The 144179-nt window shown below is 42.4% G+C and overlaps 1 protein-coding gene and 1 long non-coding RNA gene across 5 annotated transcripts; both read right to left on the bottom strand.

The window, feature by feature from the left end:
- Window positions 1-5188: 5188 nt before the first annotated feature.
- Window positions 5189-19828, bottom strand: LOC129046576 (uncharacterized). The gene is made up of 3 exons (XR_008508212.2): window positions 12739-19828; window positions 12000-12093; window positions 5189-11160 (listed from the first exon to the last, which is right to left on the bottom strand). It is a non-coding gene; the product is annotated as an uncharacterized LOC129046576 (long non-coding RNA).
- Window positions 19829-52820: 32992 nt separating this feature from the next.
- VRK1 (VRK serine/threonine kinase 1) lies at window positions 52821-136201 on the bottom strand. 4 transcript variants are annotated; one of them, XM_064571544.1, is made up of 14 exons: window positions 136055-136201; window positions 102855-103019; window positions 90441-90496; window positions 82731-82800; window positions 81865-81952; window positions 78253-78361; window positions 78042-78134; window positions 75643-75775; window positions 74752-74872; window positions 74396-74454; window positions 70145-70323; window positions 58143-58230; window positions 56828-56956; window positions 52821-53272 (listed from the first exon to the last, which is right to left on the bottom strand). In XM_064571544.1, the coding sequence occupies exons 2-14, from the start codon at window positions 103012-103014 to the stop codon at window positions 53241-53243; spliced, it is 1317 nt and encodes a 438-aa protein (XP_064427614.1). In that variant the 5' UTR covers window positions 103015-103019; window positions 136055-136201; the 3' UTR covers window positions 52821-53240. The 4 variants fall into 4 exon arrangements, with proteins under 4 accessions (XP_064427614.1, XP_064427615.1, XP_045757453.1 ...); XM_064571545.1 differs by lacking the exon at window positions 136055-136201 and adding an exon at window positions 135619-135931; XM_045901497.3 differs by lacking the exon at window positions 56828-56956 and having other exon boundaries at window positions 136055-136200.
- Window positions 136202-144179: the final 7978 nt, after the last annotated feature.

Genomic DNA, 144179 nt, shown 5'->3' with positions numbered 1-144179 from the left:
GAGGGCTAAATTGGTATGATGTAATTGCTCTCCCTCCCTGGAAAAGGCCAGTGTGGCCATCATCTGAGCAGTGGACACCAGGTCCCTCGGTGGCCAAGAATCAATTTCCATCCTCAAGATGCCACCTGTCCCTTCCAAGTCCCTCAGGGCCCTGACAGTGACCTTGAAGGGCGAGGCTCACAGAACCAATGTCTTCCAACAGTCCCCTGGCTGGCTGGAAAGTGGGTCCATGGTAAGAGGGGGGCCAAGCCGAAAAGGGATCCCCAGGGATACCCATGGGGAGATGCAAAGAAATGAGCCCCTCCCAGCGGGGCTGGGATAAGGGTTCCTTCTCCAGAACATCCTTGTTTCATCACGTGTGTAGTGCAACAATTCCTAAGACCTCTCAGGTTAGCTAAACGCACACCTGATGGCAGACTTCCCTGCTCACAGTCCTTCGATGGCTCCCTATTGCCCTCGGCATAAATTAGCTCAAGCTCCTCGGGCTGTAATAGAGGCCTCAGCCTGCACGTCCAGTCTCAGCACCCTCACACGCTTCCTCAAACTTGATCTCAGGAAATGCTGAGCTGTGGTGGCCCTCACGTCCCTTCCGCTTTCAACCTTGGCCTTGGTTCAGGCACACCCTCTGTCATATCCTTCTGCTCCTTGTCCCCAGCCCCCAGGTCTCACTGCAGATTCACCCCCTTAAGGAAAGCTTCCCCCACTGAGCCTTCTGCTCTGCCAGGGGAGCCCCGGGCCAGGGTCTAAGTCCCCTTCGCTCTGTTCCCACAAGAGCCCATATGGACACCGTGTCCACTGCAGAGACCTGACCTCGTTTGTTGTGGTGTCTCTCTAGCAGAAACAGGGTGTCTCCACCTTGGCTCTACTGACACTTTGGGCTGCTTGTTCATTTGTTGTGTGCTTCCCAGGCATTATGACAACCAAAATGTCCCCGTCCATTGCCACATGTCCCCGAGGGGCCGAGTGGCTTTTGAGCGAACATCACCGGGCTAGACTGTCAGCATCTTGAGGGTGCACCGAGCAAGGGCAGAGGACCACGGAGCCAGAGACATGAGGGTGAGATCCTCGCTGACCTCCTTGCCAGCTGAGTGTGCCCCCAAGCAAGTTGCTTCCCCTCCTGAGCCTCAGTTTCTTCACCTGTGGAATGGGGATAATGGCACGTAGCATGTACAGCAGCTTGCTGTAGTGGTTGATGTTGGCAACCAATACATATTGCTCTACCATTTGACTGGACATCATGTTTTAAATACATAGAAGATTTAGCATTAGATTCAGGCTCCCCTGACTAGCACTGAGCGCTGCCATATACCAGATTTTTCGTCATCCCGTTCAGCTTTCACCATTTTTATTGTCATCATTCCACAGATAAGGAAACTGAGGCCCTAGTGTCAGCTGGCTCACTCAGGATCAAATGTTACCCTATTACAGCTCAGATTGGAAGCCTGTCTTCTGGCTCCAAGATAGTCGGGGTCCCTTTCCTCTCCAGAACCTGGTAGATGCTCTCGTCTCCACCTGCCAAGCTCCCATACCACCCTGTCTGGCGACCCCGTGTGTCCTGAGGCTTCAGTTTTGTGTCAATTCCTCCAAGATTTTGTGCCCACAGCACCTGTATTTCTTTTATTATTATTCTTATGTTCAGTTAGCCACTGTATAGTAGTACATCATTAGTTTTTGATGTGGTGCTCAATGATTCATTAGTTGCATATTTCTTATGACACTTTCAACCACCCCCAGTAAGCTGTAAGCTCCAGGGAGGCTCAGTTAGTGACTGAGTGTCAACCACTTTATCCAGTGCCTAGCATAGCATTGGCACTTTCTATGTGTTGAATGAATGAATGGAATGAATGAATGAATGAATGAGTGAATGAATGAATAATTAATAAAAAATAGTTAAGAAAGGTGAGCTCATAGGACTGAACAACCAGGAACATGGCGGTCAGCAGACCAGGGAGAACCCCTCAGCTCTCGAATGGTCTTTTTCCTTGCAGGTGTCTCCAGTTTCTTCCAGGGACATTGCTTCTTTATGATGAACCCAACACACCACATAAAACGGGGACAATCATATACAGGTGATATCAGAGCCTGCATTTTTTAGACGTGTGGCTCAGGCCCATTGACATATAGTCAAGTCAGTTCCATTGGCAAAGCCTCCCACAGCCTGTGAGGTCAGTGGATGTGGGGGAGCTTCGCCTGAATGCCTGGTCATCTTACCTCATCCAGTTCCTCCACTACCCCTGTGGACGCTGAGCACCAAGCCTTGCCTCCTACTGTTCCAGCTTACCCCAAACACCACCAGTCATTTTCATACGTCTGCGCTCTCCTACCTATGCTTGAAGTCTCCACCTAGATGTGGCTTCCTAGAAATGCTGTCCTTCCCTCCCACTCTGGGCTCCCATAATGCTTTGCCCTTCCCTGGCATCAACCTCCTTCATCTCCCATAATGCCTTGTAGTTCCCTGGCATCAGCCTCCTTCATCTGCCCCACTCTGAACATCAACCTTACTCAGTTCTCAGCCCTTTCCTGCAGTGTCCCTAGCACTCCACACCCCACAGGTGCTCACTAGATATTTGATGCATGAATAAATGCATTTTGCACAGGGGCATGCATTTGGGCTGTGGTGCTCTGATGCCACTGGACATTGAATTTCTGTAGGTCCCTTGCTTGGTTCCATGATCACCAAGCAACCCTCTGATGATGATTCTGCCTCTCCCATGAGGTCTGCCCATGAGAGAGAACACCTTGGTCAGAACCCAAGAATTCTGACCCACATGGCTATTTATGATTCTTACTGTAAACTAGTAAATTGGATTCTGGCTTCATAAAAACAGAACCAAGTACAGAGGGACTCCCTTGCAGGGCATTGTTTCTCCTTGTTTGCCTGCTATGATCCTCTCTCCCAGGACAAATAGGGAAATTGTTCTCCCTTTGTCTACTCCCATTCCCAAGAAAGACAGTCAAGGTGGGAAGGAGAGAAAATCTGCACTAACCTTCCATCTCATTCTCACCTCTTTGCAAAAAGAAGGCAGTGTTTTTAAAATATTGTACAAAAGAATATCTTCCCACAGGAAAGAAAATATAATCATCTCTTCAGGGGAAAAAAATACAGTTCCTTAAAAACCCAACCATACCCTGCATATGTTCTGTTTAAATGCATTTTATTAAGTTTTATACCATTTAATGATGGCTTAAAGAAGAACTACATAAACAATACTATTTTAGTGTAAGAGGGTTGGAATATTTCTAATTCAAGCCAGTAAAACCTCACTCCTCAGTGGTTTATAAAACTTGAGTACGTTGATGTGGCAGAGCTCAATTAATGTCAGGCCGTATGGATTTCAATCTGGCTTGAAATATATTTAAACAAATGAAGTAGATACAAATGTTGGCTCTTTGGCCAGCCAGAGCTAAAAAATCCATTTTCTATCTCATTTATAATAAGAACTAATTTGAATGTAATTTATCTAAAGCACAATGTTTCCTAATTTTTACATGCAACCATTAGTTATAGTTTAAGTAATAGTTATATCCATGGATCTTAGTGCACTTAATTGAAAATGCATGTTATTAAAACGCAAGACTTAATCCTTCAAAAATAAAAGCATTATCCTAAAGAATAATGGAATACTCAGACTCAGAGCAAGAGAGAAGAGGGGGCAAAAAGCTTTAAAAAAAAAAAAACCCTCCCCTTTAAATACAGTACTTCTCTCTCTTTACGTGGTATTAGAATTATGTCAGAGTGAAATTAGCCACTCTCGACCCGTTATTTCAATTCAGATTACTACTGCCTCTCATCCGAGTGTCAGACTTGGCATCAGAGTCAAATCCGTCTGCCGAGGAGTGACATGTCAAGGGTGACAGTGACAAATTGTCACTAAGTGAGGAATAACACATGACAGGGCATGTGTCCGTAATGAGGCATATGCATGCCAGTAAGCCTCGGGATGCGTGAGGCTGAGGGCGGAATGCTGGGAGCACTCCTGATGCTGTGAGTTCTCATTAGGGCTCCTTGGATGGGGGTTTCCAACATTAAAATAAATAAATAATAAATAAGCTTAAAATAAAATAAGGCCTGCCTTTGTGACCTCTTCTTCCACATTCATGATTTATTTCTTTATTTCTTTCTTTAACTTCACCAAGATCAAGGAAACCCACACTCCAGAATGAAATTATTCTACCTCTGTGTGTTTGTACAAATATTTCTATGAGCACTTTGAGAGACGGTACAATTTACCAAGCAGAGGCCATCACACAGACATTCACAAGAGCACCAAAAAAGCAGATTTCATATTGGTCTCCAGCGCAAATACCATTTAATGATGGGCTGTGGTGCTCTGATGCCACTGGACATTGAATTTCCGTAGGTCCCTTGCTTGGCTCCATGATCACCAAGCAACCCTCTGCTGATGATTCTGCCTCTCCCATGAGGTCTGCCCATGAAAGAGAACACCTTGGTCAGAACCCAAGAATTCTGACCCACATGGCTATATTATGATTTATGATTATGAAAAATACAATTTTTACCCCAAGCAAAATGCAAATGGTTAGAGAGAGAGTGGGTAAGAGGTATCATTATGAAAAATTAACTCGAGAGGCCACAAAAATAGGAAGCATTAAGAAAGGGAGAGAGAATCCCTTATTGTTTTTTTGTTGTCTTTAATTTCACATATGGGATCTCCAGAATTGTTTGTCCAGATGAACAGTGATGTTTTTATACCCCAAGTCATGTGCATACATAAAGACATGTTACTGGATTTTATTGACAGTTGGATAGATGGGGGGAATATGAATGAATGGGGGGATGGGGGATGGATGGATGAGGGGATGAGGGGAGGATGGGGGATAGGTGGGGGGAATGGATAGATGGGGGATGGATGGATGGGGGATAGATGGGGGATGGATGGGGGATGGATGGATGAGTGAGGGGATAGATGGATGGGGGATGGATGGGCAGAGGGATGGATGAATGGGGGATGGTTGCGTGGGGAGGTGGGTGGATGGGGGATAGATGGGTAGGGGGATGGATGGGTAGGGGGATGGATGGATGGGGGATGGATGGGTAGGGAGATGGATGGGTGGGGGAATGGATGGATGGGGGGATGGATGGGGAGATGGATGGGGGAAGGATGGGTGGGGGGATGGATGGATAGAGGATGGATGGGTGGGGGATGGATGGATGGGGGATAGATGGGTGGGGGGATGGATGGGTGGGGAGATGGATGGAAGGGGGATGGATGGATGGGTGGGGGGATGGATGGATGGATGGGGGGATGAATGGGTGGGCACCGAGGTAAGACAAGAAGTGAAGAGTCCACAGGTATGGCTGGATCAGCTCAAATGTCATGTAAGAGCTTAGACTGACCAAGGTGGTCAGTAACTATTGGAAGGTTTCAAGCTGAGAGTGAGTGGCCAGGTCTGCATGGTGGTGTCAGTGTGTGCAATCAATGGAGACAGATGAGAATGGAGGCAGGTGACCAGGGAGGAGGCTGCTGTAATCTTTCAGGTATGAAATAGTAAGTAAGGGCCAAGACAAGGTGCTGAAAGTGATCCAGAGTGGGGACAGATAGAAGGGATGTTAGAGAGAAATGACCAAAGAAATTGGTTAACTGGTTAGATTTCTAAAATGGAGAGACCCTGGATGATCCCCCAGTGTATGGTGGAATGGCAGAACCAGTGGCCAAGACTGCAGCACAGAGGAAGAGCAGGTGTGAGAAGGCAGGGATGGAGTGACCATTTGGCAAATGCTGAAATCTTAGCGAGGAGCCCGGTGGGGAGCCCTCAGCACATTGGTGGGAATTGAAGATGCAAGAGAGGAAGAGAACTGTAATCAAAGACTGTATTTCAGCAAAACTGGAGAGGACCCAAGGGACAGGGTTTGCGAGTTCCTATAGTACACATTTTCTACACAGAGATCTATATTGGTAAGTGGGATTACACATTAAGTACTAGTTTGTAATTGCTTTATTTTTTCTCTTAATAAAAATCTCATGGACCTGTTCCTTTATTTTTTTTCTTTGACCTCATTTTTAGTGGCTGTTTCAACTCATGTCATAAATTACTGACTATATTCCCTATTTTGGGCATTTAGATTATTTCTGGGTGTTCACAATTATATACGCCCTCCTGTGATGTTTGAGTCTAGTACAACTGAATTTCTTGGCAAGACCTCAGAGCTCCCCTGGGATCAAAGGGAGAGAGAAGAGGACAGGGTGCACAACACTTAGGTGCTCTCGGCTGGGGATGAGAGGTCTGGTGGCAAGGGGTCATTTAAGGACCATACTCCACCTGGGGTGGCAGGAAGATGCAGATGCCCAGGGCGGCTCTAAGAATTCCTGTCTGCATCCGCAGCTCCATGGGTTCCAAGGAGCCTCTCTGGGAAACTGCTTGATAAACCATTCATTTAAAAGTCACTTATTAAATTCGATGTCACAAATACCTGTATATTGGTCCTCGCTGTGAATTAGGCCAAAGCAAACCACCTAAATCCTTAGTGTCTGATTTTGCTCATGTAAAATATCACGATGTTCACTGTGGGTCTGCAGGAGACTCTGCTCCACAGGGTCCCTCAGGGACCCAGGCTGACAGAGGCTCCACCCTCGTGTCGTTTCACCATCCAGAACATTCCACCTTTTCAGTCGCCATGGTGGAGGGAAAGAGATTAGGGAATCCAGGGCTTTTCAGGGCCTCTGCTCCAAGTCGCTCACATGGCTCTACTCACAGCCCCTGGGACAGAATGGTCACATGACCACGCCTAGCTGCAAGGGAGCTGGGGCGGGTGGGAAGACGGACGGATTATTAGGTGAGATTCACTGGCTCTGCCACAGCCTACCCTGTACTGACAAAACAGGGTCACTCTTGCATTCAATGCCCACTGTATCATGACAAAAGATAAGACACAGCCTAAACGTTGCAACAGGGAGCTGATGAAGTTGATTGCTAGACTCACCAATAGACTCTATTTTAATCCGAAAAAGAAAGCCCTTACACATCAACATCAATATGAGATCATCTCAATATATATGACGATCTCAATATATATGATGGCCTCACATTAATATGAAATCATCTCAAAATATATGACGAAAAAATTAAAGCGCAGAGCAGAAGGTACAGAATGCTGCCATCAGGTAAGAGGGGATATATACAAGTGACTGTACACTCGTCAAATGTTTCTGACACAGGAGGCTGGGGACATTGCTTGTCTTTAAGAAGAGGATGCATGGCTGACAAATTGGAGGGGAGGGCAAACTTCACTGCTATTCTTCTCCACCTCTTGAATGTGGAACCACTGGAAACGCGTGACCTGTTCCAAAAAACCTCTAAATTATTTTGTAAAAACCTTCGTTAAAATCGACTTTGAGCCGGCACATACACATGGAGGAACTTGTACACACGCACACGCACGCACACGCACACACGTGTGCGCCATGAGCTTGCCCCAGCATTTCTGACCAGCTTCCGGCTGCTGTGTCATGCCTCTTTGGGGCTCACAGGAAGCCACCATGTCACAACTGTGACTGCCAATAGCACTAAGGAGGTCACTTTCCTGCAGGCAGACTTTTTCCCCTGGTGGTCACTGCTCACGGTGCCCTCTGGCCTTGGGGAGGGGCTCCTGCTTTGATTCCATCCGACACAGCTAATTCCAGGTTTTCCACTCTTTCGAGGTGTCAGGAAAGCCCCAGGCAAAACAGAGACAACTGAACATCTGCTGCGAGGTAGCGGGATCTCGGTGCCACGAGCCTTGCTGAGTGCCGCTCCCATCTGCAAGCCCAGGGGCCACCCAGCCCACACCAGGGGAGTGCACGACCTCCAAGTCCAGCCCGACCTCCCAGAAAGCTCAGGGAGAGCAAATACCTCAGTGGGCAGTCCACCTCTCCAGCCCTCATGTCCCCGCCTCTCTGCAGGATGCCTGACAGTGGGAACAGCCGCTCCCACCAGGGACACAGCCCAGCCCTCTGGCCCCAGAAGGACAGGAGCCTAGAATCACCCAACAGCTGTGCATTTGGCAGGTGCGCACATACAGGAAGCCTTACATAGGAGGCTCCCTCCAGCTCAACAGAAGTGTAGTGAGGAGCCGGCAGACGCACAAGACAGACTGGGGCAGCGTGAGAAATCCAGGCCTCCTGCAGTAGGCTTGCCAAACTCAACCCTGGCAGGGGTGAGACTCCAACCGAGAGAGGCTCGCAAAGGCTCCGGTCCACCTAATTAATTTCAAGTGTTTGGGGAAATCAGAGAAAATTTGCTGAAGACAAATCCCAGACCTCCAATTGGACAACTGCTCCCCCTGCTCATTTCCCCCTTATGCCTAGTTCTCATGCAAATGTACCCCCAGCCAACCCATCTCCTCCTGTGGGGGGGCATGCAATCACCCCTCCCTGCCACCAGCCCGCCCCCGGCGGAGGTCTCCCCTGCCAGGCCTCAGACATGCAGAGCACGGGGCCCAGGGCTGCCTGTTCCTCCCCCTTGGCAACAAGTGAGTCGATGTATTTCAGTTGTGTGCCCAGGTGTGGGATGGGACTGACTGGCTTGGAGGCTGAGAACCCTGCAGGACACAGGGGCTCAGGGCTGCCCCTGGGCAACTGGTCCCAGTGGTGGTGGGGGGTGGGCGGGCTGTGCCAGGGGCCCAGGGCAAACACTGGCTACATGCTGGGCACTGGGGAAAGAGCAGTGGGCAGACAAAATGGTCCCTTGTCCTGGAGCTGATGGAGGAGACACGCCTTGGAAAACAAGTAAATAAGCAACATTAATCACGAGGATGGTGACAAACTATGATGACACAGAAGCCTGGAGTCACCGGGGGCTGCAGTAGAGGGTGAAGGGCTGAGCCGGTTAGGAGGAGGATGTGGGCAGAGGTGAGTTCCCAGAGGAGCGGATCCAGGGGAGAGGGAACCGGGGGTGGGGAGCCGGGGGGTGCAGCACTGTGCACGCGTCATAGATGAAAATGAGCTGGGGGCCTCCAGAAACCAAACAACCCCAGGGTGTCCAGGGCGGAGTGGGCCACAAGGAGGGAGGAACCAGACAGCTGGGAGAGGTGGGGAAGAGTCAGGGCGGAGGGGCTTTAGCACGAGGACAACCTGATCATGGGGGCAAGTGTGGGAAGAACGAATGCAGACTGCATTCGGATTTGACATGGCAGCCATCAGAATGTGAAAAGACAAAGCACATTGGGAGAAGGTATTTGACCAGCCATATGACCAGCCAAAGGAGAGAATCAGAACGTATATAAAGAACATCTACAAATCAGTGAGGAAAAGACAAACGATCCAAGAGGGAAGACTTTGAACAGGGTTTCCACGAAAGAAGAAACACCAAGAGGCCACAAGCTTATAAAAAGATGTTCTGCTTCGCAAATAACTAGGGGATGCAAACTTGGTGCCCACAGGGCTCGGCATGTGGTGCAGGGCGCGACGGGGCACAAAGCCCGTTAGGAAGCATTTGTGATTATTTAAGAATAAAACAAGAATACATTTTTTTAATTTACATTTGTTAGTTCTTTCAAATGGTTACTAAGTTGTTAGGACATGAATATGTATCAGGTTGTCTGGACCTAATACTTAATAAACAGAACCATTGGGTATTTCTTTGGTGGAAGAGTTTGTGAAGGAGTCCTGAGACACGGAGGGAGCCATGAGCTGAGGCAGTCTGGGGACCTCAGGGTTAGAGAAGACGGGGCTGTTCCAGACCAGTCTAAGAGGCTGCCCCCGAATCACGGAGGGGCGGGGAAGGCAGGTGGAGGGTTGTGTAGGGGGCCTCAGGGAACCACAAACAGTCCTTCTCCTCAGGGGCCATAAGAGTTCCTCTAAGTGACTCACGACCAGCTCCTTCTTGTCCCTGTTTCAGGAGGGTGCAGGCAGTATGACTGGACATCGAATGGACTCAGGGGCAAGGGTCCACGCCCTGTGTGGTGGCCTGAATTGTGTCCCCAAAGCCATGTCTAAGTCCTAACCCCCAGAACCCATGAATGGAAACTTACTTAGAATTAGGGGTCCTCATAGATGTAATTAGGTTGAGACTCTCAGTATGAGATCATACTGAGAGTCCTTATAAGAGATTGGGGTCCTTATAAGAGAAAGGCTGAGGGAGAGGCCCAAGACCCAGTGAGGCACGGGGAAGAGGACCACATGTGCAGACAGAGAGAGACCGGAGAGATGTCACCCCAAGGCAGGGAAGGCCAAGAGCCCCCAGAGTCTGGAAGACAAGAGGCGGCCCTCCCCCAGAGCCTTCGTAGGGAGCCTGGACCCTGCTGACACCTTGATTTAGGACTTCTAGCCTCTAGGACCATGAGAACAAATTCTCATCTTTTTTTTTTTTTTTAAGATTTCATTCATTTATTTGAGAGAGAGAGAATGAGAGAGAGCACATGAGAGGGGGGAGGGTCAGAGGGAGAAGCAGACTCCCTGCCGAGCAGGGAGCCCGATGCGGGGACTCGATCCCGGGACTCCAGGATCATGACCTGAGCCGAAGGCAGTCGCTTAACCAACTGAGCCACCCAGGCGCCCAATTCTCATCATTTTAAGACACCCAGTCTGTGGTAAGTTGTGGTGGAAGCCACGGGAAATGAATACACCCTGTCTGGCCATTGCAGCAGGCCAGCCGACATGGGACCCTCCATTCAGAGTGGGCTGTCACATCGTAACTGCCAGGAACTAGCAAACCTACCCACCTGACCCAGCCGTTTCTGTGCACCAGCAACTCTGACCTTGGCATAGTGGCCTCCCCAGGTGGCTTCCCCCTCATGGGAGGAAGGAAGGGGCCGACACACAGCCCGTGAGACACTAGGAGACAAACAGCGGCAGCTGGGGAGAACGATGCTGTGTCCCCTCATTCTGTGCTGTGCAGTCATGGGTCTGTCATTTCCCCCTCTGGGCGCCCGTTGGCCCACATGCCACATGTCTTGAGAAATGAGTTAGCGTTGGGCCCTTACAAACCATCCACCAAGGGCCCAGCCTGTGTGTGTGTGTTAGGCAAGATGCTCCAAGTCAAGTCACCACCGTGACGACATTTCCCTCCTTGGCAGGTGGGGCAGGTCCCCAGATGTACTGGTCAGTTACCACTGTTCTAGCCAAGTCCCACACACCGCGGCTTCTAACAATGGAAATGTATTGTCTTCTGGTCCCAGAGGCCAGAGGTTGGAGATCCAGGTGTTGGTAAGGCTGGTTCCTTCTGAAGATGGTGGAGGAAGAAAGTGTGAATTTAGACAATTGTCTTAAACCCCATGAGCCCCTGGTGCTTCCTCTAGAAAATGAGAATAAAATCTCAGTAGTTGGTCCATGGGGTATCGGCGACAATTAAAGGAGAGAAGCCTGGGATGTGTGCATGTATGTGCCCTCGGCAAGCAGTACGTTATGACTGTCCTAGGTCCCCACTTTCTGGCACATCGTGGGCATTTAATTCATGTGTGGGGAGTAAGGGAGAGAATCAGAATATATAAAAATAAACCAATAAGTAGCCATGATTTTGACAGCTTAGGAATAACCAAGCTTCCGCCTTTGGGCAAAAAAAACCACAGTGCCCAGTGAGTTGCAAAGATAGCCAATGTCCCTGCATGTCCCCACCAAGGCATCCTCTGTGGGAGAAGGCAGCTTCACGGTTTCTCCCACTGTCGAGACTGGTAAATGTTTTATAGTTATTTACAAGGCAGAGCAATTATGTATAATTATTCCATAATGCAAACACATTATGAATACTTACAGCACCGTTCCCCCCCACCCCAAGGAATCTGGCGGAACTGTGTGTTAAAGATATTTTGTGTAATTGAAATTTGGAACAGGTGTAGAAAGGAAAAAAGAGCCTTCCTGACAGAGGTAAGGGAAACTGCCAGACACTCTCTTGTTAGAATAAGAAAGCCATTCCAGGAAGGAATGGGGAAGGGCCCTGCTGTGGGAGGTCCCGCAGATGAGAGCATCGAACTCCACTCCCGAGAAGAGGCCAGGTGCCAGCCCGCTCTAACACAGCACCTCTTCTTACCCCCCATCGCACTCACCACCTCCAAGTAGCCTCACCTGCTCACTTGTCCATGGTCCGCCTCCCCCACGGAAGGGGAGGATTTCTGGTCTTGTGCACTAGTCGGGAGCACAGTTGACACTCAATAAATTCCTGTTGAATAAGCAAGTGTAAAAATGAGTAAGTCACTCCCCAGGGGGAGGAGTGGGGGAAAAGGAATTAGCATTCGATGAGCACTTACTATCTGGGAGAGTCCCAGGACAGCACTTAGCCCTCAGGAGCTCCCGGGGCTCGGGGTTTTACCCCCCAGTGCCCAGATGGCGAGATTACACAGGGACAGGACTGTGGAGACGAGCTTCTCGCTCGGGCCCCGCTCCCACCCCTCCAGGACAGAGGCCATCCTCGGCATCTAACACCAGCCCGCTGACAAAAGGAACATTCTGTATGGGCAGCCAGGACATCATAAATCACCCTACTGAACAGTGCCTCTGTGATCAAAAAGGAGCCATCAGACACAAAAACTGCTCTTAAAAATGAAAAGGGGAACCCAGTGGCCACAGGGGGGCGGGGGGGCGGCCTTCATAAGGCAAGCTCATTTTCCCGACAGCTGAATGGAAACTTGAACCGCAGTCTCTCAACCTGAACTTCGACTTGGCCTAATTCCATATCAAGTGACAAGTTTGCCACCTGTCCTGGGTCTGGCCCACAGAAGACCTCAAAGGGCACCTCTCCCCTCACTTGGCCTTGACGTACAAATCCTATCTGTTCTTATTTAAGAAACAATAACAGCATTTATACCCCGTCCCCGCACAGATGGCTGGACAGTCGCCTGATCCTGTGTCTGCCCCTCCATCTGGGAGAGTCGGCGGCGGTGGGGACGGCCAGTTTAATGTGCGGGTGAGGCTGACGAAACCACCTGCAGGCAGAGGAACCGCTTTAATGGGGGCGACAGATGAAACTCGCCCACCTTGGCCCTAAGTGTCAACTTGAGGACACAAGGTGAACCTGGGAGTCAGACAGACTGTGGTCAGGACCCTGGTCCCTCACGTACTCCTTGTGTGACCTTGGGCAGGTCACCGGACTTCTCTGCTCGGCTGTCTTAGCCATAAAAAGAACCCCTTCCCTGTGGTGTGATTGTGACGGTTTAATTTAACGGGATAATGTACGTAGATCGCTGCAGATCTGACACGAAATGAGCTTCTCAAGCAGTAGGTGTCATTCTTAGGTTACTGACTCTCGGCAAACGTCTTCTGAACCAGCCAAGTCTCCAGGAACAAGGCCGCAAATCTGGTTCCCTGTTGAACTCACTCCTTCCCAGGGCTCATCCAGAAAGTCAGGGCCTCACAGATCTGTGAGAGACCTTACACGTCATGTGATGTGCCCGTTCTCTACAGAGAGGGACACCAAGTCCCCGAGAGGAGAGAAGAATTGGCAGTGATGGCAGAGCCAGGAGCAGAACCCCGGATCACCGAGAGTTTCCCCTTAGCTCCTCTTGCTTCTATATAGTCTGTCAGTTACCCTTGCTGCGTAACAAATGCCCCCAAAACGTAGCAGCCTAAAACGACGACGATCACCTTCTGCGGAGGCTACTTTGCTCAGGCTGCTATCTCAGCAGCTCACCACACCCTGAGCGGCTTAACCAACAGAAATTTATTTCTCACAGTCCCGGAGGGTAGAAGTCCAAGATCAAGGTGCTGGCAAGGTTGGTTTCTCCCAAGCCCTCTCTTTGGCTTGCAGACAGCTACCGGCTACCTTCTCTCTGTGCATCTACATCCCTGGTGTCTCTCCCCTTCTTATCAAGACACCAGCCAGACTGGGTTAGGGCCCACCCACCCTTAGCATCTCATTTAACCTTAATTTTCTCTTTAAAGGCCCTAACTCCAAAGACTGTCACATTCTAACATCCAGGGGTCGGGGCTGCCACAAACACACTTGGAGGAAGGCGCAAAATTCAGCCCCTGACATTGTCTGCCACTGGTTCTGCAGGCCAGGAATTTGGGAGTGCTCAGCTGGACGGTGGGGCCAAGGGGACCGATGGTGCAGCTACAGTCAGATGGCAGTGGCTGGAGCTGGAATGGCGGAGGGCTGGAGCCTCTGGGGCCAGCAGGGCATTTCTCTCTCTCTTCTTCATGATCTCAAGCCTTCTCCGGGAGGTCTGTGCACGTGGACAGGTCTGGGCTTGCGCGGGCAGCCATGCCGCTCCCATCGTCATGGGGATGGCACAGGGCTCCAGCATGAGCAATCCAGCCGACAAGCTGGAAGGTGGACGACCGGGCAGCACATCACTTCCACTGCCTCCTTCAAGTCACGAACTGTACCCGCTTGAAGAGGGTCCCCGCAAAAGCCACCAGAAGGTCACCTTATTTAGAAATAGGCTCGTTGCAGAATCAGGTAGATGAGGTCATACGGGAGTAGGTTGGGCCCTCGGGCCAGTATGACTGGTGTCTGTAAAGGAGAGGGAGAATCAGACAGAGGGACAGAGGGGACACAGTGGGAGAAGGCCATGCGAACGTGGAGGCAGGGCCTGGAGCAAGGCCGCTACGAGGAAGGTCAAGGCCTGCCGGCAGCCACCAGAGGCTAGGAAGAGGCAAGGAAGACTCCTCCCCGGGCCCCGCAGAGAGAGCATGGTCCTGCCAACACCTTGAGCAGTGAGGGAATAAATTTCTGTTGTTTTCAGTCACCCAGTTCACGGTAATTTTGTTGCGGCTCTAAGGAAAAAAGACACAAGCCCAGCCAGCTTCCAGGGGAAGGGAATCAGACTTCACCTCTGGAAGGAAGGGGGCAACATTCTAGAAGAGCACAGGGACAGGAGAAACTGCAGTGACCACCTACAAAAAGTGCAATTGGGCACAAACTCTAAGTTGATGAGAAGAGGGACGCGAAGTCACAGGCCTCCAGACCCTCCCAAGCCAGTCCACGCCCTCCGGGGTTGACCACCTCTGCCTGGAGAGCCCCTGAAGGATTTAAGATGAGCCAGACCTGCGGCAGGAACAGAGCTGGCTCAGGTGGCCAGAGAAGCTGGGGAGGAGTGGCTTCTGCACCAGCAGGAAGCAAACCAACACCTTGTCGCCCTTGAAGCCTGAATAGGGATGTACACCAGGCAATGCCAGGAATCCGTCTGAGCTTTAGGAAAATCTGGTGCTTCCTGGGCTGACTGGGGCTTGAGGGGATGGTCTTTTTTTTAAGATTTTATTTATTTATTTATTTGAGAGAGAGCAAGTGAGCGAACGTGCAATCAGGATTGGGGGAGCACAGAGGGAGAGAATCTCAAGCAGACTCCCTGCTGAGCATGGAGCCCAACACGGGGCTCGATCTCACAACCCTGAGACCATAACCTGAGCTGAAACCAAGAGTTGGACACTGATTCTAGAGGCACTCTGCCATGCCCCACCAGCCACTCTAAGCCACCTCGCCCAAGCTTCCTGTCCTGCCCTTTTGTTGCCACGCCCTTCACTGAGACCACAAGGACTTGTGTTTTGCTTTTCAAATGCCACCCTTGACTCAGAGTGTTAGGGTCGGGGTGGAGGGAGGGTGGCAGGAGACCTCCAGTTTCCCAGGACTACTCGCTAAGATCACTCCCCACAGGTCTTAAGGGAAGACCCTAACAATCCAATCACTTGGGATGCTAAGGGTTGTAATAAACCAAAACTCCACCTTGAACTGCCTTGATCTCAAAGGAAATATTTTACTTCCTTCAAGTATAAGACTGGAAATAGGGTAAACTCCAAGAAGACTCTATTAGTTAAAGAAATCCTAGCAGCAAGCAAAAGCAAACTCACAAGTGACTCATGGCTCCAGTATAATAGAGGTTTATGGCTCATTCCTGTAAAGCCCAAAGCAGGGTTCTGGCTGGCAGGTGTCTCCTCTCCAAAGTATGACTCAGGGACCCAGGCTCCTTCCACCCTGTGGCTAGTCTCCTTTCAATGTGAGGATTCCAATGTTTCCGTGTTCAACTGCATCAAATTTACAGAGAGGGGAAAAAATTGGATGATGGGCGGGGGCCAGGGGGCTGCTTACTTCCCATCTCCCCTACAAGGACGCATGCAAGTTCCATGAGGGCAGAAATTTAGGAGGCATGTCTACCCCAAGCGTGGGATTCAGCACACTCAGTGAATTGGCTCTTGTTTTTAGACTTATCCCTCATGGTTGCAAGAAGGCTGCCATTGCCCCAAGCATTACATGTTCACACTGCAGCATCCACACCAAGAAGCAAAAAAGGAGACTCTAGCCAAAGGAACTCCTCATATATACCTCTCTCTTCTTGTCAGAGAGGAAGATCTTTCCCAGAAGTTTTCTTGTTCATCTCATAATCCCAAACTAGAACATAGGACCACTGCCTTACATATGACAAAAGGGAGTCCGGCAAAGGGAATAACAGGATTTTTGAGCCTCTAGCATGGAAGGTGAGCAAGGGTGAGGGAAGTATAGAATAGGCTTTGCCACACAGCCTTACTCAAAACCAGCCCCACAGTGGGGCCCCCTGGAGGCTGCATGATGGAGATGTCCAGGCCGACCTGGGAGGGGCACCAAGCAAGGCCAGAAGTGACACATGCAGCACGAGGCTCATAGGGAACTAGAGATGGGACATGTGCCCCAGCCTCCCACAGCCCAGGACAGCACCACCGGCCCAGCCACGTAAGGAGTGAGCCGGAAGGTCCCAGAGTCAGCCCATGAGGTCAGGTTAGAGGTGCTCCCTTCGGCATCAGAAGAAGTGCGAGGGCAGAGATGAAGCAGGTGACTGTGAATAAGAACTGTCCCTCTGGGTCAAACCCTGCATTTCTGCAGTGGCTTCTGTCTGAAATCAGCAGCGCATGGACCCAGGCACATGCTCCGTCCACCCGCCTGCCATCCCTGTCCTCCCTTCCTCCTGTTTAATTTCCCCCTCTTTGGACCCTGTGATAAAATACAGTACAGTATTTTCCCCCTTGGAAAGGACAGCTCTTTTAACAGTATTACAAAGCACCTTCAATTTGAACTCAACTTGTAACCTCAACTGAAGACTATTTTGCTTTTAGTCACTATTATGTGGAATGTTATTCATTACTTTCTTTTTATTCCCAGCAATGTGTTTTCTATCAATGTGTATCTTTTGAAACTTTTTTTTTAACATGAATGAATTTTTCTCTACCACAATATTACAGGAGGAGACAGCATGCATGCTAAACTCCAGAGTGTCTGACTTCTTGGAAGGGAAAACTAACATGGGATGGAATTCATTCTTTCTCCTGGGCCTGTCCTCAGGACCTGCCAAACCCCAAGTTCCCCACTGCTCACCTGCCTACTGAGAACCGCCCCCCAGGGCCACAGTGCAGGCTCAGTCTTCATGGTCATCCCAAGCGTTGGGGCTCGTGGCCTGTGCGTGCTCAGGTTCAGGATAGACAGGGGTTTGGTGACTCTGAACCCTCGGCACCAGATGTCACCCCCACTGAAGAGAAGGCCTGCTCTGCCCAAGAGAGCAGAGGTGGCTCCAGCACGCTGAAGAGTCTGGGGCTGGGTGCAGAGGGTGTATTTTCTGAGTGAGTGACCTTAGGAAAGTCACTGATCCCCAGAGAGCCCCGGTGAGCCTCAGTGTGATCTCTGCAGAGTCGAGGTCAGCCCCCAGGGCTGGGTGTGGGCTTCAGTCTCTCCTGTCCTTGTGCCTGGCCACCTCGGAAGGGCGGGGCTCTCTCTACATGGGAGTCATGGTTGTTCTTCAGAAGAAGCAGAACTGCCCAACGTGGTCACTGTCCTCAGGACTTTACAGTTTGGAAGGAAGAAAGGCAAGAAATGCCTCCAGTCCTCAAGGCACCATCCCAATGCTGCCTCCTCCAGGAAGCCTTCCTTGTCCCTCCACCCCTGCTTGGTGCCCTGGGAGCAGGTGGTGAGCATCTTGTCACTTTATTCTTTGTGGATCTGCAAGCCTGTCATGCCTGAGCTCTCCTTCCTTTGTTCCTGAAAGCCTAGAACCTAATTTCTACTTGAAGACATTCAGAAAATACTAGCTGACTTAATTGAGACACACAGAGGTGCAGACAGAGGTAATTGCGAAGTTAAATCACATCGGTCTCTGCAGCTGCAAGTGGGTCTCATGAGCATTCCCTCAGAACACAGCTCCTGGAAGAACTGATTTAGAAGAAGGTGAGGTGCACTGAAGGGCCAGGTCATGGCCAAGTGGTCATTTGGAAAGCTGAGTGTCATCATTTCCACATGACAGTGAGAACCTATAATTGACCAGGCCCACCACCATTTCCAAAGAGCTCCAGGGGATGGGGGTGGGGGGAGGACTATATTCACAATGTCTAAGCCTGCAATGGGTTAGTAGCTAGAATGTGCAAGAGACTCCTGCAGATCGAGAGGAAAAAGGGAGCAGACCTAATAGAAAATTGGGCAAAAGGAAAGAACAGGCAACGTGCAGAAGAAGAAAACAAAGGACCAACAAGTATGTGAAGAGATGCTGGAACATACTAGTCATCTGAGAAGTGCTATTTAAAACAAAGACAGCACATTACACATACTGAACTGGCAAAAATTAGAAAGCCGAGTTATGCCAGGTGTTGGTGAAGATGCGGGCTGTGGCACGTTGGTCAGATTACAGGCCCCACGACACAAACACGCCCTGTGAGGGCGCCCGCTGGGGCCCTACAGTATTTTCCCAAAGCCAAGCCTCACTCCACAGTGAGGAGCACCAGTCTTGTATGTCCCTAATAAAGGGCAAATTGCCACCATGAATGCCAAAATGCTTTCTTACCACTTAGGATTTTTATACTCATTGAAAGGGCTCTTTTTGATTTGTTTAGACACAGCTCTTTTTAAAAATTATTTTCTGCTTGGGCACCTGGGTGGCTCAGTCGGTTAAGCGTCTGCCTTCGGCTCAGGTCATGATCCCAGGGTCCTGGGATCGAGTCCCGCATCGGGCTCTCTGCTCTGTGGGGATCCTGCTTCTCCCTCTACTCCCCACTTGTGCTCTCTATCTCACTATCTCTGTCTCTCTCTCTCAAATAAATAAAATCTAAAAAAAAAAAATTATTTTCTGCTCTTAGGCTCACAGAAGAAGAAGATTAGTGAAATAAATGGAGTGGAGTCTTCCTAGCTCTCCTTCCCGCCCAGGCCCAGCAATCATGCACCAGCTTTTGGTGTTGGCAGCACCCATCCTTCCCAAACCTCGTTGCCTTCATGGCATTAATCATGGGCGTTTCTTGAAAGAGGGCTTGGCTATCAGCCCCCAACATTCTCCCAGGCTGCAGTCGCCCTGCACAGGTTGTCCCCATGCCCATGTTATGACATCCGTGGGGGGCAGGCAGGGGCAACGTGTCACAATGGCCAACAGCAGGCACAGGGGGCCAGCCAACTTCAAGATGTTAGAATAACTAAGAACATGCCTGTTAGGATCCCTGTTTGTGGACTGGGAGCCCATCTGGGAACGACAGGAAAAACGAGACACAGACACCATGGAGGACCACGTGCCTAGAAGCATCAGACACGGTGTGCACACGCACCTGCTTATGTAAACCGAAGCAGTAATTCTCATTAAACTTATGGGAATGGGGGGGGGGGGGGGCGGAGCAAGATGGCGGAGGAGTAGGAGACCTGGATTTCGTCTCCTCTCAGGAATTCAGCTGGATAGGGATCAAACCATTCTGAACACCTAGAAACTCAACAGGAGATCAAAGAAAAGAATAGCAACAACTCTCCAAACAGAAAAGCGACCATTTTCTGGAAGGTAGGACGAGCAGAGAAGTGAATCCGAGGCGATGTTCCGGAGGATAGATGGCGGGGGAGGGGCCTCCGTCGGCCGCTTCTGGCAAGTGATAGAGCCGCGGAGCACAAAATTGGAACTTTTAAAAGTCTGCTCCGCCGAGGGACGTCACTCTGGTGGCTAAGCGGGGGGTAGAACCCTCCGGGACAGTGTGGTCTCAGGACCCTCGGGGTCACAGAAAGACCGGGGGTGCCTGAGTGTGGCAGAGCTCCCAGGTAATGGAGCAGGGAAGCCGGCTGCAGAGGGGAGCCCAGGCGCGGGCTCTCAGCTCGGGGTGGCCATAAACCGTGATCCGCGGCCCAGTCGGGCCCCTGTTCCTCCAGCAGGGACCCAACAAGCGGCAGATCCGGGGAGACTCACCTTCCTCCCCGGGGAGGAGCCGCGTGGGACTGCACCGCAGGGATCTGCTGGGTTTGGAGACTCCACCCGGGGTCGGGGCCAGAGATAGAAACGCGCGGTCACAGGCCGGGTGAGCACGGAGTGCGGCCGGAGACCGGGGAGCCGGGAGTGACTGACAGCTTTTCTCTGGGGGCTCACTGAGGAGCGGGCCCCCGAGTTCTCGGCTCCTCCGGGGCGGAGATTGGGAGGCCGCCATCTTCACTCTCCGCCTCCAAAGCTGTACGGAAAGCTCGCAGGGAACAAAAGCCCCGGAGAGCAAACCCGAGCAGATGACTTAGCCGGGAGGGGGCAAGGGCGGGGCAATTCCGCCTCCGGCAGAGACATTTGGAAACCACGGCAACAGGCCCCTCCCCAGAAGATCAGCGAGAACAGCCGGCCAAGACCAAGTTTACCGATCAATGAGAACCGCAGAACTCCAGCGCTAGGGGAATACTGCACATAGAATTCATGGCTTTTTACCATGATTCTTTAGTCTTTCAAAGTTAATTTTTTTTAACTGTCCTTTTTTCTTTTTTTTTCTTTTTGAATTTTTCTTTTTCCCTTTTTCAACCAACATCTTATCAATCCTTTTTTAAAAAAAACATTTTTATTTTTCATTTTTAGAGTCATATTCTATCCCTTCATAGTAGTTACCCGTATTTTTGGCTTATATATATAAGTTGTTCTCTCTTTAAAATTTTGAGATAGTTTCTTCTAACAGATTAAAATATACCCTAAATCTCTAGTATATGGTGTTTTCTATTCCCCTGCCTGATCACATCCTCTCCCTTTTTTTTTTCTTTTTCTTTTTTCTTTTTTTAAATCCTCTTCTTTCTTTTTTCAAACAACTTATCAATTCCTTTTATAAAATTTTTTATAATTTTCATCTTTACAGTCATATTCCATCCCTTCATCATATCAACCCTTATTTTTGTACATATATAAGTTTTTCTTTCTTTAAAATTTTGGGAGGCACTTTCTTCTAAAAGACCAAAATACACCCCAAATCTAGTGTGTGGCACTGATCTATATACCAGCCTGATCATATTTGATCACATTCTGGTTTTTTTGTTGTTGTTGTTTTGTTTTGTTTTGTTTGTTTTTGTTTTTATCTTTATCTTTTTCTTTTTTTTCTTTTTCTTTTTTCTCTCTTTCCCTTTCTTTTCCCACTGCTTCAGGTCTTTTCTGATTTGTTTACAGTATATTTTCTGGGGACGTTGTTACTCTGCTAGCATTTTGTTCTCTCATTAATCTATTCTCCTCTGCACAAAATGACAAGACGGAAAAAATCACCTCAACAAAAAGAACAAGAGGTAGTACCGACTGCCAGGGACCTACTCAATACGGACATTAGTACGATGTCAGATCTAGAGTTCAGAATCATCACTTTAAAGATACTAGCTGGGCTTGAAAAAAATATGGAAGTTATTAGAGAAACCCCTTCTGGAGAAGTAAAAGAACTAAAATCCAACCAAGTAGAAATCAAAAAGGCTATTAATGAGGTGCAATAAAAAATGGGGGCGCTAACTGCTAGAATAAATGAGGCAGAAGAGAGAATCAGTAATATAGAAGATGAAATGATGGAAAATAAAGAAGCTGAGAAAAAGAGAGATAAACAACTACTGGATCACGAGGGCAGAATTCGAGAGATAAGCAATACCATAAGACGAAACAACATTAGAATAATTGGGATCCCAGAAGAAGAAGAAAGAGAGAGAGGGGCAGAAGGTATAATGGATCAAATTATAGCAGAGAACTTCCCTAATTTGGGGAAGGAAACAGGCATGAAAATCCAGGAAGCACAGAGAACCCCTCTCAAAATCAATAAAAATAGGTCAACACCCCGACATCTAATAGTAAAACTTACGAGTCTCATAGACAAAGAGAAAATCCTGAAAGCAGCTCGGGAAAAGAGATATGTAACCTACAAGGGTAGAAACATTAGATTGGCAACAGACCTATCCACAGAGACCTGGCAGGCCAGAAAGGACTGGCAGGATATATTCAGAGCACTAAATGAGAAAAATATGCAGCCAAGAATACTATATCCAGCTGGGCTGTCATTGAAAATTGAAGGAGAGATAAAAAGCTTCCAGGACAAACAAAAACTAAAAGAATTTGCAAACACAAAACCAGCCCCACAGGAAATCTTGAAAGGGGTCCTCTAAGCAAAGAGAGACCCTAAAAGCAACATAGACCAGAAAGGAACACAGACAATATACGGTAACACTCACCTTACAGGCAATACAATGGCACTAAATTCCTATCTTTCAATAGTTACCCTGAATGTAAATGGGCTCAATGCCCCAGTCAAAAGACAGAGGCTATCAGATTGGATTAAAAAACAAGACCCATCGATATGCTGTCTGCAAGAGACTCATTTTAGAACCAAAGACACCCCCAGATTGAAAGTGAGGGGGTGGAACACCATTTACCATGCTAATGGACACCAAAAGAAAGCTGGGGTGGCAATCCTTATATCAGACAAATTAGATTTTAAACCAAAGACTGTAATAAGAGATGAGGAAGGACACTATATCATACTTAAAGGATCTATCCAACAAGAAGATCTAACAATTGGGCGCCTGGGTGGCTCAGTTGGTTAAGCGACTGCCTTCGGCTCAGGTCATGATCCTGGAGTCCTGGGATCGAGTCCCGCATCGGGCTCCCTGCTCGGCAGGGAGTCTGCTTCTCCCTCTGACCCTCCTCCCGCTCATGCTCTCTGTCTCTCATTCTCTCTGTCTCAAATAAATAAATAAAAAATCTTTAAAAAAAAAAAAAAAGAGGATCTAACAATTGTAAATATCTATGCCCCTAACATGGGAGCAGCCAATTATATAAGGCAATTAATAACAAAAGCAAAGAAATACATCGACAACAATACAATAATAGTGGGGGACTTTAACACCCCCCTCACTGAAATGGACAGATAGTCTAAGCAAAAGATCAACAAGGAAATAAAGACTTTAAATGACACACTGGACCAAATGGACTTTAAGGACATATTCAGAACATTCCACCCCAAAGCAACGGAATACACATTCTTCTCTAGTGCCCATGGAACATTCTCCAGAATAGATCACATCCTAGGTCATAAATCAGGTCTCAACCGGTACCAAAAGATTGGAATCATTCCCTGCCTATTTTCAGACCACAATGCTTTGAAACTAGAACTCAATCACAAGAGGAAAGTCGGAAAGAACTCAAATACATGGAGGCTAAAGAGCATCCTACTGAAGAATGAATGGGTCAACTAGGAAATTAAAGAAGAATTTAAAAAATACATGGAAACCAATGAAAATGAAAACACAACTATTCAAAATCTTTGGGATGCAGCAAAGGCAGTCCTAAGAGGAAAGTATATAGCAATACAAGCCTTTCTCAAGAAACAAGAAAGGTCTCAAGTACACAACCTAACCCTACACCTAAAGGAGCTGGAGAAAGAACAGCAAATAAAGCCTAAACCCAGCAGGAGAAGAGAAATAATAAAGATCAGAGCAGAAATCAATGAAATAGAAACTAAAAGAACAGTAGAACAGATCAACAAAACGAGGAGCTGGTTCTTTGAAAGAATTAACAAGATTGATAAACCCCTGGCCAGACTTATCAAAAAGAGAAGAGAAATGACCCAAATCAACAAAATCATGAATGAAAGAGGAGAGATCACAACCAACACCAAAGAAATACAAACAATTATAAGAACATATTATGAGCAACTCTATGCCAGCAAATTAGATAACCTGGAAGAAATGGAGGCATTCCTAGAGATGTATCAACTACCAAAACTGAACCAGGATGAAATAGAAAACCTGAACAGACCTATAACCACTAAGGAAATTGAAACAGTCATCAAAAATCTCCCAACAAACAAAAGCCCAGGGCCAGATGGCTTCCCAGGGGAATTCTACCAAACATTTCAAGAAGAATTAATATCTATTCTTCGGAAACTGTTCCAAAAAACAGAAATGGAAGGAAAACTTCCAAAGTCATTTTATGAGGCCAGCATTACCTTGATCCCTAAACCAGACAAAGACCCCATCAAAAAGGAGAATTACAGACCAATATCCCTGATGAACATGGATGCAAAAACTCTCACCAAAATACTAGCCAATAGGATCCAACAGTACATTAAAAGGATTATTCACCACGACCAAGTAGGATCTATCCCTGGGCTGCAAGGTTGGTTCAACATCCGCAAATCAATCAATGTGATACAATACATTAACAAAAGAAAGAACAAGAATCATAGGATCCTCTCAATAGATGCAGAAAAAGCATTTGACAAAGTACAGCATCCTTTCTTGATCAAAACTCTTCAGAGTATAGGGATAGAGGGTACCTACCTCAATATCATAAAAGCCATCTATGAAAAACCTACAGCGAATATCATTCTCAATGGGGAAAAACTGAGAGCTTTCCCCCTAAGGTCAGGAACGCGACAGGGATGTCCACTATCACCACTGCTATTCAACATAGTATTGGAAGTCCTAGCCACAGCAATCAGACAACAAAAAGAAATCAAAGGCATCCAAATTAGCAAAGAAGAAGTCAAACTCTCACTCTTTGCAGATGATAGGATACTTTATGTGGAAAACCCCAAAGACTCCACCCCAAAACTGCTAAACTCATACAGGAATTCAGTAAAGTGGCAGGATATAAAATCAATGCACAGAAGTCAGTGGCATTCCTATACACCAACAACAAGACAGAAGAAAGAGAAATTAAGGAGTCGATCCCATTTACAATTGCACCCAAAACCGTAAGATACCTAGGAATAAATCTAACCAAAGAGACAATGGATCTGTACTCAGAAAACTATAAAATACTCATGAAAGAAATTGAGGAAGACACAAAGAAATGGAGAAACGTTCCATGCTCATGGATTGGAAGAACAAATATTGTGAAGATGTCAATGCTACCTAGAGCAATCTACACATTCAATGCAATCCCCATCAAAATACCATCCACTTTTTTCAAAGAAATGGAACAAATAATTCTAAAATTTGTATGGAACCAGAAAAGACCCTGCATAGCCAGAGGAATGTTGAAAAAGAAAAGCAAAGCTGGCGGCATCACAATTCCGGACATCAAGCTCTATTACAAAGCTGTCATCATCAAGACAGCATGGTACTGGCACAAAAACAGACACATAGATCAATGGCACAGAATAGAGAGCCCAGAAATGGACCCTCAACTCTGTGGTCAACTCATCTTTGACAAAGCAGGAAAGAATGTCCAATGGAACAAAGACAGTCTCTTCAACAAATGGTGTTGGGAAAATTGGATAGCCACATGCAGAAGAATGAAACTGGACCATTTCCTTACACCACATACAAAAATAGACTCCAAATGGTTGAAAGACCTCAATGTGAGACAGGAGTCCATCAAAATCCTAAAGGAGAACACAGGCAGCAACCTCTTCGACCTCAGCCGAAGCAACTTCTTCCTAGAAACATCGCCAAAGGCAAGGGAAGCAAGGGCAAAAATGAACTATTGGGACTTCATCAAGATAAAAAGCTTTTGCAAAGCAAAGGAAACAGTCAACAAAACCAAAAGACAACCGACAGAATGGGAGAAGATATTTGCAAATGACATATCAGATAAAGGGCTAGTATCCAAAATCTATAAAGAACTCATCAAACTCAACACCCAAAGAACAAAGAATCCAATCAAGAAATGGGCAGAAGAGGGGCACCTGGGTGGCTCAGTTGGTTAAGCGACTGCCTTCGGCTCAGGTCATGATCCTGGAGTCCCTGGATCGAGTCCTGCATTGGGCTCCCTGCTCGGCGGGGAGCCTGCTTCTCCCTCTGACCCTCCCCCCTCTCATGTGCTCTCTCTCTCTCATTCTCTCTGTCTCAAATAAATAAATAAAATATTTAAAAAAAAAAAAAAGAAATGGGCAGAAGACATGAACAGACATTTTTCCAAAGAAGACATCCAAATGGCCAACAGACACATGAAAAAGTGCTCAATATCACTCGGCATCAGGGAAATCCAAATCAAAACCTCAATGAGATACCACCTCACACAAGTCAGAATGGCTAAAATTAACAAGTCAGGAAACGACAGATGTTGGTGGGGATGCGGAGAAAGGGGAACCCTCCTACACTGTTGGTGGGAATGCAAGCTGGTGCAGCCACTCTGAAAAACTGTATGGAGGTTCCTCAAAAAGTTGAAAATAGAGCTACCGTATGATCCAGCAATTGCACTACTGGGTATTTACCCCAAAGATACAAAAGTAGGGATCCGAAGGGGTACGTGCACCCCGATGTTTATAGCAGCAATGTCCACAATAGCCAAACTATGGAAAGAGCCAAGATGTCCATCGACAGATGAATGGATAAAGAAGATGTGGTATATATATACAATGGAATATTATGCAGCCATCAAAAGGAATGAGATCTTGCCATTTGCAACGACGTGGATGGAACTGGAGGAGGGTATTATGCTGAGTGAAATAAGTCAAACAGAGAAAGACATGTATCATATGATCTCACTGATATGAGGAATTCTTAACTGCAGGAAACAAACTGAGGGTTGCTGGAGTGGGGGGTGGGGTGGGAGGGATGGGGGGACTGGGTGATAGACACTGGGGAGGGTATGTGCTCTGGTAAGCGCTGTGAATTGTGCAAGACTGTTGAATCTCAGATCTGTACCTCTGAAACAAATAATGCAATATATGTTAAGAAAAAAAAAGAAGAAGAAGAAGGTAGCGGGAGGGGAAGAATGAAGCGGGGGAAATCGGAGGGGTAGACGAACCATGAGAGACGATGGACTCTGAAAAACAAACAGGGTTCTAGAGGGGAGGGGGGTGGGAGGATGGGTTAGCCTGGTGGTGGGTATTGAGGAGGGCACATTCTGCATGGAGCACTGGGTGTTGTGCACAAACAATGAATCATGGAACACTTCATCTAAAACTAATGATGTAATGTATGGGGATTAACATAAGAATAAATAAATAAATAAAAAGAAAAAAACAAAAAACTTATGGGAATGGTTGTCTATGTGGAGGGAAGGACAAAGGGAGTGGGGAGAAAGTGGAGCAGGTATCTAAATACGTAACAATGGGAGCAAGAGTGAAAGAGCGAGAGAGGTCTTGAAAAGACTGAGAGGTCACATGTTCAGCTCATTTAATCCTCACGGCTCTGACCACTCCCAGGAGGCTCTGAGAAAGTGGGAAGGAGAAAGGGGTCCAGGAGAGGGAAAATTCCCATTTATTGAGCACCTAGGGTGCACCAGGCACTCACTCACTCAACCTCACACCAACCTGTCAAGGCAGGCATGACTGCCCTAGCTTTACAGATGCAGAAGCTGACGCTCAGAGAGGGAGCTCTCTTGCCTAGGGACATACAGCTCAGAAGGACCAGGCTGAGGCTCCAGAACTTAGTTTTTCCACAATTTGCCTATTTCCCCAAGTGCCCATGAAAGGTTCGGGCCAAGAGAGGGAGGCAGAAGAAATTCCAAGCACTTGGAGCTCAAGGCCAAGCCAGCTCTACACATTGACAAGAGGGGAGGGGTGCATCTGCCGGGGAGGAGGCAACTCCCTTCCCACACTGTGGAACTCTGGGGCTATCAGATGGCCTCATTCACCCGGGCTAGACAGAAATGGCCACATGGGCAGGCTTGGTGCACAGACCAGCAGGAGCGTCTTTGCCACATTCATCCTCTGCGTAGACCTCCAGGCAAGGCTCCAAGCATCCGTACCTGAGCCCTCATCTGTCCTTACTTCCAGCCTCCCAGGCATGTGTTTGTGCCCAGTCTAGGGGGAGAGATGAGGCAGAGTAACCACTGGGGCAAAGGTGGCTGTCCCAAAGGGAAGCAGGCTGGGAGAACCTCAGACCTCCCTCTGGCTGGAGCTCGGAGGGCAGAGGGAGGAGGATGGAAGTGAGGCTTTGGCGGGCAGGGGCTGTGGTCAAGGCTCTGACAAGGCCCCCTGCCCACCCCACAGGAACTGCAGCCCATCTCCCCTCCTGGCGTCTCTGGCTCCACTTGCAGCCAGCGAGGTGGTGAGGTCCCAACTGCCGCCATGAAACTCCACGGCAGGCAGACAGCTTCATTCGCCCTTGGACGGATTTCTCTCCTTCCAACGTGCTATCTGCTCTGCCCCGGCCGTCTGTAACCTCCACGGGGGCGGGGGCTTTGCCTGCTTTATTCTCTGCTGCACCCCCGGTACCCAGAACGGTGCTTGCACACTGCAGACCCCGGTAAAAGCTTTGCTGAACGACTGAAATCAAGAACATCTTACATCCCACGCCAAGGGGTGCGGTGGCTTCCTCCTTGAGGCGCCGGAGTGGCCACTGGAGGGTCTGAGCGGGCCTGTGATGGGCTCCGGATCTGCAGGGGAGCAGCAACGGGCCGGCTGGGCGATCTTGTGCAAGCCACTTAACCTCAGCAACCTCGTGCGCAAAATGGGGATGACGATAGCACCTCCTCCGTAAGGTGTTGTGAGGGTGAAAGGAGTTCACGCCTGTGGTGTTTAGAACAGGGCCTGGAACGTAATATATGCTATGTGTTAGCCATGTACCAGTTAGTTTGTGCTGCATAACAAAACCACCACAATTAGGGACTTAAAGTGGCAGTCATTGATCCAACTCACGATTCTGTCGTTTGGCAGTTTGGGCTCACCTCCACTACAAGGTTCTTCTTCTGGTCTTGGCTGGGCTCACTCTTCCGTGTGCTGGCAGTCAGTGACCTCGCTCCCATGCCAGACAGTTAGCTGGATGTAGCCGGGGTGACAGGGGTACCGGGGCCGTGTGTAACCCCCATCTTCCAGCAGGCCAGCTCAGATCTGTTTGCGGTGGTGGCAGTCCCCAAAAGCAAAGAGTGAAAGCAAGCCCCAACAAGCAAGCACGCATCAAGCTTCTGCCTGCATCATTTTGCTCATACCCTACTGGCCACAACTTGCCACACGGCCAACCCAACTTCAAGGGGTAGAGAGGTAGACTCCACCTCTTGATGAGAGCACAAGAATTTGTGGCCATTTGCACCATCTACTGGGGCCCTGGTGTTTTTCAGAAATGCTAAAGACATCTCAAGAGAATTCAGAAAGCCTTTGCCAATGGCCAGATTTGATGGAAGACCAGAAGCCCTCCTGGGGTGAGAAAGAGAAAACCAGCCTGTCCCATCCTATATTCCTGCATCCAGCCCTCTATGATAAAAACCAGTCATTTCGAACTGGAAGTGAGCTGATGCCAGAAATTCCATCTCAAATGGTCCTTGAACTTTTGAGGATGGGGAAGGAGCCCAGGCTTAGGGCAGACGTTCTTCAGGGGGTGGGCAGAACTCTCTCTGCCTGAGGCATCCTTCTGAGGGTGGTGTTCCAGCCCTCAGCCTCCACATTCCTGGCACTGATAGCCTGATCTCACTTGCTGTCTTCTCAAACAATAATTTGAAATCAAGGAATTCTGCTCAGACGTCCTCCTCCCCCATGATTACTGAGCTCTAGACATGGGGAAACAGACATTTCTCAACTGAGCCCTCGATCAGTGATTACCATTATTGCATAATTGGGGACATCAGAAGCAAGAGTGCCGCGAGCTGCCAGGCCCAAGCTCCTGCTCAAATGACACTCCGAGTTCAGCTGCTGGAAGACGGGGAAATGTGGCTAATTGAGACTAAAGACTGTTCTGGATAGCTTTCTAATTTTCCACGGTTAGTTCTTTTTTATTCTGCAGTGGTATCCTTTTGGTAATTGACTTTCAAATACTACTTGCTACATATCGCACTTAAATGGGAGTATTTCTGGCAGGGTTGAGCTGCACGTCAGATCTAGAGGTGGATTTCATCAGAGGAACCAGCTCTGTAGATCTAGGGCACCCCCAACAGTGCCTGCCACACATCAGTGCGCAAGAAACACAAGCCCACGGGACACATTCCCACAAGTATCAGTGTAAAGAAATCATGGTGTCATGTGCGTGTGCACACAGCAACCACGCACATGATCACAGAATTCCCACATCTTTTCTCTCATTCTACAAGATCCTGTGAGTTTACAAGGACCCATGATAAATGAGGCAACGGGTTCATCAGAGTTGGAGCGGTCATTCAGAAAGCATTTCATTGCACATCTACTACAGGCCAAGCACTGGAAACACGGACGTGAATAAGGCAGCTGCGTCCGCCTTCAGGTGTCCACGGTGTGGGCGTGGGGGTGCAAGGAGAGCAAAAGCAAGCAGATTGTAACAACGCACTGGGAAAGTCTACCTAATGGAGAGCTACACAGGCGCAAAATGAGGCCGAGGGGACTAACTGTGGGGATGGAGGAAGAGAAAGTCAAGTTGAGTCTTGAAGGATGTCTAGGAGCCACGCTGGTGGCAAGGGGGTTAAGGCACTCTGGTTAGAGCAGCAAACATGCCTGCTGCAGGGAGGGGGAGATTCTCCAGAACCATGTGCCAGGGGCATGGCAGAGTGTAGACTGACCACAAGACCCTGGCCTTGACTCAACAGCCATCATTTTTGTGATTGTGGGCTACCTAACTGCTTGGCAAATACATCCCCCTCTGTGCCTGCATGGGACCTTTTATGATGTCCCCTGGGAAGCCACATACTCATTTGGATTGGGACTGTCACTGCTCCAACCTCATTTGGATTCTTCTTTTGGAATTGCCACTGGAGCCCATTTGTAAACCATATAATGGCTTTGTTTTTATGGCCATACATTGTTTTTGATTCTCCAGCGCCATACTCCTTAGCACGACTGCCCATTCCATTGCTAGATCTGCCTCCAGAGCATCTGAACTATCTCCAAACATCAAATCTGACCCCAAAGGTTGGTGATGGCCTCTGCACTGAGCGAGTTCAAAGAAACCCGCCCTTGTAGATAAGTTACCCCTCTCTGTGCCGCCCTTGTCACCCCTCCCCGGGGGAAGGAAACTCTGTCTGACCAGTCAGCTCCAGGACACGGGCTGGGCTACTCTGGGCAGGCGACCAGGAGCCCGGAGGCCAAGGACCCTGACTAACCTTGGGTAGCACCCTGTCCCCAACCCCACCATGGACCCTAAGATCTGGAATATAGAAGGCTCCACTGGGCGCCTGGGTGGCTCAGTCAGTTAAGTGGCTGCCTTCGGCTCAGGTCATGACGGGGTCCTGGGATCGAGCCCCTCGTCGGGCTCCCTGCTTGGTGGGGAGTCTGCTTCTCCCTCTCCCGCTGCCCCGCCCCCTGCTCGTGCTCTCTCACTTGCTCGTTCACTCTCTCTGGTAAATAAAATCTTTAAAATAAAAAAAAAAAAATGCTCCGTTTGTTTTGATAGACAACATACTCATTAAGATACAAACAATGTGGAATGTTTGTTTCAAAACTTCTGGTGATTTATTAAAAGCCACACCTCGCACACAATCAATGCGAGGAAGGGTAGCAAAGCATTTTCCATTAAAAATGTCGGCAAAATCCTTTTCAAGGGAGCATGACTCTGAATCCAGAGAGATGATGGGAACCAAGAGCCCATTTCGTAGACCAGCGTGCTAGTCACAGGGTTGTCCTTCAGGGCACCGCGTGCCCGTCTTCATGCATGGGGCACCCCCCCACCGCTGTGGTGGGAGCCCCCGGCCCAGATCCATCACCTCAAGGAGGCCACTGCAGTCCTACAACTCCCACCCTGGCTGTTGGAATGACATGCTGTGAACTATTGAGAACAAAACCCGGGCCCGCACAGGGCATCCGAGAGGAGGACTGGCATTTCTGGGCTGGGAATTACAGATGGAGGTGCCCTAGCGGGGTCTGTGGTTCCTGCTCCTGAGGGCGACCAGGGCGGCTGGCTGCCCTGCTTTCCACCGGAGCTGGCGAGCAGTGTGACACCGTCACTCACCAAGAAAAGTTCACTTCCCAAAATACCACACGCTGCAGGTAAACGGAAGAAAGGTCAGAATGATGTAGGTGTGCGTGTTATAAACCACCTCGTACATAAAAATTGCCTAATTACCGGGAAGATATGGAAGAGCATATATTACTCTGAGCAGCTAACCCCCAGGGCTGTGTATGGGGGGGAGCACACCTTGGAGCTGTGTAGACCCACCAGACCTCAGCTTGCTCCAGCTGCATAGAAAACAGCAAAATTCTTTAGCTCCCACCCCCACCACATTATTACATATAAAGCAATCTCTGTAAAAATAGCATGAAAACGTCATTTATATTAGAATCTTTTGTATTCCTTTCATACTTAAATAATGTGACTAATCATTGTTTTTTATTCTGTGTCCTTGAATTTCATTATGAAAATTCAGAAGGTATAACTTTCACCCATTAGGTTTGGAAGCATACACAGTATGTTATTTGAATGAATTAAATTTTGTTGACTTCTGTCTGTTTCAGTCAGTTTGAAGTAAGAGATGGGTGAACATCGTGTCCGCCATCACGTCCTTCTGCATTCCTTGGTATCCAATCTCTCTGTGCCCCAAACTCTGCAAATAGGGGTTTTTATCAATTTCTATTCAAGGACCAAATGCCTTTGGAAGCAATACAATTACGATCCCCTTAAAATAACCATAATTCATTTACCCCACTAAAAATTAATTTGTTGGGTGTCCCTTATGTTCTAGACATTGGGCATTAAAGATTAAGTCTGCAGACAATTATTGCTCCAGTATTTCTGTAAGCTTTTTAAAAGAAGACAACCTATAGATATTTAATTTTAAAAATAGCTGTTTAACAGAGAGCAAACCGGCGGGATAACCAAGCCAGGTTGGTGGTATCAGGGAAGGCTTCCTGGAGGAAGTGGAGCCGACTCTTAAAGGATTACTAGGAATTAGTTAAAGGGGAAAGAGCTGAGGAAGGGCTTTTGGAGCAGAGGCAGTTCCGGGTGCAGACAGGGAGGCTGGACAGAGCAGCTCACCGGAAGATCTGCACAGTGTTCCTTTAAGATGCACTGCATCAACACGGACCAGGACGAGCAAGCCCTTTGTTTCAACTTAGTTTTTCTGCACAATAAACAGAACACTTTCTCGAGTCTTCCTTCTTTTTCCCTCGGTATGATCGTGAATCAGTGTCATAAGTCTATACTTTTTTAGAAGATAGCCAGTAGGAGAGAGACTGTCTAAGCCAGGGTAACAGAGATTTCTAGAGAGATGGATGGGGAGTGAGGGCAGTGAGGCTCTCGGATGTGCTGGTGAAATGCGGATCTACAGGCCACAGGAAGCGACTCTGACCATCACAGGAGGAAATGGTAGATGCAAAGTCAACCTCTAAAAGGGACTAGATTCTGCACTCCCACCTCCCTGTCTGCACTTGCATATGCACACACACACACACACACACACACACACAAACCGAGGTCGTCTGGGAGAGCTCTGGGTCATTATTTCGGGTTGATCAGACCAACAATAGTGATTGTGCGGCCTGGGGGAGAAAACCGAGAAGTAAAGGCAGACACTTGGTCAGAAAGGAATGACTGCAGAGCAGAGACGGAGTTCTCTACGTCCCAGGAATCACTAGTCACAGACTCAAGAGTATCCTCAAGATCCCACATGTCCACTCAGGGAAGAAAGTGTCTGTGGCTGTGGGGGGAGCAGACGACTTTGACCTCCTGAGGCCTTGCAGAAACGCTGCTTCTCTGCAGTGCCCACAGACCCAGGGGACAACACACATACCCTCCAGGGCTTTCCATTCACTGGAATTCCGTAACCCTGTAGGAACTTGGAACTGTTTTCTTAACTTCTTAATTTCCCAAACTTTTTCCAAAGGGAAATATAAAACCAGAACACTTCCAAAAAGTCAATTTGCCCAAGGGTAATTCCTTATCCGGTGTATTGATCATGCTAAGCCACTGGTTCTCACACTCACCCAGTCTCTCCGGAGAGCAAGCGCTAGCGAGGCGAGCTGCCCTGTGGCTCACAAGAGAAGCAGAGGGCTCGGGTCCAGTGCCTGGGGGTTAAAGTCTCTGGGGGGTGGGGGTGGGGGACGAGATTTTGCACAGGAGACAAGAGTACGTGACAGAACCCAGCCGGGAGCCTGGAGGCGGTGCTGAACAGATCTAGTTCAGCAGATCTTTACTGAACGTTCGCTGGATCACACGTTCCCCCATCTATCTGTAATTCAGTGTCTGCCAAGCGCCGTCCAGGTGCCACAAAATGTGGGGAAGACAAGGGTGATTCAGAAGCCAGGTGTTTCTTGCCAACAAAGGGCAAGAAGAGAGTCAATGTGACTGCCGCCCAGCCTTGGAGCTCACGAGGGCCATGGGGGCGGCGCTGTGGGCATCTAGAGGAAGAAGAGAGCCCTGGCCTCACCTTGAACACCGTGGGCAGCCCAAACCCAGTAGCAGGCTGATGCGGGAAAAAGGTGTACAGAGGCTCAGCCCTTCACCTGAGCGTGGGACTGCCCTGCAGGACGGTCCCAGCCTCCCTCCACGGTGCCTGCACCGCAGCTGAACGTCCCCTCTGCCCCATCGGTCTCCCTCACTCCCCAGCAGGCAGTGGTGTGCTGGAGCCCGGGGCCACCGGCTGCCAAGAGCCAATCCCCTCTTCCCAACTCGGGTGTCAAGGGCAGGTTGGTAATGAGGAATCGGCCACCGTGGGAGAACTGACACCATGGAAATTGGCAAAGCACGAGTCAGGACTCTTCCCCACCAGGAAATTGTTAGGAAACCGATCCCAACGCATGCTTCAGTAAGCTTCCTGAACTCAAGACTCCTCCCCATCTCAGGGTCTGTTTCTTGGGGACCCAACTGAAGGTGCTAGCTGACCTCAGGTGGGGCCCCTCTTCAAACCAGCCTTGCCTCCACCATGGGGACTGGGGTATTTCACCTAATCTCACTGAGCCTTAGTTTCTGCATCTCAAGTGAGAGGCTTGGCCTACATCTGTGACTCTGGGCCGTGTTTCATGGAGCATGGTTGCACAGGGTATCAGTGAGGTCATGAAAAGGTTATCTCGTCCCAGCACAGCCAGAGACATCAGCCCTAGGGTCCTCATCTATACGATGGGGACCAGTCTCAGGTTGTCACAAGGAATGAATGAGACCAGTGAACAAAAGGCTCCAAGCTGGTGCCCAGCCTGAGATGCTCTCTCTGCATATGAATGGAGCGCTCTCGGGCCATGGTCCCACGAGGGCAGCGTTCCTTACTCACCCAGGCCCTGGTGGCTCAACAATGTGTCCGGTGACAGAGCACACAGCATGGACAGAAAGGACAGCCAGGCACCCCACGAATTAAGGTCTTCACTCACACTGCTCTTCTCTGATGCTGCCAGAAACAAGATAATCGAGAATTCTAGGAGCGGCTTGTAACGGACAAATTGTTAAATTAAACCACGTCTCTAGAATGACTCTGCTGTGCTTCCCACCATTAGGCTGCTGGCTGGTGCACCGGGTCTGCCTTGGGTTTTGGCGTCACACTCCGGCTTCGTAAGAGAGATTCGTTCTGCCCCATCTACCTTCGTCCAGCTTCGAGTGAGGGCTGATCGTCACCTTACAGTGCATTTGCTACTGCGGTTCTCTCCTCATGGAGGGTCATCAGGAGGATTTCCAGTAACCCAAGACACAGAATCATGCCTTCTTGGAAACAGATGAAAGCCATTTGTCTTCAGCATTCTGTTGTGTGCCTTACTGATTCCCAAATTACGTGTATCGGGAATGCAGTCGGAGACACTGCTTCCTTGTAGCTCTTTGGCAATGTGCTTTCCTGAGCTGTCTCAGATTATTTAAAAATTAGCAGCACTTGCATTTCAGGTGGGGTTTAGCAAGCAGAAACAGAGAACACCCAGTTACACTTGAATTTCAAATAAATAATAATGTTTTTAGGATAGGCATGTCCCAGGAAGTATTTGGGACATATTTATACTACAAAATTATTTATTAACTGAAATTCAAATTTAGCTGGGCATCCTGTATTTTACCTGGCAACCCAAATTTTAGGGAACTTTCAGAAATCAAAAAGAGTAAGAGAAATCTGTGAGCTTCAACTCAAAGCCATGTCAGCCAGTTTTCTTATTTTGTGTCACCAGAGGTGCGCATCGTTAGCCATCTCCCTGGCCGACCCAAATCCCTGTACACAGAAGCTGGGGGAGGCCCATTGGTGAGAGAAGATGGAGTATGGCAATATTCTAAAGACTTGAAATCGAACTTCCCAGCCTTGAATCATAAATTCTGGAGGAATCGCTGAGCAGCAGGGGAAAAAAACAGAGGAAAAAGTCCCCCGAACGGCACGCGTTGAACGCAGCTTGGGCCATCTGGAATGTCCTCTAACTGACCTCAGTTCCTGCCCCATGAGTAGTTAGCTCCTGCCCATGGGGAGCTCCTGCACCTTCTCCACGCCCTTCTGAGAATGGAGGAGGCCTGAGTCAAGTTTAGAACCTTCGCCCCTTCACAAGGTAGTTTATTTCTGGATTTGGTGCCTCAGTTTCCAAGCAAGAACAGAGGACTACAGCATACCTGAGAAGGTGGGGCAGGGAGGGAAGGCAGAGGGAGGGAGGCAGAGGGAAATCAGAAACCGTGTGCAGCACAGGACTTGCCCTCAGCTGTAGACAAAAAATGCTTGCATTCCTCCTGTGTTTTCGGACCAAATGGCAGGAGAAAGGCTGGGTGCAGACACGAGTTTGCACACTTGTGCTGACTACATGGGCCACGCCTCCGCCACCAACGCTCGCACCCCAGGCAGCTGCTGAAGGAAACAGTCCCCACAGTCCATTTGTAACGACAAAACCAGAAGATCGCCTTCCATGAGCTACACGGAAAGTCTCATTACGTAACATTCATGCCCTTTAGGTCGTGATCTGACCCCAATAATTTATTGTTATTTTTAACTTCCTATTGGCCTACGTGAGAGCCTCTGTTGGTCACCAAGTTATTTCCAGATCTCTTTTCCAGTGCAGCCTGGGTCCTAAAACACGGGAAAGGACAAATCCCTGTGATTTTTCAGCCACTGGGATTCTAGAATTGTTTGCTGTTTGCAGGATGACCTATCCCACACTGACACAACAGGGTTGGAAATATTTAGGGGGTGCAAGGCCAGGGTGCAATGGCTGAGCATGGGCTATCAAGTCACTCACAGAGATTGTGGCCACCAGGGGCAGTAGCAAAAAGGGTGGCTCTGCACAAGGTTCACCTCATACCCCATTAAAGAGTCCTACCTGCGACTTTGGGCGCCAACTGACCTAAGCATCAAGTTCCTGGAAAATGACAGCACCCTGTCACAGGCTCTTAGGAAGATCACAGGGGATGCTGTGTGTACATAGCACCGTGCCTGGAACACAGGAAACACTCAATGAAAGTGAGTTGATAGGAGTATGTTTTTATATTTATTTCAAGATGGAGGGTCTAAAAATAAAACTCCCCACCACAATACATTTAGCAAGCTTTACGGGAAGCGCCCAAGGGCTGCTGGTTCTATTTGGACCACGACCCTCAGTCACCTCTCTGCCCTGTGCCAGCTCCGTTTAACTTCCGCCTCTTCAGGCCCTCGTTCTGCTTCTCTGGTGACTCAGTAAAGTCCTATTCTTCTCTCACAGGACAGATTTTCAAATATTGGTACACACGGACCTTCTCCACCATACTCCAATGACCACTTCTGTTGTCTTCTCCAGAGTGAACAGTCCTGGTTTTTCCAGTGTTTCCTCATGTGACATGGCTCCTTAACCATCCTCCATCCCTGGACTCTCCCTTGGAAGCCCCTCGATTTGTCCAGGGCCATCCAGTGGGGGAGCACCAAGATGTGCTCTACTGGGTGCAGACTAGGGGGTCATAAAGCAACCTCCCTATGGCCATCCCCCTCTGCTGACCTAGCCCAGGGGACGGTGATCAACCCAAACCCCCTGCCCTTCCCCTCTATCTGCTACTGGGCCATGCCTCCTTCATCCTGTTCTTAGGTAACTGGTATTTCCTTCCTTAATACAAATGCTTGGCAGATTAATTTCACTTCCCGGTTTTCCTTGTCTTCCAACCATTCATTCATTCAACAAATATCTATCCCACACCAACCATGTGCCAGACACTCTGCTCGATATTGAGGCTACAAAGACCAAGACAACAAGATGCTCACAGGCAGCTGAGGGAGACTCATCAGTAATCAACAAGACTGTGCAGACTCTTTTGACGCTTCGTATCATTCAAAGTATAAATTGCTAGTCCTAGTAAATTATTTCATCTGTAAATATGATAAGCAGATTTTTATGTCTTTATCTAAAACACAATTAAAATGTGGAGAGGACGGAGAATCACAGCAGGACAGTGGGGACCCTGGGTGAGCTCTGTCAGCCAGCTACGAGTCTTTCTGACAGGACAAGGCCCATCTTTCTGCACTTTTTCCAGGGCCCCCTCCCTTGCTAAAATAAAGTTTTGTGGGGCACCTGGGTGGCTCAGCTGCTTAAGCGGCTGCCTTCAGTTCAGGTCGTGATCCCAAGGTCCTGGGATTGAGCCTCAAGTCGGGCTCCCTGCTCAGCGGAGAGCCTGCTTCTCCTTCTCCCTCTGCCTGCCTCTCTGCCTATCTGTGCGCGCTCTCTCTGTCTCTGTCAAATAAATAAAATCTCGAATACATAAATAAATAAAGTAAAGGTTCACTCTGTTTATTCCTCCTAAATGCTAGCAAAGTCAGTATACAAGAAGGAAGAAGGGAAGGAGGGACAGAAACCGAAGAAAACTTTTAAAAAAAGAAAGGTTAGTATCATCAATTTGAATAACTAAATCCAAATTTGAAGATTTGCCGGTTCCAAGTCTCTGACATTTTTCATTTTCCATTTCTCAAAAAATCAACAGTATTTCCACCACCACACGAGTACATCCTAACTGCCCCCCAGGGGGGCAACAGGGCAGTGCCTGGGCACCTCGATTCATCTGGAGTGTATGCCTCCCAAGTCTGTACTTCTCTTCAGCTTGGAGCATATCCCTTAAGAAAATTTTTCCTCCATTAAGAAAACTGAAACGAATTAACACACAAATAGTTCTGCTTATTCTTTCATTGGAAAAGACAGTGGGTACCAAATCAGCATTTGTTAAGTATGTGAAGTTTTTGAAGACCGGATGAAGGGTGGTAACTGACCAAGCAGAGCAGAGGCCCCCCTGGTCAGCAAAGGACCCCAGGTTCCCGGGAGCTGTGGAGAGAGGGGCTGGGCTGGAAACGAGGGTGCTCACCACGACCCCAGCCTTCCTTCCCCACTCAGCAAGGCCTAACAGCTCCAAAAAAATTTAAAGACTCTCTCAAACACATTGAAGGCTAAAACAAACTTCTCAAAAAAAAACAGAATGAAAAAATAGAGGAAAAAAAATAAAACAGAGGTCTAACAAAGTAAGTGCTAAGAGGTTCAGAAACACAAAAGAGAGAAACCGGAAGGGAGGAAACAAAGATATGGGGCAAGAGCATTTCTCAGAAGTGAGAAACAAAGTCCTCTGGCCTGAAAGGGCCACCAGGCCGTGCTGCATGAAGTCTGAGACAGTCCACCCTTGTTCCTCTCTGGCCTGCCCTCCCCGAACAGCTGGGGTGTCTTAGAAAGGGTAAAGTGGAGCCTATCGCCCTTCTGCACGTGACCCTCCCAGGGCTTCTCTCTGCAAATTGGACAGAACCCTAACTCCCTTCCACAGCCCTGAACGCGTGCTACGGCTTCTGCTCAACTCTGGGACTTCACTTTGCCCCCCCTGCTTCCTCTGTCCACTTCTCCCCAGCCACACTCTGCTCCCCGCTCCTCCTCAAAGCACCTCTATGCTTGCTTTTGCCTCCGCCTGGAACTCTCTTCCCCAGGTGCCTTCCTCCTCATCCTCCAGGCCTCAGTTCCAACATCACCTCTTCACAGAGAAATTCCCTGGGCACCTACCATAGCACCCACTGTCCAAGACATCTTTCAGCATCATTTTTCTGTATTGTATTCTTCATTGTACTTGTCACTACCTGAAATTACTGAGTTATTTTCCCATTTCTCATCTTTACCCCCTGTTGGAATGTAAGCTCCATAAAGGTGAAAACCTTGTCTGTCTTACTCACTGCAGAATCTCCAGGGTTTAGAACAGCACCTGGGACAAAGTAGTGTTCAATATTTGACAAATAATTGAGTTCCCAGTATAACAAATGACAAGAAGCCTCATCAAGGCAAGGGTGAAGAGAAGATCCTAAGAGTTTCAGAGAGCAAAGGGAATTGGAATGCATCACACTTCCCCTCAGCAACATTAAATGCTAGAAGATAGTGGTGCAATACTAAAAATATCTGAAGGAAAAGAATTTTCAACCTAGGCTTCTATACCTAGCCAAACTTTCTCTCAGATGGGAAGGTAGATTAAAGATGACATTTTTAGACATGCAAGGATTAAAAAAAAATAATCGTTTTTAAGGAAGCTTCTGGAGGATGTTAGTGGGAAGAGAGAAAATTAAGAAAAGAAGCTACAGAAATAAGGAACAGGAGACACAATACAGCAAAGTGGTAAAGAGGAGCCAGTGGTACAGGGAGGGGAGCTCTGGGTGGAGAGCCATGTGGGAGCCCAGGGCCTCACTGATACTGGATGGAACAGGAAGGAGGCCTCCAATTCAAAAAAGGAAAATAAAGAAATTGGTGGACTTTCTGATATGATTGAGCATATAAAAGAAAAAAGCTAGTGACATAACAGATCAACAGAATAACTGTAAAGAATCAAAACTATGTAGGAAAGTTAGAAAATAACAAAAAATTAGAGAGGTCTTTTTTAATGCCAGGAGAAACAAAAAGTTTTACAAAAAAAAGAGGAAATATCCCAGTACATTGAAATAAACAATACCTACCTAGTCAAAATAATGAAAACACCAAGTACCCATTTAGGTAAAGATACATAATTGTGTTGAGAGGATGGAAGACAGAAAAGAATGAAGATCTCATCTATCATAAACAGAACTCAATATTTGAGTGTTAAGTTTGATAGTTTCATCAACGTCACAAGATTCAAGATGAACGCACAAAACTCAATTGCGTTTCTTTATACTCACCATAAACATGTGGAAACTAAAAGTAAAAACACCATTTACAATTGCTTCAAGGGTAAAAAAAAGACCCAGGTATACACTTAAGAAAATAAGTAGAGGATCTGTATTCTGAAACTTAAAAGGTACTGATGAAAAAATCGAAGAAGACTTAAGTAAATGGAAAAACATATGGTGTTGATAGAAGACTCAACATACCAGAGACAGCAATTCTCCCAAACTGATCTATAGTTTTAATGCAATTCCATTCAAAATTTCAGCAAGTTATTTTTGAAGATAAAATGAGTTTATTCTGAAATTTACAGGGTTCTTGTGTGGCTCAGTCGGTTGAGTGTCCAACCCCTAGTTTTGGCTTGGGTCACGATCCCACGGGTTGTGGGATTGAGCCCCATGACCGGGTCCCTGCTCAGCAAGGAGTCTGCTTGAGGATTCTCTCCCTCTGCCCCTCCCCAAACTTGTACACACTCGCTCTCTTGCTCTCTCTCAAATAAATCTTTAATAAATAAATTTTACATAGAAAAGCAAAAGTTCTATAATAATCTTAAAAAAAAGGACAAAGTGGAAGGAATCACCCTACCTAATGTTAAGGTGGATATACAGCTACCAAGAACCAATACTCTGCAACTGTGAAGGGATGGACGTACAGATCGACTGAACAGAAGATCCAGACACAGATGCCCAAATATGCCCAACTAATTTCTGACAAAAGCACAAAGGCAATTTAATGGAAAAAGGGTAGCCTTCTCAAAAACTCATCCTGAAACAAACGGACGTGTATAGGCAAAAAAAATTGAAACCTGACTTAAAAGTCAGACCTTATACAAAAATTAACAAAATGGATGACAGATGTACATATAAAACACAAAATGATAAAATTTTTAGGAAAAACAGAAAATCTTTTCAAGCTAGGGCTGAGTTCTTAGACTTGACACCAACAGCACAATCCATTCAAGGCAAAAATGGTTACACTGGATGGGTGTTAAGGGTGAATGTTTGTGTCCCCCAAATTCATGTTGAACTCTACCTGGCACACAAATCTCGCAGGCTCTTTTAATTACCCCCCAGTGAAATGTATCTCACAACACCCAGTGTGACAGTTAGTACTAGGACGTGGGGCCTTTGGGAGGAAATGACAGGTAGATGAAGTCAAGGGTGGAACCTTCATGAATGGGATTAGTGCCCTTGTAAGAGTCGTGAGACAGCTTATTTCCCTTTTGCTCTCCACTACGTGAGGATACAAGAAGTCAGCAGTCTACAACCCAGAAGACGGCCCTCACCAGAACCTGACCATGCTGGCCCTCTCATCTCAGACTTCCAGACTCCAGAACTATGACAAGTACACGTGTGTTGTTTATAAGCCACTCAAGCCTATTGGATTTTTGTTACAGCGGCCTAAGGTAAGACGATTGGGCTCTCTTAACAATTCAACCTTCTGGGCAAGGGATAGGAAGAATTTTCTCCAGGGAAACTGACCAGGCCAAGAGGAAAGACTAAGATAATTAATTAGATGGCAGGGCATGGGGCACCTCTTGTACATTGCTTCAAATCCTCTCATTCCAGCCCAAGCCGCAGAGACAGTCTCTGCACAGGCTTCCACCCGCTCCCAAGTGTGACCTGAAAGCCCCTCTTACTTCCATTTCTGGAATTTGCAGGAAACACCTGGCAGGAACAGTGGGTATTCCACATGTGCGACTCAGGATTGTGGGGAAGTTAGCACGCAAAGAAAGGCCGTGAGAAAGAAACATTTCACTGGGTTATCTAGAAGGTCCTGCAAGATTTGAGTGCCAGTCACTCTTCGTTCACAGCCAACTTGATGATGCACCACTGTAACTGTGCTCCCTTCCTCCCTGTCCCTCACTTCTCCCAGGGACCACATCCACAATAAGCCACCTGCACATAAGCCTTTATCTCCGGCTCGACTTTCTGAAGATACCAGGTTAAGAGACAGGGAAGCCAAAAAAATGACAGCTCCAAACCCCTCCTCATCCCATAGACTCGGAACTCCCAATCACCTTTTCAGTGGCTTCTATGTAAACAGACAGCCGTGAAAACCAGACATTTGAGAAAACCATCTCAAATGAAAGACAAAGGCCAAAACAAACAAGATAGGAGAATAGGAATGTAACTAGGGAGAAAGAGAGACTACGTAGGAACAAGAAAGCTTCCAGATCTTACAATTAATGTCCTCAGAGACAGAAGATCCTGCATCCATAAACTAAGTCCAGGATGACATTTTAAAGAAATTAGGATAACTAAGGAGCTCCTGGAAAAAAATTTAAGAACCAGAAGAACAGAAGAAAACATTGAAGAAATCTCCCAGGGAGTAGAGGAAAAAAGACAAAAGTGACAGAAAGCAGCTAGGGTGGGAGGGTTGCGGGGGGAAGGAAAAAGGGCTGAGATCAGTCCAGGATTCCCAACATCTGAATAACAGAAGTTCCAGACAGGTGCTCAACAGCAATCCTGGAACCCAGAAGTCATCAGAGTGATGCTTTCAACACACCAAAGGAAAATGATTTCCAATCTGCAATTCTATTTGAGTTGAACTATCAGTCGAGAGAAGGGGAGAACAAAGACATTTTTAGACCTGAAGATTTCAAAACAATTACCTCCCATACATCTTTTTCCTCCAGCAATTAATGGAGGATGTGCTCCACCAGCTAAGAGGAGTAAACCCAGAAAGAGAAACATGCTGGACCAGGAAACAGGAGATCCCACACAGGGGATACACAGAGGAAGCCCCAGGATGGGAGAGAAGGGGACCAGGAAAGCTTGTGCAAACAGACGTCGCCTACAAATCTACGCCCGAGGTCTGTGCTGGGCTCCTGAGCCAGAGCCACTGGTCTCCAGTGCGAACAGGCAAAGCCAATCACCTCTGTTGATGGGTCATTAAGAGATCTTCAAAGATAATGATGTAAAACGGAGACCAAATGATGAGACAGTATGTCCCCTAACATCATGAGGAGTTACCTTAAAATCTGGCATTTGGCCCCATACCCTGACTCGAGCCTTTATCCAATAAACCACAACACAGAAAATTTAAGAACTTTCCATCTCCCTGCAACCCTGCTTGCTCGCTCCCTCTCTGTGTCTTTGTCTCGCTCTCTTTCTCATACTCACACACGCAGATATATGGACTGTGGCTTTGGAAAGCTATCCAAACCCGTAACAGAGGGGAGCTGGCACTAGGGGGAAGGAAAGGGTCTCGGTCTTAAATTTTTCTGCCACAGATTCTTTCAGTTTTTAATGCAACAAATAAAACAGGATTATTCTCCATCCAGATCCCTTGGAGGCCCATGATCTTCAATTGAAGACTTCTCACTACTTGCTCTCTCCCTACTGATTTCTGTATCATGTGCCATGTGCATGTACCACCGATTCAAAAAAGGGGAATTTCCTAACAATTAGTTTCAAATGATGTATGGTCAGGTGAGGTCTAACATACATTGCAGACATTCACTTAAAGCCCTCAAAGCTCACCCATCAATAGCGAGAGGGGTCCCTTAAAAGCCACGGCAGGGCTGGCCCTGCCTTCAGTCTTGGTGGGAGAGGCCCTCAGGCCCTGACCTTTTAGAGAGTTTGTGATCTGATCTTCAGAGCCAGTTCCATCTTTATTGAAGGCCAATTAGTCACATACACCTTTTTAACAGTATGTTAATTTTCACTTTAACATATAATCTAGGGCCAGATAAAATGGCCTCTCTTGCCCTCTTCCATCAGCTGCTGGCAGAGAATAAAAATCACCAGAGAGGGCCACCAGCATTTCTGGTCTTGCTCACCTTTGTCACTGAGACCACACTTTCACTGATGGCGCCTCAGGCCCGCAGCCAAAGGCTGGAGAAGCGAGTCAGGACCAAAGTTGTTACGTGAGCATGGGCTACTAGGCCTTTTCACGTGGAGGACTAAGTGTGAGGAGCGGTTGGGGCTTCACTAGAATCTGTCTGCCAGGCGGCCTTCGATGAGGAAGACCGCAGCAGCAAAGCTGAAGCTGGACAGCAGGCCTGAGAGCCTCAGAGAAGGCCAAGGAGAAGAATGGCCAGACACTACGAAATAGAAAGGACTCAAACCCATTCACTGCTTTAAAAATTTAGTTAAACTACAACTCCAACATCTCCTGAATGGGGAAATAGAAACAGCCGCTCTTTGTGGAGTTGTTGGGTTTTTTTTTTTTTAATACATATTTTTGAAGTAGGAAAACTACCTGTTCATTTCAAAACAGGGCACTGGCCGAACGGGTGGGGTGGGGTGGGGGTGGGGGTGGGGGTGGGGAAGCGTTTCAGAGGCACTCGGCTCAGTCAAGGTGACAGACTCATTTGCCTGCTGGTTTCTCTCCACATCTTCATTCCCAGGGTTCCAAGGATTCAGAGATGAAATGTCAACTGAACACACCCCATACCAGTCTAATTTCTCTTGACAGCCTGCCTCACAAATTATACAAATTTCTGAAATCAAGTATCTTTGAACATGGAACACAGACCCACCATCCCGATCTGGAAGGAGGAAGACTCCACGTGGAAACTAAAATCACGGTAAACTAATTTGCAAAGGGTGGGGATGTTAGCGTCAGAAATGGTCTTCTGAATTTAAAAATAATGACAATGGGGACTATCAATTAGGCAACGGGCGCTCGGAGCCTATGCGCTGGCTCGGCTACAATTTTTTTTTTTTTTAATGTCTGGCAGAATGTTTTACAAACTAAACCCAGCAAGACTACAATTCTACCAGAAGGTGCCTCAGATGGTTTTGCTAATAATTTTGATCAGCTGAAATGGAGAAAAACATCATTTCAATTATTCACTTTCAAAAACCGTCAATTTTCAGTTGGAACACTAAATGCCCCTTTCTTCCCCCCTCTGTCGCCACCGAGCAAATAAAGCCCAACCCCAAAAGAACCCTCACAAAAAGGAACCGGGTGTGAGCGGTGACATTTTTGAATATGTGAACCTAACAAAAATCTTGTCGACATGAATTTCTTGCCGCTTGGAAGTTCAGTCCAGCTTGTGTGCCACTTCACTGGAGGAGAGTGAGTTCCTTCAGAGAACGCGCGGGAGGCTGGCATTGCTGCGGCGACTAACATGGGGAGTGCGAACCACCATATATTGGCTTTTGTTTTAATAGCCTTTTAACCACCTTTGTTAATGGACTGAATGCAATTTAGATATGGAACTTGGCTAAAATGCAGCTTCAATTGGCTATTAAAATTTAAGAGCCAACTAAGATAGCTAATTACAAAAAAAGCCCCAGTGATAATGCTAAGCAGAATTAGTAACAGCAAATGACAGTCTGTCTAGTCTTATTCCCATAGGGAAAGAAACTCTTAACTGAGAAGTCAACCAGACAATGTGCAGCAAACCTAATTGCATTACTGGTATATTATGGCATACAAATCTGGCAGCTCCCGGGGACAAAACCGGGAGGGAAGTCTGTCAGACTCGAGTCAGAAAGCAAGTGACCCTCTTTTACATCCCAGTTAGAGCAGATTCCAGGAAATTTTCTTTTTATTCACAGCTGATGGGTAAGTGCGGTTTCACTGAGGAAAGTTCCTGTATAGCCCTGGCAGGGACTGAGGACGGAGCACGGAAGGAAGAGGCCCTCCAAAAAGCACCGGTCGAAAGGAGAAGATCCTTCACCTACCCAGAATGAGTCTCCCTGTAGATGGTTAGGTCTGCAAAAGACAACAATAAATATCTGACTGCTAAAAAGTTGGGCTTAGGGAAAAAAATGTTCTACTTCTTTGCTTCATTACAGATACCCTCATTATGGCATCAGCTGAAGTGCAGACTAGCTCTCCTGTGAAGATTTGTCATGTGTGGTGGCCACTTTGAATCGGAGGTACCGGAGTCTTTAACATTCCCTAGTCAAGCGTCTCCCTGCTGTGCCTGTAAATGTCAGTCCAGTTTTTTCACGGCTGTGCGCACAGATTAGAAACAGCGGGCGAGCTTGGGAGTATGACTACAATACCAGTAAGGACACTTGTCTTCGTGGCACTGCTCAAGTGATTCCTGGAATGTAGGACCCTGCTGTTTTCTAATATTTACACACAACTGGAGTCATCAAGAGCAGTAAATGCAGTCTAAAGGCAGCTTGCTTCTTTTGTTAGGAACTTTACATTCAAATAGGGATAGCAACAATAACACCAAAAAAATTTTTAAAAAAATTAAAAACCCACCATTTTAAAAAGTTTCATATTTTCCCCCAATTTTGCCGCTAAAAGACCAACCAGGTATTATCCTGACTGTTCACTTAGCTCAACCCTCGCTTCCAAACATTTTCTATGTGCATCACACAGTTCACTGGGAACAGCAGGTGTCTGGGATTCTTGACCTCGAATTGTGTTTCTGCAGGCTGTGCTTTCTCTGACCTCTACAGGAACAGACAGGGCCTTGGAAGCCATTTTCATGTAATTTCAGCCACCTTTGCTTTCTGAACACTTTGCATGGCAGAGCAAAGACTTATTTCGGGGCTGCAGCACCTGGAATACAGACAACTTCTTTGAAAAACCTGGTTAGGAACTTTTAAAAAAAGGGGGGGAAAAGCCCACCACAACTAAACGTGTATCTTAAGAAATGTCTAAATGATCCTTCTTTAAATTACAAATGGTAGGACAAATTACGTATCTTTGTCATGAGCATTTCAATCTCTGCCAAGGATTTCTGGACTAGAAACCTGAAGGGCCGGGGCGGGGGGTGGGGGGTGGGGGGCATGTGCTGTTGCATGCGGGACCAGATCACACAGCTTTGCAACTGCAGTGTTAAAACCCATCAGGATGTGCACAATACTTCTCCAGCTGAATGGACTCACGCCTTAGCACCAAAATGTTCTGACGAGTTAATGAAATAAAAGAAGACAAAAGAACACAGTTTTCTTTCCCCAGTTTGGGGTGGGGGGTGAGCTCTTCCTAGGGATCTTAGGAACATTTCTCTATCTAGGAAAGTGCAAGAACTATTCCTCCCTTTTCCCTTCACTGGGAAATGGAATGGAATCAATAGAATCAATATGTACTACCCAACTGTAACTTTCCCTGTGATCTATTGCCCTGGAACATTCCAGTGTTCAGAGTTAGCAGACCCTTCAGGGGCTCAACTCTGACATTTATACAGTGCTAGCACATCCTGGACCCTCGTGAAGAAAGTTTGGGAAAGCATGTAGGGGCATCGCTCTCATCTGAGAATTATACCAAGAAGGATCAGCGTGAACTTCTGTACTAAGATTCTTGTGTCAAGGTCAGAAAGAATTACTGAATAGGCAATTTTTCAGTTTCTAAACAAACTAGCCTGGCTGTTACAAGGTCTTCATGTATATGACTGTGATCACTCCTCACTCGCTTCTGAAAGGTATTAGCAGCAGAAAGACAACCTACAGAAAAGCAGGAACAGATTCAGACCACTGTCCCCTCTCTTCCCCTTGCAAACTCTGGACTGGCCCTTGGAACTTCTTCCCACCCCCGCGCACCAGGGACAAAAGTTATCTTACAGATCATTTCCAGTCATCCTTCCGATAATTCAGACTTCTAACGAGTGCTGCACTTTAAATCAAAAGGAGGAAAGAATTTTCAGAGATCATTTACGGTGGCTCACTTAAATAAAACCATAATTTGCTCAATGCAGAAATTTTACAGGTTAACTTGAGCCAAAATTACAAAAATTCAGGAACGCTACTCACAAATTGCAAAACATTACTGTCATAATAAAAAGCTCACCACTATATGAGTAATACATGCTCAGTACAGTGGAAATGGTAAACATTTTATTTGCAAAATCACACCCAAGAATAGAATTGCCTAAACCACCTGGTCAGCAGTATACTGCAAAGAATCACTGATCCAATGTGTGAGGCTGTTGCTATGTATCCAGAGACCCTTTTCCAGTATTGATTCCTCAGTGTGCCTTGTCCTCCTTATACCAGCAGAGCTTAATGAATGAGGGGTATAGAATACCTGTAGAACTTTAAAAGAAACCAAAACTCACAAAACCTTATTTATCTATGCAACTGCTATAATTATGAGAAATTACGAAGGCATGGTAACAGGACTTAAAAAATATCCTACCCAAAGAACAGGAGTTTGATTTTTGTAGTGTAGTAAGCTCATAAGTGAATTTTTTCTTTCATTTTGATTTCTACTAATGTGGTCTAGGAGACAAGAATAAGTAAAATGGCATTAATTACAAATGTATGGTGCTGGCATAAGGACAGACAGATCAATGAAATCAGACAGACAGTACAGAAAGACACCCTGGTAAAATAACTTAATATATAATAAGGCAGGCATCACACAAACCAGGGTATAAGGGGCTGGGGAAGATTTATTTAACAAAAGTACTGGAGGACGCCTGGGTGGCTCAGATGGTTGAGCGTCTGCCTTCGGCTCAGGTCATGATCTCAGGGTCCTGGGATGGAGTCCCGCATCGGGCTCGCGGCTCCTTGGAAGCCTGCTTCTCCCTCTGCCTCTCTCTCTCTCTCTCTCTCTGTCTCTCATGAATAAATAAATAAAATCTTAAAAAAAAAAAAAAAAGTACTGGAGCTACCGGTTAGCTATTTGGAAAAAAAAAAAATACATTGTGATCCTTACCTCCTGGCATAGATATGCCAAAACTAATTCCATATGGATGAAAAATTTAGGAGCATTAAGACAAAAAGCCTAGAAAAAGTTATGGTAAATATTTCTGATTTCAGGATGAGGAATATTTTAAAACACTGGTGGAAATTACAATGAAAAAGATCAAAAGATTAAAGCCATAAATATTAAGTTTCACAAAAATAAAAAATATTACCACCAACAAAAAACAAATGGGAAAAAGTCAGCAACAAATATAACCAAGGGTTAAGATCACCACTATACAAACAGTACAATCAAATACACCAGGAAGAAAACAGAGCAATTAGTTTACAAATAAAAAATAATTGCTCAGATTCACTAGCAATGAAAAAAAATTTACCTTATCAAATGATAAAAATTAGTAATATTCAAGGATGACAAATCTAAGCTGTGCACTCTGATTTGCTGGGCAAAGTGCTGGCTGGTGGATTTCTGCAAAGCAACTTGTTAATATGCATCAGTAACCTTCCATTTTCATAGTGTTTGACCCAGTGGTTCCCTTCTGAAAATCCAAGGAAATAGATTCGCACATGTGGACAAAGATTTCTGCCTAGTTTAATCAAGAATATTACTTATAGGAGCTCCTGGCTGGCTCAGTTGGCAGAGCATGCAACTCTTGATCACGGGGTTGTGAGTTCGAGCCTCACATTGGGTGTAGAGATTACTTGAATGAACTTAAAAAAAAAAAAAAACTTAAAAAAAAATTACTTATCCCAATACCAAAGACAACTTAAATGTCCAATATTAGGGAAATGGTCAGGAAAGCGTCATAAATCCACAAGAAAAAATATTACAGAAACATAAAAATTATATTCATGAAGTATCTATAATAACGTGGAAAGTATTTAATTCTAGCTTTAAAAAGCTATATATGAAGTTTTATATCAAGTATAATAATTATTTGAAATAAAAATGCATAGAAAAGCCTGGAAGAAAATGTGTCAAGACATTCACAGTGGTTGCCTGTGGGTGGGAGTAATATGGCTGGTTTGTCTTTTGATACTTTTCTGTGTGTTCTAAATTTCCTAGTGACCAGGTATTATTAATAAACTTTGGTAATCACAAGAATATAGCCAACAAAATAGCATTTTAAGGGATAATCAAGCACATATTGCTCAACCACATATAAACACATACACATAAATACATATAATTTATTTATATTTCCACCACTAATTTATTGCTAGGCGACTTAGGCCTTCATATGCACATTTAATTTAGTAATTCAAAAAAATAATTGAGGCTTTATAGTTCTGGCCTATTAGCATTTTATTTGTCTTAAGAGATCACTACTGAAGAATACCTAGAAGCTATTTTACTTCAGGGCTTAGTTGGTTACCAAACATGTATTGGTTGCTTTCTAGAACATCTAGAGCACGTACTGCCCCCACGGTGTGAAGGACAAGAGCCTGGCACAGGTGTCGATCCTCAGCAGACCAGACCATCTCAGCTCACTAACAACCAAGGAAAATGGGAGAGAAGGCAGGACCGCATGGTGCCAGGAACACCTGTCAGAATGTGGACGCTGGGTTATGAAGGAACAAAGACTGGCAAAGTCCACTGAAACACGGACTGGAAAGGAAACAAAAACGATGCAAGATAAAAATAGTAAGTACAAAACTGAAAAAGGCAAAAAAAAAAAAAAAAAAAAAAAAAGCATAACGCCGAATGACGAGGCTATTTGATTACTGATTTAAAATAAAGGGAGCCTAAAAAAAACCCAGTGTAAGGTAGGAAGGAGAAGAGCAGCGGAGTAAGGAGATGCAGCCAATGAATCCAACTGGCTACTATGGCTACTAGTTTTTAATTTCTGCAGCCCTGCCAACAGAGTAACATTCGAGAAAATGCCAGCACTTGTTAAAAACAGTATGTGAGGAAATATCTGTTTTCTTAATATTTAACCAACAGGTTTTGCTATGTTTTTGTGTTTTGGAAAATAAAAAAGGCTAAGGCATATACACAAAAACACACCACACACATTTTATCCTATTTTATTTTTTTATTTTTTTTAAAGATTCTATCTATTTGAGACAGAGAGAATGAGAGACAGAGAGCATGAGAGGGAGGAGGGCCAGAGGGAGAAGCAGACTCCCTGCTGAGCAGGGAGCCCGATGCGGGACTCGATCCCGGGACTCCAGGACCATGACCCGAGCCGAAGGCAGTCGCTCAACCAACTGAGCCACCCAGGCGCCCCATTTTATCCTATTTTAAGCATCAATGTGTTTGAAACAGAACTTGAGAGTTGATTTAGGTGTTACAAATAAACTTGGGACCATAACACTGATGAGCACGAAAATCCAACATTCTACGGAAAACAGGAGGTTCTGCCCAAAATCTAGTTCTCTCTTCTGCAAAGACACACAGCTCAAGAACTTCAGGAGGCATTTAAAAGATGAACTTTCAAAGGAAAGTCTGCAGATCTGGTCTGCACTTTTCAACATCTGACCACTACAGTGACACGTATTCCATGTGACACCTAAACACCCACATTTGGGGCCAAAGTTTTAGAGTCTCAGTGTTGGCTCAGAGCTCCTCCAACGTGGTTCCACCCTGACAATCTGGGGTATGTTGACATTCCACCTGTACTATTACTTAACATTTTCTTTAAATCAACTCACTTTTTTAAATACAGAAATACCTCCTTGAAGCTTGTCCTAAGCAACAGAGAAATCACCAGTTTCATGTGCTACTTATGTTCTGAACACATATTAAAATACATGCTTAATGCTTAAATGCTGAAATAAAAGTGTGTCTCTATGTCATCTACAAAGATGGAATGTGCCATTAAGCGGTAAGGTGTACCACCCTTTGGGAAATCCAACCCAATTCCAATTTCTGCAACAAAGTAAACCTTGAAATTGTTCATATAGTTTAAATCCCAAGCTTTTATTACCAGGGAAACTATAAAAAGTTCAAATCTGAAATTCTCTGATCACTAAAACTCTCGAGTGCTTTGGTTTACTGCACAGACATCATATGCTACAAAAACGACTTATAAGAAAAATAATCTCCTGTGAATGAGCAATAAGTCTGCTTTGTTTTTTTTTCCCACAGGATCTCCTTAAAAGAAGCCAGTCTATAAATCTGTAATCATGCTACCACTGGATACTTTATCGTATTTTCTTTTCATACAGTTTGCATGCGTAGGTAGTCATTCTGCAATCTCACTTTCAAATACATGGGTTTGGTCTCCCACAGACCTGCTTAGTACCCCACTTTTGCTTTCATAACCCTTTCCCTTTTTTGTTCCTCTTGCTTCATACAGCAGGTGCTCAATAAATGCTTGTGGAACTGAACAGAACCAATGCAATCCAAATCTTATGGCCACAACAAATGGTGTATTTGTATCATGCAAAAAGAGACCTTTATTTTAAGGTTTGTATATCTGCTTAAAGGGGAAGATTTTGCCAAGCATTTCTATACACTCGGGGCAATGGACAATGATTAGAAAGTACACATCATGGTGGTTTTTCTTACAGCTGCTTCAGAACCTCAAACACATACAGCTTGGGATCAGCTGAAAGAGTATGACCTATAGATTTTCAATTTTATAATTAGCCTTTAATAAATTGTGCAAAGTATTTACTTAATAAAAAAAGTTTATATTTTTCAAAGACATAGTATTTCATGGTCAGCCCCATCCTCAAAGACTCACATGAAAATATAACATTTAAAATAGAAAAAGAGGAAAAAGTCAAATGACAGGAAGAAAAGAAAAGTCGGTTGACAGCATTTGATTTACTTCTGGACTCTCTTTCTGGTTTTTGAACCTTGAAGAGAAAAAAAAACAAAGAAATTCAAATCATTAACTTACAAAAACTAAAGAACAGATATATAAGCATTTCCATATATACTTATTCGTATCTAAAAATCTAACTGACTATGAGGATTTGTGGAGATTAAATTCCTACACAAAAGTAATGGCTAATAGCCTGAAAATCTTAGGAAATTGTGTCCATTTTTTAGTATGTCCAAAAATATGCTAACATCTACCTTTCAGTCTTAAGTCACAACAGAACAATTTACAAAGGCACTGAAATCTTTCTCCCCAAAACTTTTATTGTGCAATTTAAAACAATAACTCCTAATGTAAGCTATAGCAACAAGACAGGCCTTCATTTCCTGGAGGGAAGCGATGAAGTAACGCATATTCTGAAAAGCAAGGGATAAAATGTGTTGCTTTTTAAAGCCTGTTACCCATACTCTCTAGGCAGGAGAGCCCTGGCCATTCCAAAACACAAAGTCTTTTCCACTAGGAATTAAAGAGATCCCAACTGAGGAGCCTTCTAAAGATGCATCACATCTGATACCAGTCAAAGTACCTCCTGACAGTTCCCATCCAACTACTCCTGAGTTGGAATAAATCCGTGATTCTTTACTGGGGGCGGAATTCTTTACAGGAACTCCACCTCACCAAGGAGACTCTTCCCACCTGGCACCCCCACTCTACCTCCAAGGCGAGCACAGCAGTCGGAAGGGTACGTGTAAGCCTGATCACGGCTGCCTAGCATGGGCCAATGATGTGTGCCTTCCCTCTGCTTCACGCCTCCCTTGGCCCGGAAAAGAGCAACGGTACCAGGGTGAGGGGCAGCATGGTCACCCATAATTAATCAATGAATGCACTAAGCAACAGATCAATACTTCTTTTCTGAAATGTACAAAACATTCTTTGAATCTCGGACAAAATATTTACCACATCTAATAATAAATTCTAAAGGTTTTCTGTTTATAGTCTTAGTTACTTGTGTGGAAGATCAGTTTAAAAATCAGTGTTTTGTTTTGTTTTTTCCAAGTTCCAGTTTTTATTTCATTGCCGTATTTTTTTTTTTTTTTTTTTTTGGATTTTATTTATTTGAAAGAGAGAGAGCACAGATAGGCAGAGCAGAAGGCAGAGGGAGAGGGAGAAGCAGGCTTCCCGCGGAGCAGGGAGCCCAACGCAGGGCTTGATCCCAGGACCCTGGGATCACGGCCTGAGCCGAAGGCAGCACTTAACCGACTGAGCCACCCAGGCGCCCCGCCATATATTTCAATTAAAGCAAACTTCAAATTTACATGGATATCTTTTTTTTTTCCTGCCATTGATAATAGATAGCCTTTACTACAGCTGGTTTAAACTTTTGAGCTTTTTCCTCAATTTTTGTGATAGATAAAAAATATTCCATGGTAGATTTTTAATTTTTTATTTCAAGAATTTTGAAATTAATTTTGCATAGAAAAGGAGGAATACTGTGATGGACTGAGGTGGGGCGTAATAGGGTATCACAAAATCCAGGTCAATAATCAGTACTATAGTACATCTTCCTTTCAATAAATTTGGAATAGTCACATTACAAAGGACACTTAACAATAGTTATCACTCTGTTCAAGTAGTAGTATTATCACTAACATCCTAATTTGTCATTTTATGCTTTTTTTTTTTTTAACTCTTAAACACCACTGCTGCTTATCTCCTTCTATCTAGATTTAAAATTTTTCACTGCAACTAAAAACACTACGTGGAATTTATTATGTAATCAGGATCCTGCAACGTGAAGTCTTTGCTGCAGGTATCAATTCAGTATTTTCCCTAATAATCAATTCTAATTGTGGCAGAAAAAATATTTTTCCTCTTCTCGTCTCTTTAAAAAAATATACCCATTTTCATAATTTATTACTATTGGTAAAAGGTGCAATCTTAAGACTAACGTGTAAAATTTGGTATCTGAAAAAGGAAAAGTACTCTTCTATGATTTTATTAATGCAGAAATTTAAAATAAGTGGGAAGTTTCTTTGTAGTGTGCCCTTAAAAGTATCCCTTTTTTGACTAGATCATAGATATTCGAGAGGTAACCAACCGTCAATCCTGCTTCCCTCAGATTTCTCAAGAATGGACCAAAATTCAAGGTTACTTCAAATATAACACTCACAAGAGAAGGTTGTAGAGTACTGTCCATTTTATGAACGGGAGGGACAAAGCAGCTAGCCATAAATATCATGGCTACATTAACTAATTTTTAGTCCAATTCTGAAGTACTGGGACGGTTTTGAAATGCCAGAATATGCATGGTTTTTTAAGGCTTATCATTTTGTGGGGGGGAAAATTACTTGCAGCAAATAACCAAATTTTCTCAATTGGTAAAAATTATGCCTTGCATAAAAATAAAAGGATTAGAGGCCTCTGTTCTTCTTGAAAACCACCCCGTCACCCCCTCTCTTTCTTTGAGAAAACCTACACAATACACATTTTGAAAGCTTTCAGAATGTGTTCTTACACAATAGACCACCAACTAGTCAAAATGAGTTTAGGTGTATCAAGAAAATTATACATGTTTTCAAAATGGTCTAAATAGATATTAAAGGAAAGGTGCTCCCATTTTGCCAGGCACAGCATTCTGAAAGATCGCACAGTGAGAAAAATCTCTTACCATATTGTAAACCATAAATTGTGTTTGAAAATAAAACTGTTAATGAAGAAACTGACGTTTCTAAAGCTGCTGTTAGAGGTAACCATTCTTGAAACACGTTTATGACACAAAATCTTAGAGCTCTAGGACACAGAAGTCACTGAATTGTATTATATATTTTTTTAAAACAAAATTCAAACACAATAATGTGCCTCCTCCAAGTTATTTTAAAATGATGAATACAAATACGTATTTTCATGAACACTGGCCTTTTTTTTTTTTTTTGCCAGAAGCAATAACATTTTACCATCTCAGGTAATATTTCTCTCATTTATGAATATTTAGACAATAAAATACTTTAGCCCTATACTTTAGGAGAAAGGATAAATTACAATAAGAAGAGAAACAGCATTTAAGTAAAGCAATTTGGAGTTTATATAAATCAGGGAGAATGTGTTTATTCTCTATCTTCTTTTTGTTTAAACTGAAACAAAAGATCTGGATTGTTCTCCTCAAATATGCAATGGGGTCCACACTCTTCTTTTGTTATTAATAAGTAAAACAAAAATACTCATATATTTTCTCCCAGTGAAAACCAGCAGCGTAAGGACCTTAAGTTAAAATTTGGGGTATGAAAAACATTTTTTCATAATTATAGTCCAATTTAAAATTATTGATGTATCAAAACAAATAACTCTGATGCTCATTAAGCAAAGTTCAGGTAACAAATGACCTTCAGGCAGTCAGGAGAGGCATGAGTTTTCTCCACGCACAGCTGTGAATTCACTCCAGTCTAAATGGGTATCAACCTTATTATCACAATGTGGGCTGGTTCCTTTGCTGAACTGAAACTCTCTGTTTTAAAAACTTTTTAAGGGATTTTTTTAAAGTAAGAATATTGCTCTATCTTTACAAATGCTCCTTAGTTTTGCTCCCACTCACTGTCGTAGCTGCTGCCGCTAGCCTCTGGCTGACACAGGCTTCCATGCACTGCTCCTCGGGACTCCTCACTTCCTAATAACAAAATGAACAAGACGGGAGGCGGGGAGAACAGCAGGGATCGGAAAATGGCTGCAGGAGACAGAAAGGAACTTCTTCAAAACCTTTAGCCTCCAGGGTGAGGTTCTATCCTCCCTCTCTAGATACCCCCAGTACTGTCTGGGGTGAATTCATGTGAACCTAAGGAAATCCTATCCATACTACACAAGAAAGACAGTGTTAACAGACTCGAGTGCAGAAGATTCTCTTTGAAAGTCAAAGGCTTGTCTTCCACAGATGTGCACAGGCGGACACTACCAAAGGGAAGGTAAAATAGGTCCCTGGTCCGACTCAACAGGGCACTTGGGCTCTCATGAAACGTTTACCAAAAATGAGCCTTTTCTATTAGAAAGTGAGAAATGTTTCAGAACCAAGAAAAGAATAAATAAATAAAAGGCAGCGAGATAGGAGAGAAGTCTGGAAAAAGAAAAGCCTGGTACCACAACCAGCGCTCAATCTCTTCATCGCACCCAAGAAATCATCTCTTGTGAAACCTGGAACCTGTTTTCCCTTTTCTGGGCCGCCCAGAGGTGCACCTACACATCCACACCAGCCGTCTACGAAGTGGACCACACGGAAGCCCAACCCCACTGTGCCCTTTGCAGATGCAGCCCTGCTGATGCCAACGCCAGCTCTGCTCCATACTGGAAGAGCCTTCAGCACCAGTTTACGAGCCATCTCGGAAATGACTTTATACTCTGCTTTTTGCTTCAAGAGCTTTGAAAAGTGATGACTGAGGCTTTAATTCCTTGCGCCCCAACTTGTTGAGAGACAAGAAGAGCTGGCAGACTTTGTGGGGGGCACACGGATGGCTCAGGCCCGTGGAACTTGGCAGCCGCAGTAAGCCCAGGTACTACTCGCCAGATCTGGACCTTCCCCTGTATCCCATGATGTGTAATCCGTGTGCAGAAATGGAAAGAGAGCAGCCTGAGAGGTAAGAGCTCTGGCTCTGCCATTTCAGTGCTCCATGTCTTGGGCTCCCTAGATGCAAAATGAGAGTAGCTCCCCACCCCAACTTCGTGACTACTGTGAACAGTAAATAATACAATGTATACAAAGAACACTGTGATAATACTATACAAATAGAAGATCCTCTTGTGTGATATTTTATCATAAAATCAAAATGTTATGACCATAAGTTAACCTCTTACTTAGCGGAAGGAAATGAAATCTGTGTTTATATATGGAAAAAGCTAATAGGCAAGACTGTTCAACTTACGGGTTTTTGTGGCCTCTTCTGTCTGTGTACCTGAGCATTCCATATCTTCAACACTGGATTCAGTGCTCTCCTCGATTCCTTTCTTGCGCTTGGTACACACAAAGATTTTTGAAAAGAGAGAGAGATGTGGTCTGATGGTCAAAGAAGTAAATACACAAACTTACCATATACTAGTATATATGTGAATCTATCCAGGTGTGGGTGAATCAAAACATACAGTAAGAATACACACAACTACAGGGCGGTAGTTACCTAAGGGGAAGGGTCTGTGGATGGAAGAAAATGGGATTAAGAGAACCTTCAACTATTCAGTTAGTCTGAATGTCAGCTTGTTTGTTGTAACCACCTCAAGCTTTTATGCTTTTTATAGTTCATAATTGAAAGCCTAACCATCAGGATTGATGATACAGAAACTCTCTTTTAAAAGCAAAGCATTTAACAAACTTGGTTTCACCACTCAGGCCAACGATACTTATTCTCCGCATTTTACAATGTGTGTGGGCTATGCGGGGGGAGGGAGAGTAATCTACTTGATAAAGGGGAAAATATGCACCTTGTGCATATAGTATATCACTGGTTATACTCTATCAATCAATGGCAAAATTCTGCTCATGAATCAATAACAACAAACTTCCAATAAAGGTCTTCTTTTGGTATACTTTTCATTAAAAGTTTAAGGGGGACACCTTCCTGTAAAGGAAGAGTCTTAAAAGTACACAGCTTTCCTAAAATCTCCAAAATAGGTTGGATTCTCCTCAACTTTCTATTTATTTTTTCCAGCTTTCTATTTATTTTTTCTAGTTGAGGGTTACTTAGGAGTTAATGCTTAAATTCTGTCACCAGGCGGTCTTCCCAAGTGTTCGTTCAGTTTCTTTTTATTATTTTCTTTCACTATGACATTTTCTAACTAGTTCAGTCCTGTGTGAAGTTTTTAAATTACTCCACACGTCTACATGTGGGAATCACTACGGAAGGACTTAGTAATAACTTTACAACTTTGTATTTCTCCTATAACTTTATCCCATGTAGTCTCAAATTTAAATGCGTTAAAATCCAAATGATAATTCAAAGCTTCCCTGGGTGGCCCAGATTTCGTTTAGGAAGTCCTCTCATCTGTCCCAAACTTCAGATTCACAATGCATCGGAACGTCCTCACTTATATTTTCTAACAATTAATATTAAGTTAAACTTCATCTGAGCATTTCCCTTGCTTCGGGCCATTCCCCACACTGCCTGCTGACAGCACACGGTTCTCTTGCCTGATGGCAACCGCGGGTTCTGTTCCACAGAGAGCTGCATGAGAAAGCTCCACTCTACTCAAACCACATTACTTTAAAACCCCAAAATGGTCAGAACTGTTATTATCTACATATTACAAATAATCCCACTGTTTCAAAATATTCTTAAGGTGGCCGTGGAAAGTTCAGAACTCCAAGATCCCCGCCACGCTCCTGAAGAAAACACTTCACACAGACAAAAATAACTTGACTAAACCTTAAGAAACTTTCAAAGGCATTCATTTAGCAGATTTGTATATGGAGATATTGCCTCTCAAAAACAGCTGTTAAGAATGGCTGTAACTTCATATAACTGATGAGAGAAGGGGAGAGTGCCTTACCTCTTTCTTTTCCAAAGTGTTGCTTCATGATTACCATCTAAACCCTGCTGGGCTGAACAGATTGGTTCGATAATTACATACAATAACTGCAGTGGGCAGGTAACCCTCAGCTGGCACAGGGCAGCTCCCCTGTGAGAACTTCCATATGCAAACTGCACTGATGGAGTGCATTAGGTGCATCTTTCCTGCCGGTGCACAGGCCTGATTAACGCCAGCCAAGACTCCAAGGTTAGCATGTCAGCAGATTTGTGATGCATTAGGCAGGAATAAACACAGACACTTTTGTTCGTTCGGACCAAAATTAAGGAGGAATATTTCACTACTTTATTGCTTTCCATACAGGAAAGAATGCATTTTCCGATTTTAAGGAGGCAGATTTTTAAATGCTCATTATAAAGGGAGCTATCCAATACATTCTACCCAAGAACCTAGTGCATTCATCTTGTTCTCAAGCTTATTTAATAAAAAAGAGCTTTCTTAATCTCCATGCAAGTAAATTACATAGGAATGAAAATCAGCCAGTATTCAACCAACAAAAAAAAACACCTGTATTTTAAGCATCACGCAATAGGTAAAGCACTGAATTTCATTAGTCCATACTTCAGCTGGGTATCTCCTGCCCAACTTTTCTGAGAATGTATTTAGTTTTGACAGAAGGGGCCAATAGCCTACAGGAAAAGACCAATTTCAAAAAAAAAAAAAACCTTTCATATTTAATAGCATTTAAGTGTGTTATTAATTCTATAAGGCAATGAGCAAAATTCCAAACAAATTCACTGGCAGCTTCTTTCTCCTGATATCTCCTAATGCCTCACTTTGTTATTTGTCAACATCTTGGGCTTCAGATAGTGCATATTTTGGTTCTCTCTGAACAAAAAACGGCTTCACAAAGGGACTACGCTAATCTCTGATTCTGTCATATTCCATACCAGGTCCCACAAAGTGCCTCTGCATCTATAAATGAAATCAAAATATTATACAATACACCAGAATGATTTATAAACTTAGAATAGAGTTTTCTTTTAATTCAGCACAGCTAAAATATCTGCAGAAAATTAGGTTTATTTCAAAGGGCATTAGCGAATGTATTACACATTGTATTTTTGAAGTGTTCAGATATGCTAGGCTAAAATTTAGTTAATTAGCAGCTTCTCACTTCCAGCTTAGAAACAGGAAGACAAATCAGCTAGATGCATTTGGACTGATAATTTACTAATAGTCTAAACACTGACTAGAGACCACTTAGAGACTTAAAGCTGTTTTAACAGGACAAAGAATAAAAATCCTGCGAGGCAAAAACCGAAGACCCGTTCATTCTTTGCTTACCAGGTCACACATCAAAAGATCACCTCTAGATGCTTTCAACAGCCTCTAAGAAAAGCCAATCAGATCCATGGCTATATCAAAGGTGAGGAGTATTCAGGACTGTTGTTGGTTTTTAACTCTTTATTATAAAAATCACAAATGTTTATTATAGAAACTTAGAATATACAGCCTAAAATTTCTAAATGTTTGGTACTATACATGTGTCGATGAACAAAGAACTCTAAATACAATTATTTAGAGATTGACTGCACCAATCAGTTCATCTTATTTACTTAAGACCACCTGAAGTCACCATGCAAATGGTACAGACTTTATAAACTAATAGCATGATTCATCTATGCTCCTACATTCATTAATAGCAACCAAAAAAAAACAGGTTGTTACTCGACAGTAACTAAAAAAACACAGAACACCTATCTTCTATGAAAGCAAAGCAGACATGTGTGTTACACAATACTTACAAACCAGCAGAGTTAGTTAAAATTCACACTATAGACAGAAAATGCTGAGGCTGGAGACAGAAGAAGGCTAAGAGAACTGGCTCAGTGTTTCTCAGCTGGGCGTGGGAAAGACTAGAACTCAGAGCTCTTCGTTCCTGCTCCAATTTCCGTCTCAGAGCTATGCCGCCTCCCTTACAGTCCCCGGCTGCTGTGCTCCCACGTTAGCACATCCCCTCCTAAAGAGGGAGAGTCCACCGAGCTGTGTGCCTGGCAGAGCCTCGTCCACACTCCTGTTTCTCCCTTCTATATGTGCGGAGCTCTCGTGGAGCCTAGCATGGTTATTTTACACAGAAATATCTATGGGTCTGCACCTCTCAAGCAACGATTCAACTAGTGTTGCAATAATAAAGAGCTGACTTCCTATTTTACTCCAAGCCCTTTACAAACTGTGTAATGTTTAAGTGGACTTAAGTAATTACAGATATATTTTGAGAAAAAGCAGGAAAAGGTCAGACATAATCGGAAAAAGAAGAGATGAAAAGATGGGAAGTGGGTCAGGAAGTGAGTGACTTAAAAAGAGGGGCAGATAAATTTAAAGAATAATCTAAAAATATTCTGCTAGAATGCATTAAAGTGATTAATTATTTTAAATGAGTTCTAGTGATAAAGGCTGTAACAAGAATCATGAATATTACAATTTCCTTCTGCAATAACATGGGCCTTTACGTTATCAGGGGCAGAGAACCCACCACATACTAACTAAGCACCCACTATGTGCCTGGCACTGTTACAGTCTACATCCTCAAGGTGAAAAATACATGCTAAAAAACAGATTAAAGCAAAAGAGTAATCTTAGCTTTTATCAAAACATTAAACACATACACATTAAGTCTCTAAGACTCTAAGTCCTGGAAGAAATCACTTCAGAGTTCTGTAAATCGTCTTAGGTAAGTGTCCAGAGTAACCCCACATGCACGAATGCCATGTGGTGAAGTATCCATGCACTGTAAATGGAGCCCATGCAGGACTTCACTGTATTTGTAGTTGCTGTTGTCACTGCTTTGTTCAGATGTCCTGTCAACACGTTTAGGTATCTACTCTGGAGGCAGGAAGAGCAAGTACAACTCGTGAATTCTGCTAATTATTAACAGGTCTGGGGGAAAGGGCTTAGCAAAATAAAATGTTACAACATAAGACTAACAAAGTTACGGATATTGTGTTCTTCACTAGTTCAAGTTCTCCACTCTTAAGATGCCATGAGGAATGAAGAATTTACTGTCATTATCCGAAAATGAATTAATGCCACCACGTGTACAAAAACTGAAATGTCAGGTGACTGTAATGTGGGAGACGGTCTATGAGGAGCTGAGAGGGTGACAGCACAACACGCGCGATCTACTCTCGTGGGGGAAGGACATAGATTTCAGTGACCCTGAAATGTTCACACCCACAAACAAGCTAAATTGTGTGTAAAATAGGGGACATTTGGGGGGTAGTATTTCAACCTCTGCCCCACTAAACTCTGAAGAAATGAACACAAAATAGCAATTAAAAAATATTTCAGCAGCAACAGTGACAGAGCCTCTCACCATAACCATTGGGAAGTTGTGGCCAAGAAGAGTCAGACACTTTTAGAAAGAAACATGTGGCTCCTGAAGAACCATATTGGGGAAAAGAACTTAAGTGAACACCATTCAGAAATTTTTCACCACTGACCTTCAATTTACAAAATATAAATAGGAAGCTTGAAAAGAAAGACTGGAACAGCCCCCTGGAAGAGACATTCCCTACTCCCACAGTCCCTCATTGAAAGCAGGACATGTGATTCTGTTTCTTCCCTGGAGAAAGAGGGCAGAATAACCACAATCATTCAAGACTAATTATTTTCAACAATAAACAATGATTTACCAAAATATACGACAAAACAGAAAATGAGTAAAACATAGCTAAAGCCACAGAGAAGAATCTCCAACGAGGTTTCTCTCCCGTGGATTTAGATTTTACCAAATTTTTGCCTCCTCTGGCCAGGAAGGGAATGGAGCAAGTACTGAGGAAAGACAGGTAATCTGACCTGCGTACCAGCTGAGCCATGGCCCTCCAGATCCTCCCAGAGTATGAACTGCAGGCAAAAAAAGTCCCTTAACAATGCCAAACCCTCAAATCCGAACCCTGAGGAAAAGCAAAACAGTTTAATCCAATGGGAAAGCCAAGGATTCACAAATACAATAATCTGTTAGGCCCAGGTAAAGCTATTCTATTCACTATTAATACGATCCAGAGAAGAAGCACGCCAACAAAGTTAGAAATCTTGGGGACAAAAAGAGAAGATGATAAATGGTCATAGCACACAAAAGACAGCTGAAGATTCCACTCTGAAAGAAAACACATTCCTCCCAAAAGAAGAAAATTTCATAACATGCACTGGAGGCTTAAAAAAAAAAAAAAAAATTAAAAAAACTGAGTAAATGAGAAATGATAATTTAAAAAAGAAAATGAAGAGATAACAAGGAAACGGCACAGCCAATAAATAGAACAATAATCACTACAGAACTTATATTAGAAACATCAAAAAACAGCAGACAGAGCTGACAACCAAATGACATGAAGTAAAGTTCTATGGTAATTCCAGATGATACAAAAGAAACAGATGAAGAATTAATAAGCACTTAGAAGAAAACAGACATGGAAGATGGGTATGATCTCTACACAGCCAGAGACAACTGCAAACATGACTGAGATAAATGAAAGACCACCTAAATACAAGGGTGTACCATATTCACTGACAGAAGAGAATATTGTGAAGATGTCAATTCTTCCCAAAATGACAGAGTCAATGCAATCTCAATCAAAATCCCAGAAGTATGTGTGTAGAAATTAATAGGCTGATTCTGAAATTTATATGTAAAGCTGAAGGGCCAAGAATAGCTAAGACAAAAAGAAGAACAACAAAGTTGGAGGACTTCCACCATCAGATATCATTATGAAGCCAGTAGTTCACCTATTGTGGCTTGGCAAAAAAGGTAAGTGGGCCAATGGCACAGAACAGAGTTTCTAGAAGCAGACCCAAACATATATGGTTACCTGAAAGTCTGCTACATGCTGTGGGGACATTACAGACTTTTCAATAAATGGTTGAAATCAACTAGCTATCCACAGGAGGTAAATAAATACAGACTTACACTATGCACAAAATCAGTTGCTGTTAAATCGTAGACCTGAATACAAAAGATAGTATTTCTTGATAATAACAGAATTCTCTTCATGATCGGGGTAGACAAAATTTTCCCAAAATAGAATACAGAAAGCACTAACCATAAACAAGAAGACTGGTAAATTAGGCTTCATTAAAATGAAGAACTTTCTGTTCATCAAGAGATATTACCACATTAACAGAATGAAAAGATAAACTACCAATTGTAAAAAAAAAAAAGAAAGAAAGAAAGAAAGAAAAAAAATGTGTGTAATACATAGATTGCTTATATACAAAGTAGTCAAGTCTGGCAAATCAAAAGAAAGCTGACAACCTCCCCCCTTTTTAAGGAACAAAAAATCTGAAATGCACCACACTGAAAAAGGGCAATGGAGACTGATACGCATATGAAAAGGTGTTCAAAATCAATATTCTAAAGGAGATTAAATTAAAACAACATAGAAACACCAGTACACACCTACCAAAATGGATAAAATTAAATATAATGCAAAAGCTAGTGTCGATAAGCAACTGGACCTCTCATAAACTGCTGGTGAGAGCATCAGCTGGGACAGCTGCTGGGAGAAACTGCTTGGCAGCACCTACTAAAGCTAAACGTAAGTAAGCCCTCTACCCCAGTACTTCCGCTACGTATATACCCCACTTGAAATAAATATATGCAGTTCCCAAAAGAAATTACAAGAATGTTCTTAACCAGCATTACCACAACTGCCAAAAACCGGAAACAGTATAAACGTTTGTCCATCAATAGAAGAGATAAAGGAATTATGATGTACTCATATAATGGAGTGCCATACTATACAGTAACAAGAAACAGAAAACTTGTTGCATTCAACAGCATGGAAATTCAGACATATAATGAATAAAAGACACAAAAAAAGTATACATTGTATGGTGCTATTACTATGAATGTTCTTTAAATGGCAAAATTAATTTATGGTGTTGTAAGTCAAAACACTGCTTATTCTTAATGAAGGATAATGGCTGAGAGGGGGCCTGAGAGAGGTTTCTGGGGCTCAAGTGATGATACATACCTTGATCTGGGGGATGTTTAAATGTGCATGCTTAATTTGTAAAGTTCAAATTCCACATTTACTTGTGCATTTTCTGTACATATGTCATAACCTTACTTAAAAATATAGAGAAAATGGACGCCCAGGTGGCTCAGTCAGTTAAGTGTCTGCCTCTGGCTCAGGTCATGATCCCTGCGGCCTGGGGATCAAGTCCCACATCAGGCTCCTTGCTCTGCGGGGAGCCTGCTTCCCCCTCTCCCTCTGCTGCTCCCCCTGCTTGTGCTCTCTCTCTTTCTCTCTGACAAATAAATAAATAAAATCTTAAAAAATATATATATACACACACACACATATAGGGAAAAAAAGCTACCTGCAAAATCCAGCCCAAATAAGACAAGATTTAAAATACAGAGCTCAAGCACCTAGGGAAAGAATCATTAGTAAACAATGAATCCACTTACATAAAAAACTAAGGCTAAATCCCCATCAGAAAACAAAGAAGTGTCTTGACTTCAACCATCTAAATTTATCTAAGGAAAATACAGTTTCTATTATTCTAGCATGCTAACCAAGTTAGACAGACTTTCGCCAAATTCAGAGGGTTTATTTGGGGCCATCTAACTGAAACTACAGGCTGCACGGGATGCAGTCACCTCAAGAGACAGGAAGGTGTCCACCAGAGGAGCTGCAGGCCACTGGCTGGCAATGGAAGGCCTGGACTCTTATTCGTCTCTTTGTACCATGTTCCAAGCTGAGTGCCAGCAGGGATTTATTTAATGGTTAATCATTTTTCAGAGAAACTCTAGGAAGGCCAACTAGCATAATATAACTTAAAAGAACTAAAAAATATGGGAGTGGAGAGAAGGGTATGTGCAAGTCATTCATAGGAAACAACAGTATATACTGTCTGAAAATGAAAAAATACAAATCACAGGGCCACACTCCAGACCTACTCAATGAATCTCCAGGGATGAGACTCAAGAAATTCTAATGAACAGCCCTTTTTGTTGGCTTGGGCAAGCAACTTAATCAAAACCTTACAAGAAAATAGCTAATGGAGGTATTAATGTCCTTTTAACTTGCTGAGTTCTTTCCAATAAATTAAGCTGTTCTTAACCCAGATGGGACAGGAAGGAATTCTTTAAGGATGGAACTACATGCTATTGATCTTTATAGCCCCAGGGACCTAGCCTAGACCAGGTACATAAATTAGACTTTTACATTGTTGAATGTTGATTTAAGAGTACACACTGAATCCAATAACTGCTGGAACTGGACTGCCCAATTCTAACGCAAGTGTTCAGTTATAATTAACAATGAAAATCTTTGGCTGTGTACTTCCTAAGGGTAAAATGATGCTTAGTTTTTTTCCACTTCAGCCTTATGTTATCCCAAAATCCTGTGCTTTAAATAAAACTCGGGCTACTGAGGCTGAAAACATTTTCAAGTGGGTAAATTCATATTTCACTCTAGTTTCCAAATTTACTGTACCATAATCAAGCATGGCTATTTAAAAATGGATAGAAACCTTGTTTCATTCCACTGCTAATCAATTCTCATAGGTTTTTACCATAATGGACAACTCTCAGGAACATAAAGAGAAATATAAATTGTATTAGTTAAAACTATCCCTTTTCAAAAGAGATTTGAATGTCATAAATACAAAGAATATATCTTAAAAAGTTTTAAGAAATCATGAAAAGGGAAAGGAGAAAATATGCTAATTATAAGGATTAACAGAATTTCTATGATTAAGCATCATAATTAACTCTGAGCTTCCTAGTAACCAGAGCAAAAAATGACATCTTGATTATATACCCCTTGCTAAAAGAAGAGATGGCATACTAACTTATCAAAGCAAAAGCTTTTCCTTGTAGAGAGCCCCTAACTTTTCAGTTGGTGGAGCTGTGCTTTTATTTGCTTTAAATAAAGGGTATTTACAATTTATTTGAAGAAAATGTCCTGGGGCTTTAAAAAGAAAGAAAAGAAAGAAAAGAAAAGAAAAGAAAAGAAAAGAAAAGAAAGAAAGAAAGAAAGAAAGAAAGAAAGAAAGAAAAGAAAAGAAAAGAAAAGAAAAGAAAAGAAAAGAAAGAAAGAAAGAAAGAAAGAAAGAAAGAAAGAAAGAAAGAAAGAAAGAAAGAAAGAAAGAAAAAATCTTAAAAGAGAAAACTGGGCTGGTCCAACTCTTTCACATTAAAACACAAGACAAATGGCCATCAAATTAACAACTCACCTCGTTACATGGCCATCAAGCAGCTTCATGATCTTACCTAATCTTAACTTTTATTAACTTCTTTTTAATACAAAGAATAGCCCTGTGTCAGCTATGAGGGAGGGGGGGAGAAAGGCAGTAAACTAATAAAGGACATCTAATAGTTCACTTGTTATTCATTAATTTTCCCCCTCTAAATAAAGCTTTATACATGTGGGGGATGATCCAGCAGGAAATTTCCAGCCTTCTGAACTACCCAAGGACACAAGAGAATTGTAAGGTCACAGACGTTAGCTCTGCAGCAGACTGACCTATTCAGCTATAAAGTCAGCCAAGCTGCAGAAACCAAATTTTCTCCAGCATGTAAGTCCAAATAACAGTGATCTGCAAAGTAAGTGGGTATGGCACTGGACAAGTTCTCACTGCAACAGAGATCTTTACTTCTCAATCAGCAAAATTTTAGAGGAAAACACCACAGAAGCTATCTATAAATATTAATGCACAGAAATCTGTCCTGAGCAGGAAGATGCATTCTGTATGTTTATACATACATGCAAACTCTAAGTTCACTACCTTACTGAAAAATTCCACTCGGGCTTCCATTTTATCCTCTTAATTTCAAAGCTGGATGTGGCTCTCAACACACTTGTTGACCACAAAAATGGAGCGATGTAATTAAGAAAAAACTTACAAAAGAAAAAAAAATGTATACGTAGACGTGTGTGTGTAATTTCAGATTTTGGAGTGAAACTACAAAGAGACCTACTATTTGCCAAAAAAGTCAAATTCAAGATACAATTTCAAAATTTCCATCTCCTTTATGAGTTAAAAAGAACTACAAAAACCTTTTAATAATGCTGCCCTATTTTAAAGAAAGAAAATTTGTTTTTAAACCCTTTTTCTCATAATTCAGAATACAGTATTTCCAAAGGAATCTACTGGAATTTACAGAGTCAGTGACAGTAAAAATAGTCAATAGTGTAAAAAAATATGTATCTATTTTTCTGGGGTGCCTGGGTGGCTCAGTTGGTCTGCCTTCAGCTCAGGTCATGATTCCAGGGTCCAGGACTGAGCCCCATATCAGGCTCCCTGCCTAGCAGGGAGCCTGCTTCTCCCTCTCCCTCTGCAGCTTCCCCTGCTTGTGCTCTCTCTCTCTCACACTATCTCTCTCAAATAAATAAAATCTTTAAAAAATACATATTTTTTTCTTCTAAAAGTAATTCTTTTCCATTTAAAAGCATTATTGTATTCAATAATTTCAGACTATAAAGGAAATCTGAGTTAATCAATAATTTAACTATTAAAAATAATCAGTAAGTTAATGCATACCTGTAAAATCTAAATTTTAAAGTGATACCAGGAGTTATTTACATGCCTGCACAATATTTGCCTGTAAAGTTCACTGCTAACCTATCTCTCCGATAAATTAACCTCTTTATATGCAGCTACATAGCTTTACATAATGACATTTCTATAAAGAGCAAAATAATGTTCAAACGGTAAGCACTTCACACCAGCAAACAAGGAAACTTTCGAAAGTTAATTTTCAAATAGTAATTTTCAAACACCAATTTTCAAATGATAAACACTCTGACCACACCAACAAAGGAGGAAGAGCTAAAAGACAAGACCAACCCTTCCCTGTGGCCTGGGAGAAAAAAACACCCACACTGTGAATCGAGTGCCCCATCCAAATCCCCCTGCCAGATGTCAGTATCCCAAATTAGAATCTTTCCAGGAATTTACAAACTTGCTACTGGACATAAGAAATAGATTACCTATTGGGAGCCTGGGTGGCTCAGTCATTAAGCACCTGCCTTCGGCTCAGGTCATAATCCCAGGGTCGAGCCCCACATCGGGCTCCCTGCTCTGCAGGGAGTCTGCTTCTCCCTCTCCCTTTTTCCCTCCCCCCTGCCTGTTTTCTCTCTCACTCTATCTCGCAGGCACATGCACACACAAATAAATAAAATCTTTAAAAAAAAAAGAAATAGATATCTATTCATTCTTCTACAACCCTCTACATGTTTCATGTCTCATAAAGAGTGTCCCTTTACCTAATGGTAACAGATACTTAATTGCCAAGCAATCCGTTACACTTTTCTTTACTGATTTACTTCCCTAAAATTAGTGTTTGCTGCAATTACCATCACAGGAAGCCAAAGGATAACTTAACAAAATTCACCTTTGTTATTGACTTTGTTCTCAAGCCTCCGTTCTCCACGAGGCTGAGGTCCAACTTGCCGTCATCCTTGCTTCCTATAGCTCTCAGTCCTTGCAAAAGAGTGTCTCGCAAATTCTGATAAAGAGGTTTCTCGGCATAGTCCAGTAATTTCACTGTTTCCATGTATTTAGCAATCTCATCTAAAAGAGTAACACAATTATTCTGTAATTTTTTAATCACAAATACAACATATTTATCTCTTCTAAGAAAATAACTCACGGTTATAGCAACTTTAGAATGCAAATGTCTATCCTGCTAGAATATGTTTTTACATAAATCACTTTTTCAATGGAAAAGTACACTTTTGAAGTCAGGAACTGTCAGGCAAGTGAAATAAGAAACTTATTTTGAGATATAATGTAAAAGACATTTTTGTAATTGTAAGGGACAAAAGGTAAGGAACATACTAGAATTTAAAAATGCATGAAATAACTCCTGTACTTTTAAAGCTACAGAAACAAAACAGGAAAGGACCTCGAATAGATTATAAAGTAAAAAGTACTAAAGTACAAGGACTATCACAGCCCATATTTTTTTTCCCCACAAAAGCCATTAGTTCTATAGAAAATAGCTGCATTCTTTGTATAAATGGGAAATAAAACATACCAAAACCAGGTTGAAGAAGGAAGAAAGAAGCAAGACCTAGTTTTCCCATAAAAGAGAAAAATCAGCTTCTGAATGATGAAAGGCCCACTGTACACTGAGGCAGGACCACTCCCCTAAAAAGAAATCTTACCAGTCAAGATCAACACTCCTCAACACCAGAAATCCATCTTTAGGCTAACAACTCCTACGTTCACCAGCCTCCAGGAACTTGTGCACCCATGGCCTCATACACTGGCTCCTGGATCTCTCACTGTCCTTTGGAATCCCAGCAAATCCCAATCCAAACTCCTGACCTACCCCTAAACCTGTTCCCCTGTGGTCTCCCTTGCCCCGTTACTAAGAACTCCATTCTGGGCGCCTGGGTGGCTCAGTTGGTTAAGCGACTGCCTTCGGCTCAGGTCATGATCCTGGAGTCCCGGGATAGAGTCCCGCATCGGGCTCCCTGCTCGGCAGGGAGTCTGCTTCTCCCTCTGGCCCTCCCCCCTCTCATGTGCTCTCTCTCATTCTCTCTGTCTCAAATAAATAAATAAAAAATCTTTAAAAAAAAAAGAACTCCATTCTTCCAGCTCCTCAAACCAGAAATCTCTTCCCACACCCCACATGCAATAAACCAAGAGAACCTGTCAGTGCTACACACAGACATATACACGCCTCCGTCCATTCCAACACTGACCAGCACTCACTACACGGCAGGCACAATTCTAGGTACTTGGGAAACATGAGGAAAAAAGAAATGAAAATCCCTCCCTTCAACTTTCTTAATCTGATAAAGGGGATCTATGGAAAACCTAAAGCAAACATCACCTAATATAGTTTCATATGGAAAACTTCCCTTCTGAGAGGGGAAAATGTCAAGCATGTCCATGTTTACCACTTCTGTTCAGTGTAATAGTTATATATGCTTTCAGTCAGTACAGTAAGGCAAGAAAAGAAACAGAAGGCATAAAGAGTGGAAGGGCTTATTCACAAACACAGCAGTGTATGCAGAAAATCCTAAGGAATCTATAAAAAACTAGGAAGACTAATAGATAAATTTACCAGGGTCACAGGATATAAGGTAAAATATTAAAAAATCGTTTTCTATGTACTATCAATAAGCAATTCGAAAATAAAATTTAACAAAAATAAATCACTGGGGCACCCGAGTGGCTCAGTAAGTTAAGCCTCCGACTCTTGGTTCATTCAGCTGGGGTCATGATCTCGGGGTCACGAGATCTACCCCCCACAGCGGGCTCCACACTCAGCGGAGAGTCTGCTTCCCCCTCCCTCTGCCCCACCTTCCATTCATACACACGCGCTCTCTAAAATAAATAAAATAAAAATCTTAAAATAATAGCTCATTTACAATGGCATCAAAAAACCATCAAACACCTAGCAACAAATACAATGAAGACAGGCAAGATTTTTTGCAGACAAAATTATAAAACATAGTGAAAGAAATGAAGTGGAGAATATGCCACATTAGTGAATTGGAAGACTCAATAGTATAAGGATGTCAGTCGATCTAGAGTCAAAGCAATCCCACTCAAAATTCCAGCAAACTGGAAAGGGAGGGGATATGTGTGGAACTGACAAGGTGGCTCTAAAATGTACACAGATACTCAAAGGGTCAAGAATTGCAAAATAGCAAAGTCAAGTTTAAAGAACAACCAGTGTCATTAGGACACTGCTGCCCAAGAACAGACAAAAAGAAAACTAATGATGTATTGTATGGTGACTAACATAATAAAATAAAATTTAAAAAAACAATAATAAAAAGAAAGAAGTCCAGAAACAGATCCACAGATCCACACTTAATTTATGTCAAAGGTGGCACCATACGGAAAGAGCGGTTTTTTTGTTTGTTTTCCCCCAAGAAAAGCTACTGGGTCAACTGTTTATAAATACTGGGGGGGGGGGGGATCTGGCCCCTCCTCATATAAGGCACAATAATCAGTTACAGGTGGACTATACATCTATATGTGTAACTGGCAATCTATGATTGCCAAAATTTGGAAATAGTCAACAGCAGAATAGATAAAGCTATATAATAGGATATAAATACAACAGAATACTATTAGAAATGAGAATGAACACATCACTGTTAAACATGCAACAACAGGGTCCCATGAGGATCTAATGCACAGCATGGGGATTACAGTTAGTAACTTGGTACTGCAGACTGGAAAGTGGCTGAGAGTAGATCTTGAGCATCACCACATATACACATACACAAACACAAAGTTAACTGTGAGGTAACAGAAGTGTTAACGATCTTGATCTTGTTAATCATTCTACGATACAAATGTATGTTGAATCACCACATTGTACACTTGGAAATGTATACAATTATATTTGTCAATAAAGTTAAAAAATAAATAGGAACATTAAAAAAAAAAAAAACCCATGCAACAATGGGAATGAATTTCACAAATATTATACTGAGTAAAAGAAACAGGATTCTAACAAAGCTAGAAGTTAATGTAATGAGGGCAGGGATTTTTATCTATGTTGTTCACTCTATGATTCCATTTTTATACAGCTCAAAAACAAATTTTGGGGGTTGGAAGTTAGGCTAGTTATTAGGCCGGAGGGAGAGGCTCGTGATTGGTAGGAGGCACAAGGGGGGACTCTGAGAAGCCTATAACATTCCATTTCTTGTGTGGTTGGTAAGACTGCAATTTTAAATAGCATAAGGTCAGGGTGGACTTCCCTGAAAAGGAGACAAATGAGCAAAGGCTTGAAAAGACATCGAAGTATATGCAAAGTGACCACTTCTCAATACTCCCACTGCTACTTCCCTTCCTTGCCTGGATTACTGTGGTGGCCTCCTAACCTGCTCCTGCTCATACCTGCCTTACTCCCTCAGCAGTCTATGCTCAGGACAGGAGCTTGAGATTTCCCTTAAAGGTAGACACTGATGTCACTCTTCTACTCCAAACCTTACACTCCTGCTGAAAGGAAAAGTCAAAGCCCTTATGATGGATGGCCTAAAATGCACTCCGCAAGTACACCAGGTACTTACATTCTTTCTGCCTACGATACTGTTCCCCAGACTTCCGCAGAGCTCGCTCCCTATCTCCTACTGCTCAAACGTCACCTCTTCAGTAAGGCCACCGTATTTAAAATTCCAACTCCCTCCCACTCTATTCCCCACTTCATCCCCACAACCACTAATTCTATTCCCTGCTTTCTTTTTATCCCATAGTACGAACCAAATAATATGCTCTAAAATTCACTCATGTGTTCACTATCTCTCCTAACTAGAGCATAAGCTTCATAAAGACAGGAATTTTGCTTTATTTTGTTCACTGGTGTATCCCTAGTGCCTAGAATGGTACCTGGCACACAATCAAGCCTCAATAAAAAAATCACTGAATGAATGAATGAAATTTGGTTCCTCTCCTGAAAGCTGAGTAATAATTTAAGGAAGCTCAAGTACCCCTTTAGCCCACCTTTGGAAACGGAACTGCTGTCGTGATGAGAACAGGCCCCACTACAATGATCACACTTGAAAATACCTAAGCTTTTACATTATGGGATATGCCACAGACATCATGACTCTCAGTCTTTCTTCCTCAGAAAATGAAACCCCTATGAACATTTAAGAAGTCTTTTCCAGGTTACCTGGCTTGTTTCTCTCAGGAAAACATGTGTCCATGAAGTCTGCAATATTTTCTCTGTATCTGTTAAAAATTAAAGACTGAGTCATTGTTTGAAGCTTTACACCATGGAAGTGTATTAATATTTAATAACAATAAATAGCACAATAAAGCAGCACTGTGTGGCATCCTAAATACGCTTAGGCTTTCCTCTAAAACAAACTGAACAGAAGACCGAAGACTCTTCCCATTTAGCAAGTACCTTCTTGTTTCTACATTAGTAGCAGTTTAAACTATAGTCTCCATCAAGAAATTCTGACTTAAATACATGTACCTTATCATGATTTTGCCCAAAATAATTTATTGTAAGTTTTCCTTTACCTAATTTTGGAATCTCTAACATAGTTAGGGTCTTTCAAATTATCCTCCCAAGGAAGATGGCCACTAAGCCACTGGATCATGCAATAACCAAGGATTTCCAAATCACCACGTCTTGACGGGGCTATGAATACAAAAGAAGCAGGTTAAGCACCAAAATCACTTTGAGGTATAGTTTCAAATATATATAAACCAATAAGGTAAAACAGCCAATCTTATAGTCTTGTTTTTCATCAAAACTTATCACTGCATTTAGTAAAAGTACTGAATAAATATTGGGCAATATGAAAGAAATAATTTACATCCAACTAAGAACTTACTTTAAAATCCAAACAGACAAACTCTAGAGCTTCAAACTGAGACTACTGGTCTAGGAAATAGATTATAAAGCAGACACACATTTAATACTATCCTTGGAAAGTTCAAAGACACTAAAACGCTGTAAGCTACAGAGAGGCCCAGAGAACTGGGGTCTCAGCTCCTCCACAGGGCTGGGCACAGAAAAGGAAAACGCCTGCTAAAGGAATAAGCCGACTTCAGAGGTGACAAAGTCAGTGTGCCTGCTACAAAGTTGTGGCTGCCTAAGAAACTTACAGACTTTTAGGGGGAAAAAAAATTCCCCACATTCGACTAAGCTAAATAGAACCAAAAAGAAATCCTCAGTGAGCTGACCGAACCACATTCCCTGCTAAAACCAAGGTCAGAAGAAGGGAAAGACCCTGGTGGCCCCGTTACACGACTACAGGAGTCCAACCTCCTCCCCCGACCCTTTCCCCACCCTACCTGCCTCTGCGATTCTTATTTATCTGCTTGCTTATTTGTACAAAATTAAGAACATGCAGGATTTCAACTGAAATGTTAGCAGCATATTTCTGTCAGGTGTCATTGACATACCGACACCATTGTGCGCATCAATGCTGGTGAATTCAATAGTGCCATCATGACATCTTTTGGGGTCTTCTTTGTATTCTTTATGAATTCCTTCTGGGCAATACCGGTAAGCAAGGCCGTAATCTACCAAGTACACCTATAAATGTCCAAGCACCAAGAAAAATCAAAGCCAAAATGATTGCACATATACTCCTTTATGGCCCAGAGACAAAATACTGTCATTCGAAGGTGGATTCATTTGCAAGGCCACCCCACTGTACCTGAAACAAGTGAGATCCAATATGCTAACAAAAGCAAATACTTAATCCTGAAAGGCTTTTTTTTTTTTTAAGATTTATTTATTTATTTTGAGAGAGAGCAAGAGAGCACGCGCATGCACCTGAGTGTGCAGGCAGGGAGGGACAAAGAGAGAGAGAGTCTTAAGCAAACTCCATGCTGAGTGCAGAGCCCAGTGCAGGGCTTGATCTCAGGCCCCTGAGATCATGACCTGAGCCAAAACCAGGAGTCAGACACCTTACGGACTTTGCCACCCAGGCACCCCAATTCTGAAAGACCTTTTATTTCAAGAAAAATGTGAATGTTCACGTCACTATAGTCCAGATAATATCACCTGCCTCTATACACTTTAGGTAAATATGTTATACTTGTAATTAATCCTGTCTCAACTTGAGCAAAGACTATAAATCTTATATTTTTTCTTGCAGAGTCCAAAACAGAATTAAGCACAGAGGAAACCATCAATACTTGTTGCAATACAACTGCCCCACAGCAAGTATAAGACTACCTACTTAGATGACACACGATAATTAATTATTTTCTATTCCTCTGCTCCTCCACTTATGAAATAATCAATTTATCAATTCACTTCATAAAATTATTTCCGATAATAATGATCTGAAAAATCTTTAGATAAGGCTCTTATCTCCCTTTAAATATATATTAAAGTCAAGTTTCATAATTAAAACTAAATTTTAATATTACAAAGCATATATCTGTGGGCATGTACTTGAGGGTCTCATGAGCATACAAAGCCAGTAAATTTGGCTTTCTTCTATTCCATAGCCACATATCACATCTCTGGTTCTGGGTAACTGTCTCACAAATGTATGCATGTGATCACAAGAGGAAACTGAAGTAAAAATATGGGGATGGATCTAGCACACACATCTAACACTAGAAAAATAATCCCATCCAAAGCATATGCCCGAAGGATAACGGAGCTGCAAAAATATTTTCCTACAAACAAAAGGCAGCATATTTTAGCTAACTGCAAACTGAACTAAACTGTATTTTTATTTATTGCATTGTACAAGTCCAGTTCACTTCAATTAATGGAATCCTTATGGTTCAGGTTCTCAGCCATGTTCTGTTTGTTTGCTTGCTTGCTTTTAACCTTTTTAAAAACATCTAACACAAGACGTCTGGGAATCCTGTGAGTGCCTGTAAGATTTCCCCACGAGCATGCTACCGTATAGGGACTTTCCTCTGTTGTACATGGAGATCCCTGACCGCCACCATGACAGAGACGGGGGATGGAGGCAATACCGGAGATGGTAGAAAATAGAGGCAAGGTGAAGGGAAAGGGAAAAACTAAGCAAGAGAAAGTTAAAGATTGGTTTGAGAAAAAAATAAAATGGAGTGTCAACATAAACACACTTAAAATACTTAGATAGCCCTTTCTTATACACCATCAGTAAGATGCAAGAACATACATGGGACAGATTCCACACAGTGGCCTGACCAGGAGTGCCAACCAAACCTTACTTTAACCGAAATTGTGGAAACAGCTTCAAGAAAATTGCATAAACCCCTCCACTCCAACTAAACTGATCCAAATAAAGGTATAATAGCATTAGCTTTTCTCTTTTCCTTAAAAAGTAAAAATTACAAAGTGAATACAATAAACTAAAAAAAGTGCACATTTGAATTCTAAACACTAAGGGTATACAAATTTAGACAGCTAAGATATTTCTGTAAACCAATTGATTTGAATAATCAACATGTTAAAGACCAAATTTTCCAAGTAACAGAACACTTATATTTGATGGATTTCTTGAACAAAGGAAATAAAAAAATGACAAAGCAGACAAGCAAACATAATTCATCGGTGCACTATATAATTTTAAGCTTCCACCCCCAAACAGCTATTTGAAATTCATTTTGTATCACAAGTACTTCTTCTGAATATTATTTAGGGCAAAATAGCCAACTTGATAAAGTGCCAACAAATCGCATCAGAAATGTAGAATGTTAACTAGATAAAAGTGTCAAGAAGAAATATTATTATTACCGTATCTACTCCAAAAAGTAAAACTTCTGCACAGGTTCAAAAGTTCAAAGCAACCATATTTGTTTTCAAACAACAGCTTTTAAATAGTAGAAATTAAAGTTAATAAAGCTACCTGGTCAGGATTCTTGTAGCTCAAAAGAAGATTTGAGGCCTTGATATCTCCGTGTACATACTCATGCTCGTGAATATATTCCAGAATATCCAGCTATGAAAGCATCATATAGAATAAATTAATGCAGTACCTAACACCAGCCAGCAGAGGACTGAGCTTCAACACAACTCGCCTTTACTGGATTAAAACAAGAGGAATGTAGCTCACATACAATTCTCAAGCTTAGCTGCAAGACAGTTTTCCGAGAAAACCTTCTGGCATTTGCTTCATATATTTTCTGAAGGTCACTTCCAAAGCGATCCATTATCATAAACCTGTAACTAAAGACAAACAAGAAAAGTCAATGAACAAAACAGAACTCTGGAAAACCTACTTTGCAGTGACTACTCTCCCTTCACAGTAATTTTTTCAAGGCCATGTTTAGTGAGAAAGCAGAATGAAAAGGGAAAAAAGGAGAAAGAAGGAAAGAAAGACAAACATTTGAAACCGTTTCTTCCAGCTAGAAATCTCAAGAGTTGGGAGTGCTTCCCTGTGCTGCCCAGAGGGCCTCCTCGTGGTGGCAGCCAGGTGGTTTCCTGCGACACTACTCAACGTGAGCTAATCAGCCCACAGACAGATGCTCGCGATTCGTTCACAGGAAAGAGGAGACAATCCATGTAAGACTAGTATCATGGATTTTCCTCACACCAAAGTTAATTTATGTTTCTGGATATTAGCTTGTTGTTTTTCTCTACTTTCAGGGCACATTTTAGCAGTATTAACGTTTTATTAAAATCGAGACTATCAAGAGATGCTGTAATAATAGCTAAATTCAATAAAATTGTTTAAATGGTATAAAAGGGCTATATGTTAAATACTCAAAGGACAAAAGCTAGGGAAAAACAAATATCCTGGGGAAATGTGCAGATTTTTGGTTTTGCCACAAACCCACTAAGTCACCTTGGCCGAGTCACATTACTTCTGTGAGACCTAATCCCCACAGATATGGAATGACAGCGTGGGGCCTCATGCGTGTTGAGATCTTTTCTGGCACTCAAATTCCAACATCTGACAACCGTAAGTGACATTTCTGTGTGTGCCCGAAAAGCAACACCTCACTCCAGTAACACAGTTCACCGTATGCTCTGAGGATCACTTTTATCTTTATCAAGTTTTCCAAATTCTGATTCGTCTGGTTAAATTACTCCATAAATCAGTAAAAACCAAGGCCACACTCACAATGTACATTCCAATGGGGATAAGATTAGGAATGATGATCGTAACAACAGCGAGCACGAACTAAAGCCTTGGTCTGAACACAGCACTGTTCTGAGTACTTCACATGTGCTAGTGTGTGTCAACCTCACATCACCCTCGTGAGGCAGGGGCTCCTATTCGCCCCATTTTACAGCAGAAGAAAACCGATGACTGGTAATTTGTCCTGTAGGAAGTGGTGGCACCATGGTTTTTCACCTCTACACTAAACATATCCAAACAAATAAACGTCAGTGGTACACAAAAATCCCCTTATTTTTATCTGAGAAGCCTACAACACATACCATATGACACGTTCAACAGGGAAGGAAAGCTAACATTAAAAGACAACATGCCAAATTAAAAAAAAATCAGGATTCTATCCATTTTTGAATTGGAAGAGAATGAGAGATCAACTTGTCTAAACATATTTTAATGAATAAATTAATTAAGTCTATAGAGGTAAAGTGATTTGTCCAAAGTCATGCAGTTAGTGAGAGGCAAAATGTATTCATTCATATAAGATTTTCCAGTACACTGCGAACTCTATCATCATAAAGAAGGAACAATAATTCTGACTTCCTGATTTCCTTTGTACAACAGGTTTTGAAAGGTTGAGGGATGAGAACAGGACACACACACACATTTGTTTTTACAGTAAGTGATGTAATTAGTATAAAATAATACAGGGGTAACAAAAATACAACCTCTGGTAAGAGTCTAAAAGAGGGCTAAAACACAACTGCTTAATTCAACATGAGATCTATTAATACATCACACTGAGTACATCTTTGTTTTTATTCACAAACCACTCCACCAGTACTGTAAATCATCCCCTAATCGCCTGTTTCAAATTATACACATCAACTGATTTTCCAACATTTGCATTTTATCATTTGCATTTATCCAAGTCTCCAGGAAAGTACACATTGATGGTTTCCATTACTGGCCTCAGGCTCCTTCCCCCTTCCACATGCACATCCTATTCCTTGAGAAAGAGCAATGCCAAGTGCCACAAGGCAGGCCAGAGACCTACCGGGTCCCTGCATTTGCAATACTCTCCGGCCTAAGACGTATCCTGTTCTCCAGTGGTTTTCTAAATTGGTAGTTCTGAACATTTAAGGGATTAAGGCCCCTTTGAGAGTAAAAGCTAAAGTAAAAGCTAACACAGTATTTTACATATATTCTAACAGCTTTACGTTTCATCCCCCTTATTAAGTGGGGAGCTATTCTTCAATTTCACAGATGAGGAAATTGAGGCCAAAAGGAGTAACTTACCCAGTCACATACATTTTAAGGAGCAAAACACAGATTTGAAACCAAACAGTCTGGCTCTAGAATCCCTGCTCTATATGTAATTATTCCTTGCTCTATACTACTTCTCCAGAAATTTTCATAAAAACTATAGAGACTTGTCCCAGCAAAACCATATGTAACAAAAAAATGCTATCATTTCAGGAAGTTCGCCATATTCCCTAAGAGGTACACAGATCCCAGGATAAGAACTTCCAAGAGAAAAACAGCGCTGGCTGCCCACCCAACAACTACCTCTCCTCTCCATCCTTTCCAACAGAGCACCAACTGGGTTCAAGCATTCCATCCTCTTCCACATGGCCGCATGCTTTGCCATGCCCATCACTGTGATCGCTTGGCCCTTGTTGGTGACTGGTTTAAGAATAAGCACCGATAAAACCCGGACCAAGAAACATGAGAGGAAGGGAGGTTCCTTTACCAGGAAAGTGAAACACAGAACAAGCAATACCTTCTACTGCCGTGAGCTGCTGCGTCTGCATGTGATGCCTAGAAATGGGGCAGCCACCCTGAGGCCACACAATGGAGAATTAATACAGCACAAAGCCAAGAGGAGGAGGGAAAAAGGGCAAGATAAAGGAACCTGGATCCCTGACGATCACTTCAGAGTCAAAGTTTTCCTTTACTTGCAGCTGAAAGCACCCTAACCAATATACCCCCAGGACCGAACTAAATCTACTTCTCGGACAGCTGCCAGCCTTACTCCAGGAAGTTCCATTCATTCATTCAAATATTTTTAAAATGTCAATCATGCACCAAAGTATGGGAGGTTTTCTCCAATTCAGCGGTGCCAACAAGGTTCTCTCTCCAATCTCAGAACTCCTAAGACACAAACGAAGCAGAGTCGCACAGTTTAGTAGCACTTAGTGGTTATAATTGTCTCATACTTGTTTGTGTTTTCTCACCAGCTGGACTGAAATGTCATAAAGAGGAGGATGCTGCCACGGGCAGATCATGTATCTAATATGAAACACCAAACTGAAGCCTGAAGGGCTCCCTTTCCCATAAACGACATGGAGTTTTTGTTTGCCTGCTTGCTTATTTGTAAGAGGAAAAAATGCAGGGTGCTTTTGCTTTGTTCCTACTCATCAGCTGGGCTCTAGTCAGTTCTAGTGCTCTGCACAAGTCCTCCAGACTAGGGATAATGTCCTGTTCATCTCTGTTAAGTGCATGCCCTGCAGCCCAGATGTAGGCCCGGCAGAATTGCAGGTGCTCAGTAAACCATGGACAGTGAATGCTCAAAACAGGGAGAAGAAACACAAAACATGCAAATTTTTACCTTTTTCCATTTTTATCATGTAGGCCAGACCCCCAATACTTAGGAACGCCCAGGTACTTCAGTTTATGGGTGCGAATCCACTTCTGAACTACAAGTTAAAAAACACAGGCCTGTGATTTCACTTTTGTTTTACATGATTTTTTAAATCATTAAGAGCAGAATGTACTTATACATGCAATAAGAGTTCATCTTTTTTCATAAAAAAGTGAACAATACATTATAATAACAAATAACAAGTACCTTGCAATCAAAACATTTTTATTAACCCACAAAATTTTATCCTGCTCTAAGCATTGTCTTTAAAATGAAAAATCTGCGAAAGGCATTTAAAAAAAGAAAATCCAACCACATTATGCCAGTTGCTATTACTAGCTCTAATGATATAAATGGTTACTCACTTCTCCAGAAAGACATTTTACCCAATCTGGAAGTTGTTTACCTCATTTCCAAAGGTCGTCAACCAGGAAATAAAGCCCTGGGGGGGAGGGGGGGGGGCTTGAAGAGGTCTAGCTCTCTTCCCTGCAGGTTGTTCTGATTCATCAATTACAGCATCCCCCTCTGCCCAGGTTATGTTCTCCAGAGTTTAGAAAAAATTCTCAAAAAGACTGGGAGTCCCATACATGAATTAGGATTACTTCTCAATTTTTAACAGTATTTACTAAATCCTATATCCTCTACTAAATTTATTCTATATGTCAATATAAGTGAAATCTTATCATATCAAACCCAATAAGAGATCAGAATTCTTTCATACAAGTAAAAAACAAAAAGCATGGTAATATCAGATCCAGTGCTCTAGTCTTGACTTCACACAACAAGCGGCAGTCACTTTAAGAGTGTAGGCGTAAGTGTGCCTTATTCCTTACTTTGCTCTGGTTTGGCAGCTCGCTGGTAGAACTTCAATTCAGTAAAGAGAGGTCCATTGTCACTGGGCTCCTTAAAACATAAGAGGTAATTGGCGCTAGCAGTCGTTAACATTATGGAGTCATTTTTAATGAAACTTCAAGAAGCACTGATGTCAAAAAACATCAGTGTTTCTTTCCAATGTAATTGTGATAACTTAAGTTTGTAACTATGTTTAAGGCACACCCTCTTTAAAAATGTTTTAGATATTCTCAGAAGAGTCCATGAATCTTGGTATTTTTGTCAAGGTCCACTTCTGTAAGTGATAAAATGTTCAAAATCAGATATACAGCTCCATCTTCACAGAAGTTTAAGAAAAATATTTAAACTCATTTTCATCTTTGTTAAGCTTTCTCTTAAGCAATAACTGGCAACCATGTAAACTGTTTTACCAAGGGGCTATCAGAATTTTATTTCTGAGATCTAATAAAATTCCAATACCCGACTTAACCAATCAGTGGCAAAATCCAACTCTTGTCCCTGTTTCTCAGGGAAAACTTGTATCTAGTTGATCAGGACTGGCAGAAACCAACCTTGTCACAAAGGGAATTTTCTGGAACTCCAGAGCGAGCAAGCACTGTCCACTTAGTGACATCCCTTCCTTGCTGGCACTGATTCCCGCCTTTTTCAAACTAAGGAGCCCCACAATTCACTTCCCACGTGATAATTCAAAGTCAAGAGGAAACTGGGGCTCGGTAATAATTGTTTTCCACCAACTTTACTGGACTACATTCATTTTACATTTTAAGGGATAGTAACAGTTAAAATGATTGTAAAGAGTTATGTATGCACAAAAAGGCATGGACAAACAAGAAATATCAGCCTGTTGGGAGTTTGCCTTGTTAAATACACATGGGAAGGGTAAAAAAGACCTTACAATTTTGTGGACTTTTTAAATAGTAAGTTGTGTCTGAATCAAAAGTGGTTAGTATGTCAAGTTTGATCATTTCTGTTGGTATTAGCTTATTTATTGAGAACCTGAGAAAAATTCTGAAAAGCAGTGAAAACTTCAAATAAGGAAGCTAACATTTCCAAACTAATTCTAGGGTTGCTTTTCCTTTACGAAATACGGGAAGAAAGTCATTTTGGACAGAACATCTGTGCAGCTGGAGTTCCAAGGTCAGCAGAGCATTATAAGAAATGACAATAAGGCTCACTAGCTTTAGGAATCCCTAGTAACAGCACGTATAGGAAGACTGGTCGGCCAATCTGCAAAGAGTCAGGCAGCACCTAGTTAAGAACGAGCACTCAACCGCAAACAGGCAACATACACAACTAACACGTGGATCAGAACCTGAAAATAAACTTGCCTTGTTCCAGGTAAGTATACTTGCCTGTAAGTATACAGAATGGTACAGAGGGCTTGGCATCTCATCACCTCTTAAGAAGTAGAAGCTAACCAACATATAAGGTATGAGTCCAAATCCCTAATTTTTGGACTCGGTACCTCAAGTGTCACCATAACCTGCGGCTCTTTTCTTGGCATCAGTGCTCTCTGGATAGACACCTGTACCTGTTCAGAGCCCACAGCCAGGCCTTCAGCAGAAGCAGCAGTCTCCGTGAAAGAAATGAAAAAAGTAGTCGAAATTCAAGAGAAGACATTTTGGTGAAGTTCTCTCCAAAGGCTAACTTTTAGAATAGCTTATTAATATAATTCAAGTTTGAAAGGGGTTTTCCTAAGACAAATCCTGGCTTATTACCATCGTATAAAATTCTGATTCATTCCATTTCGACCTATGTCATATCAACTTTCATTTCCAAGCTTCCCTTCGGGCAATAATTTATTAAACTTATAATAATAAGAATCAACCTATATAAATCAGACTATTATAATGAAAGCCCCACTACAATGAAGGCTCTTTGAGCTCATTTCATACTTTTTTCTAATCCAATAAGGTTCCATTATAACAAAATAAAGGAGCTACTTCCTTGGCATTGCACTCTGGCCAAAGCTCGCTATTTCCGTGGAAGAAAATACCTTAACTCATAACTAAAATTTTATTAACATATTTCAAATCTAAAATACTTTGCCAACTCTATAATAGCCAAGATTTAGAAAAGAAATTGGGACTGACATTTTAACTAGAATATCACTAAACGTTTCTTTAAGACTTCTAAGTGTCAAAATGAAGATGACAACAGAAAAAAAATTAAAATGTGATATATTTCAATGGCACCCTCTAAAAGCAACTGGCTGCCATTTAAAAATGAAGCTGTATAAAGTTTCCCCCTCCTACCAAAAAATTATGATATATGAATTGAAAATTCAGGTCACTTCTCATAAAGTCTGTGAGAGAAATTAAACATCAGTCTGCAAACTTCTTGCCAGGGAACTTCAAAATACAGACTTTATGTCCATTCACACTGTAAAGGGACCACGAAATAAGGAACTGTTATGTTAGGCTATAAGACCCAAAAGCCCGCCCTCCCCCTCAGTTCTGCTCTGAGCTCACTGACATGACTGCAAAGGGGGAGTGTAACTGAAAACTAATTCGTTATCAAGGCTGTTAACAAGAAAACACAAAAGAGTATTTTTTTCCTCCTTCCATTATCCAACTTTTTACCAATTTCCCATTTCTCACTGCACATCATCTTTCCTGAGATAAAATACAGATAGGGTATCTCAGTTATCTAAAGGCAGAGAATACAAATTTACCATCTCTGGTGACCCCAGCACCACAGTTCCAAGGCTGCTCCCCTAAGTCAATAAGGAATAAGGCCCTAAACAAAACCAGAACGGTCATTTGGTAGGAGAGAGAAAATATTCAGTATGTACCTAAACATCTATCTTGAATATGTCTGTCTTAACTTAATTTCAAGACCAAATGTAAGAAATTCGTGGGTTCACCATCCGAAGCTCTTTCCCAGAGCAGGGATGCATATTAGCAGCAACCACATTTTTTGACAAATCTTCCACACTGAGGTGGGAAGCCCTACCAGAAGCACAGGGAACCTGCCGCCTCACTGAATGAAAGGATCCCCAAAAGTACACATGAGCATGCATGATTCCAATGAAAATAATGAAGGTGCTGAACCACTCTACCAGTGGTTCTCAACCTTGAGGCACAAAAGAATCCCGTGGGGAGCTTTACTAAAAATACCAATAACCAGGCTCTGCACTCAGAGATTCTGATTATACCGCACAACCGGAGTGGAGAACCACTGTTTGATTTGATATGCCATTGCATTATTAAGTCTAATTTCACATTAAAAATCAACTTGCCTTTGATTTTTTTTTTTTAAGATTTATTTATTTATTTGAGACAGAGAAAGAGGGAGAGAGAGAGGGCATGCACACAGAGAGAGAGGGAGCAGACTCCCAGCTGAACAGGGAGGCCAATGCGGGCTCAATCCCAGGACCCCGAGATCATGACCCAAGCTGAAGGTAGACGCTTAACCGACTGAGCCACCCAGCCTTCGATTATTTCTTAAATAACATTTGCTAAGGTGATTTTTCTCCAAAGATAATATATGTGCTTATTTTAGAAAATTTGGAAATATTTTGACATATTTTCTTCACATTTATGGCTGTTTTATAAAATTACCTCCATACTACATGTAGTTTTGTATCTTGCTTTTTTTTAGTAATTACTTATGAAATTCCCCCAAAGAGTAGTACCTGTTCTTTGAAAACATGATTTTTAATAGACCTTAATGTTTTAAATGGCAAATGTTCATAAACATTTGATTTTCATACTGGAAAGATCTGATACTCATTTTACAGGCTTGTGTTTGGTGAACCATTTCCACCTTTAATATTATAAAGCTCTGAGAGCAAAAGACTTACAGAATAAGTAGCAGACAGAGCTACGTCACAGCACGTCACAAGTGAAGGCAAATGATGCTACTTGAAAAGACACAGACCAGAGATGAAAGTGGGTGGCCCCAGGAAATCAAAAGGTGACGGGAAATTATGGCTACAAAGTTTTCAGAAGAATAAAATAGGCATTTAAAAACGTGATAAAGAAAACAAGTTTACAACGAGGTCCTTAGCATTAAACAACTTGAAATCCTGCTAAGCAGAAAAACACATACAAAATTAAAAGCAACTGTGGCGTGGGAAGGATATTAGCATCTGAAATGGTAAAATAAATGTAAACAGAATGAATGCTACTAGAGTTCCAAGGAATTCAGAGAGGATAAGGATCTGGGAAGGAACCAGCAATAGCAGCTACAAGGCTCTCCCCGAGAGAGGAAAAGGAAAGTCAGTAACACTGATTTGTTTATGGCATTCTTCCAGGATCACAAACTACCACACTGAAAATGTTGCTAAGATATTAAATGCAAAAGAGAAATCAACTGACTATTTACCATTGTCCTAATGACAAAGGAGTAATACAGGCCAATGGAAACAGAACTAAATTAGGAGACAGGAGAGATGCAGAGCACTAAACTAGGTTTGATAACAAAAGGCTTTAAAACTAGAAATAAAGAGTAATTTACTACCTTATTAAGCAGTTAGGAAATGCTTGTTCCTACTCATTTTTTTTCATAACTCTGTAAGTAAAACAGGGAGTACAAGTGAGGTTACATTAAATAACAACTAAAATACTTAGAATGACCCATAATAAAGAAGAGCATCTTCATTCTAAACCAAACCACGGTTAGAAAAATCTCAGGCTATCCAGAAGAAAACAGACACGGTGACACACCAGCCCCACCTGTCAGGTGTGGCCCTGGTGCTGTCCTTCCAACACGTGGGGAGGGCAGTGCAGGTCAGCCAACGGCAAGGTAGTCACAGCCAACCACGTTTTTTGAACCTCAAGACTGTGAGAAGTCATAAGTGGACCTGCTCTCTTCTAACAATGGAAACTTTAAGATCCTAAGAAGAAAGTGGTCTTGCCTGCAGATTTTAATTTTAATCTGTCATATCAAAGACAAATGCAAATAACATTCTGTGTTTCCATACAAACAACCCAATTTAATAGTAAGAACTTTCTTCCTCTGATACAGCAGCAAACTGAGTATTTCAAAAGAAATATTAGTCCACAGAGAGAGAGAAAAAACCAAAATGAAAGGGCTTAAAGAAAAGCAAAATGCCTGGATATGCCCATCAAGGTATCAACTTTACTTACAGGCCTGACAGAGTAACTGGGACCCGATTAGCCCACTGCTATAAACAAATATAAAAACTGGACAAAACAGATGGAATCCCTCCTTTCAGGCAGTATAGACCGTGGTCTTTAAAAATTGGGAAACAAATCAGGGCATGTGGGTGACCAGTCAGGATCTCAGGGTCGTGAGATAGGGCCCTGGAGTCAGGCTCTGCGCTCAGCAGGGAGTCTGCTTGAGATTCTCTCCCTCTGCCCCTACCTCTGCCTGGCTCTCTCTCTCCCTCTCTTTCTCTCTCTCTCTCTCTCTCTCGATCTAGAAATAAATAAAATCTTAAAAAAAAAAGGGGGGGGGGAACAAACACAATGAGCCCCAGGCCAGACTCCGCTTTCCTCACAGAGGCACCAGGAGTAAAAAGGAGGTGATCCAGGGTTCTGCAGGGCAAGAAGGAAACCGAGTGCCAATAACCCTGATGCCAAAACTAAACAATGAGAGTGGACATTTTTAAAATTTAGAAATATTAGTAAAAAAATTAAAGACCAATATCCCTCATGAACAAAGATGGAAAAATCCTTAACAAAATACTGACAAATCAATGTCAGCATTATGTATAAAGCATAATATACCATAACTAAGTGGAGTGTATGTTAAGAATAAAAGTTTTACACTCAAATTACCAATCAATATTACTGCCACATTAACAGAATAAAGGAGAAAAATCCTATGATCCATCTCAAAAGGTGCAGAAAGGCATTCAAAAAACCAAACAGGCAAACGACAAACTGGGAGAAAATATTTACAATGCACACATCTGGAATAGGACTTGCATCCAGAACAACTCTCTTACTACTCAATTATAAAAAGCAAAACAACCTAGTTATTTCAAACAAACAAAAACTGAGGAGGCACGTCACAAAATACATCAATGGCCAGTAAGCACAATTCCTTGGGAAAACTAATCAAAATCAGCCATCAGGTAAAACTCTGAGACACTACTATACACCCAACACCATGGCTGCAAAACAATCCCGCCCACCTGACAACCACACAGTCAAGGATCTGGAACGAGCAGGACTCTCCTACCTCACTGGTGGATGTGTAAAATGGCACAACCACTTTGGAAATCTGTCTGGTACTTTCTTATAAATTTAAATATACACCTTTCCTATAAACCAGCAATTCTCCTTTCAGATATTTATCCAAGAGAAATAAAAACCTTGTACAAAAATTTTTATAAAAGCTTTATTCATAATAGCCAAAAACTCTATCAACAGGAAATGGAAAAAAAGACTATGTCTATATAATTTTCTGAGCAGTAAAACTGAACGAGTTAATTGATACACCAACAACATGAATGAGTCTATTAAACATTTTGTGGAGCATAAGAAGTCAGAAACAAAACAGTATATACTGTATAATGTATACGACATTCTAGGCAAGAATAATCCACAGCACAAAAAAAAATTTTTTTTCAGAAAAAAAACTCGGGTAAGTAGTTACCTCCAAGGGTGCAGGATGTAGGGGTTTGACCAGAACACAATATAAGAAATCTTTCTGGGGTGACAGAAATGTTTTATATTTTGATACAGGTGGGAGATGTACAAGTACATGCACTTGTCAAAAGTATTCAAATTATTTAGTATCCATGGATTTCCTTGTAAAAACTATGCCTGAATAAAAAGTATTAAAAACAATCACTAAAACAACTCAGGTCCAAAAGAGTTAATTCACAAGGGATCAAATATATTCCTCATTGAAAAGAAAGTGAAATAAAACAAACCAAAACACAAAACTTGAGGATAATTCTGATTTCTGTAGCCGTTAGAAAGAAAGGAGGGGTGGGGAACTTATGTAATTTGCCCAAATTAACAGAACCTGTTATCTCTTCTATTATTTAACAAAAACATGTTCTTCACACAGAGTAAAGAACTTTGAGAGGAGTTAGAAATGTAACTTTGCAAGCAGAAAGATGCGTAATATATTCTTAGCAAAAAATAGTAGTTAAAATGCCTTTTAGTGCACCAGTGTGTAAGATGACCTGACTATTCAAAGTATGCTTATATCAGACGGGATGCTGTCAACCTTTACTCATCACACACTAATTTCAACATTAGTTTAGCAAAAAGAAGGTTCAAAGTGATCACAATTAAATAAAAAATTTACTAAAATGGATGGGGAAGGGAAAACTGGAAATAAAATGAAAAAAATTGACCAAGTGGAAGTTCAGAAGCAAATGCAAGATAAAATACAATAAAATTTCATTAGAGTAGTATAGTATTGTGGGATATAAATAAAAAAGTAGCTCATCTTTTGTAAATATAGCTGAAATAAAAAGAATGAGCTGAGTATTTTTATTCCACATTTGTACACCTCCATACTTTCATTCATTTTTCCCCCAAATACCAGGATCACTCTAATTTAAAAGAGAGGAAATGGACTTTTTGAACTAAATTACTTAAAACTATAAAGATACTTTTGTGTCTTATTAAACATTTATCAAACATTGTTAAAAATGTAGTACCTTATGGTTTCATTAATTCTAGTTATCAAAGAGGATGTCTTACAAAATAAATACTACACCCATTCAACAAAAAAGAAAATCAGCTAAAATATTTTCTTACCACTTTTACAACACAGGGTGCATCGCTTCCCACCGATTTTGAAGAATTCATATCAGCTGTTTGAAAAAGGGATATATGTAATATCAGAACAAGAAGTAGCATTATTTTAATTAGCCTGTTACTAACCCTTTGTTAATATTTAGGTCTGTATATCTATAACTCCTTGATAGAATAAATTTCAGTTCCCAAATAGGTGTCTCAGGATATCATTACAGTATATTTCATCAATTTGAAGCCTTTTTTTTTTCATGATTTAACATATCTGAAATTGGAAGGCATTTTATAATTGCTGGTATCTTCAATAGGATCATCAATTAAGTATGGAAAACTCTGAGTTAAAGATTTCTTTAATTCAGAAGTACTCATGGCCTTTGATATGCTAATGTGAGTTGTGAATTCCCAAGAGGATGGTAACTGATGACATTTCTTTTTTTTTTTTTTAAAGATTTTATTTATTTATTTGAGACAGAGAGAATGAGAGAGAGAGAGAGCACATGAGAGGGGGGAGGGTCAGAGGGAGAAGCAGGCTCCCCGCCGAGCAGGGAGCCCGATGCGGGACTCGATCCCGGGACTCCAGGATCATGGCCTGAGCCGAAGGCAGTCGCTTAACCAACTGAGCCACCCAGGCGCCTTTTTTTTTTTTTTTTAAGATTTTATTTATTTATTTATTTGAGAGCGAGAAAGAGCATGAGAAGGGGGAGGGTCAGAGGGAGAAGCAGACTCCCTGCCGAGCAGGGAGCCCGATGCGGGACTCGATCCAGGGACTCCAGGATCATGGCCTGAGCCGAAGGCAGTCGCTTAACCAACTGAGCCACCCAGGCGCCCACTGATGACATTTCTTAAATTTCACAAACCAGGGAACCTTTCTAAGAAGGGGCAAAAAAAAAAAAAAGGTAAGGGGGAGCTAAAGTTCCAAAAAGCACTAATTTGGGGGGAAAAGAATTCATCTGTATCAATAATTCAGGCTGTTGGCACTAGAACTTTGAACTGCCATCCATAATAATCGTCATGTGGCTGTCACTGTATTTCATGCAAATAAAGCACAGGTGCCCTGGAACACTAAGTCAGGAATATAAGGCTGCCCACACTCATGAAACAAATATTTTTAACCACGCACCTACGATATGCCAGTTTCTAGGAAATTGACTTAGTAATGAACAGGAAGAAATAATCGCTATGCTACTCTTAGGAAGCTAACGGTGGTAGGACACAGACAACAATGAAGTATAAAGTATGCTTGATGGTGTCAGTGTTATGGGGGGAAAACAAAGCGGGAAAGGAAGGCAGGTGTGTTGCAAGCTCCTAAGAGAAACCTCACTGACAGGGTGTCCCTGGAGCTGTGGTCTGAAGGCAGTGAGGGAATAAGTCATGTAAATGTCTGGGAAGAACATTCCAGGCAAACCAGCACAAAGGCCCTGACATGGAAGCCTCTGCAAGTCTGTGGAAAGCAAGAAGGCCAAAGTAGCTGGAGAGAAGTGAGAAAAGTGAGGTGGAAAGTAACAAGGGACAGATCAGAAAAGCAGCAGGGACCAAACACCAGCATGACAGGTGACGTAAAGCTGTCACTATGAACTGAGAGAGCCACTGGAAGGTTCTAAGAAGAGGACTGGCAAAATCAGACTTTTGATTTTTTAAGAATTCTTCAGGCTTCTTAGTGAAGAATGGCGTGCAGAGGGCAAGGGCAGAAGCAGGGAGGTTGGCCAGGCTATGACGAGACGTGGTAGCAGATAAGGTGGTGATAAGTGGTCACACTGTGGACGTATGTTCAAAGAAGAGCCAAAAGGAGATGTTGATAAACTGGGTATGGAGCGCAAGAGGGGAAGAGGAGGTAAGGAGACCTCCAGGTTTTCAGCCTGAGCAACTGAAAAGAGGAAGTTGCTACTTACTAAGATGGAGGAAGCTGCAGGAAGAGCTGGTGCTTTAGGGAGCCTTATGCCTGAGATGCTTAGTAAACATCCAAGTCCACATGTTATGCAGGCAGTTGATATACAAGTCTTGAGTTCAGAAGAATGGTCCAAGTTGGAGAAATAAACTTAAGAGTCACCGACATCGAAACACTACTCATTTAAAGCCAAGACCCTAGGGCATGAGTGTAGTGGATAAAAGAAGAAACCCTAGGCCTGAGCCCTAAGGCATTCTCCCGTTAGACAGTGAAAAGACGAAGAAGGACTGGCAAAGGAAAACAAGAAACCACAAATCGGCTGGGAACAGCAGGATTTTGAAGAAACCGCAGCTACAGTACTTCAGAGTGAAGAAGGAACGCGAGTCACGAAAACAGCTACCATAGGCAGATGGAAAGGTGTGAGCTCCAAGACACATCACTCAGATTAGTAATAAAGCAAGATTAGATCTTTTTAAATAAGCACTTAATGTATTAAATATTAAAATAAGGATAGTATCCCAATAATACGACACAGTTCAAATGAGGAAAGGAGGAAAAGGAAGCTCAATAATTCAAACTTTATGTGCTACAAAATATGCCAGGTACTAGGAACACAGCAAGAAGAGATGCCCTGTTGCCGAGAAAGAAAAGTAATTTCAATACAGCATGGAAAGAACTGTGAAAGGGTTAACACAAAGGTTCTATAAACAGAGAGTACCTGCCCTAACCTCAGCTTGGGAAAAATGAAACAAGAAAAGCATTACATATGGAGATCAAGCGGCAAAGGGCAGCAGGATGGCTGAAGCACAGATCCTGAGGAAATAAGACTGATGAAGATTAAAGCTACATAGGGACCAGACCAGAGGGAGGGTCTCGTATGCCATTCTCCTATGTCTGGCACTTTATCCCCAGCCCAGGGCGAGCCATTCTGGAAATTTAACTAGGCTAGATCACTCAAGCCACAGCGTGAACAGTGGGATACAAGGGGGAAAGACGGAGCAGAGAAGAGTCACTGCCGCAGTGAGGATCCCAACAAGACCTGAAAATGACAGGCACCAAGACAGGGTCAGCAAAGACGAAGAGAAAGCACAGAGTTAAAGCTGCAGGACTAGATGAAGAAGTACTAGGGTCGCTGGTGAAGGAAGACTTGACAATGCCTTCCAGTGTCTGGCTTGATATACACCTCTCCTGGTCACAAGAGAGCTGGCGGGCATCCACAGAGAGCGCCCTATAGGCCCCTGGCCGTGGATCTGCACTCAGGAAATCAAGTCCCAGGCTACAGATAAGAGATGGGGAAGTGGACAGTAAAAAGACATCAAGAGCAGCCATGAAATCGATGAGAGAACTCAGAGAGAACACATGGAAGGAAAAGTGAGCCAAGGAAGGAAAGCTGGAGAACACAGAGGTTGCTCTGAAAATGACCATGGACCTCCAGAAGCAGCAGGAAAGCAAGAGGGGACATGTTCCCGTGAAAGACACCGGAGCAATCTTTCCGAGAAGGAAACATAAACAGTAGCAAATGCTGCAGAAAATATCCGAAGAAAATTCAAAAGCTCTCTTTTTAATTCATCAGTAAAAACTGTTGATGATCTTGAATATGGCTGCTTTTGAGTATCAGTGGGCACAGAGAGACAAACTGGAGGCAGCAATACTACAGCAAATCCAGATTGATCAATCCAGCTTTACAAAAGCCAAGCTTTATTACAGAAATCTGTCAAATCATTGAATATTAAAAAATAGTACTCAGGGGGCAGAGCAAGATGGCGGAGGAGTAGGAGACCTGGATTTTGTCTGGTCTCAGGAATTCAGCTGGATAGGGATCAAACCATTCTGAACACCTACAAACTCAACAGGAGATCGAAGAAAAGAATAGCAACAACTCTCTGAACAGAAAAGCGACCACTTTCTGGAAGGTAGGACGTGCGGAAAAGTGAATTCGAGGCGATATTTGGGAGGATAGACGGTGGGGGAGGGGGCCTCTGTCAGCCGCTTCTGGCAAGTGATAGAGCCGGGAAGCACAAAATCGGAACTTTTAGAAGTCTGCTCCGCTGAGGGACGTCACTCTGGTGGCTAAGCAGGGGGTGGAACCCTCGTGGGACAGTGTGGTCTCAGGACCCTCAGGGTCACAGAAAGACCGGGGCTGCCTGAGTGCGGCAGAGCTCCCAGGTATCGGAGCGGGGAAGCTGGCTGCAGAGACAGAGCCAAGGTGCGAGCTCTCAGCTCGGGGTAGTCATAAACCGTGATCCGCGGCACAGTCGGGCCACTGCTCCTCCAGCAGGGACCCAACAAGCGGCAGATCCGGGGAGACTCACCTTCCTCCCCGGGGAGGAGCCACGCGGGAGGGCACCGCAGGGGTCTGCTGGGTTTGGAGACTCCACCCGGGGTCGGGTGCCGGAGATGGAAATGCGCGGTCACAGGCCGGGTGAGCATGGAGTGCGGCCAGAGACTGGGGAGACAGGAGTGACTGACTGCTTTTCTCTGGGGGGGCGAACTGAGGAGTGGGGCCCCGAGTTCTCGGGTCCTCCAGGGCGGAGATTGGGAGGCCGCCATTTTCACTCTCAGCCTCCAAAGCTGTACGGAAAGCTTGCAGGGAACAAAAGCTCCCGAGAGCAAACCCGAGCAGGTTACTTAGCCCGGACCGGCAAGGGCGGGGGCAATTCCGCCTCCAGCAAAGACATTTGGGAACCACAGCAACAGGCCCCTCCCCCAGAAGATCAGCAAGAACAGCCAGCCAAGACCAAGTTTACCGATCAATGAGAACGGCAGAACTCCGAACAATGCACATAGAATCCATGGCTTTTTTACCATGATTCTCTAGTCTTTCAAAGCTAATTATTTTATTAACTGTCTTTTTTTTTTTTGAATTTTTCTTTTTCCCTTTTTCAACCAACATCTTATCAATCCCTTTTTTAAAAAACATTTTCATTTTTCATTTTTAGAGTCATATTCTATCCCTTCATAGTAGTTACCCTTATTTTTGGCATATATATATAAGTTGTTCTCTCTTTAAAATTTTGAGATACAGTTTCTTCTAACAGATCAAAATATACCCTAAATCTCTAGTGTATGGTTTTATTCTACTCTCCTGCCTGATCACATTCTCTCCTTTTTTTAAATCCTCTTCTTTCTTTTTTCAAACAACTTCTTATCAATTCCTTTTATAAAATTTTTTATAATTTCCATCCTTACAGTCATATTCCATCCTTTCATCATATCAACCCTTATTTTTGTACATATATAAATTTTTCTTTCTTTAAAATTTTGGGAGGCACTTTCTTCTAACAGACCAAAATACACCCAAAATCTAGTGTGTGGCACTGATCTACGCACCAGCCTGATCATATTTGATCATATTCTGGTTTTTTTGGTTTTGTTCTATTTTTGTTTGCTTTATCTTTTTCTTTTTTTTTCTTTTTCCTTTCTTTCCCTTTCTTTTCCCCTGGCTTCAGGTCTTTTCTGATTTGTTTACAGTATATTTTCTGGGGACGTTGTTACCCTGTTAGCATTTTGTTCTCTCATTCATCTATTCTCCTCTGGATAAAATGACGAGACAGAAAAAATCACCTCAACAAAAAGAACAAGAGGTAATACCGACTGCCAGGGACCTACTCAACACGGACATTAGTACGATGTCGGATCTACAGTTCAGAATCATCACTTTAAAGATACCAGCTGGGCTTGAAAAAAGCATGGAGAAACCCTTTCTGGAGAAATAAAAGAATTAAAATCTAACCAAGTCGAAATCAAAAAGGCTATTAATGAGGTGCAATCAAAAATGGGGTGCTCACTGCTAGGATAAATGAGACAGAAGACAGAATCAGTGATATAGAAGACCAAACGATGGAAAATAAAGAAGCTGAGAAAAAGAGAGATAAACAACTACTGGATCACAAGGGCAGAATTCAAGAGATAAGCGATACCATAAGATGAAACATTAGAATAATTGGGATCCCAGAAGAAGAAAGAGAGAGAGGGGCAGAAGGTATATTGGAGCAAATTATAGCAGAGAACTTCCCTAATCTGGGGAAGGAAACAGGCATCAGAATCCAGGAAGCACAGAGAACCCCTCTCAAAATTAATAAAAATAGGTCAACATCCCGACATTTAATAGTAAAACTTACGAGTCTCAGAGACAAAGAGAAAATCCTGAAAGCAGCTCAGGAGAAGAGATATGTAACCTACAAGGGTAGAAACATTAGATTGGCAACAGACCTATCCACAGAGACCTGGCAGGCCAGAAAGGACTGGCAGGATATATTCAGAGTACTAAATGAGAAAAATATGCAGCCAAGAACACTATATCCAGCTAGGCTGTCATTGAAAATAGAAGGAGAGATAAAAAGCTCCCAGGACAAACAAAAACTAAAGGAATGTGCAAACACGAAACCAGCCCTACAAGAAATATTGAAAGGGGTCCTCTACGCAAAGAGAGAGCCTAAAAGCAACATAGACCAGAAAGGAACACAGACAATATACAGTAACAGTCACCTTACAGGCAATACAATGGCACTAAATTCCTATCTTTCAACAGTTACCCTGAATGTAAATGCACTAAATGCCCCAATCAAAAGACACAGGCTATCAGATTAGATTAAAAAACAAGACCCATCAAAAAAAAAAAACAAGACCCATCGATCTGCTGTCTGCAAGAGACTTATTTTAGACCCAAAGACACCCCCAGATTGAAAGTGAGGGGGTGGAAAACCATTTACAATGCTAATGGACACCAAAAGAAAGCTGGGGTGGTGATCCTTATATCAGACAAATTAGATTTTAAACCAAAGACTGTAATAAGAGATGAGGAAGGACACTATATCCTACTTAAAGGGTCTATCCAACAAGAAGATCTAACAATTGTAAATATCTATGCCCCTAACATGGGAGCAGCCAATTACATAAGGCAATTAATAACAAAAGCAAAGAAACACATTGACAACAATACAATAATAGTGGGGGACTTTAACACCCCCCTCACTGAAATGGACAGATCTTCTAAGCAAAAGACCAACAAGGAAATAAAGACTTTAAATGACACACTGGACCAAATGGACTTCACAGACATTCAGAACATTCTATCCCAAAGCAATTGAATACACATTCTTCTCTAGTGCCCATGGAACATTCTCCAGAATCGATCACATCCTAGGTCATAAATCAGGTCTCAACAGGTACCGAAAGATTGGGATCATTCCCTGCCTATTTTCAGACCACAATACTTTGAAACTAGAACTCAATCACAAGAGGAAAGTAGGAAAGAACTCAAATACATGAGGCTAAAGAGCATCCTACTGAAGAATGAATGGGTCAACCAGGAAATTAAAGAAGAATTAAAAAAATTCATGGAAACCAATGAAAATGAAAACACAACTATTCAAAATCTTTGGGATGCAGCAAAGGCAGTCCTAAGAGGAAAGTATATAGCAATACAAGCCTTTCTCAAGAAACAAGAAAGGTCTCAAGTACACAACCTAACCCTACACCTAAAGGAGCTGGAGAGAGAACAGCAAATAAAGCCTAAACCCAGCAGGAGAAGAGAAATAATAAAGATCAGAGCAGAAATCAATGAAATAGAAACAAAAAGAACAGTAGAACAGATCAACAAAACGAGGAGCTGGTTCTTTGAAAGAATTAACAAGATTGATAAACCCCTGGCCAGACTTATCAAAAAGAAAAGAGAAATGACCCAAATCAACAAAATCATGAATGAAAGAGGAGAGATCACAACCAACACGAAAGAAATACAAACAATTATAAGAACATATTATGAGCAACTCTATGCCAGCAGATTAGATAACCTGGAAGAAATGGATGCATTCCTAGAGATGTATCAACTACCAAAACTGAACCAGGAAGAAATAGAAAACCTGAACAGACCTATAACCACTAAGGAAATTGAAGCAGTCATCAAAAATCTCCCAACAAACAAAAGCCCAGGGCCAGATGGCTTTCCAGGGTAATTCTACCAAACATTTAAAGAAGAATTAATACCTATTCTTCTGAAACTGTTCCAAAAAACAGAAATGGAAGGAAAACTTCCAAAGTTGTTTTATGAGGCCAGCATTACCTTGATCCCAAAACCAGACAAAGACCCCATCAAAAAGGAGAATCACAGACCAATATCCTTGATGAACATGGATGCAAAAATTCTCACCAAAATACTAGCCAATAGGATCCAACAGTACATTAAAAGGATTATTCACCACGACCAAGTGGGATTTACCCCTGGGCTGCAAGGTTGGTTCAACATCCACAAATCAATCAATGTGATACAATATATTAATAAAAGAAAGAACAAGAATCATATGATCCTCTGAATAGATGCAGAAAAAGCATTTGACAAAGTACAGCATCCTTTCTTGATCAAAACTCTTCAGAGTATAGGGATAGAGGGTACATACCTCAATATCATAAAAGCCATCTATGAAAAACCTACAGCGAATATCATTCTCAATGGGGAAAAACTGAGAGCTTTCCCCCTAAGGTCAGGAACGCAGCAGGGATGTCCACTATCACCACTGCTTGAATAGCAGTACTAGAAGTCCTAGCCACAGCAATCAGACAACAAAAGGAAATCAAAGGCATCCAAATCGGCAAAGAAGAAGTCAAACTCTCACTCTTTGCAGATGATAGGATACTTTATGTGGAAAACCCAAAAGACTCCACCCCAAAACTGCTAAACTCATACAGGAATTCAGTAAAGTGGCAGGATATAAAATCAATGCACAGAAATCAGTGGCATTCCTATACACCAACAAGACAGAAGAAAGAGAAATTAAGGAGTCGATCCCATTTACAATTGCACCCAAAACCGTAAGATACCTAGGAATAAATCCAACCAAAGAGGCAAAGGATCTGTACTCCGAAAACTATAAAATACTCATGAAAGAAATTGAGGAAGACACAAAGAAATGGAAAAACGTTCCATGCTCATGGATTGGAAGAACAAATATTGTGAAGATGTCAATGTTACCTAGAGCAATCTACACATTCAATGCAATCCCCATCAAAATACCATCCACTTTTTTCAAAGAAATGGAACAAATAATCCTAAAATTTGTATGGAACCAGAAAAGACCGCGAACAGCCAGAGGAATGTTGAAAAAGAAAAGCAAAGCTGGCGGCATCACAATTCTGGACTTCCAGCTCTACAAAGCTGTCATCATCAAGACAGTATGGTACTGGCACAAAAACAGACACATAGATCAATGGAACAGAACAGAGAGCCCAGAAATGGACCCTCAACTCTATGGTCAACTAATCTTTGACAAAGCAGGAAAGAATGTCCAATGGAAAAAGGACGGTCTCTTCAACAAATGGTGTTGGGAAAATTGGACAGCCACATGCAGAAGAATGAAACAGGACCATTTCCTCACACCACACACAAAAATAGACTCCAAATGGTTGAAAGACCTAAATGTGAGACAGGAGTCCATCAAAATCCTAAAGGAGAACACAGGCAGCAACCTCTTCAACCTCAGCCGCAGCAACTTCTTCCTAGAAACATCGCCAAAGGCGAGGGAAGCAAGGGCAAAAATGAACTATTGGGACCTCATCAAGATAAAAAGCTTTTGCATAGCAAAAGAAACAGTCAACAAAACCAAAAGACAACCGACAGAATGGGAGAAGATATTTGCAAATGACATATCAGATAAAGGGCTAGTATCCAAAATCTATAAAGAACTCATCAAACTCAACACCCAAAGAACAAAGAATCCAATCAAGAAATGGGCAGAAGACATGAACAGACAATTTTCCAAAGAAGACATCCAAATGGCCAACAGACACATGAAAAAGTGCTCAACATCGCTCGGCATCAGGGAAATCCAAATCAAAACCTCAATGAGATACCACCTCACACAAGTCAGAATGGCTAAAATTAACAAGTCAGGAAACGACAGATGTTGACGGGTATGCGGAGAAAGGGAAACCCTCCTATACTGTTGGTGGGAATGCAAGCTGGTGCGGCCACTCTGGAAAACTGTATGGAGGTTCCTCAAAAAGTCGAAAACAGAGCTACCCTATGATCCAGCAATTGCACTACTGGGTATTTACCCCAAAGATACAAATGTAGGGATCCGAAGGGGTACATGCACCCCGATGTTTATAGCAGCAATGTCCACAATAGCCAAACTGTGGAAAGAGCCAAGATGTCCATCAACAGATGAATGGATAAAGAAGATGTGGTATATATATACAATGGAATATTATGCAGCCATCAAAAGGAATGAGATCTTGCCATTTGCAATGACGTGGATGGAATTGGAGGGTGTTATGCTGAGCGAAATAAGTCAATCAGAGAAAGACGTGTATCATATGACCTCACTGATATGAGGAATTCTTAATCTCAGGAAACAAACTGAGTGTTGTTGGAGTGGGGGGTGGGGTGGGAGGGATGGGGTGGCTGGGTGATAGACACTGGGGAGGGTATGTACTATGGTGAGCACTGTGAATTGTGCAAGACTTGAATCACAGATCTGTACCTCTGAAACAAATAATGCAATATATGTTAAGAAAAAAAAAAAAGGAGATAGCAGGAGGGGAAGAATGAAGGGGGTAAAATCGGAGGGGAGGACGAACCATGAGAGACAATGGACTCTGAAAAACAAACTGAGGGTTCTAGAGGGGAGGGGGGTGGGAGGATGGGTTAGCCTGGTGATGGGTTTTAAAGAGGGCACGTTCTGCATGGAGCACTGGTGTTGTGCACAAACAATGAATCATGGAACACTACATCTAAAACTAATGATGTAATGTATGGTGACTAACATAACAATAAAAAAATTTAAAAAAATAGTACTCACTATTAGATGGCACTTTCTAATGATAAATATAAATACCAATAAAATAGCACAAATGCAATGCGAGTTGCAAATGTTCCAAAAGTTACAAAAGCAAATTAACTAATACAAAATGAAGAACCTACTTGCTTCAAGTTCCCATTCCGAACATGGGATATCCTAAGTCCACACATTCTGCAGCATAAACAGCTTATAGAATCTACCATCGCTAACCCACAAGGTCAAAACCTATATACCTGGCCAACATAGCTGCTAACCTTTCATAGTTTATGAGGATTTTCACCTTAACAGATAGCCTAGTTTACTAGAAGAGGCTTGGCCCTGAACAAACCTAAAGAATCAATACCTGTCTCCCAAAGGCAGGTGCAGCTGACCTAGAGAAATCTACAACATACAACAGAGTACTAGGCTTCAAGCTGTCTCATGAACACACACCTAGAGGCTGCAGCTAACCCTACACCCCGCTGGTCCTGGAGGAGTTGGAGTCAGACCCTCTGAGTAAGAGCTCTTGATCTCCACCAGTGGCTCTCACACGTCAGCATGCATCTGAATCACCTGGGTGACTTGTTCAGTCGCATTACTAGGCCCTCTCCCTACGTACAGCATCTGATTCCTAGGCCCAGAGTAGGACCTGAGAATCTCAGAGCTAAGAAGTTTCCGCTACTAATGCTGACCTAGTAACTAATATTAGTATCCTGAGTAAGATGTTGCTTGAAAGAAAAAAGGGTTCCTTTACTAAAAATAATATTTTATAAACCTCATGGCAGAAATTAAATAATTAAGTAAATAACTAAATCGAGATTAGAGGTGGAATAAAGGCCTATCATGGAAAAGTTAGAAAGAAATTTCAAAAGCAAACATGATAGTAGGAAGGGAAAAATGAAGCGGGGGAAATAAGAGAGGGCGATGAACCATGAGAGATGATGGACTCTGAGAAACAAACTGAGGGTTCTAGAGGGGAGGGGGTGGGGGTTGGGTTAGCCTGGTGATGAGTATTAAAGTGGGCACGTATTGAATGGAGCACTGGGTGTTATACACAAACCATGAATCATGGATCACTACATCAAAAACTAATGATGTAATGTATGATGATTAACACAACAAAATAAAATTTAAAAAAAAAAGCAAACCTGAAATATACTGTATCACTATTAATACTCTGGGTGAAGCAGTCACCTTTAGAAGCAATCAGGTAAAATATTTTTATATCAACAATTTAGTTAGCCTACAGAACTCAGGGTTCCACATAGGTCCCTCAAAATTTCAGGCTAAGTATCTTAATTAATAGCACATTTAATCAGGCCTAGTATGTAATTTTTAGGTCATTCTCTCAATTCCACTACAATGACTACAAGGGTTATATAGAAAGAAAAAAAATCCATCCCTGTTATCTGAAAATCTCCAAATTAAACCAAAACAGAGGGAATAAAATCCCAACTGAGTGGAGGTGGGGAAAGAAAGATGGCCATGGCTTTCTCTGGGTATCAGAAGAGTTAAGATTATACAGAATCTCTTAAAAATCTGAAGGATAATAAAATTAAATCTAAAGGATAATATCACCCTCTCTTTCTACTGTGACTAAATCAACTACCGTTTTTTCCACTCCTGTGTCATTGATGCATCTTTGCCAAATCATACAGTATTAAGTTGAATGTAGATAACTAGGAACATCCTGGAAAAGCTCCTGAGAAACTATTTTGATAAGAAACATGTAAATCTTTGGACTGGTACACTTACCAAGATATATACAACCGAAGCCACCCTGGCCAATGGGCGATCCTAGTTTCCACTCCTTCTTCGTCATATCAGTGATTATCTCCCCAGCTGCAAAGTGTTCTGCAAGTCGTCTCTTTCCAGGGCCCTGTCTTCCAGCTTGAGCTGCTTTTACACGAGGCATTTTCACTATAAAATGAAAGAAAGCGACACTCAGAATTCTAATCCTCAAAATGCTGTAAACGTTTTCCACTAAGGAAAGCTCTGTGCTACAAAGGTTCTTTTCAAATGTGGACGAGGATTTATGACATTACAGGAGATACTTTACACACAAGCCCCGATCCACCCTCACATCTCTGTGAAGATTACATTATCATCCCCATTTTACAGATGAAGAAATGAAGGCTCAGCAAAGTTTAGCAAGCTGTCCAAGGCTATGTACCTAGAAAGTGGCAAAGCAACAGAAATCTGCTCTGAGGACTAACCTGGCTTCTGGCTTCAAAGCCTCAACACCACGGCCCACAATTACAAAAGTCACCACAGTGAAGGAGAGGACCTTTCAAAACAGTGACAAGGGAACAGTGGCTCTTTGGTCATTTGGCTTCACAGACAAGGCCAAGCTGGTGACCCCCAAAGCTCCATGTTTCCCTTCTCACCCCTTGGCAATGAATCTGGATTCACCTTTCTCACTCACGGCCAAGGTTAACGTAACATTCAGAGAAAGCAGCGTGTTATGGTGAAAACCGCCTGGGCTAGACTCAAAAGCCCCAGATTCCAGTGCAGCTATGATACCAGTTAGTCTGGAGACTGTGATCAAGTCACTTCTCTCTGGGCTTTAACTGCGCTGAGATGTAGAGAAAGAACCCCCGGGGGAAGGGGGGGGAGGAGGCTCAAACTCTCAGTTCTACACTACTAATTGAAAAAGATTTAAAACAAATACTTTCTCGAGTAGTGAGCCCCTGGGTGGTTCAGTCTTAATTAAGCATCTGCCTTCGGCTCAGGTCACAATCCCAGGGTCCTGGGATGGAGTCCCTCGGTCACGGAGCCTGCTTCTCCCTCTGCCTCTGCCCCTTCCCCCATCTCATGCTATCTCTCTCTCTCTCTCTCTCAAGTAAATAAATATTTAAAACAAATACTTTCTCAGAGGCTGTAAGTCTGCAACACTTGAAATGGTTGTTCAGGTGAAAGACAGGTTTGTTACATTACATAAGGTGGTTTGCTTTGGAACCTAGATATTCTAAGTACTATACAAAATACTAGAGGGGGATTTTTTTTTTTTTTTTTAGCAAATCTCCACCCACTATCACACCACATACATAAACTCCATATATGCAAATGCTCTTTATTAACTTATTGGGGATTTTTAAATTTAATTTTTCCTATAGAATACCAATCCCTCTTCATTGTCTAAATCTTCTCTAACAAAACATCTTCAAAATAAATGAATGTGGCTATTATTTCTTCCTATCAAACAATTTTCTTAATGTGTATTTTTAATCATTATAAAATCTTCCTGAATGGAATTTCAGTGTAAACCGTAACAGACCAGACTCAATACACCAGACAAGGTAACTTTTACAGCGATGGTTGTAGACTGAGTGCAAGAAATAACCAAGACCAAAAAAAGGGAAAAAAAAAAAAAGAAAGAAAGAAAGAACGAACGAACCAAGGCATAGCACTTCCAAATACTAAAATGGATGCCTTCTAAATTTACCTCACTGTAACAAATCATCAGAGTAATCTCCTATTTGATGATTTCCTTACAGTAGTCAAGACAATTTAAAATGAGTTAAAAAAAAATCTTTTCCTCTTTCTGTAACTCAAGATAGTAACCAGACTATCTTTTGTGTTTTACTGGAATTCCTTTCCAAAAGTGACCATATTTCAAATGCAATATGCTAGCTCACCTTCTACTCAACATAAACTGCAGTCAACAAAAAGTGTTTTTCCTCCAAATTAAGTGGTTAGCTTTTATTCTGAGTTTTATTCCTATAGCCTACTTGTAACAATTAATGCAGTCTGGAATGACTTTCTTTCCTTCCTAAAAGCAGTCTCACAGAATCAGCCATCACTGTGAGTCTCCTGAATCCCTGAACAAACCACTGCTTCCAAAGGTTTGCTGCTACTGAAGATGGCGGGACTGGCAGCACACCTGTTTAATCTCCCTAAACTTCCCCATAAAACCAAAGAGGACAACTGGAGAGCAGGACTCAAACCCAATGGGCAGCATCTACAACAAAACTAAGCGACAGTATTCCCTACATCCACAAACCCCAAAATGGGAGTGGGTGAAGAAGCCTCAGACAGCAAGATGACCTACGTGCTACCAGCAGCTGTGAGGGAAGCAGCAGAAGCGAGGGCGGTGTCGCTGATGAATCTGAGAATCCCCAAGTAACCCCAGGTTACTTCTCAGAAGCACAGAGACAACGTGGGAACAGCAGCCCAAGCTGGGAAGGGCTGTGCGCACTCCAGCAGCGGGCTCATGCGGGGCTCTGCTGGAGGGGCTGGAGCAGGCTGGCCTCCACAACTCGCAAGACCAACCAGCCAAAACACTCTCAGGTCAAAACCTCCCCAGGTGGACAAGAAATGGCTGGGAATGGAATCCAAACTGAGCATCACAAAGCTAATACAAAGAAAGGAAAAAGAAGGTTCAAACACAAAAGTGGATCTGTAAGTTAGCCTCCATTGTTTTGGAACACTATACCAAAACAAAACAAAACAAAACAGAACAGAAGAGGAGGCTCTAGAAAATGACATAAAGTCAACCTGAACTATACCATCTAGAACTAATTGCACATAAAAGAAAAATAATTGCTTATAAAACTCAGCAAGAAAAAAGGATCAAGGCCTAGTCCCGTGCAAATTGAAATTTTTTTGAAAATCCCTGCAAAAAAATACATAAAACAGGCTTGCCAAAAAGTTGAGAGCTATGAACCAATATTTCAAAACAAGCTTAAAAATCTTTATATAGAAAGATTAACAAGAGATCAGATTTAGAAAAACTCAGAGACCAAGGGATAGAAGGAAATAACTAAAAAGTCACAAACATTTGAGAGATGAAAACTAAGCTAGAAGGAACATCAGACTGAAGACAATTTAAACACAGTGACTTAACAAAAATAGAAAGTGAAAAGGAAAAAAATTTAAAAATCAAAAAGGGTGAAAAAGATAAACATTTCAAGAGAAAATCATAGATTTAGAATGCAGAAAAAGAAAAGCCAGTGAACATATAACAAAGACAATCAAAGCAAGGGAACAGAATACCAAAAATGCTTTAATCTAAGAAGACTTTCCTAAACTTTAAAAAAAAAAAAAGTGAAATTACAAAATGAAAGGTCACACCTTACACAGTACATCGAGAAATCAGCCCAGGACAACCCGCACTCCAACATCACCTAGTAAAATTACAGAACTCCACGAAAAAGAAAGTATTCTTTGAGCATCCAGGCCAAAAACAGATCTTTTATAGGGAAAATAAATCAGACTGTCATCACTCTGACAGGAACACTTATGCCAGAAAAAAAAGGGGAAGTAACATAGTTAAGACAAAACAAGAACTGAAGATTTTATACTAAGTTAAATTTCAAGTATAAAGACCAGAGTGTTCTCAACATGGAAAAAGGGAATAAGAATCCACCAGAGAACAAGCCTCAGATATCCAAAATGCCTAAAGAAATGTTGCTGTAAGAACTGATAGTGAGCAGTAAGCAGACACTGATTTGTAGAAGCAAGACTCAGTAAGGACTATAAGGAGAGGACAGAATATATAATGGGCATATGTTCTGATGAAGTAGATACAGTACAACTGTAAAACATGGGAGAACATACACAAAAACACCCAACTCTCCAGTAATCATACTATAAGTGATACCTGGTTTTGTAGACTAAGGTTAATATACACAGCTGTGGAATGATGCAAATGAGTAATTATGTGATATTTTAATTCTGCCATCCCCTTGTATCCTTAAAAATCGAGATTCAAATACGAAAGAAAGGGGATACAGATGAGAGAAGAGGTAAGGCTAAAAATGCTTTATTTGAAAATAGTTTTCAGAGGTTATTTTTTACAAAATGCACTCTTGCGCGCGCGCGTGCACACACACACACACACACATCACCTTTGCATTTCCTAGCCCTAGCCACAAAAAAGCTTAGAAACAAATAACCAACCCAGTAGTAATGAGTATCAATAGTATACAAATTGTATTCTTAAAAATACTGTTTCTTGTCAAAGAAGCCAGATTTCTTGAAGAGAGGACCAATTCCAGATGTGGAGCCAGAAATGTACAAGACAGACTTGGAACACCTTGTCATTTCTAGGTGTCAAGGAAGCTATCAGAAACTACGAGAGTGATGTCAGATATGTCTAAGGAACCAACTTAGGTGTTCCCACTGACCAAAGTTGGGCCAATCTGAGTCAATAAAGATAATAACCGCTATGGATTAAAACACATAAAATGGGTAAATCCAAGAGTTTATAATAGTTAAGAAAACCTAAGCGGTCACCTCTAGAGAATAATAGGAAACCACTCAATTTTGAAAGCTGCTTTAAAAAAAAAAAAAAAAAGGAAGGAAAAGAATCAAGCCTTTATCCTTTCTTTCTTATATGAATTGTACCACTGGGTAACCAAATATTAGATGAAGAGAAATTTCTCCTTATGGAAAAATTTCAGCTAATAAATGAATAAGAATGGTTTTAGGTTAACACCATTTCCACCTCCTAATGAATTAATGGATCTAGACACTGAGCACTGATAGCTACTAACATCAAAATATGAGAGATGTCCAGACATATTATATGCCTCCTGATAAAAGTACATGCCACTACCCACGAAGTAATCTTGCCAAAAAAGAAAAATAAAAAATTAATAGACCCTGAAGCTGATCAAGCCTATCAATTCACAGGATATGAAGAGAACAGAAGAACATGATAAACTATAGCACAGGAATGCAATCAGCAAAGTCCCAAGGGTGAGAAACCCTAGAGTACATATAATCCCATTTCTTCAACAGATAAAGGGAAAAAAAGAAGAGATGGGGGAGAAGAGAACCAGATGCAGAAAGACTTAATACAACATATCCAAAACAAAACAAAATCAGGCAAATCTACACCGCAGTTTAGGGATGCGTATTTGTGTGGTGAACTGATAAAAAAAAGGAAGTGATTGCCATAAAAGACAAAAGTTACTTTCAGGAAGTGTAAGAAAGTTGTGATGAGGACGGGCAGGTGGTTCTATTTCATGATGTGGGTGGTGGTTCTAACAGTACCTTATAATTCATTAAGTCTGTATCTGCTTAATAAGGTCTTCTGTATTGTGAAATATTTTATGATTTTAAAAGCATTAAAAAATTGCCGTTCCTATAATTAACAATCACCAAGGGACAGAAACTGAGAATCTTTTCATACTCTATGAGCTTGTCCAATCAGACGCACACATGCACACACACACACACACACGCACTAAGTAAAATCTGTACTTCATTTCCTAAGAACTATCAGTTGCCTTTTGCTTTTTTTATAGGTACTTCCTATATATTCTCTAGTGAAGAAATTATCTCTTTATATTGCAAACAGTCTTCCCTATTTATCTTTTGATATTGTTTATTTTTAGCTTTTGGACTTTATGTCATCCTTGGAAAGTCCCCTCCCAAATTACTCTTTTCAAATATCTCCCATGTCTTCTTTTAGTTATTTTATGGTTTCGTATTTTGCTGATGAAATTTTGATTTGTCTACACTTATACTGGCATAAGATAATCAGAGGAATCCAGAATGTTCCAAATGGTTATCCAGTTTCTTTTCTTTTCCTCAGCAATGCGTGCACATTAGGGAGATCCACAGGGTTCAAGGAACTTAAATATACCATACAGCCTAAGTAAACTAAGGACAAAAAAAGTTCGCACAACGTTGCTCTTTCTTTTCTTTCTCCTTTTTTCATATAAAGTTGTTCTGCCAATACCAGAACACCATTTCTTATTCTTCTAAACAAAGGCTTATTGGTTGTGCTCCACTCACTCTGGTGAACACCTGTCCTCCAGCTTGGTCTGAGGTCTGTGTCCCAGCCCCGCCAGTGTCCCCTTTCCACATCCTACCACACCCCCATTTGACTTTCACAGCGTTTGGCCACCCGTCTTATTTCCTGGTTCAGGGTCACAGAAGTCTCCTAGTTTCAGAGAATATGAGAGCTGTGTTTCTCAATCTCCTTGCTCCTTTTCAGGTGATTTCTGAAAAGAAGAAAGAAGTATTTAACACCAGAAGCCCCTGCTCAGGGGCACCTGGGTGGCTCAGTTGGTTAAGCGACTGCCTTCAGCTCAGGTCATGATCTTGGAGTCCCGGGATCGAGTCCCGCGTCGGGCTCCCTGCTCGGCAGGGAGTCTGCTTCTCCCTCTGACCCTCCCCCCTCTCATGCTCTCTCTATCTCATTGTCTCTCTCAAATAAATAAATAAAATCTTAAAAAAAAAAAAAAAAAAAAAAGAAGCCCCTGCTCAAAAACTGTTAAGTTTTACAACCATAAGCATTTGCCTCATTTATTCAGTGATGTTCATAAAGAACTTAAAACACTAATTTGAATTCTACAATCACCTCAATATATTATAGGTTTCTTCTAATGATGAAACCCATACCTACATTAGGTTTCTATTTTTTTTTTTTAAAGATTTTATTTATTTATTTGAGAGAGAGAGTGAGAGAGAGAAAGAGCACAAGAGGGGGGAGCGGGAGAGGGAGAAGCAGACTCCCCGCTGAGCAGGGAGCCCGACGCGGGACTCGATCCCAGGACCCCAGGATCATGACCTGAGCCGAAGGCAGTCGCTTAACCAACTGAGCCACCCAGGCGCCCAGGTTTCTATTAAACAATACACTGGAGGACACAAACCTCAACCAAATTCAACCTTTCTGCATCACTTCTGCCCACTGGGAGCAAAGCAAATCCACTATTATGGTAGCTTACAAAGAGGTTTCAAAGAAAAGGAAAACTTCACTGTCACAAAATCCATTACATAATCTGACCATTTCTTTTCCCAGTGATAGTAAATGAAATGCAGATGCAAGTGAAAAGCACATCAAGATGCAAATCAGCACTGCCCTTTGCTGAAATCACTCACTGCCATATTCCGTATTAGCATATTCACCAAAATTTAATTGTAAACAGAGTAATTATGGTACTAAAGTTATTAAATACACAAAGCAAGCTTGGAACTATACATATTCAAATAGAATTTCAGTGGCAGATCAACTTTTATATCTGAAACAATACCCTAATTAATAGTCAGCTCTGATAATAAAATGGTCCTGTTTCTCAGATAACATTCCCAAAAAAGTTCTGCTGTGAATATTAAAATAAAGTTTTGTGAAGAGATTTTTTAAATTTCAATAGCTATATTTATCACAATATGGTACTGTATTTAGACAACTGACATTTTTCTCAAGTCCTGGATTCAAATTTGGAATAATTTTCAAGACAGAAAAAAAGCTTGAATGGATCGAAAAGTATCAATTACACTTGATGAGCTCTACAAATTCATCCGATCCAAACTGGGAATTTACAGTACAGCAATAAAGCCTGTTATACACTGGATGACTAGTCCTACGTTCCCCTACAATAGATATGCACATAAACTCCCCTGGGGGGGTGGTCACATACTTTTAGGAAATCTTCTTTAAATCACTAAGCTTCTCTGATATGTTTTTAAACTGCATGGAGACATAGTGACTCAGGGATAATTCTGAACAAACTGGACTACTCACCATTCCAACCATTAACATGGTACCTACGGATTCTTCTCTTCACTCAGGGGTGTAAAGCTTTTTCTCGCCCTCCCCCATCTACATTGACTCAGGTCTTTTCCAAACCCAAAGATCTCTCTCTCTCAATCAGATCTGATCTCTGAAGTTTTAGGACTGTTCTCACCTCTTATTTTATGTAATAAATGTTCTGTAAGTTTCTAAGCTCCCTGGGTACTAGAACTGTCTTCCAACACATGCAGTAGGTAGGAATTCAATAAATGTGTCAAATTAAACAGCAAAAAGGGTTTTTCTTCTCAAGTATCTAATGTCTAACTTTATGCTTAATGTACCTCCCTCAACTGCAATGGACACTGCCCTCCTTCTATAAGCCTGGCAACTGACATCTCTTCCCACTTTCTACAATGACTATGTTGAACCCTGTTTATTCTCCTCAAAACCGTCCTTCCCTTTCTTAACTCATAAATTTCAACAGATGACCTCATCTCCCAGTTCACAGAGAAAACTGAAGGTTTAAGTGGGAATTCTTTTTTCTTACTTTTTTGTTTGTTTGTTTGGGAATTCTTTTATCTAAGACCCAAACCTACATACCACCTTCACCCACATCAAGCCCACCTGGGGCATCCATCCTATCTTCCGTCCCTCGTATCACAATTCAGGGAAGCTCTGCTCCTCTACCAAATGTCAGGTCCTTTACCTCTGCCTTGTATCCCATCCCCTCCCACCTTCTTAGGACTTACACTATTAATTAGTCTCTCCCCATTATCATCCTAGCTTTCTTCTTCCTTTCATGTAAATATCTCAATAATCACGTGTCCCTACTAACCTGTCCATTCTCCTCCCTGGCGCCACACCTGGCTCGGTCCAGACTTTACCTTCAGGATCCGCTCCTACTGCTCTTGCTAAGGGCACTGAATCCAAATGACAGCGCACCCTCCCATCTGCCTGCTCAGGAGAATACAACACTGTTGTTCATTCTTTCCTTCTGGAAACATTCTCTTCCTTTGCTACTGTGGTATCCTGGTGCTCATTCTATGGTTTAGGCCATTCACAGTCTAGGTAATTTGGGAAATACAACAAATGAGTAACAGCCTGTTTTTTCAAGGAGTTTGTCCTGCTTTTTGACATACAGTTTTCCAGGGGTGAATCGTGTTAAAAAAGCAGACCACCTACATTTCCCCAGCTTACACCAAAATATACATTTTATAATGTGAAAGTAAATTACATAAAAGAAAAAACATGCTGTTAAATAAACCTAAGATCTTAGAAATAAAATTAAGAGCTTTGAAATTAAGATGGAGGCATATACAAAAATAGAACTGGTTGATATACTTTTCCTGTAAGCTAACAGAGTGAACATACCTAACACTACTGAACTGTACACTAAAAAATGGTTAGGGTGGTAAATTTTGTGATTCTCTGTTGTTATTTTTCCCCCACAATTAAAAAAAGAATGAAAAGAGTTTTATAGACCCAATAGGTAAAACAGAAATAGTATAATACCAATATATTCTTGGTGACTATGGAATCACCCTTCCCCTGCGCACGTGCACACCCACAATTGGAAAAGCATTGCAAGTGGTATTATCTCAAAGGTTGTCCTTACGGATGCTAATTACAGGCCTATTGCCTTTTACTGCGCTTTGCTTTATTACGCTTCATGGATACTGTGCTGTTTTTTTTTTTAAATTGAAGGTTTGTGGCAACCTTCTGCATAGCAAGTCTATTGGCGCCATTTTTCCAACAGCATTTTCTCACTTCGTGTCTCTGCGTAATTTTGGAAATTTTTGCAGTATTTCAAACTTTTTCATTATTATTTTATTTATTATGGTTATCTGTGATCAGTGATCAAATGGTTTTCCAAATGGTTATCCAGTTTCTTTTCTTTTCCTCAGCCATGCACTCTTTATGGTTATCTGTGATCAGTGATTACAACTCACTGCCCTCATTAAGCTTTTTTAAATTTAAGATAGAGAAACTGTTAAAAATTAAAACATGCTCAGTGTCCAATGGTAATAAGTGCTAAGGGAAAAAATAAAGTAGGAAGAGGGGAGGGGGATGGGGGTAAAATGTAAAAGATGATCTGGTAAAGCCTTACGAGAAAATGACACTTAAGCAGAGACCTGCAACACAGTGAGGGAAGCTGGCCATGCAGTCGTCTAGAGGAAGAGCATCCCACATGGAGGGAGCAGCAAGTGCAAAGGCCCTGAGGCAAGAGTATGGCCAGCTTGTTCTGGAAGCCAAAGTGGCAAGGAGGTGGGTGCAGCTGGAGAAGAATCCGCCAGGGGACAGCACTAGCTGATGTCAGAGATATAAAAGAGCACAGGCCTGGTGGTCACGCCCAACACACAGGCCACTCACTGTAAGGACACTGACTTTGGATCTCAGGGAGATGGGAAATTCTGGGAAGGTTTTGCGCAGAGAAGTAGCATGCTTTGGCTTACATTTTCAAAGGCTAGCTCTGGTGAATCCATCAAACATACTGGATGGGGGCAAAACAAAAACAGCTACCACTTATTACAATGGTGTTGCTATTGGAAAAACCAATGACTGCATTAATCCTTCCTAGATAATGTCAATTTTTTAAACACTGCACTGACTTTTAGCCACCAAACAGAGGGGTACAGAATAACCTAAGAGGTTTTTAGATTTTTTTAAACTTTACATGCACTACCGTCCCCCCACCTCCCAAACAAGTCTTCAGTGCCAAGCAGAAACAATTGAAATTAGTGACAGATGGTCTAGGAAACATGCTAATCATCTCTTACTCTAGATTTTCTAAGCTCTATCTTTACAACAATTTAGTTCACCAGAATCAGAATATTTAATATTTGAACTCCTTTATTCCAAAGGCATTTATAAAACACCTCCAAAATATGTGCCAGAAACTGATGCTTGGAGCTGGAAACGCACACGGATAAAATGCAACCTTTGGCCTCAAGAAGCTGCATTTAGGTTCATGTAGAAACACCTTCATACAGTTAGGATTTTTATATCATCAGCTTCAAACAAGGATCAATAAAAAGTCCTCCAGGTAAAGAATGTTTCTGAATCCTCTGATAAAACTATTTATTAAAGACAGTGAGCAGTTGTAGACATCTACAGAACCAAACTCTGTTGGTTTCAGGGCAAGGACAAAGTGCCTCTTCCAGTGGGGTGCAAGTTTTTAAGATAGCAAGATCTCTGAAGCTCCTGTTTTCTCATTTTTTTCAATGAGCGCCAGCAAGTTCAGAGCAAAATTATAAACTGAATTACATAAGTATCATGGTCTACGGCAGCACTCTGAGTCCTGGCTACACATGGCAATTACCAGCAGAACTCTGAAACCAGAAAGGGCCTCTTCCACAAGAGCCCTGGCATCCATGTGCTGAAATGCCACACAGAGGAGGTGATACACGGACTGGACCACCAATCTAGATATGCCGGCACATGTTCCTCTCTACGTTCAGTCACTCATTTTCCACATACTAGCTGTTACACACAACTCTACTGTATAAGAGGATGTCAATAAAAGCTCCCTCCAGTTCTTTTCAGAAGTTGGAAAAAAACAGAAATTAGTGAATGAATGATTCAAGAGGAGCCCCCCCAAAAAAACACCCTTTTCCCATCCCCTCATATCCCAGATCAAAAATCATTCATTTACATTTCAAACTTATTTGGGATTAAAAAGTAATTACATGTTTTGGTATAAATGGCTTCCTGCCAAACTACAGTAAGTCAAAGAATAAAAGCAAACGAGATAATCGGTCAACAAAGAACTTCATCACCTTTTTTGCTAAATTACATCAGGAACAATTTGAAAGCAATATATTTAAAGACAATTCTCTTACAAATGAGCCAGCTAATCAGAAGTTGATTAATGCATTTGATTACTGCTAAGAAATCATCTAAAAAATAAAATACAGCATCTTGAGTTTATATAGCCTCTTCCCAATCATACCAAGGGTCTTCATATACTTACTTTTTTTATCCCCACAAATCCTATGGTTGAGACTGAACTGTAAGGATATCCATAGAATAAAAATATACTTATTATCAATACCATTTAACATAAAAACCTGTGACAAAGGAAGGTTAATTGTGAGTTCCTATTAGGGACACCCAATCAATCAGTCCCCCTGGTCTCACTCTGAGAACCAGGAGTATCAATTTAAGTAGGAAAAGTCTTCACGGCTGTATGGTACCTCTGGGGACACTAACAAAACAAGAGTCAAATACAGCACAACAATCCATGAGCATACAGAAGTGAACCTCCAGAGATAATGATCCTATAAATTCATAGGCTTATTCCTGAAAAACATTAAGCTAACTCAAACTGTGACACCATCTTTGGAAGCAATTGTCACACTAGTCAGGTTTTCACACCTAACGCTGGAAAGAACTAGGTGAAGACTCACGCTTCTAATTCTGAGAAAGAAAGTGGGTATTCTCAGAGAAGAAAAATTTCTTCCTAGTCAGAATGTTTTCTACTTGTAGTGGGAAACTGATTTACATTACACTATAACATTTTTTGGTACAGCGAATAAAATGTTTAAAATACAGTATATCAAGTGTACTTCCTCAACTTTAATTTCCTTTAAATGCTTTCTAAAAGTTCTAAAAGAGGAGCACTAACTGCAGAATTAATTTTCAACTGAGAATACACAGGATGGTCCAGTTTCAAACATAAGCACAGGAGGCCTCGCGCCACCCCTTCCCTGGAAAGGCGAAGGTTCCGGTGAGGTCTCGCTGTGCACCTCTCTTTCTGGCTTTAGATGTGATGGTTAGAAGATCCATCCCTGGAGTCCTAACAGGTCTCCAGGAACCAACCTTGAAGAAGACATTCCAGTAACATTCATTCGTCCTACAGAGAGTAGACGCTGGGTACCTGGGTACTTCCTGCTCTGCCCATACAAAGGCATGACATCTGAGAGGGGAGCAAGTCTGAAGATGCTGACTTCAAAGGGAGGTGACCCATAGGCCCTACAAAAGGAGCTACAAGGGAATGCTTCTCTATGTTAAGCAAACACTGAAACTGTTCTAAAATTGGAAAGGTTAAACTATACTGTTAATATGTTTATACGGCACTTAGCATGTTTTGGCAATTTTGTAAACGATAGATTTCCCAGTAGTTTTCCTATTTGAGGACAAAATTAGCAACCAAACTTTGTTTACAGTTAATTCTCTGGGTGTTCACATTTAAATCTGCACAGGATAGCAACTGCACAACATTTTTCCTTATATATTCTTGTGGCAGGGCTCAAGGGGAGAATAGCTCTAAATACTTGCAAAGTAAATTAGGATGACCAAATAGTCTGAGCATATCAGAAGTGTACTTCAGTCATTAAAAAAGTCTTCATGAAAACATAAAAGAAAAACTTTAAAGAGTCCCAGAGACAAGAAGGTTTTTCGAGACAACAAAATAAAACAGTCAAGCCATACTGTTTGACAAAATAAAAATTCTCCACAGGTTAAAAGTAGCATAAACCCGAAAGACAAATGAAAACTATATATAAAACATGACAAAAGGCTAATTTTCTAAGTAAAGATTCCTTTCTTAAAAAAAAAAAAAAAGGGACAAAAACCCAACAGAAAAATGGGGAAGTAAGGTGCAGATGGAAATTCACAGAACAAGAAATACAAAAGGCTTCTAGAAACTCCTTAGTAGGAGAATTTTCAAATCCATACAAAGTAGAGAAGCAGTATGATGAACTCCTGCATACATGTCACCCAGTTTCAACAATTATTCACACAAGGCCAATCTGTTTTTTCCCTATACCCGATCCACTTACCCCTGCAGACAGTTTCAAAGTAAACCCCACATATCATATCGTTTCATACGCAAATTCTTCTAACAGTTACTTTTTTAAAAATATAGTCACTAAATATTATCACATCTAACAAAACTGACAATCATTCTATGATATCATCTAGTAGCAAGTTTAAAGACTCCCTAATTGTCTCAAGAAGTGTCTCCTTATAGCTGATTTTTTACTTGCTGCATCTGGTGGATGTGTCTTTGAATCTCTTTAATGGACAAATGCCATCTCCCTCTTTTATGTTTTTTTTCCTTCCCTTGTCGTTTGTCTTGCAAAATTTCCCCCTTTGTGAATTTTGCTGATTGGGTCCCTCTACTGTCACTGAATGTGTTCCCCGACACCTTTTGTTACTGTTGTTGCTCAAACTGCTCCGTCATCAATCTGGTGTCAGTGCCCTTCAGTGAACACCAGGAACAAACCTACAGTGAAACCAGTTGGGAGAACACATTCCACAGGGAACAACACTAGGGTGGCTCAGTAACAGAATGTTAAAAGGAATCTATTATAGGATTTAGGCTTTGGCTGGGTAATTTGGGGGAGGATCTAAGGAAGCAGGAGCTTCCCTAAATTGGATGTCAGAAAGTGGGGTAATTCTATGACTAGGTATGTCAGGGAGGGGAGACTAGAATGAAGATAAGGCTGTAAGTGGTAAAGAAGCAGCCATCACTCATTTTGGTCAAGAATTTTGTGGACGGGGCGCCTGGGTGGCTCAGTTGGTTAAGCAACTGCCTTCGGCTCAGGTTGTGATCCTGGAGTCCCGCATCAGGCTCCCTGCTCAGCAGGGAGTCTGCTTCTCCCTCTGACCCTCCCCCCGTCTCATGTGCTCTCTCTCTCTCTCTCTCAAATAAATAAATAAAATCTTAAAAAAAAAAAAAAAGAATTTTGTGGACGACACAGAGACCTTGGCTTTGTGCCTGGTTTCATTTTATCATAATGTGAGTGAAACCCCGTCTGAGGTATGCTGTGAGATTGCTTACATTTAACCGGAGGAGGACATGGCCTGTCTACGAATGTCAGGCAGCTTCTGCAGCCAGGGCTGCTCTTTTCTCTTTTGCAATGAACAATGGAAGCCCTTTGGGTTGGCCACCATATCCTTCTGATTCAACCCCAACAGTCCTGGACGTTTTCCTTGCTTCCTAGTATAAGATGTTCCAGGTTCCTCAGGCTCATTTTCCTGTCCCAAACCTAAAATTAATCACTTCTACAAAGAGCCTGTCTTCTTTTAGTGGAAAATGGATTAGAGACCAAAATCTGGGCCCAACGATATTCACTGGTCCCAAGTTGTCATTATTTCTAGATCTTTTGAGTGGAAAAAGCTAGAAGAATTTTTTTCAAAGAGAAAATACATCACAAGTTTATATTGATATTTCTTGTTCAAATTTAGGATTATAGGGTTTTTGCTTAACTTCTTTGCCTTTATATTTGTCTCTATTCTCTGTTAAAATCCTTGGTTCCAAACAACATTAACCTAAATATTTAACTGATACATATTCTCTTTGAATCTTTATAATTTTGTAAAACATTTACATTTCCAAAACCAAAACAACACACAGTGTGTTCAGAAGTCTAGCTTTCATTCTCCAGCCTTCCTGTCCTTTCCCTCCATGTAACTGCTTTTGTTAGTTTTTAGTTTATCCTTCGTTTTTTCTTTTTAAGCAACAAATAAAATACATTTATCTGCATCACCTGTGTCTTAGGTTAAGAGGTAAAATATTATATACCTTGTCTGTCACCATGATTTCTTTCACTAACACTATATCCTAAAGATCAACAGCAAATAGGCTCAGCTTCATTAATAAAATGCAAAATAAAATTACAGTAAGACTTAATTTATCATTAAAATCACATTTTTAAGCTATTGGATTAGCCAAATTCAAAGAGTTAGAAAATACACTGGATTGGTAGGAGTATGAGGCCCATCAATTTAGCATTAGCTATCAAAATGTTACACTTATCATTAAAATCACATTTTTAAGCTATCGGATTAGCCAAATTCAAAGAGTTAGAAAATACACTGGACTGGTAGGAGTATGAGGCCCATCAATTTAGCATTAGCTACCAAAATGTTACATACACAGCCCTATGGCTCAGTCCACTTCTGGCGATTTGTCCTATAGGTACACTCACATCCTGTCAAATGTATGTGAAAATTAAGGAAGGGAAACCTCACTAAAGTGGAGTCAGGAGGCGAGAGGGGGAGCCAGACCACTCAACATCAATTACCAGAAGAACTGTCAATTACAGACCCAGCAGAAGAATGGTCAACAGAAAAGAACCATCAATTACAGGTCCCACAGGGAAAGATGTACATTGCATCTCCCACAAGAAATAGATCCCCCGGCCCAGCTCAGCCACTGAGAAACCTCAGCACCCAGAACCCTTGCTTCTCTCCAGTGGACTTTCGCTCAGAACACCCTCTCCCAGCTTCCTCTTTCTTCTCTGTAAAATGTTCCTCTCCTTTGTCGGACTAGCCTCTGGTTTTGCCACAGTTTTGCCTTGTCCTGAATTACAATTCTGTTATTTCTGAATGAATCCATTTCTGCCAGTAAAATAAATGTATTTTAAGGTTAACATGTACATGGATATTCACTGCAGCATAATATAACAAAAGACTAGAAACATCCTTAATTTACATCAAAAGGGAACTTATTAAGTGAATGATGACATATCCATAGAATGAATATGCAATTTAAAAAATGAGGTAAACCTATATACATCAATATGGAACAGTCTACAAGATACAGTTAAGTGAAAAATGTACGCTGTATATGCTCGAATATGTATGATTAGCACTCGCAGGACTTGTGCAACAATGTACCATGTATATATATAGCATATTACTGGTACCCTATATAATCAATTGGTTAGCAACAATGCCTTTGTGGTAGGCTTAGTTTCCATTCTTTATCCTCCTATACTGTCTAAATTTCTTATTGTGTGCATGTTATTTTTCAATTAAAACATTTTTTTTAAAGATTTTATTTATTTATTTGACAGAGAGAGAGACAGTGAGAGAAGGAACACAAGCAGGAGGAGTGGGAGAGGGAGAAGCAGGCTTCCCGCTGAGCAGAGAGCCCGATGCGGGGCTCGATCCCAGGACCCTGGGGACCATGACCTGAGCCGAAAGGCAGACACTTAATGATTGAGCCACCCAGGCACCCCTCAATTAAAACTTTTTTTTTTCAATTAAAACATCTTTAAAGAATTCTTCATGAATAATAAAAGAACTTGTATTACATAAAATACCAAGTAGCTCTTTCCATTGTTGTCACTTTGGAATCTGCCTGTGCTCTTTTAACATCAGGATCTGCCCAAGTCAGCCCAGCCACTGCCTCAAATTAAAAACAGAGCAATCAACTATGTAGAAAAACAACTCTCAATGCCTACATTTGCAGACAAGCCCATACCTTTGTGTTTTGATGTAAAGCCTAGGTCAGTCTTTAAAGAGCAATACAATCTGAAAGACTATTAACTGAAAGTGAATACTGACATGAAGTTCTTACATTAGTATGATCATTTATTTTTGCCCAAATAATCCTGAGTAAAAATATGGATGACTGAATCTATACAAGAAATAATCAATTAACCATTAATTACAGCTCATATATATGAATGAACTAACATATAACAATAGCTACCCTCATTATTAAGCACCTATATGACAGCCTCTACCTTGGCTAATTTAAACACATTATCTCTAACTCTTAAAATAACCATGAAACATAGGTGGCATTATCCTGACTGCATATAACAAAACTGGGAATAAGGGAAGTTAAATAATTTGCTCATGGCTTTTACAACCAATAAGTTAGCAGGACCAAGATTCAAAACACATGTATGGAAAATAAAATTTCTGCAAAAATGCCTTTTTGTTATTTAACACAAGCATTAAAAGACAGCACATACTACAGAATAAATCACTTGCAAAACAAGAAGTCTTAAGGTGGTAAAATATATGCTTTAATATTACAATCTAATACTATTACAAATGCCATTAAAACAGTATAAAAGATAAAACAGAAATACAGTCACATATTACTATAAATACCCAGCCCAGCTCTGCTGAATAAAAAGAATGACTTCCAAAGATCAAAAGAACAAAAGAAGTAATGAAATAAATCACTGATGTAAAGATCTTCAGAAAGAAGTTTTTAGTTGTTTTTTAATAAAAAAAATATTGACAAATTCAGGGAAAAAACAATGTAATAAATCACTGCAGAATATTTGAAAAAACTAGTTAATAATATATGCATAAAAACACTGTACTTGATGAGACTATCTTCAGATTCCAGTGTAAAACCCCAAACATGCTAAGGTCAGTTTCTTCCGCAATCTCTGCATCTGAATGATGGCACTCTTGTTACCATTCTTTACTAAGTGGTCCAGACAAATCAACTACTCAAAAATCTAAAGGAAAGGAAAGTGCAAATTTCAGCACTGAGTGGTGTTAAGAGCACTAGACTCTACAACCTTGCCCACATTTCCCAGTACCGTGACACTGTATTACCATTAATTGCATATATGTCACTCTCTTTTGACATATTTTGTGAGAATCTGGAAGTTAGGGACCCTGTCTAACCCTGGTATCCCAAGTCTAACACGAAGCTGTCACCTCGTGAGAAACCAACAGATTTTTCTTAAGAATGGAGTGAATTAAAGCTATGCTCCAGGTCTACCTGCTGTGAACCTAGACATGGTCCAACTTCTCCAGGTCTTTTTTCCTCACCTGTAAAATAACTTGGATTGAAGTCTAAGCCAGGAGTTTCACCTACTGATTTGTAGAGAAAGAAGCATGGTTCATTTTAGAACCAGTATGAACTATAAAAAAATATATATATATATAAACTTATTGAACTGAAAAAATAAAATAAAATATAAACTTATTAAACTGGAAGAAAAATAGAACCAGTATGAACTATAAAGGATCTATTGCAGTAATCAGGAGATGTACATTTTTCCAGTCTAAGGTATTCCACAATTATGTAGGTTGCCAAGGGAAGCTGTTGCCAAGAGAATGCAAAAGGCTTGAAAACCACCTTAACCCTCTCCCTTACTACAGAAAGAATGAATGGTCCCTGAACAAAATGAAAGAAAAACAAAGGAAAGAAAACCAAAGCAAAAGAATATTTCTAGTTGAAAATAAATCAAACTGAATTTTAAAAGGCTAATGAACTCAATAATAAAAAGACAACCCAATTTAAAAATGGGCAAAGGATTTAAACAGACATTTCTCCAAAACAGATGTACAAATGGCCAACAGCACAGAAAAAGGTGCTTGACAGCAGTAATCATTAGGGAAATGAAAACCAAACCACAGTGAGATACCACTTCACACTCACAAAGATACAAACAAAAAGAGACAATATAACAAGTACTGGTGAGGATGTGGAGATCTGAATCTACCTACAGTGCTACTGAAATGTAAAATGGTGCAGCCGACTCTGGAAAACAATTGGGCAGTTCTTTAAAAAGTTAAACATGGAGTTACCTCATGACACAGCATGTCTACTGGTAGGTACATACTTAAGAGAAATGAAAACATACAACCACACAAAAACTTGTACATAAATGTTCATGACAGTACTACTCATAATAGTCAAAACTCGAAACAACTCCAATGCCCTTCAGCGGATGAATGAATAAACCAATGCCACCTATCCGTACAACAGGATATTACCCAGCAATAAAAAGAAATCAAGTGGGCACCTGGGTGGCTCAGATGGTTGAGCGTCTGCCTTCGGCTCGGGTCATGATCCCGGGATCCTGGGATCGAGTCCCACATCGGGCTCCCTGCTCCTTGGGAGCCTGCTTCTCCCTCTGCCTCTCTCTCTGTCTCTCATGAATAAATAAAAATAAAAATCTTTAAAAAAAAAAAAAGAAAAAGAAATCAAGTACCGGCACCTGCTACAACATGGATGCGCCTGAAAACGTTACACTGGGTGAAAGAAGCCAGTTACAAAAGACCCTATATTATACAACTCCCAATTATGTAAGATTTCCAAAATGGGCATTATAGAGACAAAAGCAGACTAACAGTTTCCTAGGGCTGTGGGGGGTGAGGAGAGAATGGAGTGACTGCTCATGGGCAGGTTTCTTTTAAGGTTGATGAAAATATTGTACAAGTAGATTATGACAATAGTTGCAGTCCCCGGGAGATGCTAAAAACCACTGAACAATACTCCTTAAATGAGTGAATCGTAGGGTATGTGAACCTATATCCCCAATAAAGGTGTTTAAAGAAGTTAATGAGAAGAAAAATGTGGTATCAAGGATAATAAAGGAAGGAACAATATAGCTATACTGGAGTTATACTGTTTTATGGAAACAAAACTTTACCTTCTGAAAGAAGGGTAGAAGTTACCCCAAAGCAGGCCTCTAAGAACACACAGGAACCAGCAAACAACAGATTTCCTGTTCTGTCATCCAGGTGGTTCCTGACTACTCTACTTAGGACACAATTATAGTGTGTAAACCTGGTATTCAAAGGTACGCCGCTTTCCAGAAGCACATATGTAAGATGCTCCAGAGGGAGACTGCCTAGATGAACTCGCTGGTCACAAACAACTTCTGATGATTCATGAAACTCTACACTGTATCTGTGACTCTTAGAGAAGCTCAAGTAGAAACTAAAGTAAGGGACAAGTATAAGGAATAGTATATGCAAAAGGCTTTCAAAAACTGAACTGGTGTCCTGAACCATGGCTTACTAAAACAGAATAATGAGTTCCTGGCAGGGGACAAAAAATACCAAGAAGATCAGAAGACCATGTTCGGGCAGCGACGTGCCAACGTGATCAAAAAAGCTGTGTTTCATCAGTAGCTTAGATGAAGACCTAAATGGCATACTCATCACTAATTGGTGATAGCAGAAAGCTGGGAGGTATCATGAATACATCAGACAGAATTCAGATCTAAGGAGAGTCTAACAAGCCTAAATAAAACTGTAGAACTAGATAGAATGATCTAACAAACCAGAGCTAGAATGAAAATCAGAACACATTTCATTCAAATCCTTCCTTTTACAGATGAAGCTGAGGCCAGAAGGGTTTAATAATAAGCCCAAGTTCAGAAGGTGCATGAAAGGTTAGGTTAAGGCTAGGAATATAGGAACCCTAACTTCCAGCCGTGTCCACCTGACCCAATGCTACCTTCTACTACTCCTATGGATAAACATAATGGGGGGGGGGGTGTGGAGAGGATCTTGACCTCCCTACCTCACAACAAACACAAATCAATTCCTGGACACTCAGACCTAAATACGAAAGGTAAAATAATAAAGCCAGTAGAAGATAACATTAAAAAAAAAAAAATCTTCATGACTGTGGGGCAGCAAAAGTAAACAGGTCATAAAAAGCACTAACCACAAAGACTGATAAGATGGAATTGATTAAAATTTAGAATTTTAGTTCATCAAAAGACACGTTACAAGAGTGACATGGCAAGCCATAGGATGGGAAGACATTTTTACAATTCATATATTCAACACAGAATTCATATCCAGAATATATACAAACCCCAAAACTTCAATAAGAAAATGACAACCCAATTTGTCAAAAATGAGCAAGACTTGACAGTCACTCTGCAACACAGGATAACCAAATGGTTAACAAGTATATGAAAAGGTGCTCAAATCACTTATCAAGGAAATGCCAATTAAAATCACACTGAGATCTTCTACACAAATACGGAATGGTTAAAAAAAAATTCTAGGGGTGCCTGGGTGGCTCAGTCGATTAAGCATCTGCCTTCCGCTCGGTCATAATCCCCGCATCGGGCTTCCTGCTCGGTGGGAAGCCTGCTTCTCCCTCTCCCTCTCCCACTCCCCCAGCTTGTGTTCCCTCTTTCACTGTGTCTTGCTCTGTCAAATAAATAAATAAAATCTTAAAAAAAAAATCTAAATATTTAAATGACAGTACCAAGCAGAGGCAAGACTACAGAGCAACTAGATCTCACATACACTGTTAGTTGGAGTATAAATTGGTACAACCACTTTGGAAAACTGTCTAGCAATATCTATCCATCAAAGCTGAAGATACATACACACTATGGCAAATTACTCTTATATACCCAACTAAAATGAATATATACGTGAACCAAAAGATATGAACAAGAATTATTACAACAGCATTATTCATAACTGCTCCCAAGTAGACACTACTCAAATTCATCTGCAATACAGTGGATAAATTGTGGTATATAATTTGTGATGACTTTTAGAAATGGCCACAAATTCTGACACCTCTCTCAGAAAGACATGAGGTCTATGTTCCCTCCTCTTGAATCCTCTTGTATCTATTTCAACCAATAGTATAGCAGAGTGACATTATATGACGTTCAAGGATAAGTCACTCTCAGGAAGCTTCCTCTGGGAACCCAGCCGACATGCTGTGAAAACCCAAGGCCTGGTGGAGAATTCTACATGCAGCTGCTGTGGCCAACAATCCCAGATGATCCTCGTCTTTGAGACATCCCAGCCAAGGCACCATGCATGTGAATGAAGGAACCTCTAAATGATTCTAGACCACAACCACCGTAGAGAGCATAGACAAGCTATGCCCACCAAATTCCTAACCCACAGAATCCATGAGACAATACAATGGTTGCTGTTCTCCCCCACTAAGTTTGGAGTGGTGTGTTATGCAGTAACAGATAACCAGAAAAACAAAGCTACAAAAAAACAACAAACTACATGCAGCAAAGATGAAACTCAGACACAATGCTGCATAAAAGAAGCTTAGTAAGAAGGATTAGATATGGTAAAATTCTACTTAGTGGGCAAAACTAAGCTATAACAATAGAAGTCAGCCTAGTTGTAACCTCGGGTGGGAGTAATTACTGGAAAGAGGCACAGTAGGGGCATCTGGAGTGCTAGAATAGTGAATGTCTTGCTCTGGGTGGTGGTGATTTCAGTGTGTTCACTTTGTTTAAAAAAAAATTGCTGAGCTAGATCCTTAATAGTTGTGCTCTTTTTCCAGTATGTGTATTACACTTCAGAAAAAAAAATTTGGTAATTCAAATGGATGCAAGAGTGTGAAGAACTGAGGACGACTAATTTTCCAGGCATAACTGACTAGGTAGTACCATTAACTGAACAGTTAAATGACAGGGCAAATACATATGTGCAGAGAAAGCAGACCACGTCCTATTCATTTTGTATTCAAGCCACAGTACTTCATACAGTCACTCCAGCCTCCAAGACAGTCCTCTCATTTTCATTCTACCTTCTGCCCACCCCTCCCTTGGTATCCTTTCTTCCTTCCTTTCTCGTAAATGCCTCTTAATATCGGGGTTCCCCAGGCTTCCATCTTAATCCCCTTTTCAATCTCCATGCGCACATGCACACACATGCAAACACACAGCCCTTGCTCCTGTATTTTCAATCTCAGTTGACGGCATCATCACCTACTTCTTTTAAAAGAAACTTCCAAGTCAACCAAGAATTAATACTGCAGTTAGCTAAATCCAATAAAAAAAAAATTTAATAGGATACACATAAGCTCCCATGTTGGACCCCAAAACTAATGCCTGAGAACAGGATGAAGAAGATACAGCTTAGACATATCTACTCAACATCACCCAAGTTTGATGTATGATGTGGTCATCAAAGCTATTATATAGCTGATAATAAGAACAAAGTATGTAGAAGAAAGGTATTATTCTTCCCTACACTAATAGAAGGAAAATGCTAAACAAGAGATGCGACTCTATTTTTTACTAATTAAACCAGCCCTAGAGTACTGCATTCAATTCTAAGCACTACAGTTTAAAAATGGAATTAAATCAAAAGAAAGCCATCAATGTGGTGAAATGACATGAAATCATGCCTTGTAAGGAACAGCTAATGAACTGGAGATGTCTCAACTCAAGAAGATTGAGAAAACTTGATGATCATCTTCAGGTATTTGAAAAGACGTTATACAGAACAGAGCACCACTTGTTCTAAGTGTCTCCAAAAGACAGAATTGGGTAGGAGAAACAATAAAGAAGACTTCCACTCAATATAAGAAAAAGCTTGCTAACTTGATTAAAAACAGGATCGGCTGTCTCTAGAACAGTGATTCTCAATCTGGGATGATTTTGTCCCCATGGCCAGGGATGCTGCTAAACATCGTAGAATTCAAAGAACCCCCTGCCCCAACTAAGAATGACCCATCTAAAATGTCACTAGTGCCATGGGTGAAAAACCTGCTCTAGAGGTAGTGAGTTCCCTGTCATTGGAAGCATTCCATTATAGACCAGACAACGTGCTAATATTCAGTACATGACTTTCAAAAATGGTGGGGGATGAGCTGAAAGACGATTTCCTGTTTCAAATAATTCTCCAGAGAAAAATACCCTCAGGTATGTTAAAGCAACAACGATGGTAGTAATGATGAACACTTACTGTGGGCCAGACATTATACCAAGTAATTCAGACACACATCTCACAGTTCATTCTCACAGCCACCCTGAGATAGATATTATTTTACTCTGGTTTGATGGTAAAATCAGGTGGCCGTAATGTCATACAGGGGTTAACATTTGAACCCAGATCTACCTGACTTCAATCACATACATCGCTGTCCAAAGCACAAACATTAAATGACTTCCAAGGCTTTTGTGCTCTGGAAAACAAGTGAAGCAGCACATATTCTAGAAGTATAGACAGGGACAATGTCTGGACAGGTTTGTACTCACTGCAAACCTAGCTGGCTAGAAGAAAGAGGAAAGGATTATTTGAAGTAGTCCTGTGATGGAGAGAACAATTATCCTGATTGTCCCCAATTGCCTACTTCTGTAAGAGCCAAGAAGCTCTTATATACCCACGGAATCTCAGTCAGAAGCTGAAATTAATGATGACATCCCTTTATCCATAGGCGTGAAAGCTCAGGATGGACAGACGTTTGAACATCCCCGACTGGGAATCCTGCCCTTAACAAATACACTAGATGCAGATACATGGTTTCTTGGCTGCCTATACTCCCGCCCATCTGTCAGGATGGCAGTGTGCCTGCTCACATGTTGGTCAAACTGTCACTAGGGCATAGGTGCCAAGCAATGATAGTTTTAAATGGGCAGCTTGCATAGCACTGTAAGAGCTTGCTCTTCTGCGTAGAAAAAAAAAATCTCTGTGGTAATACTGAAGGGTTGCAATCACAAAAGAAACATTCTTGGTCAATCTCAACATTTCAGTGGGAAAAAGATCTAGGCTGGTAGAAAAGAATCAGACTAAAGAAATTAAATCAAACAGGAAAGGTACTTTGAAGACAAGCAGTCGCGCTAAAGCTTTTCACACTGCCAATCTTTCATGAACACACGTCACGGTGATCTCTTAGGCAGTAAATCCTTGCTCAAGAAGTCATCATTGTTTTCAAAAATGGGATGACATGCTTTTCCATGTTCTAAGTAAGAAAGCAGAAATGCATTGATATTTAGCAGTCTGCCTGAGATTAAGTTCTATTTGTTGGGTGATTATTTTTTAAATGACAGAAGTCCAATCAATATCCAAGATAATCTTTTAAATGCAAGAAAGCAGAAACCAAGAGATTCCCACAGATGAATAGGGAGAAAAAAAGTATAATTTGTTCAGAGAAAGAAATCAAGAAATGAAACGAGTGCTAAGAAACAAAAACTGAGTAATTTGGGTCACAAAATTAACAAATGAGGACTCAAGACCTGTCCCTGTCACATCCCCCTGACTAAAGCAAAATGTTCCCAAAGTACATGGAGGTTCCTATTTTGGCCTTAAGGATCTTTCGGATTGCTTGCGTGAAATATCCAATGTTATTATTGTCTGGAAATTCTTCCAGATTCTGACCTAAGGCTCATCCCAAATGCTGCAATTTGGAACATGTGTCCTTGTTTAGGCCTCAGTAATTTAGAAAGACTGCTGGCCCTCATTCTCTGTAGAGTTCTTCATACACAAGCGGCAGGACACACTGACTGAATAACCCGAGACTCTTCTCTGCCGTGATTAAATAAAGGCGGTGCCATTAGCTTTCCTCATCAGACTAATTTCTTAACTCTTTATGCTTTCACCGTTTAAGTTGCTCACCTCGAGGACCTTCAGGCTTGAGAAGAAATGTCAACCATGTCAACAATGAGTCAATAGAAACTACTCTTCTTCCCACATGTAAAATGTACCGAAAGTAGTATTAATTTGAAAGAGTTTGGAAGTGCAGCAGAGTTCTCTTTGCCAAAGACAGTGGCAAAAGTCTGAAATCTACCATGATTCTTCTAGAAAATACTAGGGACTTAATACCGACATTACACCACTTTTCGAGCTTTCCAGTAGACATCCTGACACAAAGCGCTAAGTCAAGGGCTATGGTTATACCCTGTTCTTCCTTGTGAACCTGTTATCGCCACACAGGGCTTACAACAACCTCTACGAATGCCCATTTCTACTGGGTCATTTTCCTGCTCAAGAACTGCAGGAGCAAATGAAACCAATTAGAGACTCTATAATCTAGCCAATGGTTATACTCATGAAGCAACTATCTTTCCTCTTCCTCCTCCCCTTCACTTACCTGCTCCCTAAGAGAGCCAGTTCTTATTTTTTCTAGGACTTGTCTTTGCTCATGCTATTCTCTAAAATGTTTTCCCACCCCTCTCAAATCAGTACATACTTAAGACTCAAGCCATGTCGTACTTTCATAAATCTGTATTAATTTTCATACTTCACTGCACACTCACTTCATTTTGGTATGACGTTTACCGTGTATGGCCAGTTGATTTTTTTTTAATAAAAGTAAAATATGAGGGACGCCTGGGTGGCTCAGTCGGTTAAGCGTCTGCCTTCGGCTCAGGTCATGATCCCAGGGTCCTGGGATCGAGTCCCGCATCGGGCTCCCCGCTCTGCGGGGAGCCTGCTTCTCCCTCTGCCTCTGTCTCTCTCTCTGTCTCTCATGAATAAATAAATAAAATCTTTAAAAAAAAAAAAAAGTAAAATATGATTCAATGAAGCAAGGGTAGTTTTTTCAACTAATGGTTTTGGAACAGTTGGACATCCATAGGCAGAAGGAAAAGAAAAACAAAGACCGAAGACCTAAACCTCATATCCTGTGCAAAAATTAACCCAAAATGGATCATAGATCTAAATGTAAGGCATCAAATTATAAATATCTTTCTGACCTAGGATTAGATAAAAGAATTCTGACACATGCATGATGCCAAAAACACAACCCACATATCAATAAGCTGGACTTCATCAATTAAAAACTTTTGGACTACAAAAGACAGTATAACAGACGAAAAGACAAGCCACAGACTGAGAGCATATATTTACAAATCACTTATCTGGCAAACCACTTGTATTCAGGATATACAAAGGACACTCTAAAATCAACAGTAAGAAAACAAACAAATCCAATCACAAAATGGGCAAAAGATATGAACAGACGAGTCACAAAAAAGATAGACATACCAAAAAAGATAGATGTTCAACATCATTAGGCATTAGGGAAATGCAAATTAAAGCCATGATGAGATACTACTGCACACCTATTATCATGGCTAACATAAAAAATACTGCCAACCCCAAATGCCGGCGAGAATGTGATGAAGCTGCATCTCTCATAGAGTGATGATAGGACTGTAAAATGGTACAGCTACAGTGGAGACATTTGGCAGTTTCTTAAGTTAAACATTCACTTACCCCACAACCCAACGTTCGCACTCCTAGGCATTTATCCTATAAGAATAAAAACATATTCACACTAAAACCTGTACATGAACACAGGCTTCTAGTTATGGAACGAATGAGTCACAGGAATAGCACAATGTAAGGAATATAGTTAATAACCTAACAGCGATATATCCTGACAGATGGCAGCTACATACTTGTGGTGCAGGTAGCAGAATGCATACATGTGTCCAGTCACTTTTGCGCACCTGAAACTAATGTAACATTGTAGCAACTATATTCAAATAAATTAAGAAAAAGAAAGAAACCCGAACGTGAATGTTCATAGCAGCTTTATGTGTAATAGCCAAAGACTAGAAAAAATCCACAGCTCCTTCAGTGGGTTAACGGTTAAATAAAATGTGGTTGAGCCATACGCTGGACAAGCACACTACTACCGGCAAAACCAGGAAATTGTCATTGATACAGTATTGGTAACTAAACTACTTACTCGAATTTCAGTTTTTACATCCTTTTTATGAGTGTTAAGTATAGTCCTAAGACAGTTCACCATGTAATGATTTGTGTAACCATCACAACAATCAGGATACAGAACCATTACTACACAGAAACTCCTTTGTGCTACCTCTTCAGAGTTAACCCACCACCACCCCCAGCCCCAACCCCACAGGAACTGATCTGTTCTCCATTTCTACAATTTTGTCACTTCAAGAATACTATATAAACAAATGATACAGTCACACACCCTTTTGAGGTTGGCTTTTTGCACTCAGTACAATGCCCGTTAAGCTCCGCCCAAACTGTCGCATGTCGACAATACTGTGCCTTTTTTTTATTATGAGCGGGTGTCCCATTATATGGCTAGACCACATTTTATTTAACCATTTACCCAGTGAAGGACAGGTGGAGTTGTTTTCGGGTTTTGGCTATTATAAAAAAAGCTACTGTGAACATTCATGTACAGGTCTTCCTGTGAGTAAGTTTTCATTTCTCTAGGATAAATACCCAAGAGTACAATTGTTAAGTATATGTTTAGCTTCTTAAGAAACTCCCAAACTCATTTCCAGAGTGTGGCTATACTGTTTTACATTCCCACCAGCAGCATGAGAGGTAATGTAAGTTTGAAAGTCACAATTTCTGGGCGCCTGGGTGGCTCAGTTGGTTAAGCGACTGCTTTCGGCTCAGGTCATGATCCCAGGGTCCTGGGATCGAGTCCCGCATCGGGCTCCCTGCTCATCAGGAAGCCTGCTTCTCCCTCTCCCTCTGCCTGCCGCTCCTCCTGCTTGTGCTCTCCCTCTCTCTCTCGTCAAATAAATAAATAAAATCTTTAAAAAAAAAAAAAAAAAAAAGGGTGCCTGGGTGGCTCAGTTGGTTAAGCGACTGCCTTCGGCTCAGGTCATGATCCTGGAGTCCCTGGATCGAGTCCCGCATCGGGCTCCCTGCTCGGCAGGGAGTCTGCTTCTCCCTCTGACCCTCCCCCCTCTCATGTGCTCTCTCTCATTCTCTCTCTCACAAATAAATAAATAAAATCTTTTAAAAAAAAAAAGTCACAATTTCTAAAATATTTTCTAAGGGCCTGAAAAACCAGTAAGATTAAACCTCTAAAATGTTATAACCTGAGCTTAGCTTGCTAAAAAAAAAAAAAATGAATTTTTTAAAACTTTTATCTTGATTCCCAAATAATAGACTTTTCCTTACTACCTTTAACAAAAAATGTATACTTAGATATAATCCCTTTGTTGCTAGCTCTGTTGCCATATTATAAACTGCAATAAGAAGTGAAAAAAAGGCAATACTGCCAACAGAAACAGTACAAGTTTGTTTCTATGTCTTCCAGCCATAGCCTATGAAGACTGAAGGTTTAACAGCACTTTCCAACTCTTAGTATTGTGAAATGTGTTCACAATGCATTTACACATAGTATCATCAAACAATGGCACTTGTTCAGCTGTTACTTGGTAACACAACTGGAGAAAAGCAATTAATCTGAAATAAAGCTGTAGTTAGCTGTAAAATTTCTAACCTCGTGATTTTTTTTAATTTTAAATATAAACGACAAAGATGGATAATGGAATCTCTTTTGGGTTCTTAAAACAAGGAGCTAGCTGTGGAGCAGACATCCTCGGGCAAACAGCAGCAAGCCAGCCAGTCTACAAAGAGATGAGATAAATGCACAGAAAGAACTCTAGCTCCCCCCAAAGAGTGGGAGGCAGGGGGTGCCGCTGTCCTTGCTCCTAACGACTTTCCAGTTCTTAGGTCCCTTGTGGGACCAACTAGCTAGTGAGGTCCTAAGACAAATGTTTCATTCCAATAAAATATGCTATTTGTTTAAAAGGTAGAGGACAGAACGCTCTTAAATCTCCCAGCTAATAACCTTGCAATTTAATTATATGACTCCACCTACTACATCATCCCACTTAAGGTATGCGGCTTTATTGGTAAATATCTTAGTATGTGCGTATATTTAATATTCCCCCTAAATATTAGCCAGTGTTAACAGTGTCTATCTTAATTTTTAAATCCTAGAGTACTGGTTCCCATCCAATGGGCCAGAAACCCATGGAGAGGCAGGAATTACTGCAAAGAACCATCAAAGTCCATGTATCTATATAAAGACTAAAGAAACAATATAATTCACACTGTGTTTTTCCAAGTTGACAAAGATGCTGTGACTAACAAATTTCTTAATAAATTTACTGGAGAATGCTACTACTAAGTAGTTTCTTGTCATTAGTATTTACTGATGAATATTAAAAATCTAACTCTTACTGGGAGGGAAGGGCACACCTCATCCCTCTCTAGGCTCTCTAGAGTGTTCCTTTTCAAAAGGGTTGCCCATGTCATCCAGAAGAAGAGTAGTAGACTGTGCTTGGTTTGAGTGCAGAGATGACAGACTACACTGGGAGAGCTGGGGCAGGAGGAATTGGGGAAGTGCATGAAATTACTTCAAAATAGCAACCTCAGTGCTAACTAAACAGCATTCAGGAACCAAGTTGGGGAAAAATTAAAGGGCACAGCCCTCTTCTCACATTTACAATGCCAAGGGGGAACATATTCACAGGAGTTTCAGTCAAGGGGCCAAACGTATTCTAGAATACAAACATATCCTAGCTAAGTGCTTTGTCAGGTTCGGTCATCTTTCTAAACTAATATTATATCCTTATTAAAAATTCCGAATTTTCTAGGGACGCCTGGGTGGCTCAGTCGGTTAAGCATCTGTCTTCGGCTCAGGCCATGATCCCAGGGTCCTGGGATCGAGTCCCGCGTCGGGCTCCCTGCTCTGCGGGGAGCCTGCTTCTCCCTCTGCCTCTGCCTCTCTCTCTCGGTCTCTCATGAATAAATAAATGGAATCTTAAAAGAAAAAAAAGAAAGTTAAAAATTCCGAATTTTCTAAATTTATCAATAACGGTGTAGTTTTTCAAATGTGTCCTATACATATATTGACTTGTTGTGTGCTGGATGCTAGACAACTGAAATCAAAAAGAATGACTTCTATTAATTTAAAACAAAGAAAACGTGTTTAAACACAACACTCCAATGGCAAGAAGAGACTATACCCAGCTAGCCCAGGTCGTGACATACAGTAGGCAGGCACATGACATCTGGTGAATAAATGAGTCTATTTCTGCTCACTCTGAAAAATAACCTCAGCAAGCGTGGAAAATATCCTACCAGTCCAAAAAATACTCTCCAGTCCTATACGGGTACCAATCCATTCTCATAACCCACCAAAACCAATTTGCATGAAAGCCTCACCCACATACACAGAGGCAGCACTTAATTCCCATTAGGTTCACTGCCTGATATATGGTGTTATCAGCATTTGCACATTTGCATAAATTCAGGACTCATCCTTCATTTGATATAAGGTAAATTTTAAAGCTTCCAGTAAGTTTTATTTTTCATATCAAAAATCCTTTCAAAATTTTATTTTTCAATTCAAAATTCTATTCATGGTACACCGTATCTTATTAGGGATGACTTTAAGGCAAAAATATACAGTTATCAAAATAAACTCTTATTTTTTCTTTTCTAGACATCTAAGACATTCACTTACATAATTATTTCACATTAGTTCTCAAATACAAAAAAAAAAAAAAGTGGCCTATTTAAGAAATTTTAGGGTCTGTCAACATTTGGAATGTACTGCTGGTTTTAAATATACACTTGCATCCTGGAATAAAACTTAGCCTAAGCCTTCCACAGAACCATTTCCTGGGCACTTAGTAACTTATTCTATGCCAGGTTCTATGCTTGACACATTACTCCATTATCCCATTTGTTTAACAAATAACCTCTCATAATTTTTGCAGTACGAAACGAGAAGCCACTACACTATAAACCTAGTATCTGTACCAGATACTAGCACTAAATTTACTTCACACAAGTTTTTTGTTATTAAATTCAAGTTGTCTTACTGTATTAAAACAGAATCGGATCAGCAATGTTGAGATGCACAGAGAATAACCATCTGTGATCGCTTCAGCAGAGAAAGCTATTATTAGGTGACTACTTAAGTCACATTCCTTCTATGGGTAGATGAACATAACCTTATCTATCCAGAAATTTAATTCCAATTACTACATGCCATTTTGAACAGCATAATCTAAATAAAATGATTATATAAAGAACCCTAGCTTCCCTCTGAAATCGCTTTAAAACTGTAGATTACATTCTCCCCAAAGAGATGCTCAGCATATGATAAAAAGGTGTTTTGAGTCTGAACTCTGAAAAATAGTGACATTTTTTCCCTCTTGTGAATTCAGACTCAAAAGATAGGCAGTTTAGGAAGGAAGGGAGGGAGGGAGGGAGGGAGGGAGGGAGGGAGGGAGGGAGGAAGGAAGGAAGGAAGGAAGGAAGGAAGGAAGGAAAAGGGGAAGGGAAGGAAAAGGGGAAGGGAAGGAAAAGGGGAAGGGAAGGAAAAGGGGAAGGGAAGGAAAAGGGGAAGGGAAGGAAAAGGGGAAGGGAAGGAAGAAGGGAAGGGAAGGGAAGGGAAGGGAAGGGAAGGGTGGGAGGGAGGGAGGGAGGATTAATGAGGCTCGTCCACAGCTCCCTAAAACCGCCACCCCAACAGCAAAACTGGTATTTCCAAGTTGTTCCAAGAAAAAAAGACGGGGGAGGGAAAGGGAAGAGACGATACAAAAAAAACCAAAAATGAGTGACTTGACAAAAAAGAAGTTAGAAAAATGGATGGCCTCCACATCCACAGGAACCTAGTGTCTGCCTCTCAGCCCAACGCCCCTGGTGCTGTCCGTCGATTTTAACTGCATCACCTAAGAGCTTTGAGCCCAGAACCAAAAACTACTTCGGCAGTAGGAAAAACTATGTGTTGCCCTCAGATACAGCTGCATCAGTAAAGGGTGCCACCGAGTCAGCCAGGGAGGGAGACAGAAGGCACACGAAATCCCTTACGGTATAAACGACTCACGGAGCTCCACCGCCTTGCACCACGCCCTCCGGGGCAAGCTCTTTCCTGGCCTTCCCCGGACAGACAGGCTGGTAAGGGGACAGTCCCCCACCCTAAGTTCCCGGGCCCGGAACGCTATCCTCAGGGGGGCAGGCTCCCTCTCCGCTCTCAGCTCTCAAGTCAAACGTCACCCCCTCTGGGATGCCCTTCCTCACCCCCATCACTCTGGCCTACGATCGCCTGTCCCGCTTTCAAGGGAGCTTCTCGGGGTCTGCAAACTGTAGCATTTGCTTCTATTCGGCGTTTCCCCTCCCGAATGTGAACTTCAAGATGCCGGAGGAACCTCGTCGGTCCCTGCTGGCACCCGGCCCCCGGCCCTGAGACTGGGCCCCGAGGGCCCAGGACGCGAGGCAGGTCTGAGCGCGCGAGAACGAGCAGCTAGGCCGGAGGAGGGGGGCGGGGCAGGTGCAGGAAGCCGGGGCCGCTGCTGGGCCCGAGGGGAACCTGCAGGAAGGGACGCCCGCGCGGCGCCGCCCGAGGTCACGGCCGCCCGGCCGCCCGGCGCCAGCGCCGGCCCAGCCCCCGGCCGCCCCTCCGCGGTCACCGCTCGGCGCCCGCGCCCTCGCACCGCGCCGCCCGCGGCCTCCCTACCGCGAGCCGGAGACGCGCCGCCTTCTGCACTGTACGAACTTCCCGCCGCTTTCGCCGACTTGCAACTCCACGGCGGCGTCGGCCCCGTCACACACTGCAATATAGAGCCTTCCGATTGGCCGAGGGCGAGCGGGAGAGGCGGGGCAGCCGCGGAGCGGGGCGGAGCCCGCGCCAGCCCGCACCGCCTCCCCACGCATGCCGGGAGTTGTGGGCCGGCGCTCCCGCTGCATGCTGGGAAATGGAGTCTTTCCCGGGCTCAAAATGATCCGGGTCCCTCCGCCCGCCTGAGCTTCCGGGAAGTGTGGTTTACTGCCTGCGAGTCAGTCTTGATGAGATACTGTACCCTCCGGTGATGTTGGAACCGAAATAAGTATTGCCAGTGTTCGCAGTAGTTTGATTTATTAAATTAAGTGTGTTGGCAAAGGGTTGGATGTAGTAGAAGCCCTATAGTCCCGTGGGCTAAGGGTCTCCTCTGCCTACTTGCGCTCGCGTTTTCCCACCTTCTGCTCCACCACCCTGGAAGGCTCGTCCCCCAGCAGCTTGGTTCAGTGCACTACGGCCTGGGTCTGGAATCGAACAGCCCGCAATGCAAACCCTAAGCTCTTTCACTTTGTAGCTTTGTGACCTAAGGAAAGTTACTTAACTCCTGTGAGTCTTGCTTTCCTGTTTCGGTCAGGATTAAATGAGATGATCTATAGACAGTGCTTTGCACATAGTAGGTGCTCAATAAATAGTAGATAATATTAATATTATTCTACCCAACGATTGTCATACATCTAAATCCTAACTGTTTCAAAGCCTACTTCAATGTCTACCTAACCTTCCGTGGCATCTCATCTATTATCTTATGCCATGGTTTCCTTTGTATTTACAATAAATTGTCTAAACCTCCATCAGCCATGCAGCTGTAAGCTTACTGCGGACTGGAACAATGTTCTAGCTCAAAATCACCAAATCCATAGGCAGAAGGATATTAGTGAGAAGGGTCATTGATGAGGATAGGTGTTGTTGGCAAGGTCACCTCCAGTTGGCTGGTCCCTCAGCTGAAGGAGCAGTGGCTCCCTGGCCCTCCCCTCCAGCTTACAGTGACAGCTACCTCCCTTTGTGCCTCAGATCTGCAGACAAATACCACAACTACTCTGAGCCACAAGCTATTGTTCCACTCCTGTGGTTCCCACACCCACACTTTTGTTAATAGTCTCCTTGCAAATAAACCCTCCTCAGATCATCTTATCTCAAATGTGTCATCTGCTTTCTGTTGAGACCCCAAAGGAAACACATGCACAAGGTGAGCACTCAATGAGTATTTGTCAGCAAAGAGGTCTCAAGATTCACACATCTCATGGGTGTGGAATTCCCCAGCAAGACAATGTGTCTAGAATCCATTGAGAAAAAGACACTCTACACATACATATACACACACACACACGTACACACGCGCATGGACTCATGTGCTAAGAAGACTTGGAACAGGACTTATCTTTCACATTGTGACCATGTTCCCCTAACCTCAACAAACGCATATGGAAGAAATGTCCCTGCTTCCACGCTGGGTTCACAATTGGCTGGCCTTAAAGCACAATTAAGCCAGCAGCAGTGCATGGAGTATTCCAAGGTGAGAATGGAACATATTTATTCTGGAGCTCGTGGTTATGTCACCCTCAGTTGGATGGCTTACTGTTAAATGCTACTTAAGTGCAGTTAAGTTCCCAGGCAGTTGCTAACACCTCCAACACCACCCACATATGCTGAGAATGTCCTACCAGTGCAGAGCATGGCAGGAGACCAGTCCAAGCTGCCTTCATGGAGACAGTGTGTCTGAAATGCTGTAGATGGGGAGACACCCCTGGGATACACCCCTGTAGATGGGGATACAACCCTGGGACATCAATGAATTTTGATGAGTTGATAGCTTGGTATCAAGATCAGGGTTGTGCAGAAAGTTGACCAGTGAGAACTTGCTATGGATGGGTTTTAGAACTTAAGAATTGAACTAGAGAGGAAAGGTCCATGAATATAACCCTGTTATCTATGCAAAAACATCTACAGTCCAAACAAATGTTTACTGAGCACTTACTCTCAGCCAGGGTATGAGCTAACCTCTGGGGACTCTGGAGATTCTGATTTAACTAATGTTTAAGGAGCCTCTACCATGGGTTAGACACTGTGCTTTTTCACATACATTATTTCAGTTCTTAAAGGGGGAGAAATATCTCAAAGACTTTAAATTATTCCAGGACCCCTGAACCTACAAAGTACTGCTTTCACTGCCTCTTTATGCACAGCCCCAGTACATTAGGAAACTTCTAATAAAGAGATATTTTCAATGCAGGAATAGAGATTTGTGCACAAGGCTGTCATAGTCAGCTAATGGGATTCCTAGCTAACAGATCATCATAGATAAAGCAGGGTGACCCATAAGTGGGTTCAGCTCAATGAATAAAAATTTTCCAGCTTCCTAGCAAAGGCAGACCAGCCAAAAATCTATGCATGGGATCTGTATTGATTTGCCAGATAGCCAGGCCCCAGATTGCCCTTTTTTATTCCAGGAGCCCGGCCAACTCTTATAACCCTAGTACAAAGGCACAGAAAGGTAACAATAGAACAGGGCACTTTGACGGAGAGAGAGAATGTTGGTATTGGCTAGCCCATGCTGGAAAAGGTCTGGGAAGTCCAAACAAATATGATAGTCACCAAGAGGCAACATTGCCCTGGCAGGCTGCCCAACAGTCCCTGGTTCTGCTTATGAATCTGTTCCTGAGTCCTGGTCCCTGTTTCTTTCATCCATAGAATAGGAATAATCATCCTGGGCCAACCAGTTCTCTGCCTTCCCCAAGGCTTTGAAAGGGCTTTGATCTACCTGGAACGAAGCTGCTAGGGTGTCATTAGTCAGTATAGGCAACCTAACAACAATCCCAGGAAACATTACCTCCTGGGAGGAAGGAAAAGGAAAAGGAGGGAAGAGTGGAATGTGTATGAGGGTCTTCTGAGTCCCCTGCCCCTGGTTTCAATGCCTCTTTTCATCCCAGATGCCCAGAGCCATTCTTGCCATTTTAGCAAGGACTTTTGAGCATCTACCATATGCCAGGCACAGTGTCCTTAAGAAATTTATAATCCAGTGGGAAAGCCAGCCATGTCTACAAATTCTAGGAGCTGTGAATTTTTATGAGCATGTATTATGTGCTGGAAAAACTACTCCCGGTAACCCTGAGAAGTGAATAATATGATCCCCAGTGTCCAGGTGGGGAGACAAAGCCCCAGAGAAAGGAACTGATTTGTTCAAGGTCAGGGCTGGTGACCAATAGAGCTGATTCTATAGCCATCCTGATATCAGTTACAGCTGCTGATGTTGGAAAAGGATGTAAGGACTAACTGGTGGCACACAGACTCTGTGCAGTGAGAATGCAGAAAAAAGAGCAGGTTGTTCCTGCCAAGCTTCATAGACAAGGTGACAAACATTGACCTAGTTACTCTACTGAACTAATCTGGTGACTTCCATGATAGTAGAAACAGGTCCTTTTAGATTTAATGACACAATAATTGATGGTTACAGATTATTCTGAGGTCAGAAGTGGATGAAGGGGGTTTTAAAGGCCTAGGAAACTGTTTCCTTCTCCTCTTTTTCTTTATCCTGATGATGATGATGATGATGATGATGATGATGATGATGGAGGTGACGGTGAGGATAACAGCTTCCATTCATTGTTTTAAGCATTTTCCAGGAATTGTGCTAATACTTTCCCAGCCAAATTTCAAGAAATCTTCACAATAGCCCTTGGAGGTTGCTATTACTACCCCTTCCCCCACTGCAGAGATAAGGAAACTAAAGCTCAGAGAAGGTAAGTAACTGGCTCACGGTCACACAGCTAGGAAGTGATGCAGCTGGACTTTAAGCCAAGGTTTCAACCAACGCAGAAGACTGAATGTTTAACCCCTCCCCCTGCAGTGCACCAACCATTCATCATTTCGTGTGTTTCTATCTCCTGAGCCGGTTTTCAAGATGCCATAGTTATTTGTCTTCCCCAAGTTTTGAGAGATTAATGGTACAGGAAAATTTAATGTGTGCACCTCCAAGAACGACTGTCCTGTTTCTCCGTGTGCTGGCTCACCAGCTCTCAGCGGAGGACACCGGTAGATGCATTGCTCTCTTCCTACTCAGTAGGAGTGACAGATAGGTCTACTGACACTCAGCACACATTTCTACCATCTTCTACTGCCCTTTCCTACTGCAGAGGCTGCGAAGGTAAAACCTGCATTTCCCAGACCCCCTAAGTACTTAGGGCTCTAAATGTATATTAGGCTCCACCAGGTGAGACTCCTCAGGAAGATTTGGAGGGTGGAAGTGAGGCATCAACACAGACTTGGAGCCTTGGAAGTTTTTTGCCACCATATTCCAATCCCGTATGTCTTATTCCATAAGTGTCAGAAGGCAGTGGCTCTGGTGGAAGGAGCAGCTTCTTGATCCCTGGGTGACAAGTACAGTTGTTATGTGTAGTAAAGAATTTAACCTTGCCCAAAAAGAGCTCTGACCGTCATCCCGGCTTCTGGGAGGTGATCTCGAAGACCTTGAAATGCCACGCTTGATAGGAGTGTCTCTGGTTGCCTGGGAGCCTTGGGTCACCAGATGGTCCAACAATATGATTTAGAGTGGGACCACATTGGAAGAACCAACAACACAATTTATGGCAGGTGCTTTGGGTCATGCAGTATCAGTCAGATATAAACTCCAGAGGGTTTAGAGACTGAGATCAGCCATGTGGGCGATCAGTCATGCCTTTGTGGTAGAGCCCCAATAAGAACTCTGGACCCTGAGGCTTGGGTGTCTGGTTGGCAAAACTGACAGTATCATCACATGTTGGTGCTGGAAAGTGATGCTCCCCTAACCCCATGGGGAGAGGACAACTGATGCTCTGCATTTGGAATCCTGGGCTCCGCTCATTCCCTTGGCAATTTTAATCTGTATCCTACCCATGCATATACCATGACTTTGCTAGAACTCTCACAACTTTATCTAAACTTGCAAATCCCAATGGCAGCCTCCTTTTCCTTCCCCTCTTCGACTGTGGCTTCCCTAACAAGACAATTCTGCAGAGTTCCAGCTAGTTCTGCTAGTCCAGCCCTTCAGCAATTTTATAAAAATCTTGCATTAAATTGCTTTGTGCTTAGAATACCTCAAATGGTTGTTGTGTCCTGTGTTGAACTTCAAGACAGGATAGGAGCTGGCCTTGATAAAGGACATCTCGTATCAATTCTAACATGCAAGCTTTTTACTCTTTAACGTCTCCAAAGTCAGGATATGTCTCACAATCAATGCCAATTGTAATTGGTAGTGATTTCATCTTTATCAGAGGCATATAAAATAATGGGGCATGTTATGATTGGTGGATTTGAATAAATTCCAGGGTACCGGGTGCTTGCTTCATTAGAACCTCTCTCCAGATCATCTCTCCTGTTCGCTCCACTTCCCACATTGCACACTGGATCTGATACTCTCAAACTCCTGGGGGCATGAGCATTCCTCCTTTCTCCCACTCCACACTTTCTGAAAGTGAAGACAAATGCCCTTAGAGAAAGAGAGAAGCAGTGTGGTAATATGATAGCAGCATGGATTTTGTGAATGAGGCACACCCAAGTCTGGAAACTCCTTCTGCCTCTTAATTGCTGTGTGACCTTGTAGAAATTACTAACCTCGCTGAGCCTCTTTCCTTGCCTAGAACTGCTCGTAGTTGTTGGGATTAAATGAGATAGTGTGTGCAAAATTCTTGCCCCCTCAGCCACTCAGTAAAAGTTGCTTTCCTCCTTCTGTTCATCCCTCTCTTGTCTCCTTCTAAACATCATGAGGTCCACCTCTCACATTGCTCCACCTCCAGGAGCCAGCCGCCAGAGGCTGTCATCATTGATTGCCAGTGACTAGCCATAGACTCAGGTCAAATACACATCCATGTTCATATCAGCTACCAGGTTGCAAACTTAGGAAAGGAAGGTGTGCTCTTCCAAGGCAAAAGCAAACTGTTGCTTTTCTTTTCAACCATCCAGTTCCTATTATGTTTTTATTTCAGGGCTGCTACAAGATTCTGGAACAAAAGACACTATTTGTGAGCATTGTTATGAGACTCAAACGGGCCCTAAGTAAAACAAAAATCGTTTTATCACAAGAGAATTGGAGAGACTTGTTGCCCAATATAGTCACTGCATGGAAAATGCTTTTTTCCCAATTTCCACACATCATCACCATCACCACTACCTTGCTTTAACTAAACTCATAGCCTGTCAATTAATCTACAGGCAAATATTTTTCAATAGTAGTAACTGAAAGGTGGGGCGCCTGGGAGGCTCAGTCAATTGGGCAACCAACTCTTGATTTTGGCCCAGGTCATGATCTCAGGGTCCTGGGATCTAGCCCTGTGTTGGGCTCCATGCTCAGTGGGGCGTCGGCTTGAGGAGTCTCTCTCTCCTTCTCCCTCTGCCCCTCCCCCCGCTCACACACACCCACACATGTGTGCTCTCTCTCTAAGATAAAATAAATAATTTTTTTAAAAACATGAAAGATTTTAGCAGTTACCACGTGCCAGGCATGGTCCTAAGTACATTATATCTACATCTCAGTTGGTCTTCCCAGGAGTTCTACCATTATTAGTCCATTTTCCAGGCAAGGAAATTGAGTCTTGGAGAACTTGGGCAATTTGCCCAAAGTCCTATAGCTAGTAAGTAGTGGAAGCAGATTAGAACTCAGCTGTACAATGTCACTGATTATGCTCTTCCTCTATGTCAAAGGGAATGTGGGATCCCACAGTGTAGGCTGGCACATGGCCCCTGACCTTCAGGAATCTGGGATCTGGTCATTGAGGTAACGTCAAGGTCAGCTGCAGGAGAAATCTGAGTGAGCCAGGGCTCTTTGAGAAGACAGAGTACAGTGGGCTAGATTTTGTTAATATGAATCACTTTACTCCCCTGTCCTTCCCCCCATTAATCTCTTCTGTGCCCTGTGGTTTCTCCCCAGTTCAGGCAATAAGGACATTCCAGTCCTGTGTGTCAGGGACAGAAAGCCACAAGGAAGAGAGCCAGAGAGCAGAGATGGCAACTGTCAGCTTTTTAATTTTAAAATACACTTTTGAAACTCATGGCAGAAGCAATATAATTCAGAAAAGATTTGTGAGTTTCAAAAGGTTGGGTTTTTAAATGTCAAAGGCCAAGGTCTCCCGGGTAAGGCCAGAGCATAGGAGAGGTTTCCGCAGACTAACACTGAGGGTGGAGGAAGCAGAGAAGGAAGAGGGAGGCGAAAGGATGAGGTGCCAAGGTGTCCCTGAGAAGGTCCTGTGTGTGTCCTGCCCCTTCTGAAGGCCAACCCCAGACAGTGGGCATGCTAGAACCCCGTGTGGGACACATCTGATGTACCTCAAGGCATGGGTCCCACCTTGTCTCCAGACCCTGGGCTGCTTGTTGGGCCTCTAGCACTGCTTCCACGGTGCTCTGGACTGAATTGTGTCCCCCCCACAAAGTTCATATGTGGAAGTCCTAACCCCCAGTATCTCAGAATATGCCTTTATTTATAGATAGGATCTTTAAGAGGTGATTAAGTTAAAATGGGGTCATATGTGTGGGCCTTGATCCAATATAACTGGTGTCCTTTTTTTTTTTTTTTAAGGATTTTATTTATTTGAGAGAGAGAAAGAGAGCAAGAGCACAGACAAGCTGGGGAAGAGGCAGAGGGAGGGAGAAGCAGACTCCCCGCTGAGCAGGGAGCCCGACGTGGGGCTTGATCCCAGGACTCCGGGATCATGACCCGAGCCGAAGGCAGACACTTAACCCACTGAACCACCCGGGAACCCCAATTGGTCCTTATAAGAAGAGGAGATTAGGACACAGACAAGCACAGAAGGATGACCATGTGAGGGCACAGGGAGAATGGGGCTACCTACAAACCAAGGAATCAGGCCTCAGAAGAAAGCGGTCTTGCCTTCACTTTGATCTTGAACTTGCAGAGAAAATACATTTCTTCTGTTGAAGTCAGTCTGCGGTGTTTTGTTCTGGCAGTGTAAGCAAATGAATACACACGGTGACCAAGCCCTTGAGCTGCAGGGCTGGGCGGCCAATCCCACAGCACAGGTCTGCTCCTCCTGCCCGC

This window comes from Mirounga angustirostris, unplaced genomic scaffold, assembly GCF_029215605.1.
Source record: "Mirounga angustirostris isolate CCGP_5_RB_7025 unplaced genomic scaffold, mMirAng1.0.hap1 SCAF_9, whole genome shotgun sequence".
Lineage (NCBI taxonomy): Eukaryota > Metazoa > Chordata > Mammalia > Carnivora > Phocidae > Mirounga > Mirounga angustirostris.
This window is presented reverse-complemented; position numbering and strand designations above follow the sequence as displayed.

Bases quoted from the DNA above. Each gene is read 5' to 3' on its own strand.
- VRK1 (XM_064571544.1), bottom strand. From the start codon at position 103,014: ATGCCTCGTGTAAAAGCAGCTCAAGCTGGAAGACAGGGCCCTGGAAAG. The intron at 81,953-82,730 runs GTAAGGAATAAG...TTTAACTTGTAG, and splicing joins AGCTGCCAAACCAGAGCAAA to TTCAGAAGTGGATTCGCACC. The intron at 53,273-56,827 runs GTGAGTGGGAGC...TTTCTCTTCAAG, and splicing joins TAGCGGCAGCAGCTACGACA to GTTCAAAAACCAGAAAGAGA.